Source organism: Chrysochloris asiatica, unplaced genomic scaffold (assembly GCF_000296735.1).
Source record: "Chrysochloris asiatica unplaced genomic scaffold, ChrAsi1.0 scaffold00346, whole genome shotgun sequence".
Lineage (NCBI taxonomy): Eukaryota > Metazoa > Chordata > Mammalia > Afrosoricida > Chrysochloridae > Chrysochloris > Chrysochloris asiatica.
This window is the reverse complement of record NW_006408864.1, coordinates 2159867-2304045: the sequence shown is the minus strand read 5'-3', so window position 1 is coordinate 2304045 and position 144179 is coordinate 2159867. Positions and strand designations below refer to the sequence as shown.

General features: G+C 46.7%; 2 protein-coding genes and 1 pseudogene across 2 annotated transcripts; all 3 read left to right on the top strand.

Annotated features, from left to right (window-relative positions):
- The first annotated feature begins 34437 nt into the window (after positions 1-34437).
- Positions 34438-34910, top strand: LOC102827380 (annotated as a pseudogene).
- Positions 34911-54037: 19127 nt separating this feature from the next.
- Positions 54038-64146, top strand: OPN4 (opsin 4). Its single transcript, XM_006875926.1, has 10 exons — positions 54038-54181; positions 55411-55556; positions 57033-57166; positions 57492-57695; positions 58287-58458; positions 58820-58984; positions 59941-60048; positions 60856-61036; positions 62163-62303; positions 64117-64146. Exons 1-10 carry the CDS (start codon positions 54038-54040, stop codon positions 64144-64146), a joined length of 1425 nt encoding a protein of 474 aa, XP_006875988.1.
- A 3336-nt stretch (positions 64147-67482) lies between these two features.
- LDB3 (LIM domain binding 3) lies at positions 67483-135339 on the top strand. Its single transcript, XM_006875918.1, has 13 exons — positions 67483-67575; positions 77431-77582; positions 78063-78138; positions 79206-79552; positions 84144-84347; positions 89498-89667; positions 90133-90169; positions 108511-108656; positions 117080-117476; positions 119294-119474; positions 120162-120282; positions 124921-125036; positions 135250-135339. The coding sequence occupies exons 1-13, from the start codon at positions 67483-67485 to the stop codon at positions 135337-135339; spliced, it is 2130 nt and encodes a 709-aa protein (XP_006875980.1).
- Positions 135340-144179: the final 8840 nt, after the last annotated feature.

The following is a 144179-nucleotide window of genomic DNA, read 5'->3' as shown; positions in this document are numbered from 1 at the left end:
AATGGATTCCACTGAGCTCACGTGGGAAGGAGGACAGTATTGCTGCTGATGGACAGCAGCAACTCTTGCATAAATGGAAAGTAATCTGGAGGGAGAAACACGAAGAATTCCTAGGACCTTTGACAGTTAAAATATTTTGTCTTCTTTAAAAATGATGATCATAATAATAAGTAAAAGGAGAAATATTTTCCTACGTGAGTACTGCATTTCAGGAATTGGGCTAGTACTACTAACCCATGTTTCCTGCCAAGTAAGATAATGACAGCTAGCCTGCCAACTGTGTTACAGGGAGAGAGTCTTTGCTCAGCTGACATATTTCTGTTTTCCAAAAGTGATGCTTAATTGTAGATGTTTATGCTCATTTGTGATACGGAACTAACTCCTACATCAATGCTTGGTGGGGGTTGGGAGCGGGGTGTACAAATCAGAACAAGTTGTGTAAAAATACAATCTGGCTTTTAGAATGTGATAAATCACCTGCTTCACCACACAACATAGAGACTTCCCAAGGCTTTGATCAGAATTAAAACCACACACCCATCCTCTGTTAACCGAGCAGGGAAGGTCTTTTATTCCTTTGCTGAACAAGAAGGAAGCAACTGTGATGAAAAGAAATTGTCTAGCCTTACTAACAAGGAGCGCCCTAGTAGATTCCCTAGTACCATCATGTAAGGAAAATGAAGCCAGGCTGCATCCAGACGTTCCCATTTGCAGAAACCTCACAGGACAGATATCTTGCATCGTTATGTTTGTTACGGCAGCAAACCCTTCTTGCCTCTAAGGGCTATGGTGGTGGTGTGGTCCTTGGCTAACCTGCTTTCCGAATCAAATTTGCTATACAGCAGAGCTTTAATGCAGGCATTTAAAATATTGAATAACCATGTGGAATAATTTGGGTTTAAAAGTAGAACATAAATTACAGAGTGTAAGGTAAAAGAACAAAAAAGCCTTTCATCTTTCATTTACTGCAGAATTATATAAAGGTTTTCTTTGAACAGTTTTGCCCTGATTACTGCAGTGGCAAATAAAGCCAGAGTGAATATTTTGTTTTGAAAAGGTGCTTCAGATCTGACATTTTTCATTTTCATAGTTGTGAAGTATTTATCATTTGCATGGACTAATGTCACAGGAAATACCTGTTCATAAGTTTTACAAATAAGTCTGGAAGGGTTCCTAATAACTTGAGAGTTAAAAATGCTTTGTGAGCTAGACCTCAGAGGAGACGTTTGGCCTTCAGAACTGCCTTGTCACCAAGCCTGCACTCTCCATCCCGCCCCACATCTCACTGGTCTCCTGGGCACGTAGCCTTGGGTCTTCTGTGTGTGACTGAGGGATGAATGTCTGTCTGCGCGAGCACATGTGTCTGTCGTTCCTAAGAATTGGACACAAGTCAGAGATCATGGCTTCTACTGCAAGTCTGTCTTGTAGAATACAGTGCATCAAAACCATTTCTTTTTAATTACTTAAATGGCTTTATACATTATTGCCATCACTTGTAGCTGCCAAAGTGGTTAGTAGCTGGCATCAAACTTCAGAGGATAGAAAAATGTTTCGTAGCTCACACTTTGCAAATGATGTGAAAACAGAAGAAGATAGATAATTGGGTGAAAACCAGGTTGTAATTGTCAAAACTCATTGAATTGTGATTATTCATGTTCTTCAATATCACTTTTATAATTTTCTGTTAGGACCGAAGCACCTCGTGTATAGATCAAAATTGTCTAGCCAATTTCATTGAAACAAATTTCACTTTGTAAAAGTTGGTCTGACTCAAACAGAGAAATCAAAGATTTAAGAAGTATTATTTACCTATTGAAAAAGGAATAATGTTAGTGATTTGATTGCATTTCGAAACCTCTCATTTCTGTAATGGATTCCATTTGTTTTAGAATTCCATACAAAATAAAAATTGATGACAGCTAAGGTTGCATGGTAGACTCATCTTTAAAGAGTCTACAGTTTTCCATTGTGGGTTACCGTGTTGTTTGGCGCCCTCAAGAACACAACACCGCCCCATCGTGCACCATCCCTGTAGCTGTGGTTAAGCCCATTGTTCCAGCCCCTATGTCAGTCCATCTTGCTGAGAATCTTCTTTCTCGCTGACCCTATGCTTTACCAAGCATGTCCTCCTGCAGGGACTGGCCCTTCCTGACGGAGTGTCCAAAGTACGTGAGAACAAAGTCCAGATGTTCTAATCCTTGCTTCCAAGGAGTATTCTGGCTATATTCTTCCAAGATAGATTGCTTTGTTCCTTTTCTGGCAGTCCATGGTATAGTTGATAATCTTCACCAACACCGTGATTCAAAGGCATCAACTCTTCCGTCTTCCTTATCCAGTACCCAGCTTTCACATGCACATGAGACCATTGAAAAGACCATGACTGGTGCACCTTAGTCTTCAAAATGACGTCTTTGCTTTTGAATACTTCAAAGACGTTTTTTGCAGCAAGTTTGCACAATGCAATACGTTGCTTGATATCTTGACTGTTGTTTTCATGGGCTTTGATTGTGGACCCAAGTAAAATGAAATATTTGACAATTTCCATCTTTTCTCCATTTATCATGATAATTGCTTATTGGGTTGCTTATATAAGATGTTCATCTTCAACAATAGGCAAGTCTGGTAAAATGTAAGGTAGATCATCTAAAGTTTAGTTTTAGTTCTTAATGTTTATATAAGAACGGTGGTGGTGGTGGTGGTGGTGGTGGTGGTGGTGGTGGTGGTGTGCCATGGAGTCACAATGACCCTGTATAGATAGGGTTTCCAGGGGTGTACATCTTTACACCCTTGTAAAGGAGCAAAACGCCTCATCTTTCTCCCACAGAGTCACTGGTAGTTTCAAACTGCTGACCTTGCGGTTAGCCTCTTAGCTCGTTCTCCACTACAGTACCAGAGGGGAGTCCCTAGAGGACAGTAAGGGGGACTTTTCCTGCCGAAATGTTACTAAGAAGTGATGCGGCGCCCTGGTCAGTGTTTCTGCACAGCCCTGCATATTTAGTGACTGAGCATCACAAAGCATTCAGAAAGTGTAGGTCCTCTTGTGCTTTATAACGCAGCTTGAATGAATGAGATGTGCTGATTGAGAGTTAACAAAACTTTCAAGGAGATGACATTTGTTGGCACACGAAGTGATAGTGGCTACGGAGGAAGAATACTGACCTCTGGTCACTATTTTAAGCCCTGATCAGACTAGCAGCTATATACGTGAACGTTTTCTAACATGCCTTAAAACTATGGTTTAATCCAAAGACCCACTTTTTCTTTAGCTGTTGTGACAAGGTTGTGTTTTCATTTGACTTTTATATAAAGGCAGCATTTTTATTCTTTAAAGTTTTCTCCTTTGAATGTGGCAGCTTTTGGGTTCTTTTATGTTGTGATAGTGATGGTAGCTGATACCTCTCCATGTGTTCCACTTAATGTAAAGCAAGTCGGCATCTGCCGATCAAAAGTATCCCGAACAATCCTTCTCAAACTCTTGAAAGGTGCTTTGATGACTCTCTCCTCTCGTATGTAGAATTAGAAATGAACTTTTGACTCCTACTGCTATGGTTACCATCACTTTTCTGTGGTGAAACTACTGATGTTTGCTTTTCTGTGTAAAGAAATGTTGCCTAAGGACGTTGGTTTGCTTTCCAGGGTTCTCTAGTGTGAATGTTGTTTGTGTAAATGTGCAAGTGTTTTGTTTGGTTGTCTGTTGACTTTTCGAGTTCTTTTGCGTTTTCTGTTATCCTGTGTTGGTCCTGTGTTAGCAGTGGATAAGCTTTAATTGTCTCCTTAGCCCATCAAATGTTAAAAGACTATGGGGAGCGGGGGTTGAGTTTTCAATTTTAAGTGTCATTTGTGCATCTGTTAAATCTTGATCAGGGTTTAAAGGATGACCGCAGTGGGTTTTGGAAACAAACTTATCATTATTGATTTGGGGTTTCCCAGAAATCAACCTAATTCACAGCTAATTGTTCAACTCTAATACAACTGACCATTTAAAGTTAAACAACAACTTATTGTTTGGTAACGATGTCTTTGACATTTCAGTTAAAACATGGATCTTACTTACAACTCGATGCAAATTCAGCAGTTGTATTTGGAATTAAATTATTTTAACAAATAAATTTATTTAATGAAAAAAAAAGAGGTAGCATATGATCCAGAGCCAATGATACTGTAGGAGGAAGGTCCAGTTGCATTGAAGGAATTGGCAAAGAACAGGCATCAGGAATTGATGGAATGAAAAATGAAATCTTTCAAGAAAGTGAGGTGGCACAGGAGCACTCACTCATCTCTGTCAAGAAATTTGGAAGACAACTATCTGGCCAACTGATTGGAAGAGATCCATATTTTTGCCCATTTCAAAGAGAGGTGACCCAATGGAATGCGGAAATAATCAGATAATCATTTTGATATCCCATGCGAATAAAGTTTTACTAAAGGTAATACAGAAATGGCAGCAAGCATGCATTGACAGAGAACGTCCAGAGGTTCAAATCAGATTCAGAAAAGGCAGTGGAATGAGGTATATCATTGCTGATATCTGATGGATCTTGGCTGAAAGCAGAGAATATCAGAAAGATGTTTACCTGTGCTTTATTGAATACACAAAGGCTTTCGATTCTGTTGATCATGACAAGCTATGGACAAAATTGCGAAGTATGAGTATTCCAGAACACTTAATTGTGCTCATGAGGAATCTGTACCTGGACCAAGAGGCAGTTGTTCAAACAGAACATGGGAACACTAAATGTTTTAAAATTAAGAAAGGTATGCGACAAGGTTGTATTCTTTCACCATACTTATTCAACCTGTATGCACTTTGCAATAGCTGAGACCAAAATCCTAAGGGAATATGTCCACCCTATTGCTCTTACCACAAGCCCCATCCATGTCTTTCCAGATAACTGACAATGTCCAGTTCATACTCTTGCCCTACTGCTAAATTCCCAAAGGCATGTACTTGCTTCATGGTATCTACAAATGCTAATAAAGTCTGTTTGTTCTTAGAAGACCAAATGAATCATTAGCTCTACATGGGGCTTCTGGTCCCCCAATAGTCTCCTTATTTGAGGCAAGGGACCACACTCCTAATCCAGGGGTGTCTGGCATTTCCCATGCCAGGGGCTGCACTAGGGACAGCAGGTTCTTGAGAGTCCTTCCCTTTGGTGAATTGCTATTCAGGATGAAGTTTCCATCACAACTTCTCTAAGACTGCATTGGCCTGTTAAGTCAATTTTGTTTCCAGGGATGCCAACAAGTCAATTCACAATTGCTTCCTGTTGACACTGACTAGACCTTTTTCGTTTTCTGTCTTACTTGCTTGCTCCCATCCCCCTTACACCTCTGCAGCTTGGACATTCCATCTCCCCAGGTCTGCTACCACCTGAGCAGCCTGGGACACCAGTTGTACCACCATGGGGCTTAATATAGACACCAGCACTCCATACCACTGGTTAGGAGCTAATTATAAAATAGCATCTTTCATGCTGGCTATGAGCAGTTTATTATCGGTTCTTCAATAATGTTCTGCATACAAAGCATGCTTCATACCCAATTCTCTAATCACTTCCTGAAATTTCTCCATGGCTGCCCAGCATATGGGAGAGGCTGGAATGTCTCCCTCATTGGTCCAGGCAGATATAATTCAAACTAAAATAGATATTGCCTGAACCTCATTAACTGCAGCATAAAGGTAGGAGTGCTGGATGGGTACTGAAGAGTCCATTTTGGACAGTTCAAGCCCCATGGTCACTATGCCATCCACCCCCATATCCCACAAGCAGAGGAGTCAAGGTAAAACAGACCCTACCCTTTTGCCAATATCAGGCTAACTCCAACTCACAGAATTGTAGCCCCACATGGTAATGTACTGCCGCTGCGCAGGGGTTCGCAAATTGGCGGCATCTACACCATCTGGGTGGTCTGTTTTAATCTTGACTACTGGGACCAGCCATGGTTCTAGGTGGGGAACCTCTGTTTCGTCCTCCAAATCTTCCAACTCAGTTGAGGACTCCAGGGGAGCCCATTGCTTGGAGTCTCAGTCAGCGTTCATTATTAGGGTGCATACATGGTCAGGTAACAGGCTAGAGTTTCTACTGTGGACTCTGATGTTTGGAGGCAGGTGGCCAGGGCCTCAGCGGTGCTTTCTCTGCCACTCGTGCCTCTCTATCCAAATGCCACTCATCTTTCCAAATGCCTTCCAACTTCTAACATGCAGCCGTTTCCACTTCAATAGTGGCTCACACAGCACACTGGAGGGACCAGACAACCAGCACCCTAGTATCCTTCTTAGCTTTATAGACCCCAACTCCCTGCAGTAGTTTCAACAGTGCTTGCAGCCTTTGGGGAGCAGCTTCATACTCACGCTCTGGTCCCATACTTCTAATAGCGGTGCCATGGGACTGCATTGGGAGGCCAGTGGCCATCCCAGGATCACCCCCATGATACCCCATCCCATTCCCCATGCACATCTTGTCCCCGAAGCTCAGGGATTTGTCAGGCTCCTGATTGGCTTACCAATTGTTTAGGTTCGAACCCAGAGAGGGGACAATCCTTTTATGTGGGTATTCACCAAGAGACCAAAAAACTGCCCAGGAGACAATCCACCAGACATTGGTTTATTCTAACAAGGAAACTTTCTGACCAGGGACCACAGCACTGCATCCAATGAAGGCTGGACTGCAAAGATTCAGCACCAAGGGGGCAAACTGTGACTCTTTTATACTAAAGAGTTAACAAGTTTTGTGTATCCAGCCGTGCATGGGTGGTGCACAGCTCAGGAGGAAAAGGGAGTTGTGAGGTACTGGGATGTTTATCCAGTCACAGAGGGTGAGATCATGAGAACAGGGTATTCTGATGAACATAGCAACAGATGTGGGGTGGTAGACAATGGGGGAAAAGGCAACGTGGCAACACACACACAAGTGGCCATTTTGGGTGCATTCAGCTTTTGCCCCTACAATATATATTGATATATAGAGAGATATACAAACATACAATTCTCTGCCCTTTTCAATACAAAAACACCAATGGGTGTACTTACATACAACGAGACTCTCTCTACTCATTAGGCAAAGAATAGTATGTCTCCATCCTGATCCATACACAGAAGAAAAGCCAACCTTCTATGACCAGTGCAGTCATGTTAAAATGCCCACATGGCATGTGCAAGTTCATGCACTCAGAAGGCCAGTGAGACTCATACTCCAGAACTAATCAATGAAAGAGCAGGCTCATGTGTCTCCCAAGTGTTTTCATGTTGCCGCATCTTGGCCTCTTTGGCAACAAAGCATGTGCTCATCACATACTCCCTGTTACTTCTTTTTTTTGTAGAAAGCAGTGAATCTGCATAACGAAGCAACAAAGCCTGTGGAAGGGAAAGGGTTGGATCATGGAGGATGGGGCATGGGTGAGACTTTTGCAGTTCATGTGGAGCTCTCCGCAAGACAGATTTCCCTATGGTAAAACATTTTCTAAAAAGAAAAATCACCGGGATGTCAGAAGCAAGGACACTGGTCATGTGTTTGCATGTTGAAGCAAATGTGTCTCTTTCCAAAGGTATGTGCTACAGAAAATAGCATGGGTTTGTCTGCACAGTAGACACTTTTAGACTACAGATGGCTTATTTGCATACTCTACATCTCTTTTAAGAATCATTTGTCCCTTATCACGCTGATCTCATGCTGATCAAAGAACTTCTTAAAATAACAAATACCTTCAGTTTCAGGCTGTTTTGAGCTAAAAGGCCCTGATTCTACCTCTCCTAGTGTCTGTTAAAACAAGTAAAAAGATACATAGGGTGCAGAAGAAACTTACTGTTTGTTTATTGATTACTTACACCTAAAGCAGGATGTAATTCATTTACCATAAGGAGAAAGGAATTTGATCTCACAAGCACCACAAAAAAGCACACACAGAGTTGACAAACCATAAAGCCACAATTTACTGCTGAGATAGAATGGGTTTATCAACTTGACAAGAGGGCATGTTCTTCACCCCACCCTAAGACATACTCTACCCTGAGGAACATGAGACATGATTATACCTAAAAAGGGCACCTCAGCCCTCTATGTTCTGAGGCAAAGTGACCTCCCTCACCTCCACCCCACCCTCTCTCATTACCTTCTTCACAGACCTTCCCAAAACTAGCTGTATAAGATTAGAGTACTCTTTATCCTGAGAGATGACACCTCTATAGAAAAAGAACTATGGGAAAGGAAACAAATCAAAGTAGCAAACTCAGGTTTCCTGTACCCCTGGCAGCTACCCCAGCACGTCAGATGTCTTTGAACCTGCAGCAAACCAGGAGTCCTTCCAGCATCCCATAGTGAATGTCTGGAATGATCAGACCAGACCCTAAAGTATGAGTTTACAGGGCAGGGACCTCATGTATATCTTGCAAATGTTACAGAACTCAGCAGAGAGCATCACCAGCAAAGCTCTTCAGAGAAGCAGGGCATTGAAAATGGTCACCATGAAAACCATGTTTGAGATCACAAAACACAGTGTCCTCAGAAAATGGAAACTAAAGTCCAGAAGTGGAAAACAGGCCTAGAAGAGAAGGCCAAGGCTACGGGGAGTTGTGGGAGACGTTAAGGATTGTACCATATGGCTTATAAGGCAGCAAAATGAAAATCTTGGCAGACACAGCAGGAGCAAATTGATGCTGCAGAGACGTGTCTCCCTTTATGGAGGACAAACTTGAAGAGCTGAAAGTTGTGTCCCGGAAACATCTGGAAAGAACACTGGAGTTTGATGCTCACTCACCACATATGCTCTGTATACAAATATGATATGGTTAGAACAATAATGTCTACAAAGCATTTAAAAAATTAAAATAAAATCCTAGCTCGGTGGTTATAAAACAAATTAGTTTGAATAGTGAACTAGAAACATGGCCAGACGAAATTGCTTAAATCGGCACTCTAAGTACTGAGAGACGAAGAAATACAAAATGTGAAAGAAGGTGATTGGGAATAGTGGTTTCCTCTACGATGCATCAAACAAAGTTCTGGCTCAGAAATGAATAAGAGACAGCACTACAAAAAAGACAATATTTAAAATCATGTCTCCTAACAATTTCTCAGCATAACTGGAAGGCATGTGAACCCAGGAAGAGAAAATAAAATTCTAGTGACATTATAATTAAGCTGCTTGGCACATGAGACCTTTTAAAAAAAAAAAAAATTCCAGGGATAACTGACAGACTTCCTTCCAGATAATAATGACTTCGCTAACTTCAGACTAGCCAGAATGGAGTGGAATCATATCTTATTTCATTATACTGGGGGGAGAGGAAATATGGAGTTCTGTAGCTAGCCAATGTATCCTTTAAAAATGAGGAGGAGAATGCAATGGGCATTTTTACATATGAGTAAGAAATGTTAGGAAATGAAAAATATGTTCACACCAGGAGGTGTGAGCAAGAGTATCTATCATGACTTTATGCAGACAGATCCCAAACTGGGAACAAGGAAAATGCCCATCCCAGGATACTGGATAAGCCAACTGTGATGCGTTCGTATAAAGAATATATTGTATGTGGCATGAGGGAGCTAAAGTTCAGCACATTTATCATCACTTGGAGCAAAAGAAGCATGTCATACAAAAACACATACTCTGACATGGTCTGTATAAATATCATGGGACCAGCCAAATAAATGAATGTTAAGTCACGGTTTGTGACTCCCACCACCATAGGTCTGGTTGAAGGGAAACTCTCAAATGGCAATGAAGGAAAATGGATGTGACCTTGGGTGGTGGTTAGAAAAAGAGGATGTGACCACACAGGTGGGGATAGAGAGAAGAAATGCGACCTCCTGGTGAGGGTGGTTGGGAGAGCAGCCTGTCAAATGGGCCCATGTGGAGGAAGGAAGGTCATGTTCAGGCAGGGGATTATTTGATAAGACCCAGCTGAGAGTGGGCTCTAACCTGGGAGCTCTTCTAGGACACCAAACAATACCTGTCCATGTGCAATGAATGAAGAGAACCATCTTCATTCATTACTGATTAACTGACACCAACAGTAATACAGCAGTCTTCATCATACATCAGGTGGACTCCATACCCATAGACTGAGGCCTGCGGTGGTCTCTTAGGATGGGGTCCAACTTCTGTGGTCTTTCCTGCAGCCAGACACAGTGATGCTTCCTTTGCCCCTCAGTAGTGAGGTCGTCTATGTTGTCCCGGTCCTTTAACTTAATGCCTTCTCCTCCATCATGACCCTCTTAGAAATTTGGTCTACAAGTATCCGGAGAAAGTCCTCGGAGGATCTCCAGAGTCTCCTCCAGAGGAGCCAGTGCCCCCACAGCTCCATGCTCCATCACCATTAGTGTCAGGAATCAGCTAGAGTAGGTCATCCATGAGTTAGACTTCCCTCCCACAAGACCAGCTACCAGGAAGCACCAAGGAGGAAACACTATCCTTCTCAATGACCACATGCCCTCATTGAGCTCAGGAGCTGATAAGCATTGACCTCTGCCCTTTCCTTGGTCCAGAGTCCAGCTGTGGCTCAGGAGAGACACTGGAGCCAGGGACAAAAATGATGCTGTGGTTCCAGATAGTCCCAATGGATGATGCTTCTAAACTTTCAGAAGAGGAGGATCTGCCAACCGCATTAAGGTAGAAGCATCTACAAAGAGTTCTCTGTTGTTTTGGCCAACTGAGCCTTTCATCCCTAAAAAATATTCACGGTGGTAGGAAGAGGGTGGTAGTCTCACCGAGACCATGTTGGGAAATTTGCAGCCGGGCTCCAGCTTTCCTGTTTATAAAAGAAGAATTGAGATAGAAAAGAAGAAGCAATGATTTCTCTTTTCAGCTATAAGCTCGTAGTGAAATCATGATGTGTCCCCACAGCTGAGAGTGATGCCTCAATCCTCATCCCACACAGCACAGTGCTTTCCTCTCCTGCAACAGTCCACACATTGCTGCTCTATTGCTTGTTGTTGGGGAGGGCCTTTAGTTCAAAATCAACTCTGTCATCTTGACCACTGTCTCTTCCCCCTAACGTGACCCCAGAGTTCCTCTGTAGCATGCAAACTCTCAAGAGCTGATAGTTCCCAGGGGTCTGCAGGTAGAAGGGAAACTGTAAGAGTGAGGCTGTTCTATTACCAGTTCTCCTTCATTTAACGGTCCTTCTTTGCTGACGGATGTGCTTTTCCTTACTTCTGCCCCATCCAGCAGGATGAAACCCAAGTCACCTCTGCCATCTCTCAGTGGCCCCAATATGTGCTCCAGATATATCATCTACTGAGAGGACTTATCAACACCAAAGATAAACCTGAGCTGCCAGGCCATGCACATGAACACGAGGTGAGCACCAGATGGAGGACCCAAGGCTCCTGACAAACTGGAGGTAGGACACGTTCTGAATTGCTTGTCTGGAGGCATTTATAGAGTCTTTCAGGGTGTCACTCAGGCTGGGACAGGCATGTGTGGGGGTAGAGAAAAAGGAACGTGAGGTACAGAAACTGTTCTTCACTGTGGTGCACTTAAGGGTGAAAGATGAGCAGATGGATGCAAAATGGGTGTTCAAACTTACCCTAACTAATATACAGGAGTGCTTGGGTCACCTGCAGCTGGCTTTGACACAGGACAATATCAAGTCCTTCTGCCAGTGATGTGACAATGGCTACAGGGGGACATGTTCGCAATTCTAGGAACTGGAACTGAGTGGAAGGTGTGGGAGGGCTTTCTGTACAATCCTTTCAACATCTCTTCCTTTTTGACAGTTTTAATTTTGTAAATGTTAGGGTAGTGGCTATGTGTGTGTAAGAAACAGATGAGAATGTTTGTGTTTTTTGTAAGTGTGCATGTTGGGGTGTGTGAATTGTATGTCTGTAAGTGTGTATATATGTTTTTTGTGAATTTTGTGTGTTTGTGTGAGTGTATGTGAGTGCGAGTGTGTGTGCGAGTGTGTGTGTGTGTGAGAGAGAGAGAGAGAGAGAGAGAGAGAGAGAGAGAGAGAGAGAGAGAGAGAGAGACTGGTCACAGAATCCAGTATCAAGGGCAGTCATCTTAAACCATGACGATTCTAAATGCAGTGGCCCCAAGACAATCACAGCTGACACTTAGGGGATACTTGCCTGATGCTGACACTGTGTCCACAGTTTGTAGAGACTGTCATATTTAAACTCTTAAAGAGTGGCTATCACCATTGTCCCCATTTTACAGATGAAGAAGCTGAGGCTCAGATAGATTAAGGGCTGGTTGGCGAAGGCCACACATTTTTTTCATGAGTTCAGAAGAGGTTTTGCTCTGGAATGAGGAGCAGTGGCTCTCAGACAATGTCTTCCGATCTCCGTGTGCCCTTGTGCAGAACAAGTTCCTCCCTCCAGTGCAGATCCAAAGAGGAGGGATCACACTGTTTTCCCTGCATTTCCAGAATGATCCTCTGCCCCCACAGAAAGAAGGTAAAGGGTATCATCAGTCTTTGGCCTGACCAGATCTGGGGTTTCCCGATGCCATGGGAGTCTCTGGAGGGGGTTTCCAGATGCCATGGGAGTCTCTCTGGAAGGGAACAAACCCAGGATCACAACAGAGCTGATTGGGGATTCCAAGAGTCCATGGAGAAATAAGGTAGGTCTGAGTCCAACCTCCAGACCCTGGAACCATATAGCAGCTTCAATGCCACTGGCCTCTCCGACATGTACCTGCATGCTGCTTTGAGCCCTCAATTCCAAGACTGGATGCATTGAGGCTTGTGGGGGACATGGGGTGGCCCCCTGCCCATTTTAAGCTAAACCCCCAAAGGTATTGGCTACCCAGAGCTGAAGCTGAATCTTCTCCAAGATCTTCACTTCTGTCTATCCTGGGCCTGGTCCAGGAGAACTCAGAACTGGCTGTGTCCCAGCTGAGAGTTGAGTAGGAAGAAGACTGGGAGTGAGTCATCTCTGCACACAACACCTCCTGGTGGGACTCCAGCATGACCCCATCTGGCTCTCACCTCCAGAATGACAGGTGACTCCTCTTGAATCCTATCTTCCAAGAATGCAAGACCCAAACACTGTAGAGACGGCAACAAATGTACTGCAGTTTGCAACCTTCACTGAAAAAGCCTTAGAAAGTTTGTGAACAGCAGAAATTATTGGTTAGCCCAGCTGAGAGTCACTAGGCGGGTACTCACGGGCCTGTCCCACAACATGCTGGCAGGAGCTCAGCACACACATGAAACTGTCCTAGGCAGAGTTATCTTTGGACCTGCTCAGTTAGCTCCTTACTGCCAGCAGTCTTTGTGTTCTCACCATAAGGACACAGGAAATTCCTCCTAGGGCTCTTTTCTGTGGAGCACAATGACAAGGCTTGAGTTGAAGGACTGCTGAGCCCTTTGTCATACTGTGTCTGTGTCTGCCCACTGAAGCTGTGTGCTCCTAGAGCAGCAGTTAAAACAGTTTAACAGTTAACCAGCTAAGAAAAGCAGTTCTAGAACACAGGCCAGGAGAGAAAGTGGTTGGCTATGGAGCAGAGGGACCTGGGCAAGCAACAGCTGTTGTCCCAGGCTTTGTTGGGATGAGAAATTCAGCACATGACTGGGAGACCATTCCTCTCAGAGGAGGGGGAATATCTGTGGGTCTAAGGGACCCCGGCACTCTGGGCTCAAATTGTGAGTCTCATCTGGACATTAAGATTATACAGAATCTTGACAATGTCAGTCTTGTCTTCTCTGCTCACCTGGCACCTACCCACTGAGATAGGTCCATAGCTGGGAGTCAGTCTTACCCTTCCAGTGTGCTGTGAGAGTGAATGTGTCCTTCTGAGGACCATGGACACATTTTTTAGAGACTTGATTTCATTCGATCCCCTGTCATTCTGCAATAGCCAGGACTCAGACAGGACACTCGGGTCACATGAAAACACAGATCCCTGCTTCCAGTGACAAGGTGTGTACCCTTTGAGTAGTAGTGAAGCTAAGGACCTAACTATTGAACCAGCACCATCAGAACTGTGTGGGGATGAAATGTTGCAATATTCCATGGGGTGGTGGGCAGCTCTCCACATTGGTATTCTGGCCTCTCCTGCATGTACCTGAGAGTGATAGTGCCAGGAGTCAGCTCCCGTCCCTAAATGTGACCTTGTTCTGCAGAGTCCCTGGGGGCCTGCTCAAGCTGTCCTTGCCTCATAAGGAAGTGCAGGTGAGCCAATGAGATCACACAGGAGCCCCAAGAGCAACGTTCAACTTGTAGGGACCCATTCAGCAAATTCCCTGAATGGGTTGTTTGATTGTCAACTTGCACATACAGACAATGGGGCCTTTCTCTGATACAGACAATGAGGCCTCATTCCTTAGGATTCAAGAATGGTCCTCTCAGGTGTCATAGGGCAGGACCTAGAGACTCAACATGAGATGTCTACAGACAGGCATCATTGTTAACGTCCCCCTAGAAACACTGACTTAATGTGCTGTTGTTGGGGCTACAGGATGCAGACTTGCTCCTGCCTACACCCATAAGCTGCCCTCCCTACACCCAGAGTCCCTCCAGGACCGCTTGCCACTGAAACTGACTGCTGGGTCAGGTAACATGACTGGGCTGCATCACTGTTCTTCTCATGCCAAGGGGCACTTGCCATTCCCAACTCTGCATGGCTCCATTGTTGTCATTTGCCATCAAGTCTGTTCTGAGGAGCAGCTGGTAGGTTTGAACCACCAACCTTACAGTTAGTTATTCATTGCTTGCCGTATAATGCTACACCAGATGTGAAATAAGCAGTGCAGTTCTCTGCTCGCTGATCATGTAGCTCAGTTGAGGGCAGGTTTGGTTGCTGTTGGTCACAGTACATCATTGATTGGGAGGGGCCAGAGTAGGTAGTGGACTTCACCCAGTGGGAGGGGCTGAGCTGCATGGGCATGGATGCTGTCTCATGTCAAATGAGAGAAACAAAAAATGTTTAAAACAAAGAAAAAAAAAACAGATACCAGATAAAGAAGAAACTATTAAAAACTGCTGGGAAGGTGTGGGATTCCCAGTCCTAGAAAGAGTTCCTGTATATATCGTCTAGGCACCTGGGAGCTCAGGACCACGGTCTTGGGGTACACCAGGGTCAATAGCCATAACATAGACTACAAAGACAATGTCCTGCTTCTTATGTTAATGGGTAGCAACTAGGGTCATAAAGGCTCGTTAGTAGTCATGTATCTATCGTACAGCTATTGGTCTTTCCCTGTTTGGAGAAAACCAAGATTGAAGACCCACAGAAACCGTTAGTCCAGTGGACTCCACACCGCATAAGCATCAATCTTCAGGACTCTGTAGCCAGAAAAACAAGATGGTGCCCAGCGATGGTTACCAACTGCTCTGAAAAGGAATCATGCTAAAGGATCTTGGATATTTTGAGGCGGGGGTGGATGTGGAAGAAAACTAAACAAAATAAAAAAGACCAGGCTTACTGGTCAGGTGGAAACAGATGGAACATCAAGACTATGGCCTTGAGTCACCCTTCAGGTCTGGAAATGAACTCAAAAGATGTCCAGGTAGAGATTAATGAGTCCCCAAACACATCACAGTTTCTGTCATGGGTGAGGAACTGAGATGGGACAGTCACATGACACACAAGTCCCACTTGGATTCTGGAAATTGTCCCGGTGGCTATAGAGAACTCTTCCACGCATGTGGGGACCTGGAATTGCTGGTGAGGGACATGACTGGAGCCTACCTTTTCCCAGTCCTCCACCCCAGGCAAAGCAGCTTCCATTAGATGAGCTAAAAGCTGTGGCTTCAAGTGTTGCCCATTAGCACCATAGCTAACAAGGAAACTAGGGCCTTCTCCCACTTGGCTTTATACCACAAAGCCCACATGACTCAGTGTGTCTTTTTAACCCTGCTAAGTACTGGAGTCCTAGTGTGGCCCTGTGGGCTAATGCGTCAGACTGCAAAGTCGTTTGAACTGCAAGGTCGGTGGTTCAAGCTCACCAGCTGCTCCATGGAAAACCTATGCATGGTCTCTATGGGTCGGAATCAACTCGAAGGCACTTAACAACAACAAGTAACATCAGGCCTCAGTTGAAGTGATGGTTTGTTTAGAGGCCTAAAGATGTTAGCCGTGAAAACCATGACCTTCAGGTTTATCTATCCAAAAGACTTTCTTGTCAAATGATACAGTGCACAATTCTTGAAGACATCACAAAGCCAACTCACAGCCACCTTGTAACAGCCTAAACAAAGTCTTCCCCTGCACCTGCAACCTAACAGCCCTTCTGCTAGCCACTTGTCATTCATTAATCATCACATCTATCTCACTCAGGGTACACCAGCTGAGGACACCCATTCCCATTTGGGAGGCACAGTGAGGTCATGAGGCCACATTCACCTCCTTTGAGACCCTAAAGATCTACTCTCTCCTCACCCCATGCTCTTCTGCATTCAAGAACATAAAATATCAAATAGACATGACTGTATAATGTAAAATGGCAATATCAGGACATTCGTCCTCTAATATTTCTGTATTTAATTCTAACTCTTCCAAGACTGAACTATGCTTTCTCACTTAAGAAAAACCTTCCCAGTTAATTGATTTAAGGAATTCCAGAGATTCAGACTTTGATAAACAGAGTTAGGCAGACCTTTCCTACCATGTCATCTGTATTCCTGCCACAAAAACTTCTATCCCCACCAGTCCCCACCAATTCACTTTCACCTATTTGCCCACTTCAGCACGTATCCCTCCCTGATGGTGGTCTCCACATTCACTCCATCTCCATCAATACTCTCTTCTAAGCTCGTTCTTCTGTATTTGACTCCCATTTCCTTTCTTCTTCAAGGAGTCCTTGTGGTTTCCAGTCCAAGTAGGGTTTCTCTTCTTGTTTTCTTATGAGCTGATATCATTGTATCATATACCCTGTTATCTCTTTTTCTGTAGAAGATATTGTATCAACATGAAGAAACAACAGAGCCTGTAGAAGGATAAAGGGGAGCAAGGAGGCTTAACCTGAGGTGAGAGACTTTGCAATTCAGGTGGAGATCTATCAAGACAGATTCCCCAATAGGAATAGTATCAAAATAATAATAATAATAATAATAATAATTAATAATAACAAAACCACCAACAGGGAACTGCAGGTGAGGACACAGGTCATGTCCTTGTCTCTTAATGCCAGTGGTCACCCTGAAATGTCACTGGTTCTGTGCCCATTTCTATAAGGGTGCAGAAGTTGAATACCTATCCTGATAGACCACCACAGCCCTCAGCCAGGAGCAATGCCCACTTGGTGTGTTGTGAAGGTCAGCATGTGGTTCTCAGTGCACTTTTGATCAATGTGGATGGTAGGACAGTTCACCTCATTGTGCTTGAACGGTTGGGGGCTAATGTCTTGGAAAAACCTCTTAGTGTAAAGCCAAACCCTCATTATCAGCTTGGACTCAGAAAGTCATCTTCCACCTGAGCAAAACCCTCTCTATATACATGGGCCCTTTTTGCACAGGCTGCCCTCTCAGCCACCCCCACCTGGGGGTCATATCCCTTCTTTCCACCCCTACTCATGTGTGGACACCAACTACTCTTACTCCTCACCCAAAGGTCACATCTTCCCTCTTCCACCCAGCCCAGGGGTTCATATCCCTTCCTCCCATCCAGATGTTACACATGGAGTCAAAGTAAGCATGTTCTTGTGTGGTTTGCTTTTCATTCCATGTCATGTTCCGTTAGTGAGCCTTTTCCATATTGAGATGCTGAGCTTTCCCTTCCTTGTGTCAACTATGGGGTCATCTTTCATTCTATGAATATGTAACCATTTGCTCATCCAGTGTCCTGTGATGGAAATTTGCAGATCATTATCATGGTATGGGCATATTTTTCATTTTCTATCATTTATTACTGAGAAGTAAGAATGTTCATTTGTCCTCATTCTTAAAAGCTACATTGGCCAGGTATCGAATTCTAGATTGATGTTACACCCAACGTATTTTCTGGTGTCCTTTAGTATGAAGCTAGTGAATCCACTATTCCTTAGAAGGAGCTCTGTCTATTAAAAGAATTTTTTTCCCTCAGGTATTTAGCAGTTTAGTTACAATGTGTCTAGAATTTTATATACTTTTCTTGGGTTAACTGGAATTCTGAATTTGTGACTAGGGTCTTTTAGTTATGCTGGGAAATTCTCAACCAACATGGCTTCAAATGATGCCTTTTGCCAGTTCTGTCTCTTCTTTCTTTCTGTGACCTGATCAGATTGATCGTACACTTAAAACTCTATTCCCAATCCCTTTTTTTTCCACATTTTCTTTGTCTCTGTCTGTAACTGTTTAAATAATTTCTTCTGTTCTAGTTTCCTGTATAATCTGTTGTTAAATTCATCAAGCTAGTTTCATTTTTCTCTTTGTTTGTTGTGGTTTTAATTTCTTTGTAGACATGAATGCTCTTACCATCTATATTTGCCCACAGAGATTGTAGGGAATGAACACAAGACTCCAGTTTGTCCTCAGACTTTCCTGGGTCTTGAGCTGCAGTCCCTTGAGTTTGTCCTCCACAAACTGAGGGGGAAGTGTGGGTTACCACCTTCCTGGTAACTTCTCCACAAAATTCTTAGCTGCTGTTGTTGTGTTCTGGTTACAAGTAGACCCCAAGTCTTTTTACACCCACCTGTGACATACAAGGTGGTCTTTTTCCCTGTCCTGATGTCCTGGTGCCTACAGCTGAGACTGTATTGCCTGATGAATGCCAGCTAGCAAGAGGAAGACTAACCACACGTTCTGCCTAGACATACTTAAGGGTCAGGGATGTTTTCATTTTAACTTGGGGTGCTGAGTTTGGTAGGACTAGAGAATAGAACTTGCAAAAAATGTCCAAGTAAGTTTTGAAAGGCCTACAAGTCAAAGAGCTTTTTAGAAATTTCTAAACCAAAATAGCTGGTCTCTCGCATGATGTAGTCTCCCTTCCCTGACCTAATACTAAAACAATTATAGTCAAGATATAAAAATGTATACATGAGAAATGATGTAACCTTCCTAGTAATACAAAAACAAGAATCCATAAGTACTGCTTGAATGAGAGAAAGTAAATGAGAGCAGATTGAAGAAGGACTTGTTCAGAAGACGGTATCAGGAGACCTGAGTAACCTCTGGAATCATCATGAGAGAGGAAGTGGTGCTAGGGTGGTGGCAGGATGCTTGTAGGAAGTTGGGTGAATTCCAGCCTAAAGGAGGCAATGAATAGCTGCTACATGACTCCCTGAATACAGAGGCAAGCCATAGGATGTCGACCTCCAGATGAAAGTGGTGGGAGTAGGAATCTTTATGTGATAGTTAATATTTTGTGTCAACTTGGCTGAACCAGGATTTTCAGTGGTTTAGCAGTTAAGATATATTTACCACCTCCTTGATGAGATCTAATATGATGTAATCACCCCATGATGTGATCTGGCGTGATCACCCTGATCTGATGTAATTTACCTGTGTGTTGTAAATTCCCACTTCTATGATGTTAATGAGGTCAGATGCAATCTACATGATTAGGTTGCATAAAGTCAACCTCTTCTGAGATATTAAAGGAGAGAGAAGTGAGCAAGAGATAGAGAAGCCTACCATCACCAATGGAGTCCTGGTGTGGCACTGTGGGTTAATGTGCTGGACTGCAAAGTCAATTTGAACCACAAGGTTGGTGGTTTAAGGTCACCAGCCGCTCTTTGGAAACCCTACACAGGCTCACTATGGGTCGGAACTGACTCGATGGCACTTAACAACAACAAACAACAACAACTACCACCAAGACAAAAGAGTAGGGAGTGGAGTGTGTCCTTTATGCCTGGGATCCTTGCGCTGTGAAGCTCCCACATCCAGGAAATGATTGATGCCAAGACACATAGAGATCTCTAAGGAATGCTGGGTCTAAGATGCTGAAAAAAGACAAGGGCATTTCTCCAGAGCCAGTACTCTGAATTCGGACTTCTAGCCTCTGGTGGCATAGTGGGTTACTTGTTGGGCTGCTAACCACAAGGTCACCAGTTCAAATTCTGCTTCCATAAAGATTTACAGACTTGAAAACACTGTACAAGGTCTCTGTGAGGCAGAACCGACTCAATAACATATAGCAGCAGCAACAGCCTGCTAAACTGTAAGAGAAAAAAAATCTGTGTTTGTTAAAGCCATCTACTTGTGGTATTTCTGTTATAACAGCACTAGAGAACTAAGCCACTTGGGAAAGGCAGGACAATGCTGGAGAAAATGAAAACGAAAGTGTGATGGTAGCCAAGAAACAAAGGGGAGCCAAAGTATTAAGGAATTCATCCACAAACAGCCTGAAACCAGAGGGCCTAAATGGCTCTCAGCTAACTACTCTGAATGGGATCATATTAGAAGTTTCTGGGTAGAATTGAGGGTGGAGGTGGGGTAGGATGTAGAACAAAACTCAAAAACATGAAACACACACACACACACAAAAAAAAAAAAAAACAAAAAACCCTCAAGCTTATTGGGAAAATGCAGACTGCTGGAACCCCTGAGACCATAGCTCTTATTTGCTCTATAGGTCTGAAAATAAACTCACATTCATGGCTCAATTTCCCACCAAACAATAGACAAGTTTATAAGGGGAGCAACCATACTGATGAGGTACACACACCTCAACTATTGAGAGCCAAAAGGCAATGTTTACCCAAGGACAACGTTCAGAAAGGCTAGGAAAGGAGGATCAAAAATAGGAAAAACAGGGAGAAAGTGGGATAAGTGATGTTTATTGTGGGAATTGCAATCAAGGAGATGAAGTAAAATGTGTATGGATTATTGAACACAGAATTCATCTGCTCTGTAAACCTTAACCCGATTCACAATGAAAAGTTTTTTTAAAAGATAAAGAACTATTTCACGAGCAATCATGTCCCTTTGGGACAAAGTCCCCTCCCAGACTGAAACTCAAAGGAAATGTATGAGCAGTCATGAAAGCTTGCTGGCGACCATGTTGGTCTCCTGATGAGTGGAAGTGGGGGTTCGACCACATTCCATAGACTCCCATCGACCTGGAGATGAAAGAGAGAAAAAGAAGGGCTGGTTGGTCCAAAGTATGGTGAGACTTGGAGACTCCTGAGCCCATGGACAAGGACACAGCCATGGAGGACTAGAGCTGAGAGCAAAGTGTTCACCTGATATGAAGAGAAAGAAGACACACAAGAATGCCCAAACTGCAGATAGTACCCGTTTGACCTGACCTTGATAGCTTGATAATCAGAACTTGACTAGAGGAAGATAAAAAATAGTAATACTTTTTTTTTTTAATGAAACAAGTGTAAATTGTTACAATTTGATGAACTTGACCTATACTTATGGATGTAGTAGCTCAAAATATCAACTGAGAGCAAAGGATCAGTCCTATCCCCTCTGTATAGAGGGTTGATAGGGACAGGCAATTTAGACATTGACTCCCTAAAATGGGAGGGGCTATAAAGGCATGAAGTGACTGGCTTACAAGCTTTCAAAAGGGAGTTGATTCCAAGCATCTTCAATTAGCTGCACCTTAGATGACTGTTCATGAGTTTTAAAGATCCCAGTTGCTACTCAGCAAAGTAAGATGTAGACTTTGTTATGTGGATTATGTCACACCAATTGACCATTATGGTACCCCAAGACTATGGCTCTGAGACCCCAGACTCAGAAACTCATGGAATCATATATTTAATATGCTGAGGGTGAAGTCAGTCTAGAATTCTATATCAAGTTAATGGAGCTTTTAATAATGAGGATAAAATGAGCATTCTTACTTATCAGTATTAAATGTTAGAAAAGAAATATTGTGTCAAACCTTTATATATTTGTTTGTGTATTCCAACTCCTCCTCCTACACTACATATGTTCAGCCTATGTGTCTATCCAGGTATGTACCTATTGGAAATAGAAATACCATATGATCTAGCAACTCCTCTACTTGATATACATACTGAAGCAATAATAACCATAATACAAATAAGTATATGCACACTCATGTTCATTGCAGAACTATTTACAGTAGCAAAAAGATGGAGACAACCTAACTGCTAATAAATGGAGTAAATAGATCAGCAAACTTTGATATATACACACAATGGCATGCTATGTAATACTGAAGAACAATGATGAATCTGTGAAACACCTCAACACATGGGTTAACCTGGAAGACACTGTTGTTGTTAAGTGCCATTGAGTCAATTCTGACCCATAGTGACCTGTAGAGGGCTTCCAAGGAACAGCTGGTGAGCTTGAGCCACCAATCTTGCAGTTCCAACAACTTTGCAGCCTGATGCATTAGCCCACAGTGCCACGCCAGGACCCCTGGAGGACCTTACGGTGAGTGAAATTAGTCAATCACAAAAGAAAAAACATTGACTGAGACTGCAGGAACCAGCCCTGCACAAACGGGACTCAGGGGTAGACAGATAATTCAAAGTGGCAGGGGACTCAAGATGGTCAGTCAAGAGTGACTTTATTATTCTACAGTACAGCTTTAAATACAATCTTAGGCATAAGAAACATATCCGGACAGCTCATCAATCTAAGGTTTATGATTACCAAAGTAACCTTTAAGTGCAAAGCTAGGAGTGAACAATAACTAGATAAAGAGCAAGTACATAGTAACTATTTTCCCTAATTACAGACCCTACCTGAAGCTGTTAGGTCAGTGTGTTCCAAGCCCAGCACAGAGGGCAAGCAAGGTTTTCCTTGTAGTTCTTATCAAGGTGTTCCTTGGTTAGAGAACTACTGCCGGGTGGGCTTCACACTCATCACTCCACTCCTACATCTCCTCCTTTTTGTTTTTGTAAAGTCAGTAACAGAAATGCTCCTTGTGATTTTTCCATATTGATTAATCTTTGCTGCATGCATTTCCAGATTTGAGACAGTAAGAAAAGACCAAAGGTTATTATAATTATGCCAATAATAATAGAAATTTCCAAATTATGAAACCACTTCTTAGGATTAAACTTCTGCAATGATTCATTTGTATTTCTAATTTAGTAATATCTATAGACATATTTCCTTTAAACTCATATAAATGATTTTTTATTTTCTGCCATTCTATTTTACTACAATTATATTCCGCTGGAGTTACACAGAAATCATTATATTGTCAATCACATTCCATCAAATTCTTATATTTTAAAGCTATAATTTGTTCTCCTAGCCACTCTACATATTGTTGCAATTCATATACTTGAGAAATAATTTCTTTATCTAGTTTATCTTGTTGACTCCATATTTGATGTGTATTTTGCTGCCAATCTTGTACAAATTCAGCATTTTGGATACTTTGACTGAACGCCACCCCTACTACCATAGCAACTGTGACAGTAGCTATAAGTCCAATAAGAACAGCCATAAGGGTTCCAATAAACCTTTTTGTTCTATTTAGCACTTAACTCAATATTTTCATTAATACCTGTATTTCTACACTCCCAATCGAACCTTTAGTAAGATAATAGACATATTTTTGTTATACATCTTATGATTCAAACAAGTATACAATTTACAAGAATGACATATTAACATTAACTTCTGTGGTACCTATACCAATGACATGGCAATCAAACACAGGCTTGCAAGAATTTGGTTTCATTTACTCTGAATTCATACATGGCCTCACTGCAACTCGTTCCAGAAAAATTTCCAATGAATATTTTGTAAGGTTGTAAAGCAAAAAGTAATTTCCACAAGTCCCATAGTTCAGGTCCTAAGACCAGATGAATCGTCTGTGGCGGAGGTGGTGCTAGGCCTCCTTTGTGCCAAGCCATTCATTGTGACACCTGAGTCCAAATCACATCATCTGAAACATTCCGATGAGGATCAGTGACTAAGTCACAAGTAATATTAGGCTTCTCTTCCAATGAACAATCTGTCAAAATTTTTTCATGAGGTCCCCAATTAATAATGGTGGCTGTATCATTTTTTAATTTTTCTGCTCTTTCATGCTCATGGCTGCCAGTTTTGGAACTAGCACCTCGGGAGACGGCAGCAGGTTCATCATGAAACCTGACGCCTTCTCCTCCTCCAGGCTGGCCATATGGGGTCGTATTTTTCTCACAGGAGTCCAAATTGGTGGTTTTCCATCTCCTGGGGAAACACAACAAAAACTTCTCCCCATGATTATTAATTTTCCTTGTTTCCATACACCATTATCATCTTTCCACCAAATGTAGTTGTAACGTAAAGGTTTATTCTCTGCATTATGTTTACAATGCTTTTCTCCAGTTGTAGAGCCCTCTGGTGACATAAAACGGAAAAAATTAAAATTTGGTAATGCCAGGTGTAACTGCTCTGGGGTGTGGGGAGTCTACTCCCCTTTTTGTTTTTGTAATTGGAGTTTTAATGTATGATTGGCACGTTTAACAATTGCTTGTCCCTGAGAATTGTAAGGTAAACCTGTAGGGTGTTGAATGTTCCATTTTTTTAAAACTAGAGCAAGTTATCTAGAAGTGTAAGTGGGCCCATTATCTGTTTAATACAGGTGATGAGGATGGATTTAAAGAAGAAGTAGCTATGTGTGAGATTAATTGAACTACATAGGCTGAGTTAGCCACAATATTTAGTGGTATGAAAATATCCTGTAATAAAGTTATTAAGGTAAAAAGTTCTGCCTGTTGGGCAGAAGTGAAAGCATTGGTAATTACCCTTTCTGTGGGACCCCAATAAGCTGCTTTTCCTTTTTCTGAGTCAGCCACAAAATAGGTATCTGCTCCTGTAACAGGAGTACTTGAAACAGCATTAGAAATTATATATGGTGTTTGTTTTTAAAAATCCCGAAGTTTAGATTGAGGGTTTGTTGTTGTTGTTAAGTGCCGTCGAGTCGGTTCCGACCCATAGCGACCCTGTACAGGGTTTCCGAGGGTGTAAATCTTTACGGGAGTAGAAAGCCTCATCTTTCTCCCGCGGAGCGGCTGGTAGTTTCGAACCGCTGACCTTAAGGTTCGCAGCCCGATTCGTAACCACTACGCTACCAGAGCTCCATATTAGATTGAGGGTAATGAATTGAAATAAATCCTTGAAACTCAGCAACTGCAATTGAAACTGGTCCCTTGATTTTTGGACACTTTTAAATTTGCTATTGCTTGTGCAAGTAAACTTGCTCTGTGGGCCTGTGTTCCAATTCCTCTACACAATTTCATATAATCAAAAAGGTTACCAGTTTCCCTATAAGGTCTAATTGCTAACTGATCATCTCGATTGGTATTATCATAAACTAATATCCTAAGAAGAGTTTCAGCTGCCACAGTATCACTGATAGATCTAGAGACAGCCTCTTGAAGGCGAGCTATAAAATCAGGATAAGGCTCTCATACACCTTGGCGAATGTTGTTGAAGGGGGGGGGGGGTCTTTATGCCCAGTGGGAACCACCTTTTTCCCATGCCTGTTTACAAATTAAAGCTATTTGGGCTGTTTTATCATCCTCATATCGTGCTTGTGCCTCTGTGTTAGCCTAATTCCCAGATCCAGTTAAGTGGGCAGAAGTTATATTTAAAAGTGGATTTGGAGCTGCATTTTTTCTAGCCTGCAACTCTGCTACCTCAGATCACCAAGATCTGAATTACAAATAATCTCCTGGATTTAGAACAGTTTTAGCCAAAAGTTGCCAATCAACAGGAATTAACCTGTATATTTCAGTAATCATTTGCAATAATCTGATGGTGAAAGAAGCTTGCATTCCATAATTTGATACTGCTGTTTTTAATTCCTTTAATAATTTACTATGCAGGGAATGACAATTTGAAAAGGAATGGTGTTGCATTCATCATCAAAAAGAACATATCCAGATCAGTCATGAGGTACCACGCTGTAAGTGATAGGATAATATCCATGCGCCTACAAGGAAGCCCAGTTGATACCACTATTATTCAAATTTATGCACCAACCACTAAAGCCAGTGAAGACGAAATAGAAAAATTCTACCTATATCTTCAATCTGAAATCGATCAAACATGCAGTCAAGATGTATTGCTCATTACTGGTGACTGGAATGCAAAAGTAGGGAGCAAAAAGGAAGGACCAGAATCTTTCCAAGAATAGGAGATACTAAGTTCTTCCATTGCCTCTTATACTACAAAATGCTCTCGGAGTAACCTTCATTTCAACAACTCTTTGCAAACATATCATTTTGTTTTGTTTTCATTTTATTTTTATGGAAGATTTCATGCTTTTCAGAGAGATAAGCAGTCCCCAAAGGAGCTCTGGTAGCGTAGTGGTTACGAATCGGACTGCTAACCTCAAGGTCAGCAGTTCGAAACTATCAGCTGTTCCGTGGGAGAAAGATGAGGCTTTCTGCTCCCATAAAGATTTACAGCCTCGGAAACCCTATACAGGGTCACTATGAGTCGGAACCGACTCCACGGTACTTAACAACAACAACAACATCCCATAAACATACACACTTCCTCCCTGTCTTCTCCTCAACTCTTTCCACTGGATTATTCTTAGTAAGTTCTAGATACTATGAATCTGTAAGAGAAAAAAATAACACTCTTTTAAGGTAATCACAACATTATTGTCTCATTTCAAAAAAATAAACAATTCCTTAAAAACTTCTAATAACCAAGAGTTCAAATTTTCCTGATTGTTTTAGAGTTGGTTTGCATTCCATCATGATGATTTTTTTAGCTCCTTTCCCTCTGTTGAGCATTTTTTTCTCTCTTTTTTTTTTTTTTTAAATCAACCTTTTAGACTCTCTATAACCTCATCTGCTAAGGCCATGTCATGGGGCCCAGAGTCATTTGCTTTTCCCACTCCTCCGTCCATAGTGCTTTGTGAATCCCCTCTATACGACACCAACCTCACACCTCTACAGAGTGGTCAAACTGTCCCCCATTTTCACCCATGATAAGTGCACTATCTGAAAACTGATTTCCCTGAGACATTTTTGGTGGTAAAGAAGGAATGTGAATTCTCAAGGCTTTTTATTTTTGTTATTCTCAAGAAACCTGTTGGATGACTCAGTGGAAGGTTCAGTGGGTGACAGACATGAGGACCCATGATCCAAGTAGAGGTTTGAGAGATAAAATTTGTTTTGAAAAATATAGAACGAGAAAAAGAAACATTTGTAAACTGGAAATCACTTTATATAGGATGTTTTGTAAATATGGATGTTAATAAATTAGACATAATGATTTCATCTACATCTCAAAAGTTTTATACATTCACAATGTGCAAAAGTTGGAAATTTTGAGACATTTAAATAAAGAGTGGTCTAAAGAGTGATTTTTGCACTGGGTTATGTCAGGTACTTTTGTGTTTTTTTTAACTTTTTATTTTGCACTGAGTGAAGGTTTACAGAGCAGAACGTCAGTTTTGTATTCAACATTCAACGTTTGATCTGAATAATTACAATCCCATTTCCTCCCTGTGGTTCTGATTTCCATTTTACCTTCCTCCCCATCCCTTCTGAACTTGGTCCTTATGTAAATGTTGCCTTTTTGATGTTGAATAGGTGACCATTCCACAGTAAGTATGCCTTAGTACTGTTGTTGTGTGTTCCTTCCCCTCCCCCCCCCCCATACCTATCTACCACTCGGCTGAAAACTGAACCACAAGGGTGAGTTCAGTTCCAGATCTGAAGGGTGGCCAAGGTTCATAGTCTTGAGTTCCTCTAGTCTCTTTCTGGTCAGTAAGCCTGGTCTTATTTATAATTTTGAGTTTTGTCCCACATTTTTTCCCACTCTATTTAGGACCTTCTAATGTGATCCCTTTCAGAGGTCTTCCGGTCTCAGGGTCATGAAGACTGATGTTCATGTGTTCTGTTAGTCCACTGGATTAATTGTTTCCAAGTGTCTTCAACTTTCATCACTCTTCTTTCCTCCACATATGGAGAGGCCAATAGTAGCCCCTTAGATGGCTTCTCAAGAGCCAATCCTACTAATCAAAGTAGGAATGTAGAACATTGTCCATGGGGACTATGTTAGCCAATTGACCATGATGTCCCCTGAGACTGTGGTCCTAAGGCCCCAGGCTCAGCAACTCATTGAATCACAAAGTTCGGTAATGTCTAAGAAGTTTTCATAAATTTGCCCCCGTGTGGCACTGTGGGTTAATGTACTGGACTGTAAAGTCAGTTTGAACCGCAAGGCCGGCAGTTCAAGCTCACCAGCTGCTCCTTGGAAACCCTGTACAGCGTCACTATGGGTCAGAAGCGACTCAACAGCACTTAACAGCAACAGCATATACTCCACCACAAGGAGCTACGGTAGTGTGGTAAGGCCAGCAGTTCAAATCTACCAGCCGCTACATGGGAGAAAGATAAGGATTTCTGCTCCTGTAATTACACCCTCAGAAGCCCTCCACAGGGTCACTATGAGTCAGAATCAACTCCATGGCACACAGCCTCCAGCCACCAAAGCTTTATTGTTGTTGAGTGCCATAGAGTCGGTTCTGACTCATAGCAACCCTGTATAGGGTTTCCAAGGAGTAGCTGGTGAGTTTGAACTGCTGACTGGGGAGGTTCAAACCAACGATGCTTTATCCTACAGTGCCACACCAGGACTCATCAAACACCTTATACAAGATTGTTATGAATCAGAATCGACTTGGTGGCACACCACCACCAAATTCCACCACATTCCTAGATGTTTTTGCAGCAAAAGGTAAATTGTTGTTGTTGTTGTTGTTAGGTGCCATGGAGTCGGTACCAACTCATAGCAACCTTATGCACAGCAGAACGAAACAGTGACTGATCCTGGGCCAACACTTGAGTCCATTGATGCTGCCACTTGGTCAATCCATCTCACTGGGGGTCTTCCTTAAATACCCACATAGAAATATTCTCGGTCATACCTTTATGTATTTGTGGGTATGTTTCCTTTCTCCCTCCCATGCCCATTCAGCCTGTTTATCTGCCCACGTGTCTGTGCTCAGGACACTGTTATTGCAGGGTTGTGTATGTGACACTATTTGCCTCTATCCCCTTTAGACCTTGCATTCCTTCCTGCGTCTTCATCATTCTTCAGCCAACCTCCTTCTTGTTGTATTTTCCTTCTCCGTCACTCAATTCAACATGTGTCTGTTCCACTCACCTCTCCCTCTCGCCCCTGATAACCATCAAAAAATGTTTCTTTTAGCATGTCTGCACCATTTTACAGTCCCACCAGCAATTTAGGAGGGTCTTAGTTTCCCCACACCCTTGCCAGCATTTTTTGTTTTCTGGTGTTTGTTTGTTTGTTTAACACTGCTCCTAATGCTGGGGTGAGATGATATCTCATTGTTGTTTTGATTTACACCTCTGGTATGACACTGTAGGATAAACACTGAACTACTAGCCACAAAGTCAGCAGTTCAATCCATCAGCCCCTCCTTGGAAACCCTATACAGGGTCACTATAAGTCAGAGCCAACTTGATAACACACACACCAACAATGGCTAATGAACACAAATATCTCTTCATAAGTTTATTGGTCACCTGAATATCTTCTTTGATGAAGTTCATGTCCTCTGCCCATTTTTTAATTAGATTATTTTTTTTTTAGAGGTGTTGAAGTTTCCTAAAAATTTTAGTGATTAATCCCTTATCTGATACGTCATTGCAAAAAAAAAAATCCCACTTTATGAGTTCTTTTTCGGTGAAATCTTTTGATGCACTTAAGTGTCGAATAGAGGTCTCAGTCATCTATATTGTCTTAGGCCATTTGTGTGTGTCAGTTATGTTTAGTAGTGTATTTTGTCATGTGTAAGATACTTTTCAGTCACAGAAGAACAGACGCCATCTCCTGAGGTCACCTGCTGCATTTTGTCTTTGACTCTGCAATGTCACTCTTCTACCCATTGCCTCTTTATCTCCTGTACCCCACCCTCAGAGGACTGCCTCAAGGTGCTCTGGCTTTGGTCTCTATTAATTGGTCATCCGGAGACCACCAACTCTGCCTAAGTTGCCCTAGTTCCTGCTGGCACTCACTGACTCCCTTTCCCTGGCTGCACACCTCATTCATGCACCATGGGAGCAATTGCTCAAATTAAAACTTAATTGGAAGAGACTCAGCCAACCCAACTGTATTAATCCCAAAACTGAGGAGACGAAGAATTCATTTACATTGTGTTTCCTTCCTTAGCCAGGAAGGGTGCTCAGTGGCTTCTGCTTGGCTTTTCCCAAATTATATTTACTCTGTGAGATCTACTGAGTCAGAGGCTAAGGGAGCGGATTAATGGAAGCAAGACCGTTTCCACACTCATACATTCAGAAACTGGGGAACGAATCCTAGAAGATCACTGCCCCAGGGGTCAGAGCTTTAGTTACCACCTAGTGCTCTTAAGCCTCTGGTTGGTGGACGAACTTGGTGGTCTGGGTATCAAGGAAATGGTTTTACCTCAAAACCAGGCTCAATTGTAACTGAAATTTGGGGGAAGTCAGTAGCCTATAAAGAAAGCTGTATAACATGTACTTGTGCAATTAAAGCTGGTCAGGGGACTCCTAAGTCTGGGAAACAGCATGAGGCTGTAACTCTAGTGAAACTAGGTCTCTATTCATCAACCCCGTTGTTGTTGTTGTTGTTGTTAAGTGCTGTTGAGATAGGGTTTCCAAGGGGCAGCTGGTGAGCTTGAAGCACCAACCTTGCAGTCCAGCACATTATTCCACAGCACCAAACCACCACTCCAGTCATTAACTTTGTTGTTGTTATTAAGTGCCATCGAGTCCGTTACGACCCATAGCGACCCTGTACAGAGTTTCCGAGGGTGTAAATCCTTACAGGAGTAGAAAGCCTCATCTTTCTCCCATGGAGCGGCTGGTAGTTTCAAACCGCTGACCTTAAGGTTCGCAGCCCGATTCGTAACCACTACGCTACCAGAGCTCTTTATTCATTAACCTTAGAGCATACAGCTCATAAGCAAGTGACTAGTTGTTCACCAAGTATTTCCTGCTCTCAACCCTCAAGGCACATGACAGTTCTTATCCTTCCTGGGCTGAGCAGAACCATGTGACTAATTCTGGACAATTAGTTGTAAGATGAACGGTACAACTTCAGGCCCAGTGCATTTCACAGCCAATATGTGGTGTGGTGCTATAGAAGAAGCACTCAACCGTAAGGTCAGCAGTTCTAATCAACCAGCCGCTCCTCGGAAACCTACACAAGGTTGTTATGAGCCAGAACTAACTCAACAGCAATAAAGCACCAACAAAATACGATCCTCTAGAACTCTCTTTCCCTCTGCTTTTGATTCCAACCTAAGTCCCAAAGTGAGAAAACGTGATGGGAAGGTTCCAGCAACCTGAAATATGCACACCCAACTCACTGGCCTCGAGTTCGTTCTGGCTATTCTGTGTTACAGAGCAGAAATTCTCCACTGGGACTTCTTACCTGTAACATTTACAGAAGCAAATCACCAGGGTTTCCTTCCACGTCGCTGCTGGGTGTATTCAAACTGCCAACTTTTTGTAGTCAAGTACAAACCATTTCAACCACCAAAAAGCATACAGCATGAGCAATACCTGAACCTTTGTTATTATACATTTGATATAACCTAGTCTATGTAGATTGATATAGAAACTGAATCCTGGTGTGGTGGTGTGGGCTGATGCACTGGACCACAAGGCCGGCAGTTCAAATTCACCAGCCGCTCCTCAGAAACCCTATACAGGGGCGCTAGGAATCAGAACTGACTCGACGACACTTAACAACATAAAGTCTATGTTGATTGAAATAGAAACTGATGTCCAGAGAAGGGATATGCCCCAAACTTCACTTTTGTGGCATTGCACAGGCTTATGGGTCAATTGATAAGAGACAAGTCAGCTGCTTTTGAAAGTTGGGAGGTTGTCAATCCATGCTATGCCCCGGACCATTTAACAAATGATCGTCTGCATTAACTCTTTTTTTACATGCCGCCAAGTTGATTCCAGATCATTGCCATCCTGTAGAGGGTTTCTGAGAAGTGGCTGACGGGTCTGAACCACCAACCTTGTAGTTAGCAATTCAGTGCTTATCTTACAGTTCCACACCAGGACTCCTGCAATGCCTTGTTGTTGTTGTTACGAGCTGTCTAATCAGTTCCAACTCATAGCAACCTTGTATAGGGCTTCCAAGGAGCAGTTGGTGGGTTTGAACCGCTGACTTTGTGGTTCAAACCAACCTTATGGTCCAGTGCTTATCCTATAGTGCCACACCAGAACTTCTACAATACCTTAGAAGGTAGATAATAAACCTCAGAAGCTTGTATCTCTAGGAGAAGACACTGGAAGTAAAAATGTGAATAGCATGTGTTGATTATATTTGGTTGCATTTGACAAGATAATTCAAGGAAATGAAGTACGCAGAAAATCGTTCATCAGTTTGTAAGGCAAGAATAGAGAAAGCATAAAGATTCAGGAACTTTTCAGGGTTTGGGGAAGCAAAATTTTTAATAGCCAGTTATTGTTGTTGTTGTTGTTAGGTGCCCATAGCTACCCTATATACAACAGAATGAAACACCGCCTGGCCCTGTGCCACCCCCACAATTGCTGCTACACTTGAACTCATGATAGCTGCCTCTGTGCCAATCCATCTCTTTGGGAAGTCTCCCTCTTCTTCACTGTCCTTTCACTTCAGCAAGCATGATATCCATCTCCAGGAACTGGTTCCTCCTTATCATAATGTCAGAAGTATGAGAGACAAAGTCTGACCATCCAACTGAGAAGCTATAATATGTAATACTTGTTGTTGTTGTTGTTGTTAAGTGTTGTCAAGTTGGTTCCAACTCATAACAATTCTTTATAGGGGTTCCAAGGCTTTTTAACTCTTTGCAGGAGCAGAAAGCCTTATCCTTCTCCCACAGAATAGCTAGTGGCCAATGAAATAAAATACATAAGAAGCCAGTTGTGTTTTTGAGACAATTGCACTGCCAATGAAATCAAGACTTAAAATGCCCCTTCAGACCTCCAGTCTTGTATGACAGGAACCAAACTCATTATTCAACATCCGAAGAGTGAATATTCTCCAATGCCCACTTCAGATATCATCAAGGAGTATAATGGAAAGGAAAACACATTCCCCCAGAAGGTTGATTCAAGGGATATAGAGAACAATTCATCAGGGAACCCATTCTAGAAGGCAGAATCAGAATCTTCCCACCCCCAGGGTGGCAGGACCTGACAATACCTTGATATGGACCAGTGCCAATTTGGAATCTCCATTTATCTCCTTTTTGAGTGGAATGGCTTTGTTCTCTGTTCCATCATTGTATATTGGATGTGTATGGGGCGGATCATTTGTCTTTTAGTTCATATATCTCCAAATAGAGGACTCTCTATACAAGCCTTATTCTGCAAATAGTCTGGCATTCTCTCCTTTTAGGAATGAGAAAGGGTCATGTTCTTCAGCGTGGCAAGAGTTCAACACCAAGGATCAAATCAAGGGCATCGTTGTCACATCCATCCTTTATCTCGGAATGAATTTCAGTGTCATCCAGTAAATTCTGTCAGCTGGATGAAATGGCTCAGAAAAAAATAAATAAATAAAGATGTTACCCTCCCATCCAGTCACAGGAAGATAGAATCATCTCTTGAAAAAATCTGGTCTCACTTTATCCTTCCACATTTTGTCTGATTCTGTGGGATCATGGATGTGTAGCAAGAGTGAAAAACAAACCTCTATTGTCTTAGCCTCTAAGATTTGTGACAATGAGCTAACCTGTCCGCAATATAGCTCACTCATCTCTGCTAGCTGTTCAAGACGCTATAATCAATTATCCACAACCAAAATACTCTGACGGTCAGAAATTTCTAGTTACCCCACTGACACTGCTACCTTTTATATTTTGTCTCTGGTGGCCAAGTCTCTACTACCTGGCCTCTGCCATGTATGGACCAGAGACACATTTCCATTCAGCACCTTCTACTGACATCCACTGCAGAGACAAGATAGACAGTAAAGCACTGTTAAAGTTCCAAAGACTCACTTCACCAACGAATGCCTCATGTCACTGATGGAAGGACAAGCTATCTGGGCCTTCTCAGGACTTCCAGGGACATTGGAAGACTGTGATAGATCAATTCTGGTACTCTTGAGTCCTGGAGGACTTGGATTTCTTCTTCTACATTATGTCAGCTTCATTTGTTTCTATCAGTTTGTTATATTGTGGTGACTTGTGTGTTGTTATAATGCTGAAAGATATGCCATAGGTGGTTTAATTACTAGCAAGGTTACCCATGGTGGGCAGGTTTCAGCAGAGCTTCCAGACTAAGAATAGGAAGGCGAGGCAGATTATTGCTGAATGTTTAGCCACTGAAAACCACATGAATAGCAGTGGAACACTGTCAGATACAGTGCTGGGAAATGAGTCCCTCAGGTCGGAAGGCACATAAAATACAAATAGGGAAGAGCTGCCTTCTCAAAGTTAGAGTTGATCATAATGATGTTAATGGAGTAAAACTTTTAGGACCATCATTTGCTGATGGAGCACAACTCAAAATGAGGACAAACATCCATTAATCATTAAAACATGGGATACGTGAAGTAATGAATCTAGGAAAATTGAAAGTTGTCAAAAAGGAAATGGGTCTTCCCATGATCCTCTCTTTCTCTTTGCCATCTTCCCTGTTTCTCTACAGCTGCAGCCATGAAGGTTGAACTGTGCAGTTTCAGTGGATACAAAATATGCCCTAGACACAGGAGATGCTACGTCAGGACAGATGGGAAGGTTTTCCAGTTTCTTAATGCAAAATGCGAGTCTGCATTCCTTTCCAAGAGGAATCTTCAGCAGATAAACTGGACTGTTCTCTACAGAAGAAAGCACAAAAAGGGGCAATCGGAAGAAATTCAAAAGAAAAGAACCCACAATGCAGTCAAATTCCAGAGGGCCATCACTGGTGCATCTCTTGCTGATATAATGGCCAAGAGAAATCAGAAGCCTGAAGTTAGAAAGGCTCAATGAGAACAGACCATCAGGGCTGCCAAGGAAGCAACAAAGGCTAAGTAAGCATCTCAAAGACAGCAATGGCTGCAGCTAAGGCTCCCACCAAGGCAGCACCTCATCACAAGAGGGTGAAGCCTGTGAAAGTTTCTGCTCTCCAAGTTGGTAGAAAGCGCTAAGTTGGCAGACTCTATTCAACTGAAAAAGAAAAAAAGAAATGGGATGCATAAAATAGATATCTTAGAAATTAGTGAGCTGAAATGGACAGATATTGACTATTTTGAATCATATGATTTACTATGCCAGGAATGATAAATTGAAGAGGAATGATATCACATTTATCATCGAAAAGAACATTTCAAGATCTATCTTGAAGTACAATGCTGCCTGTGATAGGATAATATCCATACACCTACAAGGAGAACCAGTTAACACCACCATTATTCAAATTTATCCACCAATCACTGATGAAATTGAAGAATTCTACCAACTTTTTCACTTTGAAATTCATCAATCATGCCATCAAGATACATTGACAATTACTGGTGATTGGAATACAAAGGTTGGGTACAAACAGGAAGGATCAGTAGTTGGAAAATAAGGCCTTACTGACAGAAATGATGCTGGAGATCACATGATAGAATTGCACAAGACCAATGACTTATTCATTGCAAATACCTTTTTTAAACAGCATAAAAGACAACTCTACACATGGACCACACAGGATAGAGTACACAGGAATCAAACTGACTCTAACAGAATGGTGCAGGATGGAGCAGTGTTTCGTTCTGTTGTGCATAGGGTTGCTATGAGTCAGAACTGACTCAGTGGCACCTAACAACAACAACGTTGGATCTAGGTGTGTGGTAAACAACTAAAGAAATCGTTAAAAGCACAGATAGCAGCATGCACTAGCTCATAGAATGCAAACTCTCTGGACAATACATCAATAAAACAAACTCATCCAATGTAGATTAAGTTCCACCCTCAGTGATAATTGTTGTTAAGTTCCATCAAGTTGGTTCCAACTTTGCAGATGAAACTGACTTTGCAATCCAGTGCATTAACCCACAGCCACACCAGAAATCCATCAGGACCCTCAGTGACATGTGAACTAAAAACCTATTCCCAGTTGTAGCTCTCATTTTGGAGAAAGTTTTGGGGAAACTTCCTGCAATTCTCATTTTGGGGAAAGTTCCTGCAATTCTTTGGTATGTAAGACTTCTCTCTAGTTTCTCCAATAGAACACTATTGAAATTTTGGTCCAGATAATTCTTCATTGTGGGGAAGGGTCTATCTTGTACATTATTGTTTATTTCACAGCATCCTTGGCTTCTACCCACCTGTTTCCAGAAGCAGTAGTACTTCCCCAGGAGTGACAATCAAAAAATTTCTCTTCTAGACATTGCCAATGTCTCCTGTGGGACAAAATTTTCCCCAAATGAAAACCATTGTCCCAGATTAACTTTGCGTTTGATCCCCCGACGTGCTGAAATCTAACTGTGGTTTTAAGCTTGAGAAAATGACAAGGACAAGAAGAAAGTTATTCTTGGTTTAATGCTAAAAATAAGCTCTCCCAAGCAAAAGAGCAGAGAAGGAAAGGAAGACACAATGTTTAGGGAACACTGAATATCTTTTTTGGGCTATGGATAAATTCAAGAAATGGCTGGTGGTGATGACTGAACATTATGAACGTACTTAACGTCATTACATTGTGCATATGAAGATTGCTAAAATTGCAAATATTTGTGGCCTCCACATTTATCACAACAAAAAGAAAAGAAAAGGAGCACATCAAACAAGGGACAAAGAACTCTGTCAGGGAAATAGGAGAGTAATTCTTCTGCAAGAAAGACTGAGTGTGTTATTTCTTAGCGCTATAGCACAGAAACTCCTTGGAAACCCTATACAAAGTCGTTATGGGTCAGAATCCACAGCACTTTAACAACCAGAACATAAAAACTAGTTCCTGGTGCCCTGCAAGGGCCTGTGGAGAGGAGCCATTGCGCCACCTGCCGGCCCGACTTCCCTGCTGCTCTTCTTGCTAAGCTCCTCCTCGAAGGTTTGTAGCAACCACAGTAAGCTTCCAGGATCAGCAGCGAGGTGGAGTGTGAGCCAAGAAACCGTGGCCTGTAGCTAGAGTTGGTTTTGACTCATAGCGACCCTGTATAGGGTTTCTGAGGGAATGGCTGTTGGGTTTGAACCTCCGACTTTGCTGTTAGCAGTCCAGTGCTTATCCTACAGCGTCACACCAGGATAGGAATGTAAAAATAACGGGTGAGTAAGGGCCCCAAAATAAACCTGATTTTCAAGTAAAAGGACAATCTGAGTAACAAAGGCTTAATTCAGAGGAACAGTAAAAAGGTTAAATGTCAAAATCTTTTTCAAAACTAAAAAGACCTGGTATGGGGAGAGTGGTGTCGCCATAAGATAAGCATGGGATTGTGAACCACAATGTTCTTGGTTTGAGCTGGTCAACTGATTCTCGAGAGAAAGATGAGGCTTTCTGCCCATCCAATGATTTAAAAAGCCTCAGAAACCCTATACAGAAATCCTATGAGTAGGAACCGACTCAAAGGCACTTCACAACAATGTATATGTGTATACGTTGCAGTTGTTAAGTGACGTCAAATCGGTTCCGACCCATATCGACCCTGTATAGGATTTCCGAGGAGCCGCTGGTGAGCTTGAAACGCCGACTTTGAAGTTCAAACGGCTTTGCAGTCTGGCGCATTAACCCGCAGCACCACACCAGGATTCCTTATATATATATGTATATTTATACAATTAGATTTTTTAATTTAAAAACCCCCAAGGAGGAGGGGAAAAAAACAGTAAACAGTTGCTGCCGAGTTGATTCCCACTCTGGGAGACAGCACGTGTGTCAGAGAAGAACTGTGCTCCACAAGGTTTTAATGGCTGATTTTTAGGAAGTACATTGCCAGGCCTTTCTTCCAATGAACATCTGGGTGGATTCAAACCTCCAATCTCTCAGTTAGCAGTGGAGGGCATTAACCATCTGCACCACCAAGGACTGTAATGGTGACATAAAGTCACTGGCTACCTGAACTTTCCATTTCTAGATTGTAGTGATGACGTGCTATGATTCAAAGAAGGAAGACATAGTTGATTCGTTGGAAAACAGACACTTTTCTACATCAGACTACATTGATAAGTGTCTTTGTCTGGAAGCTCAACTGAAACCTGTCCACCATTGGTGACCTTGCTGATATTTAAAATACCCATGGCATAGTTTCCAGAATTGCAGCAACATGCAAGTCACCACAGTACGACAATGTGACAGACAAGCGGTGGTCCTAGTGCCTAGACCACACCAAACCAAAACAACCAAGCCTACTGCAGTTGAATTAATCTTCACTCAGTGTGACTCTACAGGACAGAAGAGAACTGTCCCATATGGTTTCCAAGACTGTAATCTACACAGAAGCAGACTGTCACATCCTTCTCCCATGGAGGAGCTGGTGGGTTCAAACCAACGACCTTTTGGTTATCATCTAAGTCCTTTAATCACTGCACCACCTGACTTCTTAGGATACACCACAAATCCATTAAAGCAGTGCGTGGGGATAGACTCCAACTATCGTAATTATTCAAAACTTCCAGGTAAATATGATGTGTAATGTCCCTGGGGCTCAATATGAAGAGTGGGACACGGTGATGGGCAGGAAGAGAAAAGAGAGAGGCCTCAGAGACTTCACAGAGGTACATTAGTGTGCTGACCAGGGACTCAATTCAGCCCTGAGTAGGGAAGATCCAAGTGGGAGGAACCAGGAACCCTGGAGCTTCCTTGATGAGTTTTCAAATAAGAACCCTAACTCAAAGAGTATCAGCCAACAGCAACCCCAACTTTGACGGAAGCTACTAGCAATTCCAAGAGAATAGAAGGAGTACTGCTGTGGATTGAAATCCAAGCTCATGTACCTGTAAATGGAATCTCTTGGTGGTGTAAATAGTTCATATACTCAGTTGCTAACTGAAAGACTTGGAGGTTCAAGTCTATACAGAGGCCGTAGATCAGCCTGGTGATCTACTTGCAGAAGAAACCTTATGGAGCACACTTCGACTCTGATACACGTGGACTCACCATGAGTCAGAATTCACTCAACAGCAACTGCGTTCACTCCCTGTAAAAAGGATTCTGTTCAGAAAGAGGGCTTTTCTTTTGTTATGGTAATGCTGCCATACCAGAGGAGGGTGAATCCTAACCCTAATCACTTCTGGGTTATAAAAAGAGCAGGACTGACACAGAGACACACACAGAGTTAAGACAGATGCCTAGACATGTCAAGGACCCAATGGGGCTATCTACAAGGAAGGACCTCCTCCTAGAGTCACACCCTGAATTCGGACTTCTAACCTCTGGAACTGTGAGAAAATAAATTTCCATTCTTTGGAAAAACACACTTGTAGTAACTAAGTTCAGCACCACACCTTCTCTACCAACCCACCACCTGGAAATAACCAATCCCGTCTCCCCTGAAGGCAGGACGCCAAGGCCTCCGGAAACTGAGCTGGCTGTGCTGGCCTAAAAGTGTATGGTGCACACCTCTGCAAACTGGAACTGAGAATTGCTTTTTACTCTTGCTTCCCCTATCAAATCTTCCTCAGGATTAAGTTTTTCCATATACCCACCAACTCGGGGGCTAGGAACACCCCTCTATTTGCCCCACACCAAACAGTACATTTGGGCTACCTCCTGCCACGGGCAACATATTCTCAAGCAGACAGAGCCCCATGCCTTTGGCACCTGTGAAATTGACATGTGGCCCTCTCAGCGTACTAACTCTCCCACTTGCTGCTCTGGGAGAAGCTCACTCACGTGCAGACCAGAGACTGGCTTCAGGAAGGCACTTCCTGAAGTAAGGGAGAGTGTTGTATCGCCACCTGTCGGCGGTATTTTTCTGCTTTGGGTTGTGTTTATTTTTGGTCTTGCTTTTTTTTTTTTTCCTTTTCTTTATTCCATGTCTTCTTCCCACTTTCCTCGTCCTCTTCTTCCTTTATTTTACTCATTTTTTTCTCACCCCTGTTATTTCTTTTGTTTTTTTCTTTCTTGTCTTTTCTTATTTTTTTATTCTGCCCGAACTAGTCAGCCATACAGATCACACCTACCCCACAGATGGTGGACTGCACCTGCTCACCCTGCCTTCACATACTCTTCATGACAAGCAAGCAGAGATCTCTGTCCACACTTCCACCAGTTATTCTATCCACCTCGAGACAGAATAGCTAGACGGCTGGTTATCGCTAAAATGTGTACCCTGATAGGATGGGAGAAAAGTATGGAACAGAACTCATATCCTTTTTCTTTTTCTTTTTCTTTTTTTCAACTTTATATTGTGAATTGAATGAACGTTTACAGAGCAGACGCTCGGTTTTACATTCAACACATGGTACACTTCGATTCATGACTTGAATGCAATCCCCTCCATGCACCAACAGTTAACAGTATTTACCTCCACTTACTTTAAGTAGCTCTGGTAGTGTAGTGGTTATGAATCAGGCTGTGAAACCACAAGGTTAGCAGTTTGAAACCATGAGCTGCTCTGCAGGAGAAAGATGAGGCTTTCTGCTTTTGTAAAGATTTACAGCCTCAGAAACCATGTACAAGGCACATAACAACAACCTGCATTCACTTTAACTATTGCATCCCTCCCTGTGTCTCCCTCTACCTTTATCTTCCCTCTGCTAACTTCCCTCAAGAGTCTCCATGAACTCATTCTTGATTGGCTGCCCTGAGTATAGATAACACCAAGGCCACTAGGAACTCCATGTAGGACCCTCTTGCATATTGCCTGCCCTGTCACCCATATTAATATGTGTCTACCCTCTAGCCTATGAATAATTTTCCCTACCCCACCCTCCAGCCATCATAGATTGTTTCTTTTCTCAAGAAAACCTTTTCTAACTTTTTATAACATTGATACATACAGGATTTGTCCTTTTGTGACTGACTAATTTCACTCAGCATAATGTCCTTGGGGTTTAATCATGTTGCGAGGTGTTTCACAGATAAATCATCATTCATCAACAGTGTGCAGTATTCTATTGTATGTGTGTACAAAAATTTGTTTAACCATTCTTCTGCTGATGGGCACTTAGGCTGTCTCCATCTTTTTGATATGTCTCTTGTAGATAGCATAATTGAAGGATCCTGTTTTCTTATCCATTCCACTTTCTATGTCTTTTGACTGGTACATTTAATCCACTTACATTCTGTATAATTATCAGGTATTAATAGATTGCTGTCATTTTTCTGTGTGGTTTGTGTGTGTGTGTCTGTGTGTCTGTGTGTGTGCGTGTGGTGTTGCTGGATTCTTTGTTCCACATAATTTTCTTTGCTGAGTTCATTTTGTTTGTTGGTTTTCTTTTCATTTCCTTTCTGTTGTGTTAATGTTTACTAAATCTTTCTGATTTTCTTCTTTTTTTTATTTCAATGTGCAGGTGTATTTTTCTTCTAGGTTACCCTGTAATTTATTAATTTTTTTCCCTGCTCAATGCAATCTGTTTTAACTTAAAATATACTTGACTTTCTTGCCATTTGGAAGTCCTATATAGACACTATTCCTTCTTTTTTGCTTTTTTATTATGTAGGTTTGTTTTACTTTGAAAACTTCTGGGTGGTGTTGAATTCTGGGAGATGTTGTCATGTACAGTAATCTCAGGTTGTTGTCTGCTGTTGCTGGTTCTCAGTCTAAAGAATACCCTTCGACTTTTTTTGTAAAGTTGATCTGGTTACCACAAATTCCTTCTATTTCTGTTTATCAGGAAATGTCTGAATTTCACCATCAAATTTGAGAACAGCTTTGCAGGGTATATAATTCTTGGTTGGCAATTTTTTTTCCTTTAAGTTGTGTATATGTCCTCCCATTGCCTTCTTGCTTGCATAGTTTCTGCTGAGAAATGAGCTTAGTTTTATTGGTTCTCCTTTGGAGGTAACTTTTTGTTTTTCCAGAGCTGTTCTCAGGATTCTTTCCATGTCTTTGGTTTTGGTTTTGGAATATTTGATTATGAAAATCTTGGTGATTTTCTTTTGGGATGTATCCTGTTTGGGGTTTGTTCTGCTTCTTGTATGCTTATCTTTTCATTGTTCATGTTGTTGTTAAGTGTCATTCAGTCGGTTCCGACCAATAGCGACCTTATATAGGGTTTCCAAGGAGCAGCTGGTGAGCTTGAGCCATCAACCTTGCAGTTCAAATGACTTTGCAGTCTGACGCATTAGCCCACAGTGCCACACCAGGACTCCTTTTTCAGGGAAGTTTTATTCCAACAACTCTTCAACAATTTTCTCTGTGCTTTTCTTTTTTATTGCCTCTTCCTGTTCTGGAATTTCAATCACCCATAAATTGTTCCTCTTCATGATGTCTCACATGACTCTTAGGCTTTCTTCAGATTTTTCATTCTTTTTTTCTGATTATTCTTCTAGCACACTAATATTTATCTTCCAATTCACTTATTAAGGCTTCCATTGCTTTAAATCTTCCCCTTTTCCATTTCTGAGATCTTAGTGTTAATCTTCTGGATTTCTAATTGCAGGTTTTGTATTATTCAAAATTTTGCATTTATTTTGCCTGTTTGCTTTTATAGCATTTTCCTGAATCATTCTAAAGTTTTCTCTGTGTTATCTTTGCTTTCTTCAATCTTTCTGTTATTCTGTTGAAGATACTCAAATGTAATTTTTTTTTTTTTTTAATTCTTTTTCAGTTAGTGCCATTACCTTTTTTCCTCAGAAATGTTTTCTGTTTCTGCTTCTTGGTCATTTGTTTGTGCCATTCTCTGTTGTTTCTTCATGTGAGCTAAAATTGTCTGTTGTCTCCAGGGCATTGTGGGGTTGTCGTATTTGTAGAAACAAACAGTGCAGTTGTTGGACCCAGAAAGGAGAAATTTCTGGTGGACTACAATTCTAGGAGCTCACAAGGTGGTTAAGTAAGGGATGGGACAGCAGAGTTCCTGGCCCTAGAAGAAATTCCAATTGGTCTCAGTGTTTTCTATGTTCAGGGCAGTCAATCAAGAATTAGTTCATGGGCTGTGGATGCAGTAGCTCAAAAGAGGGAATAAATCTTTATAGCAAGGATCATTCCCACTCTCTCCATACACAGAGTAGACAGGGATGGGCAACTTGAACACTGGCTACCCAAAATGGGGGGGGGGGCTACAAAGCCAAGAGGTGACTGGCTTACAAGCTTTCAAGAGGGACCCTAGATCCAGAGGGCATGGAGGAAGGTAGAATCTCCACTGAATAGTATCCAATCTGTCTAGATGGGGCTGATGAAAGGAAATGCAGATAGGTCTCTTATGATACAATAGTAAATCACTGTTATCAGGACTGATTGTGAGTGTTGGAAATGTAAAGGTAGACGTTTTGTAGCAAGGAGGGGAGTGATTAACTTTGCAGTCTAGGAGCAGAGGCCCCAGGGACCATCAAGAGAGGAGCAGAGAGCTGGACTCTACCCAGAGACACAGTGATGCCAGAGATGGAGGCAGAGACGATGACGTGGAGAGATGGAGCAGCTGGGGACTCTAGACCCAGAGAGGGAGAGGACTATATGCTGATGACCCTTTGGTTGGTTGATGATGCATGGAGGGGATTGTAACCATGGCAATGATAGGATGAATGTAAAGCTAATGTTCTCCCCCTGTAAACTGTCACATAATTCATAATAAAACATTAAAAAAAAAAAAGAATTAGTTCATGAGGGCGTTTGATGGAACTGATTTCAGTGTCTGTTAGGACCACAGGGCAGCTGGAAGCAGGGTGACTTGTTAGATGCTGGTCTGGTGGCTCTGTGGGTTTTATAGGCCTAGAGCTGAGTCCACCTGAATCCAGGCACCAAAGCAGCGCATTCAGCCCCCAGCTCACATTAGTGTGTCTCCCAACTATGTGGTTCCGAACTCCCAGAAAGCAAGGCACGGTGGTAGATGAGGTTGGAAGCTGGTCACATCTCTGGTCCCCAGGAGTGTGTGGGGAAAAAAGAAGAACTCACACCTTTCCTGTTGCCCACATGAATCTGCTCTTCCAGGCCTCCCTCGGCTGCCAAAACTGCTCACAAGACAAGATGGCCAAGGCACATCTGGCCAGCCATTCACCAGTCAGTCTCCCTCTCTCGCTGTCCCCGCTAGACCTCTCCACCCTGCAAACACTCCATTCACCTCTCTAACCTTTATTCTGAAGCTCAGGGTGCCAGAATTTTCATCTATGTCTGTTTTATTTGGTCTCTCCTAGCTTTGTCGTGGAGTCCTGGTGTGGTGCTGCAGGATAATATGCTGGACCGCAAGGTTGGTGGTTCAAACTCACCAAACACTCCTAGGAAACCCTACACAGTGTCGCTGTGAGTCAGAACCAACTCAACGGCACTACACAACAAGAAAATCTTTATTGTGGACTTCTGGTGTGACACTAGGATAAGCACTGAATCACAAACCACAAGGTTGATGGTTCAAACCCACCAACTGCTTTTAGGAAACCCTATAGAGGGTCACTATGAGTCAGAATAGACATGATAGCACTAAACAACAACACATTTTTGTTGTAGAGCAAGGCTGGGGAACTGTTTTTCTGTCAAAATTTATAATAGCATTCGAGCACCATACAAAATTCTCAACTGAAAAGTTTGCCTGCTATATTTGGTCAAACATTTAATGAACTCACCCCTAATGTGATGGCTGGAACTGCAGTTACCTTGGCAGAGCCCACACCTGTTGGAGAGAATCTGTGTAGTGCATTTGCCTAGTCCACTGTCTTGCCAGAAGTCTCAGAACTCAAATTCTTTTAAAAAAAAAAATCCAGACCTTCTGGGCCAGTTGAGACTAGAAGACTCCCTGAAACTATTCTCTGACATACTGCATAAACTATGAAAGTACCCCGTCAAGTCATCTTTTAGCTAAATAATAGAATGGTCCATAGAGTAAAGAATACTAGCGGTGAGCATTGCACATCTGTATAAGACTAAATGTTCAACAATTATTCTAAAGCAAAGATGAAAGGGTAAGGGCCCAGAGAATCCAGATTACTGGAAAGAAAGCATCCAGAAGGGAATGAATGGGAATACTGACACATCGTGAAAAATATAACCAATGTCACTGAACAATTTGTGCAGTAATTGTTAAATGGGAACTTAATTTGTTGAGTAAACTTTCACCAAGTACAATAAAGTATATATTTTTTAATCAACTAAATCATTTTATAGAAGAAAATTGCTTTGTAAACTGACCCAGCAAGCTATCAGAAGTCTATTATACTTTTGTCTGGCAGCAGCCATCAGGGTAAGTCAAAATGGGAGCTTACAAGTGCATCCAGGAACTACGGAGGAAGAAACAGTCCGATGTGGTGCACTTTCTCCTCAGGGTTTTCAGTTGGCAGTACCACCAGCTCTCTGCACTGTACACGGCTCCCGGTCCCACCCAGATAAGGTGCATTTCCTGGGATACAAGGCCAAGCAAGGTTATGTCATCTACTGGATTCTCACACACAGAGGTGGTCCAAAACATCCAGTGCCTAAGGGTGCATCCTATAGCAAGCCTGTGCATCATGGTGTTAACAAGCTAAAGTTTGCTTGAAGCCTTCTGTCTGTCGCTGAGGAGCAAATTGGACGTCACTGTGGGGCCTTGAGAGTCCCGAATTCTTATTGGATTGGTGAAAATTCCACATGTAAATTTTGTGAAGTTACCCTCACTGACTAAGGTGTGCCTGATCCAAGCCATGGTATTTTCAATAACTTCATATACATGTGAAAGTTGGACAGTGAATAAGGAAGACTATAGAAGAATTGATGCTTTTGAGTTATGGTGTTGGAGGAGAATATTGAAAATGCCATGGGCTGCCAAAAGAACCAACAGATTTGTGTTGGAAGAAATATAGCCAGAGTGCTCCTTGGAGGCCAGGATGGCCAAACTTCATCTCTCATGCTTCAAACATATTATCAGGAGGGACCAGTCACTGGAGAAGGAGATCATGTTTGGTAAGGTGAAGGGTCAGAGAAAAAGAGGAAGACCCCCAGCAAGATGGATTGGCAACGTGGCAGCATCAATGGGCTCAAGAGTGGCAATAATTGTGAGGTTAGCTGAAGACAGGGCAGTGTTTTGTTCTGTTGCGCATAGGGTTGCTATGAGTTGGCACCTAACAACAACAACAATCCTCATTGATCCATTCCATAAAGCTATCAGAAGAAATCCTGATACCTAAAGGATTACCAAGCCAGTCCATAAGCACAGGGAGATGCATAGTCTGATATCTGCGGGCCTCAAGAGCCGTGGCCTGGAGAAGGGACACAACTTCTATCACATTGTTGGTGGTTCTCGCCAGGTCCCTTGGAGAAGATGTAACATTCTCCAGCTCCACTGTTACTGCTAATATAAACAATGTTGGTAAAATCCATGCCTAATAAACAGTTTAGGACAGTCACATCTACCTAAAAAAAATAGTCTATTATCCTTGGGGTAGATGAAACCTCTCAGAGCACCCCAATTAGAGCACTCATGTGCAAACTATGAAAAGCAAGAGGCTCAGAGAAATGCATTCTATTTTTTAAATGTACAGCAGGTCCTTGCATTGGGTTCTGGCATGCCACGGGTATGTGGAAGTCAGGAGCCTTCGCTCTGGTTTCTCTTTGTTGTAGTTTCTCCTTTTACACCCCTATGCCTCTCCAGGATGTATGTCTATTTTCATGTTACAAGTTGGTTATTTTGGCCTTAACTATGTTTTCCCTTGACTTTCTGTTTCCTAATTCTTCTTTTCCACCTTTTCACTAGCCCTGAGACCCTAGGCAGAAACCTTAAGCTAAAGGGAGCGAAATGCCACTCTCTGGTATGTGACTGTGTTGTTCTGTACCCTAAGAAATAAGGAACTCACCCGGGGCTCACTCTCCTCTCACCTCTGGCCCCGCGGGTCAGTCCAGGACTGCCACTCTGCTTCAGAAGTTTAATCTATGCATGGAATTTGGAGGGATGTGAAGTTGAAGGCCCTTGAAAAAACTTTCTGGGCAGGACTGGCCTAAAGGATGCCCTAAGTGCCTGGGTCAGGGGCCCAGACCAGACATGGGGGTAACAACTTAAGAGTCTCAAAGGTGTCCAGCCTAGGGACTATCACAGATGAACCCTATGGGGATAGGAAATGGTCCTATAGTGCCAACTCTTATCCCCTCCTCGGAGCTGTGGCCCTTCTATTCTTGTCCCCATCTAGCTAAACATGAGGGAATGTGGTGGGAACAAAGGGACAGGGTGGGTGGTGGGGCTAGGGGATGGGATGGACCACAGGAATGACAAGGACACTTGAGCCCTTTTGGGGGCATTGGCAAGGTCACTGAATCACTTGGCTGGCTTCCAATGGTCAGGCCTGCAATTGGAGGTGGGAATGGGGCCTTAGGCCCAGAAGCAGTTAAAAGGACAGAGCTAACAGATAACTTCTGAGAAATAAAACAGCAGGAAAGTAAGAAGTTTCTGCATTTCTGCATTTCTAGCCCTCCCTAGGAGTCCTGGTGTGGTGCTGTGGGTTAATGTGCTGGACTGCAAAGTTGGTTTGGACCACAAGGTCAGTGGTTCAAACTCACCAGTCACTACTTGGAAACCCTGTACGGGGTCGCTATGGGTCGGAACCAATTTGAGGCCCTTAACAACAACAGCAACAGTCTCCCCTAAGTCCACAGGGAGGAAGGCCACATCCTGCAGGGTTTGCCAGGTTTCAGGTGAGGGAGGCCCAAGGTGAGCTGCCTGCCAGGTGCCTGCAGGAACATGCTCGTTAAGACACTTAATAGTCCCCTGGCAGCCACTCCTGGGAATTTCTCAGGAGTCTCTTGGTAACCAGATAGACCTTGCCAGCCCCCAAGATGAGGAAACGTTCCCCTCCTCTGTTGGTGTAGATGGGCCCTATAGTCCCACACCAGCCACCTTGTATATGGAGCATCAGCAATATGGATTGCAGACCCCAGGCCTCCTGCCCTTGGGGCTGTCCCAGAAACTGTCCTTGCAAAGACTTTTAGGACTTTCAGTGAAGGAAGGAAGTCAGGGGTGAGGAAGGTCCGTAAGTAAAGTCAGCATTAGGGCCCATGGTCTCTGCCCATGAACAGCTGGTTGATTTCATCCACCAATTAAGGTGATGTGTCCCCTGGAAGCCCACTGGCTGATGTGGATTTAACTCCTGTCTGATCTAATATAAAAGAACAGGCCCACGCACACCCCGCCTGCCCAGTCCCCAACACCAGGGCAGCTCTCAGGTCCCGGCATCCAGCTCCACATATTCCCCCAGGAGTCAGGAGCCTAGAAAGCTTTTCCCACCTCCAGTCATGCTGGTGAGGTGTGAAGAGCAGGCCAGTGCAGCTTAAGAGTGAGGAGGAGTGTGAACGGAATGGTGGCCAGGCACTCTCCAGGGACTAGAGTCACAAAGGTGAATACAACATATATCCTGCTTGTTTTCTGTCCTTGAACACCACAGGGGCAAGTCAGGCATGAATGCCACACAGGGTTCAAGCCATCTCTTCAGGGCCAACCTGTGGAAGTGAGGGTACAAAGGAGCAAGAACACTAGCAGGTGAACTGAGAGGACTGGCCACTGGCTGGGAGGGCCCTACCATCTGATGGCTTTAATGGCAGGTTGGTGGATGGAGGAAATGGCACAAGTGGATGATGGGGAATTACTCATCATCCTTACCTGCTCTACTCTCCATCTCAGGAGACTACACATCTTCCAGTGGAGTTTGGCCTCTCCTACTGGGCATCTCCACCAGCTGCTGTCTCCTTCCCAAGCTCTGGCTTTCTCTCATGAGCCCCCTCTCTTCACAGCAGCCTACTCGCTGGGGAAGCCTGAACCTCTGGAGTCCCAGTGACCTCACACCTTCCTCAGTCCTTGGCTTTGGGTGTGGCAGTGGCATCCTCCTGTTGACAGTTTCTAGAACAAAGTTCCTCTGAAAGACACAGACCAGTGCCTCTCATATGTTTTCATGGGGCTGAATCACCAGATTCAGGTGAACGCACCACGATGGGGACACATTTCTAACAAGCTCCAGGTGACATCAATGGCTGATCCTTGGACCAGAGTGAGTTTTCTTTCCTTGGTACAATGTGTCAAGCACTCTCCAGGGACTAGAGTCACAAAGGTGAACACAACAGATATCCTGCTTGTTTTCTGTGCATGTTTGTGGCCCTAAGGACAGATAGACATAATTGGATGATAATTATGCGATTATAAATGACATAGAGTCCCTCAGTGACAAAAATTTAACATGCTTGGCTGCTAGCCCACAAGTTGGAAGTTCAAGTCCACCCAGAGGTGTCTCAGGAGAAAAGCTTGGTGATCTACTTCTGAAAACTCAGTCATTAAAACCATATCTTAGGTGGAATCCTGAGCCCATCCAGAACCTTCTGAGATGGGACATTCCCACTTGAAAGGACAAGCAGACTGCCTGGAATAGCTAGAGGAACAGAAGACATTTCTTGAAAGAAAGACCAGCAGGAAAAATCCAAAACAAAAATGACAGTCTGATTGGCTACTACAAGAACAAGCATGTTGTTCACTGGGGAGCCATCAAGGTAAGTAATCAAGTCCCTTCAGGACAAACCCCCGCCTCTAAGACTGAAACTCAAAGGGAACACATGAGCAGGCATGTAAGCTTGCTGGTGAGCATGATGGTATCCTAGTAAGAGGAAGAGGGGGATAGGCAGCAATGAAGAAATAGGCTGAATTCAACCACGTTCCATAGACTTCCGTTGACCTGGAGATGAGAGAGAGAAGAGGAGGGGGTTGGTTGTTCTGAAGTGTCGACTCCTGAACCCTTGAACAAGGACATAGCCAAAGAGGACTAGAGCTGAGAGTGAAGCTCCCAGTTGATGTAAAAAGTAAGGGGAGATAATGCCCAAAAAAGGAAACAAGTATAAATTGCTATAACTTGATGAACTTGATCTTTACTTATGGATGTAGTAGCTCAAAATACCAACTGAGAGGGAAGGAGTCCTCACATCCAAAATCAATCCTATCCTCTCTGTATACAGAGTTGATAGAGACAGGCAACATAGGCATTGGCTACCTAAAATGGGAGGGGCCATAAAGGCACGAAGTGACTGGCTTACAAATTTTCAAGAGGGAGTTTAGTTTCAGACTGTGTAGGGGAAGATAGAATCCCACTGAAGAGTTGTCATCTTGTCTGGACGGGTCTGGTGAAAGGATATAGGGATATGATTCTTATGATTCAATTGCTGTTGTTGTTAAGTGCCATCGAGTCGGTTCCAACCCATAGTGACCCTGTACAGGGTTTCCGAGGGTGTAAATCTTTACGGGAGTAGAAAGCCTCATCTTTCTCCCGAGTAATTATTATCATGACTAATTGTGACTGTCACAATTGTAAAGGTAGAAATTTTGTAACAAAAAGAGGGGAGTAGTTAATCTTACAGTCCAGGAACGGAGAACCCTAGGACCATCAAGGGAGAAGAGCATGAGCAGAATGTGGGACTCTATCCAGAGAAGCAGCAACACCAGAGATGGAGGCAGAGATGAGGATATGGAGAGAGGGAGCAGCTGAGGACTCTAGACTCATGGAAAGAGAAAGCTGTGTGCTGGCAGTAAGGTGCTGGCAGCCAGGAGGCAGGCTTGCAGAATGTATCCTTTGGTTGTTTAAATGATTATATATTCCTGAGTGTTTTTGTGTACATCCCCTCCCCACCCAAAAAAAAATAAAACCAGAATAGAAGCAAATACTGTTGAATGATGATACACAGAGGAGATTGTAATCATTGCAATGAAATGATGAGTGTAAAACTGATGTTACCCCATGTAAACTTCACTCAATTCACAATAAAAACTTTGAAAAAAAAACATATCTACTCTGACACACATAGGGTGGTCATAAGCCAGCATCAACTCAACGGCAATTAGTGGTGTAAATTATACTTTGAGGAGCATGCCAAAGAGTGGACAGGAGGACTGACCAGTACAGTTAGTCAGGGAGGGCTTCCTGGCTAAGGTGGTAGGTACTAGAGCAGAGAATAAGGGAGTCAGGAGTGTGTGGAGCAGGGAGAGACAGGCTCAGGAGCAGTGTTTGAGCAATGGAAGGGTCACTAGGTGTGGTCCAAGAGAAGCCAGCCTGGCTGGAGCTGTGAGGGAAACCTGGGGAATCTGGGGAATAAGCCCTGACCCACTCAGGGTCATGCTTAGAGATTCCTCCTTCCCCATCAAGGAGGCTGCACCTGAATTCAACTTCCTTCGGCTCTCCACCTGCCCATTCTGCAGGCCAGAATCCAACTTCCTGCAAATGCCGGCAGCTGGTATCCTCAGACACCTCCCTGCTCAGCTGGCAATGGCTTGCCAGAGTTTGGCTGCTGGTTCCCAGTAAACAAGGCCATACAGTACACATTTTAAAAGGCCAGGAGCAGAAGCAGATCCCTCCTGGGGCACCCAGTGTGTTCAGTAACCTGGTCCATGCACACAGCACTTGGTGCTTACGTTTCCCAACAAACCCTATTTCTTTTCCCATACCAGATGACACTGCAGTATTTTTCTTCACCCTTCTATCCTCCACATTGTTGTTGTTAAGTGCCAGCGAGTCAATTCTGACCCAGAGCGACCCTGTGCAGGGTTTCCAAGGAGCGGATCTTGTAGAGCAAGCTGACTTTGCAGTCCAGTGCATTAAACCACAGTACCACGGCAAGACTTCCCCACATTAGGCTTTTGTCTATGTCTTAAGTACGATAGAAAGTCAATAGATGATTAAGCATAGGGGTCTTGTGACGGGTTTTGTATTTCCAAACTCCTTTCTGGCTGCAGCATGAAGAATGGGTTGAAAGTAGAGGGACAGGAGAAAAATGAGGTGGCCACAGGGGTATGACAGAGTCCTGGTGTGGCACTGTGGGTCAATGTGCTAGACTGCAAACTTGGTTTGAACCACAAGGTCAGCGGTTCAAACTCACCGACAGCTCCTTGGAAACCCTATACAGGGTTGCTATGGGTTGGAACGGACTCCCGGGCACTTAACAGCAACAGTCCCATTTTCTATTCCTTAGCCCAGAGGCCAGCCTGACAAAGCAGGTACTAGCCAGGTGGGAACTTATAGGAATTTGAGGAGCCTCTCTCATTTGTCTCTGTGTTGAGATTCTTGGGTGCCACTTCCTTCTCTAGGAAAGGAGGAGCACCCTGAGCAAAGATTGGGAGGGTGACTGGGGAAGAGGACAGGGAAGGGGCTGGCATATCACTCCCCTCCAATCTGGTCTCAGGGTAAAACTCCCAGGAAAATGTCCCTAGAAGGCAAGCAGACCCCTCCCCAACAGCCTCCTGGAGCCCAGGAAACAACTGTGCACACCTTCCACCCTCTTCAGCTTTGGTGTTCGTCACTTCAGGAGAGAGGCAAGGGGGGCCCTGGGGTCTCTGCCACCACATATGTCTGCCGTCTGGGGCCAGGCCTGCATGTCAGAAAGTTCTCAGCTCTACGCCAGCTTTTGCATTTATTTTTCATCTTTATCCCATTGCAGTTGAAACCTCCCAGCTGCTCCTGGGAAACCCTATACAGAGTCGCTATAAGTCAAAACCCATTTGGTGGCACTTAACAGCAGCAACATCCCACTGCCATCAGCTCCTAGTGACCCCGTATAGGGTTTCCAAGGAGCAGCTGGTGGATTTGAACCACCAAACTTGCAGTTAACAGTCCAGTGCTTATCCTACAGCGCCACACCAGGACCCTCGATGACCCCGTTGTTGTTGTTATGTGCCGTGGAGTCGGTTCCGACTTATAGCAACTTTGCACAGGGTTTCTGAGGTTGTAAATCTTTAAGGAGCAGGAAGCCTCATCTGTCTCCCGCAGAACTGCAGGTATTATCAAACTGCTGACCTTGAGGTTCACAGCCCAACTGGTAAACATATGTCATTGTTGTTGTTGTTAGGTGCCATCGAGTCAGTACCGACCCATAGCGACCTTATGCACAGCGGAAGAAAATATTGCCCGATCCTAGGCCAACCTCACAGGACAGTGTAAAACTGCCCTGTAGGGTTTTCAAGACTGTAAATCTTTACAAGAGCAGACATCTTTCTCTGGAAGAGTCAAATCCTATCTTTTGGTGAGAAGCCAAGCGCTAACCACGGCATGACCAAAACACAAATCAAACACTCCACGATCTGCTCTCACTCTGACTACTATGTCCCTCTCAGTTTCTTCATCTGTGAAATGAGGTGAACAGCTTTGGTTCTGTGGAGGTTGTCTGTACAGATATGTGGGGGCTCACAGGCCAGGCACAAGAGGCAGGAAATGCCAAGAAAAGGGAGGCGCTGGGTTCAGACAGCACTGGGTGTTTGGGGCAGAAGCAGAAGTCGTTCATGAAGAGGTCAGGGAGGAAGAAGCGCCTGACAAGAAGGGAGGACCAAGTTTCTGCTCACTGTCGAGGGGCCTGAGCCAGCAGTCTCCCTTGAAACAACAAACTCACAAGCATACTCTTATGCTTACATGCATTCACTCACACACACACACACACACACACACACACACACGTTCCAGGAGCTCTGATAGCATAGTGCTTATGAGTAGAGCTGCCAACCTCAAAGTCAGCAGTTCAAAACTACCAGCAGTTCCATGGGAGAAAGATGTGGCATTCTGCTCTGGTAAAGATTTATAGCCTTGGAAACCCTGTGCAGGGAGTTGGAACCAACTCCATGGTACTTAACAACAACAACAGGGGCACACAAGGAGCTCTGGAAGCGTGGTGGTTACGAATCAGGCTGCTAACCTCAAGGTTGTTGTTGTTGTTGTTATGTGCCATCGAGTCGGTTCCGACCCATAGCGACCCTGTATAGGGTTTCCGAGGGTGTAAATCTTTACAGGAGTAGAAAGCCTCATCTTTCTCCCGCGGAGCACCTGGTAGTTTCGAACCGCTGACCTTAAGGTTCGCAGCCCGATTCGTATAGGCAGTTCAAAACTACCAGCTGTTTCACAGGATGAGGCTTTCTGCTCCCATAAAGATTGACAGCCTCGGAAACCCTGTACAGGGTCACTATGAGTCAGAACCAACTCTACAGTACTTAACAACAACAACAACATGTGCACACAACCAGGGACTGGCATCTGGGAATGTTGTAGCCACCAAGCAACTGGGCATGCGCAGCCCCCAGCTGTGCTATTTAAAGGTGAGGAGCACCCCTGTGGCTACAACTCTCCAGCTGTGACATTCACTGGTTTGCACTTCACTGGGTAGTAAGTGCAGCCATCAGTTCCAAGAGCTGCTCCAGGCAGGAGCGCTGAGAATGGGGACAACAGGAAGGCAGGACACAGCTAAAGTCCTTTGACTTCTCTGAGTGCTCCGAGAAAGGACCATCCCATGACAGGATGGACCTGCCTTGGGGGTTAAGAATTCCATCAGGCCCTGCTCAGGAGCCAAGCTGTGTGACCACCCCAGCCTCAGTCAGCAGCTGGACCAGCTCCCAGGCCAGCGTCTCCAGTCTGGATAAACTTCCTCCCAGCAGCCCCAAGGTAAGTCTGGGGTGAGTGTACACTCCCCACTTTACCCGGCTCACTCCTGGGGCAAACAGAGGCTTTGACTGGGAGGGAAAGAGTCTGCGCTCTTCTGTAGGCCCTAGGACACATTCCTGAACATCTCTGAGCCATGCTACATGAAGGGGATGGTAGAGGAGGGTGCAGGCCACCTCCTCCCCATGGAGAGTATTGAAAGGCCAGCCCTGAAGGACAAGAGCCTGGAATTGCCCAGACCTGCCCCCTTGGCTGTACCGAATCCTTGGGATGCCCCACCACATGGAGCCTTCTGGAAATGAAACAGGAGAGAAGTGTCCTTCGTGACATATGAAAAGGCTTCACAAAGTTTGTGGGGAAATGTAACTGAAGGATAATGGGATTTTTCTATCAACTTTTTGAAGCTCCCTTGTATATCATGAGCTGGACGTGTCCATCCTAGAGTGGGGTCTCTAGTGCCCTCTGCTCCATTATCCTAGCCAAGGTCCCATAACCCCTACCCCACCACGCACACTATGACTGGTGAGGACGGAGCGGAGCCAACACTCTTCCTGGGAGCTACCCTAGGGCCTGGACAGGATGGGAAGACTTGAGTAGCTATAGGGTGATACAGAGACCAGACATCTCATTCCCTTACAAGTAGATCATTTCATCCCTCTGTTGTAGCCTCATAGAGTCATAACTTGCTGTTTACAGTAACGACGTGGGAGGCATACACTTTCTTTATAAAAGGGGGTTCATTGAGAATTATTCCCTATTTCTATGCCAAATATCTGCAATGCAACTTCGCCTTTGAGGCTTAAGAGGGAGATGAGATTCCTGAGTAGAGGGGCCTACCCCGCTCTGTCCCTCCACTCCAGCTTCCCAAGAGACCTTGAAGATCATTGCTGCTGTCTAGGGCAGTTGGGATGGGACTCATACCTTGGGGAGGGACCAGCCTGAAAATTGGCTCTGTCTGCCCCAGGGAAAGATAGGGCTACCACAGCCATGGTCCTACATGCCAGGCACACATTTGTCTGTCCTTCTGACCTCCAGCCAGTGGACTGAACCACTCCTGGAAGCTGTCTCCGTCCGTGCCACTGGATGACAGCCTAGACTTGACTTCTGCTTTTCCATTCTGGCATGACCACTATGTGGGCAAGCAGCTTTACCACTCTGAGAACCCTGACTTTCTCAAATAGCTTGAAGATGACAGGGGATAAGGTGATGCCCTTGTTTCTGTCTCTTCACAGGCAGCCAGGACTCAGACTGCTGCCTGGGTCCCCTTCCCCACCGTCGATGTTCCGGACCACGTCCACTACACCCTGGGCACGGTGATCCTATTAGTGGGGCTCACTGGGATGCTGGGCAATCTGATCGTCATCTACACCTTCTGCAGGTGCCTGGTTCATAGGCTGGGGCCCGGGCTCAGAGCAAGGCAGAGCACAGAGCAGGAACCTGACGGCCAGGTCTAATGGGAAAGCCAGGCCAAGCCTTGACCCACAAACCCAGGGAAGGCAAGCTTGAATGGTACATACCATTAAGCCACAGACCCAAGACACCCAGCTCTCAGACCCAGACCATCCTCTCTCTACCTTGAAGAGCAGCCCCAGGCACTAGAACCCTGAGTACTCATGCCCCTTGGCAATCAACCATTTGTTATTGTTGTTGTTGTTAAGTGCCATCGAGTCAGTTCCAACCCATAGTGACCCTGTATAGGGTTTCCGAGGAGCAGCTGGTGAGCTTGAACCGCCAACCTTGCAGTTCAAATGGATTTGCAGTCTGGCGCATTAACCCATAGCCCCACACCCAGACTCCCATTAGGTCCCCCTTTTGTCTTGGCTCCCACAGCAGCCTGAATGGCTGAGACAGGCAAGTGGAGAAGGGAGCCTAAACCCCACCACCTACCAGTGCAATGGTTTGGGGTAGTCTTTTGTCCTCTTTGAGCTCACTTTTCTTGTTGGCAACACAGAGTTGCATATGATGTTCATGGTTAGTTCACATACGTGGATGGAGTTCATGCAACGATCAGGTAAGTTCATATACATGGAGTTGCATTTATGGTCAGGCAAGTTCAAGTACATGCAATGCCCTGCAAGTGAGTCTGAATCCTAGCCAGAACATTTAGTGAGTTTCATGATCTGGAGCAAGTTGTTTCACAAGGGGAGACTCGGAGTTCTTATCTGGAAAATGGGAACAACAGAATCTCCTTCTGGGGAAGATGTGACGATGGGTGATGAGAGGTAAGGTTTGTGAAAGGCTGGGCAGTGTGCAGGGCCCATTCTCTCCCTTCCACCTCCCTGAGGGTGCAGATTACAGAAACAGTTACACTGGGCCAGGTCAGGACCTTTGAGGAAGCGGGCTGAGGGTGGTGCCCAAGCAGGAGCGATACACGAGAAACACAAGGGAAGCAGAGTCTGGGTGCAATTCAGAGGAACCTAATGGAGAAGCCCCTGAGGAGACATTTGTCCAGACAATGTCCCAGGAAAGCAAGGGCTTTGTGCAAGGAGTGAGCATGCATCATGCCGAAGAAACCAAGAATGGACTCAGCCCAAGAAGCTGCGTCTGCGGGGCCTCACAGCAACTCCAGAGGGCACTGTGCTCTCATTTAATGCAGAGAGAGCTGCCCCTAGAAGACAAGGGGGGGGGGGGTGCTGTGGGGTGTCTCGCTCCCAGTACAGCTGGGCCCAAAGGCTGCTCAGATGGTACTTACTGACCAGAGAGATAGGTCCGTAACCCAATAGCTTATGCCTGCATACGTATCAATGCGCGTATGTGGGAATGTATACGTGTGTGTGCATGTGTGTGATTAGGGGGTTAGGGGAGCCCCCCCCCAGCAGAATTACACTTCCTAACAGTCTCTGGCCCTTTCCAGGAGCAGAGGCCTCCGGACACCTGCCAACATGTTCATTATCAACCTTGCTGTCAGTGACTTCCTCATGTCCTTCACCCAGGCCCCCGTCTTCTTCACCAGCAGCCTCTATAAGCGGTGGCTCTTTGGGGAGGCAGGTAGACACTCGGGACTCCCTCCTGCCAGAGGGAGGAGGAGGGTTGTGACCAGGGGATGCCCACAGTGGAGGAGGCCCAGATGAGGAGGTGATGTGCTCTTCCTGGACAGGGAGTGGATAGCTGCTCTCAATCACACAGTCAGAGAGCACTGGAAGGAAGACTCAGGTTCAAGTCCTGAAGCTTCTGCCAGCCCTGCCAGAGATGGAGAAAAGCCCAGGTCTGCTTTCTGAGGGGAAGACAGAAGCCTAACATGCTCTATCCCCATAGCCTTCCTCCCCTAAGTACTGGTGGGCACCCTCCTGAGGTCAGGGTGTTGTGTCCACAGGCTGCGAGTTCTATGCCTTCTGCGGGGCTCTCTTTGGCATCACCTCCATGATTACCCTTACTGTCATTGCCCTGGACCGCTACCTGGTGATCACACGCCCACTGGCCACCGTCGGTGTGGTATCCAAGAGGCGGGCGGTACTTGTCCTGCTGGGCGTCTGGCTCTATGCCCTGGGCTGGAGTCTGCCACCCTTCTTTGGCTGGAGTAAGTGGGCTTGTGGAAATGAGGGAGGGGTAGATAGGCTGGGACCGGCAAGTTCCAGAGGGATGTAAGTGGATTTGGGTCTCCCAGCTGGCAGGAGAGGGTAAGGGACGACTTGAACCTCGTAGACAATGAGGAACATAACTCCCAGCAAGAGTCAGCACTTCCAGGGACCAGAAGAGAAGGCCACATGCTGGGTTTGCCTTAAGTCAGACCAGGCAAAGCAATGGGGGTGAGGCCTCAGCAAACAGGAAGCTTGGTAACAGCAAAGAAGCAGCCCTCCTGGGCAGGAATTGGAAGCTGGTGGGAGCTCTGGGAAGTCAGATCTTGAGGCTGGGGTGAGGTCTCTGCTACGAACTATCAAGCAGTGGCGGCTGTGGGCTTTAGCCAGCTGTCTCTCAATCAGCAGCTGATGCCGCTGCCAGAGTGACTTAGGAAGCTCCCCTACCCATACCCCACCTGCCCTGAGCATCCTGACTGCACTGAACAGGGTGGGGCTGGGGCCACACACACAAAGCTCCTGGAACATGACAGACTGGAACCAGCGCTGAAGACCCAAGGGCCAACCCATTGAGCACCTGCTCTGCCTCCCAGGTGCCTATGTTCCCGACGGGCTACTGACATCCTGCTCCTGGGACTACATGAGCTTCACGCCCTCGGTCCGCGCCTATACCATGCTTCTCTTCTGCTCTGTGTTCTTCCTCCCCCTGCTTGTCATCATCTACTGCTACATCTTCATCTTTAGAGCCATCCGGGAGACAGGCCGGTAAGAACCAGGCTAAGAAGAGAGTTCGATGGGCAGATGAGAGCTGTACCCTTTCTGCCAAGGCTGCTATTGGGCACTCCCAGGAAGGCAAAGGCAAACTGATGTTCTTCTGAAGTGAGGTGAGGCCTAAAAGCCAGCACAAGGAACCTGAGTGCATCAAGAAGTCTGAGGGGAGGAACCTTAGGTTTAGGGACCACAGCTGAACCACAGGGAGCGATTCGGCTCCATATAATAGAGAACTTTCTCGGAGTCAGCAATGTCTGCACTGTAAAGGATGACTCCTTGTCCAGGGAGGCACCCCAACAGCAGTGACACACGTTGCTATGCAAGTGCAGTCAGACTCCGACTCTGCCCACCCTAGGTCTCTCCAGACCTTCGAAGCCTATGAGGGTTCAAGCGAATCCTCAAGACAGAGGCAGCAGCTGCAGAGTGAGTGGAAGATGGCCAAGATTGCATTGCTGATCATCTCGCTCTATGTGCTCTCCTGGGCCCCCTACTCCACTGTGGTCCTGGTGGCCTTTGCAGGGTGAGCAGTGGGTACGAAGCTAAGGCTGGGGCTGAAGGGAGGTTAAGGCAAGCTGGGCTCTTCCTTCCCAGGGCTAATTGTCCTCAACCTCAGTCTTGCCTCAGTCTTATTCTCTCCCTGGCATGTACTTCCCTACCCCAGGCAGGTCTGCTCAGTTCTTGGGTGCATCAGGACATATGTTTGGGGAGCTGATATGCAGACCATGGCCTATGAAGGTTGTCAGGCTCTGCGAAACCCCTTGGGGACACGCAGATCTCCCTGAGATTCCAGTTCTCTCTCTGCCTGAGTTGTGGGCGCAGAGCCAGGAGGGTTGAGTCTGGGGACTTAGAATTCTGCAGAAGAATGGGCCTCAGCTAGACTTCAGAAGAACTTTTGTGCAGGAATGGCCCTTCTGCTCTCTGGCCTTCCTATGAGAGAGCCAGGGGAGCAGGTGGGTGGGAGGGCTGAGGGGAACTGGGCAGAGGGCCTGAGATCCAGGGTTATACAAGTGATTGGGGGAAGATCATGCTGAGCCCTCACCTGGGTTGTTGCCAGCAGCACAAACTCCAAGAGACAATTGTTGTTGTTGTTAAGTACTGTGGAGTCGGTTCCGACTCACAATGACCCTGTGCAGGGTATCTGAGGCTGCAAATCTTTACGGAACTTGTCAAACCATGCCCCAAGTCTGATACTTCTTCCTCCCAAGGCCCCTTCCCAGGTTCCTAGTCACCTTTGTCTTTGTTTAACCTCAGGTCAGAATTCTTCCTGGCATAGCCAGTCTCCTCCATCTATGGAGCAAATGTAGACTAGGCTGAGCTGGGCTGAGCTGGGCTGGGCGGGGCTGCACTGGGCAGTTCCCCTGGTGGGACCTGACCCAGAGAACAAAATGTTCCTTGTGGGGATGGGGGCTGTGGAGGGGGTTGTGAGCCTCTGGGGTCAGCCACCCAGCAAAGGGGCTCATACCTTCTCTGTCCCAGGTACGCACATGTCCTGACACCCTACATGAATTCCGTGCCAGCTGTCATTGCCAAGGCCTCTGCCATCCACAATCCCATCATTTACGCCATCACCCATCCCAAGTACAGGTGCGGTCCTCCTCCTTCCAGAACCCCCAGCCCATTTCCCCCAGGCCCAACCTGATGATCCCGCAGGCGTGAGATCTGCAAATGGAGAGCTGAGACCAGCTATCTTTTCTCTTTCTTGAATGTGCGTTGTCTGGAGTATGGAGCTGGAATGACCCTGCCCTTGCCCCAACTTCCCTGGGCTCAGCTTGAAGGGATGCCAGGGTTCCCTGGGCAGTATACCATCCTAACTGTGCAAACTTAGGAGCTGGCACTGGCAGATCAGTAGCGCTGCCACCTGGAAGCAACCCAGCAGTGTGTCCTGGAGAGAACACAACAGGGGAAGCACTCAATCTGCATAAAGAACCCTGGTGGAGGACTGGGGAGGTGACTTCAGTGCTTCCCTTGGCCTGGAGGTGTCAGTCGTTCGCTGCCCAGCCTGAGCCAGCCCAGCGAGAGGCTGCTCAGATGTGTCCCTGGCCCCAGTTCACAGGGATGAGGCTTGACCCAGCCACATGAGAGACTGCTGATTTCTGCCCAGCTGACCACTACCTTAAAGCTCTCCCTCTATCCCCACCACAGTCTGTGAGTCTGTCAGGCTCCTTCATTCCAGCATCTGTCTCTCCTCCATCATCACCACCAATGACTCAAAGTGTCTGTCTGTCCATCCTCATCATCCCCACATCTGTCTGTTCTCAGAACCCCAATGTCTGAGCCTTCCCATTTCCTCAGTAACTCTCTGTCCACCCCCATTAGCCTGGTTTCAGTATGTCCATCCCTTACCATCACCCTCTGTGTCTGTTTGTCCACCTCCTCCTCTGCCCTAACCAGAATGGCCATCGCCCAACACCTACCCTGCCTGGGGACGCTGCTGGGTGTGTCAGGCCAGCACGCCCACCCTTACACCAGCTGCCGCTCCACTCGCCATTCCACCCTGAGCAGCCAGGCCTCTTACCTCAGCTGGATCTCCCGACACAGACGCCAGGCATCCTTGAGTTCTGAGAGTGACAGGGTAAGGCTCTTGGGGCTTCTGCTGGCTGGCAGCTGGTCATCCTTCCCTCTGTTAGATCAGCCTCAGTGCTGGGATGCCTCTGAAATTCAGCGTTGGGATACTCAGGACCCTAGACTGTGGCAGTAAGAGCTGCCCACAACTCCCTACCCATAGCTTTCTCATGTATCCTCCTCACCTATAGGCAGGACTCTGGAGCCCTAAAGGGCAATGGGATCACCTGAGGTCCCCACCATCAGGCTAGGGTTGAATATAGGTATCCCAATGCCAGACCATATCCTTTCCAAAGCAAACACTGCACCAATGGCTTAGTGCCATAGACAGGCCTGTCCCCTCAGCACTGAACCTCTCTCTTTCTGGGAGCCTCCAGAGGTTCACAGAAGACAGCAGAAGGGGCAGTGACCTGGGAGTCAGAGACCTGGGTTCCTGCTCTCACTTAGTATGTGAGCTTGGATTCATCCTCTGAGCCTCTGAGTCCACCTCTGAAAACGAAAAACAGTCATGTCTCCATGTAAGACTGGGTAGGAGAGAGTGAGTGTGCCCAGGCTTGGGAGCTAACCCCCCTGGATTTCTGTCATCCCTGAAAGCCTCCTTAGTCCTGGGGCCTGCGGAAGGCTCCCTTCACCTCAGGCTCCTACCCCAGCCTCACTCAGGAACCTCTGTTCTGCCTACAGGGACCTGGCTGATCCCCACCCTGAGGGTCCCAGCTGAGGGAGGCGCAATCAGGGATTCACTTCTTTAAACCACAGTAGTACACTTTATGGAGTGAATCTTACCTGTTAGCCAGTGCTTAGATCCTCATGAAGAAGAATGCAAGATATCAGAATACCCACATTTACGAAGACATACAGCATACTTTCTCTCACACGTACACACTGTCTCTCTCACACACGCTTCCAATCTCGCACAGGTACCTTCTGTAACACACACATTTTCTCGCTCTCTCTCTCTCTCACACACACATATCCACACAATTGGCAGGGATTTGGTAGCTATCAGCCCTGTACACTGTGTCATGGCCTCACCATTAGCCATAAGGAGCATGGAAAAGATTTTGGGGAGGGGGACAAGGACAAAAGCAACACTATGGCATACCCTTCCCCTCACAGTGACTCTCTGACCTACCCAGGGCTGGACAGACACAGAGGCAGCAGCTGCAGGTGGAAGTGTCCAGCAAGTGAGCAGGTTCCCCTGCCATCAGGAGCTAGAGAACATGGAAGACAACACCCCTCCCAGGCCCCAAAGATGGGAAACAGAGACTCCCAGGAAGGTGATTATGCTTGACCTGCCAATGGGTAAAGGGGTGGGAAGAATGGGCAATTGGCCCAGAGAACTGCCAGGAAATGGGCAGCTTATTTTCAAAGGCAGGCCCAGTGTCCGCTGAAAATTACCCCCTCCTTAGACCTCTCAGCTTTCCCTTGACTGGTTGGGGTCTCGTGGGGCTTGTGCAGAGCCTGTGTGTATCTGTGTGTGGTTATGTGGTGTGACTGCATGTGTGTAGCAGGTGTCGTTGCTGACCTCACTGTACTTATGACAAACGTATGGCATGGACATAAGTATACCTCCGTGTGACTCTGAGTTAACGTGACACCTCAGGACATGTGGCTAAGCGTGCCACCATTGGTCTGCTCGGAACTGGGTGTGTTACAAAGGTCTCTGTGTAGACATACCTGGTAGGGTGTCCCAGTGGTGAGGAGAGGAGATATGTATGCTGTATATGAACTCAATATAAATGCCCCAAGATCGTGATGTCAGCCAGAATGCTTGTGGCTATTAAAAGAAGGCCAGCTGTTGGACCAAGTGCCTATGGAACGGAATGTCGATGGCAATTAGAGTAGGCGAGATTCTGGAAATACTGTGTGCATAGGCCCTCAGGCCTGACCTCCCCCCTCAGCTGACAACTCCAGCCCTGCCCGTCCACTCACACCCACGAAACACTCTGTGTCCTCGGGCCCATCTAACCCAGCTCCTAGACTCTCTAGAATTCCCCAGCAAGCCAGGAATACAGACACGTTTCTACCCTCATTCTCCTAAAGCCACTACCAGTAGAGCAGGCACCACCCCTCAATGCGGAACCTCTGCCTCCCCCCACCCACCCACTCCCGTGCATTTCCATCCTGGGGAGTCCCAGAGGGGATTCATTCCTCATCCCTGAGCCCTGAGCCCTGATGACAGCCTGGCAGCCACACGCAGGCTCGCCAGGGCTGCAAGGAAAGTCACCGTGCCTGTCCCAGAGGAAGTCCTGGGCTGGGGAGGGGCTTAGTGTGGTGACAGAACATCAACTGTCACCCACTGTGTGTGATACGCACTGCCATGGAGGTCTAGGCACACATGATGCTAGACACAGGGTTAAGTCCCCAGGGAAGACCTCACAGGGACAGTGAAGGTGAGATAGATTGCCAGTGTGGGTGGAACAGAAGGAGATGAATGTTCCGAGCCGAAGACACAGCCTGTGCAAACTCAGGAAGGCATAAAGGAGCTCAATGTCCTGGGACATGATGTGATTTTGTGACCCTGAGAACAGCAATGGGAACACAGAGGGCAGGGAGGAGAAACAGGAGTTGGTGGTACTGTGGGGAGCCTGGTGTCCCAGGATTTCAGATGTTGGTTTCAGAGGTCTCCAGGGCCCCTGAGGTGGTTTAAGTGGGGCACAGCATGACCAGCCTTCGCTTTACAGGGCTGGGTTGAATGGAATGAGCCTGCTGGGAGAAGACTGGAAGAAACTGGTGCTGTCAGGCAGCAGGACAGAGGAGGGGTGGAGAGGGAGTGAGGAATGTGGGAGGTAAGGACAAGGAAGGAGTGTGGGAGGCCCGGCGGGCACTGAGGTGGAGACTCTGGGGAAGAGTAGCAGGGGAGCCTTAGACATTCCTGACTAGAGCTCAGAAGAGAGGCCCCAGCTGTGGGATCCATCATCAGATGGCCTGCAATCTCAGGGGAAATCCACCCCAACCCAGGACACCATCTGGCCCTTGTGTGCCAACCTCCCCTCACCACTTGATGACCTCAAACATAGAAGTTCCTTGGGACACTGCTCTTACTGGGATAGTCCCCAAGCTAAATTAATGTGTCCTGTTGATTTTCAGACCAAGGAGCTGCCACCCAGCCTGGACTAGTGACTCTCCTTTTCTTCTGGGACACATTCAGCTCCTCACATCGCTCTCCCCCACACAGACCCGGATAGCCCTGACAGCCTGCAGCCATGTCACCCAAGGTGCCCTGCACTCATGGTTGCAGTCACACCCTCTCCCTACAGCACCAAATAAATGCCTGCTCCTGTGAAGTCAGTCCGTCTCGACGTCTATTCCTCATGTCAACTGCCAACATTGTCAGTTCAGCCAGAAGAGCGAGCCCTCACCTCCACACTCACCTTGAGCATCTGCACTTCCTCAAGTACTGTGTGCTGCAATTGTTCATGCAATGACAATGGTGATGGCTGCAGGGGACACCAGCTGTTTATGAGCCAGGCCCTGCACCCAGACTGGGTGCTCTGCTGGCACGGGAAGGCTAGTTGCCTCTTTCTGCCTGCATTCAAAGTTGAGCAGAGATAGCGTTCTGTGTACTGGAGACTGTGGATCACCCCTGACCTCTTCTTAAAGCACTGTCCAGGGTGCACTCTTCTCTGCACCCACACTTATGCACACAAACACTCCCCTATGCACACACACCTGCATGTACACTGAGCATGTGGGCACACACAGCCTCTAGCCTGTTTTCAAGTGGTGGTCCAAGTTTATCTCAGGGTTGCAAGACTCTGACAGGGGTAGGAAAATAAAATAAGCAAAGGTCTTGAACAAATGTGGTCTCTACCTATTGGTGCTGTGATGGGAGAGTGAGTCTGGGGCAGCCTTGGATGCTGCCAGCTATTTCTCTGCCTCCTCCCCTGTTCTCCCAACCTGACCTGTTCTCACTCCTGAAGTCCCATCTCCAAGAGCATGGGGGAGAGCAGAGAAGGGGTAGAAATCCCTCCCCAGCAAGCTGCTGCATTCAAGAAGCAGGTACCCAGCCTGTGGGTACCAGCTGATCTCACTGCCTTTGGGTCTCCCAAGGGAGACAGATGTGAGGAGGCTGGCTTTTCCCTTTCAGAGAACCCTCCCCAAGATTCTTCCCTTTCTTTCCCCTGAGGTCAGCATCCTGCAGTGCTTAAGTCTAAAGAAAGAGCCTGCAACATCAGGTACTACAGCTGAGCCCATTGCTACCCCTCCCTGTGCATAATCTGTGCCTTCCAGTCCTCACATTGCTCAGGGCCCTGCTGCTGGGTCCTCTAGGAAAGGGGATAAGGCTGATATTAAGGATGGGATGGGATGAGATGTGGGACACGGAATGGTATGGAAAAGGAATGGGGTCTTGGCCAGGAGCTGCTGACCTCCCAGGACAGATCAAGGCTGGCAGCTGGGTGGGAAGTAGGTAAGTGGGGAGGAGGGTTATAGACTGGGAAAAGAGGCGGGAGGTGGTGGAATGAATAAACACTGGTCCCTGCCTGGCTTCTTCCACTGGATATTCTTGTAAATGTGGGCAAGTTATAGAGAGTCCTGGGTGGCAAATGGTTAAATGCTGGGCTACTAACCAAAAAGTTGATGGTTCAAACCCATCCTAAGGCATCTACTTCCAAACATTTACAACCAAGAAAACCCTATGGAGGGCAGTTCTACTCTGACACATGGAGTTGCCATGATTTAGAACGGATTCAACTGCAACTGATTAACGGCAGCACGTGACCAAACTGCCCTGGAATATGCGGACCTAGACTGCTAACTACAAGGTCAGCAGTCTAAACCCAGCAGCTGCTCCAGGGAGAAGGATGAGGTTTTCTGCTCCCATAAAGGTTTACAGCCTCAGAAACCCTCTACAGGGTGGCTATGAGTTGGAATTGACTTGACGGCACCAAGTTGAGTTTTTTGAGGGGACTGCCAGTGAGTGGTGTCTATTTGCCATCAAACTTTCCATCGCCAGCTAAGAGAGAGAATTCAGCAAGTTACAACTAACTGCCATAGATGCTGTTTTCCATAGATACTCCTCTGGTGTCAGATGCAGGATGTGTAGCTGGAGATGCTGGCAGCTGGGAAACTACTCACACCCAAGCCTCCTCTGAGTCCTCAGCACCCAGCCCTGGTCAGGGCCAGAAAGCAACCTCACCCAGTAGCCCTCCCTCAGCCTCAGTTTCCCAAGCCAGACACCACATGGAGCCTGGCATCCATCCTGGGGAAACCTTGGCCCACAATGGCAGGAAGTGATCATGAGTCCTAAGGGGACTGGACTCCCACCCAGAACACACGTTTTCTCTGGGGTCAGGGCTGAACACACCACACATGGCTCCCGGTCCCTTCCCTTTCTGGCTCCAGATCCCAGTAGCTGAGTAAATGGCATTTCCTCCCTCCCCGTTGCCCCTGCCATTCTACCACAAAGGGCACGGGCCTGGCAGTGACAGATGCAGCTGGAGCTTTGCTTGCTACTGTCAAGTTTTCCAGAGCACAAGTGAGTTAGGAGAGCCAGGAATAACTGCTAGGCCCCCAGAGGACGTTGGGAGCATGGGCTTGGCCCAGAACTTGCCTTCAGGCCCATACCAAGGGGTACGGGCACGGGTCCAGTCCCATAAGCCAAGGCTTCAGGAGGCACCTGTGGCCCCATGCAATTCCCCCACCCTCCAGGAGCCATTATCTGGAGTGTCTTAGAATGAGCCCAGACTACAGAGTACCCTAAGTCTCCCCACTATGGAATCTTGGAAAAGTCATGTCTTCAGGCTTTCTGAGCCAAGGGTCCTATTGGCAAGGTGGGAGCCTTTCCAGACCCAAGGGGACAAGGGCATGGAGGGGCCAATGTTGAGCAACCCAGGCCAGTTCACCAGTCTCCTTTGCTGAAATGCTGTCCCAACCAGCTGGGGACTCAGCCCAGTCCTCACATCACAGGATCCCTACCTGAGTCCTCACCAGGGGCACAGGGCAGCCAAGACCCCAGCCAAGAGACCCAAGGGAAGGACACTCACCCTGTCTTTCTGAGCCCCCAGTGTTGTGTGAGGGGGATGCTGAAGCTCAGCAGAGTGAGGCTGGGCTCCCCAGAGGGACAAATGAAAGCAGAATGCCCAGAGCAAGAGGTGATGGCCTTATCACCAAGCTGACCAAAGCCCTCGTCCTGCCCTCCCCAGGGGCTATATTAGCTGTGTGAGTCACAGTGGACACGGATGGGAGGCCACAGGCGGGCGGGTGCAGTGTAGGGTTACAGCCCATTTATGGGCGCAGCCGAGGCCAGATATCAGTGTCCATGACATTTGCTCAGCTATTCTTAGGAGGCTCTCAGGAGCTCCACACAGCCCCGCCAGGCAGCAGGGACGAGCAGGCAAGGCTGGGTGGTGGGGCCCGGAGCAGAGGTGGGCTGCCGGTGGAGGGTGCATAAGGCTCTGTCTTACCTGTCTCTCTCTCTCTCTCTCAGCAGAGGCCGAAGCTGTCAACTCAAGCATGTCTTACAGTGTGACCCTGACTGGGCCCGGACCCTGGGGCTTCCGTCTGCAGGGGGGCAAGGACTTCAACATGCCGCTCACCATCTCCCGGGTGAGTGTGCACTGTCCACAACCTGGCCCCAGGAGGAGTGATTCAAGGAGGGGAAGTGTGTGTCCCTTCCATCTGTCCCTCTGAGGCTCCAGGAAAGCAGAACATGCCCTATCCTCAGTCTAGTGGCCGGGACTAAACTTGCTTGATACTGCCAGCCTCAGGTGACTTGTTTCAGCCACAGCTGTTAGGCCAGCCACTTAGGAGTAGGAAATGTCATGGGCAGATGGCGGGTATTTTGAGGAGAGAAGGAAATGCTGAGTTTGCAGAGAGTATGGTGTCTTCCTGAGCCCTTCTAAGTGGGGTGGTCTCTGAGTGTCCCCATGCCTGGAATATCTCCCTTGAAGTGGGCAGCTACTGTGGGGACAGAACATTGCTGCCTGGAGAGGTCACTAACTGTCAAGTGAGCGGATAGATGGACAGACGGACTTGCACTTGCTGCCTGTGCCACAGAGCAGAACCAGACTGATTCCAGGGCTCCAGCAGCTGCTCTGTCCCAGACCCAAGACCCCAGCTTCCTCCAGGGACCATGCACTGGTGGCCTAATGGGCTGGACCTCCTCACTGACCAGGCTCCTTCCCTGCCTGTGTTGTTGCCTGTCTCGCTTCATGCCCCCATGCTGCCCTGTCCCACCATGTCTGCAGTCAGGGAGCAGCAATGCCTGGAGGGAAATGTCATCCCACAGTAGGGTCCACCTAAGTGATTCCCATCACCCAGCAGAAGCCACTGGGGCCCAGAGAGCCATAAGCTCGAATGTGCTCAAGAGTAAGCTATCCTGAGTAGGGACTTATTTTCATCTTTGCTATGTCCCCAGCACCTAATAAGACGTCTAAAACATTGTTGTGTCGGTTCCAACTCATAGCGGCCCTGCCAGAGTTTACGAGGAGGGCCCAGTGAGTTTGAACCACTGAGTTTGCAGTTCAAACCGACCTTGCGGTCCAGTGCTTATCCTACTGCACCATACCAGGACTCCATAGTGGGTGATCGATAAATTCATGCTAAGTAAAGGGACTCCCAGCGAGTCCGTGGCAGAGCTAGGCTGAAGGCACCAAGGCTCAGGCTGGGTGGTAAAGTGTGCGAGAGGCTAGGACAACCCCTGCTTGGTTGGGCAAAATGGAAGCTAAGAAGAGGGGCAGGATGAGGCCCCACACTGTGACTGGAGGCTGGTGGTTGCCTACTCGGGGCATTGAGTGTCTTTGCCAAAGCAGCAGAGACTTGCTTTGGGCAGGGATGGGGGAAGCACTCGGGGCAGGTTGGAAAGGTGCTGGTGGAGATGCAAGGAGCCTGGGCGGGCTTGCAGAAAGTCTCCCCACTGGAAGAATAGTCTTAATTCTTGAAACCACATGGGCATTTGAGGGAACCTTATAAAGGAGGAGCCTCACTTAAGGTGCCATGGGAGACATGAAACAGCCATAGAGGCCACATTCTTCCAGGATGGAGCTGCTGACCTGACTGGTCTAGCGGGGAGGTCTTGCCCTTTATCCTTTGCTGGAGCTCCAGCTCATTCCATCTCAAAGTCCCCACCCTTCCAGCCTACTGCCCTGGAGACTGCAGACCTGCACTAAAGGAAATCCCAACACCTTGTATACCTCTTCTGGAGATATGTGGGCACTTGAGCCCCAGTAGAAACTGTCCACCCAGGCCTCTACATAGCTACCTCCCATGGCTGTAGGTCTTCACACTGACTCTCAGGTCGCAGGTCTCCCACACCTGGGATTGAAGCCAGGTTTCCTCCAACTACCCCATCCTCAAGGCCTCCTGTTGGTGCTCCCTGCTCTATCCCTGGGAACAGAAATTAGCTCTCTCAGTTGAGTGGCACCCAGGATAGCCAATGACTTCACCCAGGGTCTATGTGCCACCTGGCCTTAGCCAATCAAGGGCTTAAACTGCAACACAGAGGCCTTGGGCTAGGCAGCGGGAGGAATGTCCTCCCTTCAGGGATATACTGGAGCCAGGCCTTTTAAAAATAGAACCTGCTGTTCAGGCAGGGCATCAGGGGATGAACCTAATGGCTACTGGCTCCCTTCTGGACACAGCCGAAGTCACCAAAGCCATGAACCATGCTGGGATGAGTGCTGAGGCTCAGAGCTCTTGATAATGACTTGGAAAACGGTGTCCCAAACTCGGTGCCTTTTTTTCATAAGGGATGGTCACATTGCCCCTCCACCCACCTGGGTTGTGAGTTCTTGCTAGGGTTCTCAAGGCCCTTCTACAGCAAAATCACACCCCCCAAGTGGGTGCAGAGCCACTGGCTCCAGAGGACCCCCATTCCTACCCAGACTCACCCACTTCCCACCCTGTGCCAAGGGCAGGACACAACTGAGGCACCGTAACTGAGCCTTTGATACAAGCTCTGGTGGAAGCTGTTGCTGTCCCACATTAGCGAAGGGAAAACTTGGTTCTCAATGGGGCTGGCAGCCCCTTCACACATTCCAGGGGATGGCCATGCAGGCAGAACTGGGACAATCCGTACTTCAGAGCCAGGTAAACGGGGACCCACATTTGCTATGAGATGGAGACTGCATGAGGTGGAACGTCTGTGTCCTCAGGAAGCCCCTAGCTCACACTACACCTACCCTCATCGCCCTCTGATGTTGACCAATGGACTGGAGAAATGCTCCCCCACCTCTCTACCCCCAGTTAGCTGCAGGTTTTTCCTATAAGAAAGTCCACCCCTCTGCCTACCCAGAGCTAGACTGTACCTCCCTATCCCCGCCTTCCTTCCCATCCACTGGCCCCCACTTGGGCAGAAACAGCCCCTCAGGTCCTCCCAGAAAGACCTGTCCTTGAGTGATTCACAGCCTGAAGGCTCACTGAAAGAGGGTTCAGATGGAAACTAGAGGGTGGAGAGAAAATGCCTTTCATTATCCCAGACAGGTGCACTGAGGCTTGTAACAGGAGCTGCCCTCTCACCCCACCCACCCAGCCCGGCTCCAGGAAATGGGGAGAGAGCCGTTCAAAGGCTCACCCCCACCCCTAGCCTAGCAGCTTGGCCAGAACTAGGTCTCTTTCCTGCTCTATTTGGTTCCCTTTTGTCCAGGGCTCCCATCATTGCAAGGTCCCCCATCCTGGACCCTCCCCTTCACAAACATAGCTTCTCTGCCCCTCCAGAGCTAACCTGGCCCCCACTTCTCATGGGACCCATTCTAGGAGGTATTGAGTGTGATGTGCCCAGGAGAGAGGTCTAGGGCATGGTCATCTAGAGAAGTGGGCACAGGGCTTCAAAGCAGTTCATTCAGGTCCAACCCCCGGGTGCGAAATTTCATTTCTGCCACAGATAGACGGAATGTATCAAGATCCCCCTAAGGGTGGATTCTAATTCCATCTATTATCTAGAATGGAAATACAAATTCTCCAGGAAAGACCAGGGCCTGGGTCTCGCCCCACTGTATCTTGTTATTGACCAGACTTTACAGGGCTTTTATAGGGCTCTGCCACTCGCAACTGTGCACCTTTAGGAAAATCAGCTAGCCTCTCTGCGTCTGTTTTCACACCTGTAAAATGGCATAATGGCTTCATCAAAGCATGGCATGTGTGTGGAAGTGCTTCCCAACAGGTTCTTGTGAAAGTACAATCCACCTGTTCTCCAGTAAGGGATGGTTAGGAGGCTGGGGAATTGTGGTACAACTCTGAGCCCAGGAAGGGCCTACTTCTCTGTTTGATGGGCCCCATCCCTTAGGACTTCCCCTCCACCAGCCTCAGAGGCCTGCCTGAGGTACCAGCCTAGAGACCTCTGCCCTTCAGTGGTTGGCTATTTATCAGATTTTCCCAGCCACAGTGGAGATGTTGAGGACAAAGGGTCCCCAAGGAGGGATGGGGGACAGATTGAGACTATTCTGGGGCCACTGTGCCAGCAATTCCTGGAATTTCGAGGCCACTAGAGCATAACGTGCTGTTTTGTGGGCAGCACATAGCAGTGCTGACAGACTGTGCTGTTTATAGCTGCGTTGAAGGTCAGGCGAGCTTCCGAGGGCTTCTGTAGACTGGGTCATCCCTGACTGAGGTTTCTCAGACCAGGCCCTCTCCTCCCACTTTTCCTTTCCTGGAACTCAGAGCTGATGCTGACCCTGGGGAGAGTTCTGACTGGGTCCTGGGAATGAGCTGAGAATAGTTCTTCAATGTGGGAGGGTCGCCCTCAACTCCCTGGGTCTTCTTCCCTCTCTTTGGTTCCCTTTCATTTGGTACGCCCATGAATGCAAAGGCCCTCCAACCTGGACCCTTCCTTTCACAAACACAGCTTCTCTGCCCCTCCAAAGCCAGACTGGCCCCCGCCTCTCTTGGGACCCTTTCTAGGAAGTATGAGTTGTGCCCATGGTCTCTGATGCCATTAAGTGTGATGGTCCCACCAGACTGGTGTCCAGGACAAAGATGGAGCTATGGGTAGAAGAAGAGGGAGAGAGACTGGGATAGCGAAAACTTGGGGAAAGAGAAAGCTTCCAGAATGGCATGGTCATCTAGAAGAGTGGGTAGTGACCCTCAGCTATAGGCATAGGGAAGCAGAGCTTCAAACCAGTTCATTCAGGTTCAACCCTCTGGTGCAAATTTTCATTCCTACAACTCCAAATAGAATGAATCAGAATCTATCCTTTAACAAGATCCCCAGGTGATTGTTAGGGTGATCTTGTTAAAATGTAGATTCTGATTCAGTCTATCTGAAATGGAAATACAAATTCCCAGCAGTGAGGAAAACTGGAATGAATAAATTCAAAGTCCTACAGCAAAGCCATTAGCATGAAGAGGCCTTGGGCTGCTAACCTCAATTTCAGCAGTTCAAAACTACCAGTGGTTCTGCCAGAGAATGATGTGGCTTTCTGCTCCCGTAAAGATTTATAGCTTTAGAAGCCCTATACAGGATCATTACGGGTTGGAACCAACTCCACAGCACACGACCACCACCAGCAAGTCAGACAGTTGGAGTCCTGGTTTGGCGCTGTGGATTAATGAGCTGGACTGCAAGGTCTGTTTGAACCTCAAGGTCGGCGGTTCAAGCTCACCAGTCACTCCTCTGAAACCCTATACAGGGTTGCTGTGAGTCAGAATCAACTTAACAGCACTTAACAAGCCTGACAGTTGAGGGAGGACCAGCTGGTGACTTCTTGGAGACGTCAGGGAATGGAGAAAGGGAGAGAAACACGGCTGAAGCAGCAAAGATAGGACAGGCTTTTGATATAGAAGAAAACGTGACTTGTTTATCTGATTTGATGGGGATAGAGAGTGAGACAATAAGACGACAGAAGGCTGAGTTAGAGGGTGAGCGATGGAGCAAGGTCCCAGGGGAGGCCAGATGGGAAGGCAGCAAGCACAGTGGTGTGTGGTAATTTAATCACTCAATAAAATACATTTCTACCTCCAGCTCCCGGGGGGGTGGGGGGGTGGGTTGGTGGGAATACCTGGAAGCCACACTCTTCGTAAGCATTCACTACGGTTCTCCCCATCCTCCTACTCTGGTCTCTCGAGGGGAAGGAATATCTTTCTGGCCTGGATTATTGGCCCCAAGACCCCAAAGGGGGATTCACAGAGCCCCACTCCCTTCCTGCTACCAAAGGAATGAGGAAATACAAGAGAACTTCTAAACGTTTGTGGGAAATTGTCATTATCTTTTCATTCCGTTTTTCCATGAACCTTTTTCAATTCCCTTCATAGAAGCCGATGACACGGTGTACCTGGAGCAGGTATCTAATTTCCCTCCACCATGATGCCCAGGCCCTTTGGGGAACCCCAGCCTCTGTCAACACCAGAGGACATGGCCTGCCAGCTTCATTCAGTCCCTGTGGCACTCACTGGGAAGGCGCCAGGATTAGCATCTACATTAAGGGCCTCTTTGGTTTAGAACTTTCCTGAAATTTTCTCAGCTCTGCCCCCTTCCTTACATAATCTGTATTTAATAACATAATCCCCACAGTCATCCAAGAGAAAGGTATTGTCTCTCTATTTTATACTCAAGGATATGGAAGCTGAAACCAGAACCCACATGTGGCTCACACCAAAATTCATAATCTTGCTATTTGCTACCTGCCTCCCAACACCCTCAGGTGTCTTTGGCTTCTGCTGCTCCCTGGCACCCAGACATTCCTGTGCTCCCCCTGCAGGATGTCCTGAGACCACAGCTCAGCAAGGTGGAGGGTCTTCTTCAGGCCAGGAGGCTGAGTCTGTCCTGGGAAGATGGGACATCAGGGGTCCCTGGGCTGTGCCAGAGTGGACTCTTCCCCAGTGATGACTGAAGAAGACTTAAAAGTAAAATGGGAAGAAAACTTCACAAAAATAATAGTTTCTAAATGCTCAGGAGGAGATAGAATTTAAAAAATAAAAATAAAAAAGAGAGGGATCAGATGAGATAGAATTAAAAAAATAAAAATAAAAAAGAGAGGGATCAGATGTAACCACTTGTGTCCTTTCTGGAAGGACCCCTGGTGATGCTGCAGGATAAGTACTGGACTACTACGACCCACAAGGCCAGAAGTTCAAACCCACCAGACATTCCATGGGAGAAAGATGAGACTTTCTGCTCCCATAAGGATTTACAGACTCAGAAACTCTATACAGGGTTGCTATGAGTAGGAACCGACTCTATGGTAGTGAGTTTAGTTTGAGTTTTGGTCCTTGGTAAGGTAAGGAGAAAGAGGGTCAGATGAGACACTTGGGTACATCATCACTGTACTGATCCTCTCAAGGGGCTTGGACTCTGGACACACTGGTCCTGCTCTGGGAGACGGGATCTGAAGGTTCTTGGCCCGAACTATTGAGCAGCCTCATTGGGGCCCCTGCCTCCTGCTATAAGGAGATCTGAACAGAATTAGAAGAGTCCATCCCTGAAAGAGGATACCAGCATCCCTGCCTCCACATCAGGGATCTTGGGTCCTGCCCAGGACAGTCAATGACCTGAGCCAGCTGAGCGCTGATGAACAGAGACAGGTGCAGGGAGTGCCTACCAGGGCTGGTGTGGAGGCTCCCCATTGGGGTATTTGGGTGCTGACCAGGCCCATGGGAAGCTGAATTCTTCCCCCAAATGCAGAATCACCACAGCTAAGAGCTGAGAATAAGGGGGTGCAAGGCAGGAGCAGCAGGGGAAAGAGCCAGAGGTTTAGCAGGAAGCACTGGCGTTAAGCTGCACACCTACAGGAGAGAGATCCCCAGCGAAGACATTTCAGGTGTCCTCCTGCACTTGCTCTAGCAGATCTGGCCCAAGTCTCCCTTGGATGTCATTCTAGTGTCCTTGCTCACGGCATCATCCACGATCTTCTGGGTACAACCTCTGTCCTGCCTGGAGGACAGCACCCCTGTAGGCCACAAGCCCCACCAAGACCTTCTGTCTTAGGTCTGCAGCTGCCCTCCCCACACCCAGAAGTTCCCTGCTTCAGGGTGATTGATGTTCCCTGCTCTACAAATAGAAGCATCTTGGGGGATCCCTGCTCAGGGGGAGCGCTGCAGACAGTCCAGCAGGACAATAGAGACATTACAAAATTTTCCTTGGATGAAAGCCTATTGGTATCTGCAAGGTTCTTTAAAATGCTTCAAAAATAAAATGGATGAATGGATGAAAAGATGTGGGGATAGATGTGTGAGAAAGCAAATACAGCAAAGTATTATAGTTGAATCATGGTGGTAGGAATTTGGGTGTCTGTTGTAAAATTCTTTCAGCTTTTTTTTTTTTAGCTTGAAAATGTCTATAATGAAATGTTGGAAATAACATAGCCTTGAATATAAAGCCAGAAGGTAAAAGGAAAGCTAATTTTCTGCTGGGTAGGCTAGTTGGGCATCTCAAATTGCCTTCAAGAAAAGTGTCTTGTTTTGTTCTTAACACTTTGTTTAATGCCTACACTGAGATGAACTAATACACTTCTGTCATTAGTAAAGGCTCTCTGTGGCAATGAATCATGGGTATGAGCTATGTGTATTTTGACAAGTTCCAAGTAGTTCTAAGGTAACCTTCTATAAGCCTGGGGAACATACTGGACTCTTCAAACCAAATGATGTGGCTTCCTGGAAACCTTTGTTTCTCTGTTGACCTTGCCCTCTCTCAGCAGATTCAGGGTTGAGGGGTTCTTAGAATATGTGACCAGTGTTTAAGAAAATACTATAGTCCATAGGGCTGAAATGGCTGGTCAGTGGTAACTGTCAAGGGCTCTACTGGTCTTGTTCTCATCACTAATAGAGTAAGGGACTAATAGAGTGTTTCTGTGATCTGTAGTGCAGTTAAGTATTCTATTCCTTGGTCATGCTTGGAGTAGATCTGAGATGGACTGGGAACCGGCGACTGCAGGATACCCTGGTTTGGCCTGGACCCAGCGTCACCAAGGATGGGAGTTCTCGTGAGGGGGCCTGGCGAGAGGTTTCCAACCATGTGTCTACAAGGGCAGAGCCTGGCCAGAAACCAACCCAGGCTTGGCATCTGGGGCATGGGAAGATCCTCAGGTCCTCTCTGGACTCTTTCTAGGACGGTCCCAGACCTTAGGCAGAATATGGCTTCTGCCCAAGCTAGGGGTCAGCCTTGTCTCTGGGAAATAGCCAGGAAGATAAATGATGTGTTTTCCAGAGAAGTCAGGAGAACTGGAGGTGGGCATGCTGGGGAGGGAGAGTGAGAGTCATCTGGGGGCACCTAGAGGCTCTTCTTTCCTGGGATGTCATTGGGGAGAGGACCTCTAAGACATTCTGCACGATGTCATGGGAGACCTCCATGTAATGTCACAGGGTCAGATCATAAAGTCATTCTATGTCAGCAAGGGCACACCTCCATGGCATTCCACAGGGTACCACAGGGGAATGAAGTGGAGTCACGGGTCCCCACGGCATTCCATGAGCTCTCTTTAAAGGTGGGCTTCATCACACTACCTGTAATAACATTAGAATGCATCAGCAAGTCATTTTAGGTGGTGTCATTAGGCCTACCAGAATTTTGCATCTTCTGTGATACCACTGTGGGCTAGGTCACCATGGCATTCAGCATGATATTACTGGGGGCTGGTCCAGCGGAATTTGGCACCGTGTGTGACGTCACTGGGACTGAAGTCTGAGTTGCCATGACATCTTAAGTAACATGCCTGGGGGCAAGGCTTTTGTGACATTCTGCAAAGCCTCCATGAGGACACAGTGGGCTAAATCTCCAGCCCCTAACTTTCTGTGAGGTCACTGGGGTTCAGGATTTGAGGACTGGCTCCCACCCCTGTACCCCATCTGGAAGTATGAAGCAACCAAGTGCCACCCTACTTCCCAGCCAATCTTGCCCTTGTCTGTGGATCCTCCTACTCCCTCTCCAGGCAAGGCTAAGGGCTCTGTGCCCACATTCAGCGGGATCACTCAGCACTTGCACTCTGATGTAGTAAACACGTAGGTGCATTTCTCCTGCTCGCTGTCCCAGAAGTGTCCCTGAGATGGTGTTAAGCCTTACCTCCCACATCTTCCCTCCCTCCTAGCTCTTAGAATGTGCTCTACAAGTGTGCTGGCTGAAGGTGTTAGAGTAGGCTTGCTGACTTAACAAACAGCCCCTAAGTCTCAATGGCTTAGCACAAGGAAAGTCTTCTCACACTTGCGCAAGGTACAGTCTTCTCCAAGCAGTGATTTCCAAGATCTGTTTGGTGGTTCCACAGTCCTCCTCTGGGTCCTCTGCATCCAGTCAGTTGACAAGCAGAGAGCACCAAGGATCAAGGACTAGTACTAGGGACATACCCAGAAGTGGCATGTACCAGATTGCACTGGTCAGAGTCATTAGGTACAAGTGCTGAGAAATGTGAGGTGCCAGAAAGAAGCATGGGGCTGGAAACACCCACTACTGGTCACAGGGATTGAAAAACACAGAACAAACCTCTCTCTCCCCTGAGGACCTTCTTCTATCAGCTCACATCCCTTCTCCCATCTTCTCAGATCACGCCGGGCAGCAAGGCAGCCCAGTCTCAGCTCAGCCAAGGCGACCTCGTGGTGGCTATTGATGGTGTCAACACAGACACCATGACCCACCTGGAAGCCCAGAACAAGATCAAGTCCGCCAGCTACAACCTGAGCCTCACGCTGCAGAAGTAAGTGGTAGCTCTCTGGGAGGGCTTTAAGGGCCTCTGGGGGCCAAGGGAGAGACTGTCCAGCAACAATCACGTGAGCCAGCCCTAGGCTAAAGGAAGGTAAGAAGCAAGCCCAAGACTTTGTCATTACTGCCTCACTTTACCAATGAGACTCAGACAGGATGAGCAAGGGGCTGTGAGGGGCTAAGTTTTCAGACTCCAAAGACCATATTCTGCCTTGCACTATAACCCCAAGCAACCTACCAAGAAGGTAGCAAAGGCCCATGGGTGCAGATCAAAGGACTCCAGGGCACTGCGTTCTCCATCATGGCTGGGCTCAGTACCTTCCAGGGAGGACCCTGGCTGTGGACAGTGAGCCCTAGGCCCTCTGATCTTATTGCCCGGGTCTCACTTGTGTCCCTCACCAGCCCTGCCCAGATAGGGGACATCCTGGCCCCAGGACCCACTGTCCTCACTTGGTCATCTTTCTGGCTTCTCCAGGTCAAAGCGTCCCATTCCCGTCTCCACGACAGCACCCCCGATCCAGTCTTCTCTGCCAGTGATTCCCCACCAGAAGGTAGGTGCTGACAGCTGGGTCACTCTTAGCTGTGTTCTTAGTCCAGCCCCTTGGTCAGTCCATCCGGGGTGAGGATCTGGCAACTGCCCTACCTGTTTCCTGCCCCTGCCATAGCTGATCCTGGGAGGTGGGGAGGACCTTAGAGAGAAGGTGTTTGAGACAAAAAAAAAAAAAATACACACGCACACACACAAACCACTGACTATGAGGAGCGCTTGTCTGGTTTGAGGAGAAACCAGCTTGGGCACCAATGTTCACAGGAGAGCATCATCCTTGCAGCTAGGAAGGACAAGCATCCAGAAAGCTCTGCCCCTCATCTGCCTGAGGGGGCAAGGCAGGGCAGGATGGACATGGAAAGTTAGAGGCTCCAGATTGAACTAGCCAACCCAGGGGGGGTCCCCGGTGTGAGGGAACCTGCTAACCCAGAGTTTCTCCTCCACCACGGCGTTTCTCACCTGCTCCTTCATGTCCCTTGCCCTGGCCCCAGCAAGGCCACATCCAGTGCTCATCCTCCTGGCCCCCATCAGCAGTGCTGATGAAGCCACAGAAGCAGCCACAGGGGAGGAGACAGAGTCCCGGCCCCCAGGCCTCACCACCACATCCAAGCTCATCCCTGCTCTGGCCAAGCATCCCAAGCCTGCAGGCCCAAAGGACCTAACCCATGCATGGTGTGTCCCCCGACAGCCCCTGCCTATGTGACCTCAGTTGGACTTTAGCTTTCAGTGGGGTAGGATTGGGCTGTGAGTAAATGGAGAGATGAATCGCACCACCCCATGACCCTCACTCCCACATTTCTCTGACCCCATAGGTAGGCTTAGCTTGGCTTTCTCTGCAGGGCTTTGCTTTTTGCCCAGGTGGATACCAGCCTATACGCCCAGAAGCTGCCCTCACTCTTCTCTACAAAGCCCTCCTCTTCCAGGTGCCCGTGTAGCCCTGTCAGCTCTGTGCAGGGGCTCCAGACTGCAGGGCGGGTGGCTGCTGGGCGTTCACACTAACACCTCTGTTTCAGGTATCCATATCTGTAACACTGTCTTCTCTCTCCCCTGCATGGTGCTGCCCTGTGCCAGGACCCTGCTCTGGATATGAACGGCAGCCTGGTGGTGCCCAGCCCCAGCCCTGAGGCACAAGCCAGCCCAGTCATCCCTGGTACAACGGAGCTCAGGCAGAACTTGAGTTCCTCCTTCTCCCAGACCTCCGTCTTCTCCCACTCAGAGACCTCTGACCCCTCCCCTCCACGGGGCAGCCTGGGAGCCAAGACCAGCCCAGAGGGTACAAAAGTCCCAGTGGGCTCGAGACAGCCCAGGCAGTATAACAACCCCATTGGCCTGTACTCGGCAGAGACCCTGAAAGAGATGGCTCAGATGTATCAGCTGAGCCTCCGAGGGAAGGCCTTGGGTGCTGGACTCCCAGGAGGGTAGGTAACGGGCATGCAACTCTACTCGTGGCAACCTGAGTCCTCGGTGCTCAGCAGAGGCCTGGTCTGAGGGTCAGGGCCAGTATCTGGCCTGATCCAGTCACCCCCAAGCCCATGAGAGCAATGAAAGCCCAGGTCCCTTCTTGGCATTGGCTGTGTGGGGACCCATCTTTGCCTTGCGCAGCTACCCTTGGGGTAACATGTCAGATTTTTCAGATGAGAAAACTGAGGCTCAGGGAAGATAAAGTTATGGCCCAGCTGTCCAGCTATTAATGGCCAAACCAGAATTTGAATGCAGGAGACTTTGACACGAAACTGACAGACTGTCCCCAAAAGCTATGGGGAAGGGAACATGCTGGTCCTTGCCCTCCTGGAACCCTAAGGAGAGAGCAGGATGGTACTAGAGTGCTAGTGGGGTGGATAATCCACAGCTGAGAGTGGTCTGAGGAGGCTACCTGCAAGAGGAGCACCTAAGCTGACCACATAGCACCAGGAGAGGATAACAGTTGGCAGAGCTGACCCCGGCCAGGGTGGGGCAGCAGAGAAGTAGATCCCAAGAAGAACGAGGTGGTGGAGGGAAAGACACACCCTGCCATCCACTAGCTTAGGGAGTCTGTAAGCACAGACTCCGGGAGTCATGCAGGGGCTTCGGGAAAACGAGGCATGCCCCACCATAGAGTTTCATCCTGCTGTGCATAAGGTCGCTATGGGTTGGTTCCGACTTGGTGGCACCTAACAACAACAACAAATACTCTGGGCAGAGTCCTGGTGTGGCACTGTGGGATAATGCGTTGGACCACAAGGTCAGTGTGAGTGGTTCGAACCCACCAGCCGCTCCTTGGAAACCCTATACAGGGTCATTATGAGTTGGATCTGACTGGATGGCTTTAACAACAATAGCCTGGGCAATTGTATGATGATCTCTGGTTTTGAGAGGGAGAACACTGGAGCATGGTGGTTAGGGGTTCCGGTTCCTGGGTCCACGAGTCGATAAGGCAGCATGGGTAAAGCTCTGTTTCTGGCACTTGTCCGGCATCACCACTGCCAAAATTAGAACCTGGCTATGTGGCTCAAGCCCATACCCTTCCCCTCTGCCATGGCTCCAGAAGGCCACCAGGTCCCAGGTCCCCAGTTCTCCCAGCTCTTCATGTCATTCTGAGTGAAGCTGGTCACTGGCATGCCATTGCCTAAGCATCTGGGCTCCTGACTTCCTGGACTCAGGTGGCAGAGCCATGGTGTCCCCTTGGCTTCTCCAGGGTCAGAAGTCTTCTTCAGTCTTCTCCAGGCCACTAAGTTTCCAGTAAACTTGGGAGCTGGCAGAACAAAAATGGTCCCCTAAAATGAGCTGGAAGCTTGTGCTGGCCTACTCTAAGAATGGCCTTGGGAAAGGAGATCTTCCTGGGAGGATATGAGACTCACCTGCAGTGATGGTAATGTCTCCTCTTACTGAAGCCTCCTTTTGGACTGAGGGCCAGCTAAGTAGTTCAAAGTATTAGCTAACACAACTCTCAGTATCTTCAGAGCTAGGTATTAGTGCCCCCATTTTACAGCTGGGAAAGAAAAACTCAGCTTGTATAATCTGTCCAAGATCACACAGCTAGCACCTGAGTCTGCCTGACTCCACCCTGTACTGAGATAAGACCTACCATCCTGCTTGGGGAAGTCCCATGGCTCTGATGGACCCTCCTGTTGGTATGAGGGTTTCTAAAACTTGACAAGTATGTGAATTATTGCTTAACACTCAGAACAACACTTCCTTCCAAGGGAAGATGAGCGGAGGTAAGACCACAGTGGTTCTCCACCCCAAATGAAAGCTGGTTGCCACTGTCCAGGCAATATCAGCAGGTAGAGCCAACCCAGCCCAGCTCCTGGACACCTCCTTAGCTAGTTGGTACTGATCATCAGCATTGCAAGCGGCAGGGTCAACAAATTCCTATGCCCTTTCACTGTACACTTGCCCCATGCCAAGGACTTTACATTCATTTCCATTTGGCCTGCTCTGTTAGACTGGGCACTGTCGTTTTAATTTTATGAATGAGAAAACTGTGGCCGAGACAGGGGTGGGCAGGAGGACTTGCCTAGGCAGTGTCAGGATTTGAACTCTCTTCTGTCTGTCTCCAAAGGGAAGCACTTGCCCCTACATTTTCCTCTGGACAGCTTGCAATATGATTCTATTCATGACTTGTACCTTCATGGGAGGAGCTGAGAAGAACAGAGAGGGTGGAAGGGGAGCCAGGCCTGAGCCTCACTGCTCACGCCTTCTCCTCCATCCTCTGGGGGGCTGGCACTGAAGGACAGCATCCCACAGGCATTTGATGCCAGGGGCGGGTCTTGCATCTTTGACTCATCTTCCCTGAGACCTGAGTGCTGGCTCCTCTTTGATCTGCGGCTGCCACAAGCATCCTAGATGCTAAGTCCTAAGTAGAGGCTGAGCAGGAGACAGGAATCAACGCCAACCTGGCTGCTGGTTAAAAAGAACCGACTGTCCAGGGAAGAACAGAAACCGCCCCTGAGACCAACATTGCCCTCTATAGGGGCACTGGGCTGGTCAGTGCAAGAGCTGACCCTGCAGCTGTCAGCACTGGCCAAAAATGGAGACGGAATGGAAGCTTCATGCCTGCCTGGCCCTTTCCTAATATAGCTCACAGCTATTTTGAGCCTGGGAGGATGGGGGAGAATTTTATCAGCTCTGAAACAGTGGTGGGTCCAGGGCTCAACATCAGGGTCACTCACTGCAAGGCTGGCTGGGGTTGATGACTATCCTGGATCCCCAAGGTCCTGGCTGAGAAATGGCAGAGCCAGGCCAGCTGGGACTCAGGATCCCCTAGCTGAAGCCTGCAGTGAATGGGCAGATCTGGGGACAGTTTGGGGCAGAGCTGCCACCTTCCACACTCCCTATCCCTCCAGGTTCTGCCAGGGCCTCAGACATTGCCAGAATCCACTGTTGCTTGGAATTTATGTTGAAAGAAGCATGATGTAGGCAATGCTTCCCCCTAAAGGATGCTTTCTCTTAAGATTAGAGTGTGGACCTGGATCCTTGCTGTCACGTTAAACTGGGCTGCCTCTGTGTGGGCCTCTCCCCTGGCCTCTGCCACTCCTACAGTCCTGCCTCACTGTCTGCCCAGAGAGAGCGCAGCCCATACACACAACTCCTGTCCCCATTAAACAAAGAGTCAATCCAGAGTTCTGGATGCTGTCTGGCACCTGGGGCTTTGAGCCTTTCCTTAGCAGCTATAGCTAGTCCTGTGTGCATCCCAGCTTCCTCTCTGGGGTCTGCAGTCAGGTTGAGGGTGGTACATGAGTATCCATAAAGATGGACCAGAAAACCATCTCAAAAAGGGCAACACACTGCTGTGGTTGATATCTCTGACTTAAACTGAGCGTCCAGTGGCCAGGAAGACATCTGGCTCCAAGCGCTGCCCCCTCCCTCACTTCCGGTCCTCACCTAGAGCCAGTTCCAGCTGGTTCTGCCTCTACCATGGCTGTCTGAGGACGTCCCAGCGTTTTCACGGCTGGCAGGGTCTCGCTTTGATTACTCCATCTTCTTTGCTCTTTCTCTTCCCCCCAGGTGGTAGCCAACTCTCCAGCCAAGTTAGTATCCAGAAAGCATGGGTGTGCGCCCACCGGCATATCCAAGCATGTGCCCGTGTGTGCCTGATGTGGATAGTGTGAGCCCGTGTTCGCATGTGTCCATGTGTGTGTACATGTGATTGGTGTGCAGATGTGTCCCTGATGCGCCTGCATGCGGGGGAAAGCTGCCATTCTGTTGAAGGCGTTTGTGGAGGGTGAGGTCTGATGGGCCAGCCATTTCCTTCCCAATGCCCTGCTGCATCTGCTTAAGACTGCAGGCTGGCTTTGATGGGGAGTGGGTGGAGCACCATGCTGAAACCATGTTCTGGGTGCGCCTGGAGAACATTTCTGCCTGGGCAGGACCCTCCGAAGAGACTGCCATGATCTTGAGAGCCTCTAGGCAGGCGGCCACGCCTCTCTGTGGACCACACAACCAGCTCAGATTGGAACCGGGGCCCTGCTCCGAAGAAAACAAGCGGTGCAGCAGCAGAGCCCATGAAGAAGTGTCCGCTTAGAATCCCTGTGGGGGTGCCCAGTGGGATTGCTTCTCGCCTTTGGGGCGCTCTGGACTCAGCTTGGGCTTCCAGCTGCCTCTCACGCGTGGCCCAGCTCCTGTCGCCTACCCCCGCGCCCTTTTCCCCCCCAGTCCTTTCTGCTTCCCAGCTGTGTGTGGGGAGAGATCGCCCGATGCCCGACGCCCCCTGCTGTCCCTGGGCGGTAGCTCAGGCAGAGCCTGGGACTGCAGGGCGCCTGCGAGAGATGACATGGGCAGGGAAAACCTTCAAAGGGCTTTGGGCCAAGGCCAAGGAATCTTCCTGGCCAGACCAGCCTGGCCTACGGTCGGAGGGACTTGGGGAGCCCACTTGGGAGTCAGGGCCTCGGCTTTGGGAGATCTCTTACACCTACGAACAGCAGTCCTTACTTACCCAGACTTTCCATGTAACCACCTCCTGTGGTCCTTTTCTCCTTCCTCCTCCTCCCCACCCCTCCCATCCTGCTCCTCACACATCCCTACCCCCAGCGCCGACTACCAGGAACGCTTCAACCCCGGTGCCCTGAAGGACTCTGCCCTGTCGACCCACAAGCCCATTGAGGTGAAGGGGCTGGGAGGCAAGGCCACCATCATCCACGCGCAGTACAACACGCCCATCAGCATGTACTCCCAGGATGCCATCATGGACGCCATCGCTGGGCAAGCCCAGGCCCAGGGAAGTGACTTCAGTGGGTAAGCGCCTCCCCTCCTGCACCCCAGGTCACTGCCTCCCGCTTCACACCTGCAGAGGCCACTGTGAGCTACGGATCTTTAGGCAGCAGACCAGCTTTCTCTTGCTTGCCAAGGGCTTTTTGGTGCTCAGGTCCATGAAGGGGCCGCAGACCAGCTTTCTCTTGCTTGCCAAGGGCTTTTTGGTGCTCAGGTCCATGAAGGGGCCCCAGTGTGGGCAGGACCTTCCAGAATAATGGTTGTTCTGTCTTCAAAATCTATTTATTGCAAGATCAACTTTAGGAGAAGGTTAGAGAAACCTTCATGGAGAAGGCTCCACGAGGGAATTGGTTTAGAAAGGCACTTCTGAAATCCAGTTAACATAGCAAGGGATGCTCACTCTGGGTATCCCTCTCAGCCTTCTCACAGCTAAGTCTTTCTTTGGGGGAAAACTGCTGTGTTCTTCCAGGGATGAGAGCTCATTCAGATACACAATTGGGTTTACCTTCTGGGAAAGTACCTCTAGACCACCCTTGAAGTTGTTCATGGTAGTCAATTTCATTGCAGAGCTTGGGTGCACCCAAGATTGAGCCCTTCTCTCTTCCTGTGCATCTTAGGCAGGAGGACTTAGGACATCTTCAGTTCCAGAGATGCGCCCATTGAGAGTTGAATAGGGAGAAAGTTGGCTGAAGATTGTGGTTGAAGCTGCTGATAATGCAAATCTTAGTAGGGACATGCATATATATATGTCTTTCTCTTATTCTGTCTTCTTCCTTTGTCTCTCTTGCACACATATGCAGAGTCTCTTTTTTCTAGTTGGAAATACCATTGGTGTTGACTTTCAGGAAAGGCAGATTATTACTTTGAGCAGCATTCTGATCCCTGACTATTCCAACAACTCAAGGCAAGAAGTTCTAAAATGATATTTGTGCTTTCTTTTTTTTCTTTAAGTTAGGAAAAACGAATGTTGTAAGAGGAATGCTGTTGTTGTTACTGGTTTTGTGGTTGTGATTAAGTGCCATCGATTCGGTTTCAACTCATAGGGACCCTGTGTAGGGTTTCCGAGGATCAGCTGGTGGGTTTGAACTGCCAACATTGCTGTTAGCAAGTCCAGTGCCACACCAGGAGAAACAGAAGGGTTCAAAAGTCTCAGAGAACTCCTATGGGTCTTGGCCTTTCCAGAACCCAGTCTTTGTGGTCATTATCTGCCACAAAGGCTTCATTCAGGCTTCAGTGAGCTCTAAGGATGGAGTTTTCCTGGTTCTAAAAAGCTGGAGCCAACTCTCAGGGTGCAGTACTGATTTGGGCCACCAGAGGGCAGAAGTAGCTTGGCTGGGAGCAGTGGGTCTCAAACCTGGCTTACAGCTGCCACCCTTTGTGGAACATCAGATGTTGATTTATTTAACTCCGCCATTCAAAGCAGAAAATATGATCGTGCAAGTATGGAGAAACAACCATTAGCTCATATGTACAAAAACAAAACAACAACAACAACAAAAAAAAAAAAACAGGCCGCCTGACTAAGCCCAATAGCTAGCAGGGTGATGGTGGTGGTGGTGGCGGCGGCGTGCAGTGAAGTCGGTTCCGGCTCAGCAATCCTGCATAGGGTTTCCGAGGCTGTAAATCTTTAGGGAGCAGAAAGCCTCATCTTTCTCCCGCGGAACCGCTGGTAGTTTCAAACTGCTGACCATGAGATTAGCTGCCCGACTCGTAACCACTACGCTACTAGAGCTAGCAGGATCTCCTGTTAACATATGTCTGTCACTTGTGCCGTTGGTGTGCTCGCTCAAAAGTGGCAAGAGTCACTTGGGCGAAGTTCAGTGGAAAGCAATGGAGGAAGTGTTATCGAACTTTTTACTTACTCTGCGCCTTGGGAAAAGACGGCTATCACTTGGTTTCACCACTAGGGGCACCACCGATTTTTGGAACACAAAGCACCAGTGTCAATCCAGGCTTCCAAGGAACCTTTCTCATCCCTCTCTTCTCCTCTCCCCTGCCCTCGCTTTCCCTTCCCTCTTGTGCGGGGAAAGTAATATCCTTTCCCATTCTTTGAAACTCAGCCACGGTGGGTAAGAAGAGCCGCTTCCGATTCTACTGCTGATGTCCTCAGTTCCGTCTTCACTGACCGGTTTCTTTTTGTCTCTCTCTTCCTCCTTTATCCACCCTCACTCCTATAACTTATTTCTGATACTCACCCTGCCCTCTTGTGTGCGTGCTGCCCCTCTGCCCTCTCATGATGGACACGCATCCATTGCTGGGTTTTCCTCTGATTGGCAGGGCATCGCCACTCTCGTAAGTAGACCGCATGATGTGTCCCGTGGTCTGGTTTGGGGATGGCGCGTGGGTTTGGTGGGATATGTATGTCAGTGGCTCTGTCCACATTCTTCCTCCCACAGACACCACAACCAAATGACCTCCCCTGCAGTCTAGACAGGCAAGCCCTTGTCTTTTGAGGTTGACCCCACATACTGTTTGTACATTGACAGCATCATACAGTGATGACACTAAAGGTGTATCATGCGCTCTCTTTGGAGAGGCTCCCCAACCTTTCCTGTCTCAGTGAGGAAGCACAGAAGTCAGAATCCATACTTGGCTCTTCTTGGGTGGCAGAGGCTACTCACCAAAATCCTCATAGGAGATGAATCTATAGGAGCCAGGACCGCCCACGGGAGGTCAAAGATGAGTCTGATTTGGGGGCAGTGTACAGAGGGGACCTTGGTGGTGTGGAGATTGTGAAGTATTTCCTGTGGTGTGGAGAGCAGACTGGCAATGGCTCTAGATGGAGACCACTAACCCAGGATCACAGGCTGCAGGACACACTGCATCCTCTCTCTGTAGACAGTCTTTCTGAGAACAGCAGTCCCTTTCTCTGACTGCAGACTCTGCCCAGTGTGGTAGGAAGTAAAACCAGCCCTGTGAAGTCTCTGGGGACTCCCTTCTGCCATTGGCACTCAGGAAGGAGCCAGGGGTGTTCAAACGGGCAAATTCTAGGGAAATCGCAGCAAACATAGTCCATCTACTCTGTGGGCCTCGAAGCTCCGTGTAGTCAGGCCTGAACTAGACCCACACCTGCCGTCTCCCATGGAACAATCCATACTTCCTCTTTCAACTTCTAATGAGCCAGGAGTCGGGACCCGACGTCCTGGGGTGGCTTCTTAGCGCCCTTGTTACCCAAAGACCTCAGCAGGCCCAGCCTCTGCTTTGGAAACTATTGGGACTTTTTCGTATACCAGAAATGACCTCCACCAGAGAAATGCCATGTTCCCTGTTGTTCCCTGGGCGGCCTCCTTGACTGGACCCCAGAAGGTCTGCTGCTCTTATCTGTTTACTCCCAGACCCACCTACAGCTCTCTAGAGGGTCAGGGCAGAGCCCTCTAGGCAGTAAGGAAGTAGGGGCAAGGAAGCAGCAGCAACTTAGCCCAACTCTGTTCTTTCTTTTCCTGTGCTCCCATGGCCTACCCTAAGCCTGGCCCTGGGGAACCAATCCTGAGAACCTAGTCCATAAGAGACTAGGTCATTTCTATCCAACTCCTTGGAGAAAGGGTGAAGGACGTGGGCACTGGGGAGATACCTCTCCCAGTCAACCAGCCCTTAGGGGCACGAAGATGCAGGCATTTAGGCAAGCAGGGGTGCTGGGCAGGGTGAACATCTGGGCTGGGCCGTGTCTCCAGGCCTATTTAAGGCCCTATTGTTGTTAAGTACCATCGAATTGGTTCTGACTCATAGTGACCCTGTATAGAGTTTCTGAGGAGCAGCTGGTAGGTTTAAACAGCTGACCTTGTGATTCACAGTCCAGTGCTAATCCTACAGCACCACACCAGGAGTCCACTTAAGGTCCTGGTAGGCAGGAATGACCTTCCTGAGCCCTCTTGACTGAGGAGGACCTGAGGAAAGAACACTGGGCTGGGGGGTGCCAAGAAGCCTGGGTTCTAGCATAGCAGGGGCCTTCCAGCTGTAACTAGAGCTAGTAGCTGGCCTCTCTGGACCTCAGGCTCAGCATCTGTAGGACCACTGAGGAAGCAGTTGTTGCTGCTGTAGGCTTCGCCTCAGCCATGCTCTGAACGCTGAGAGGGGGTGGGGGACTGGCAGACTGGCTCTCTGGCACTCCCTAGCCAGTTGAATGTTGTTGTTCATTGCTGTGGAGTCCATTCCGACTCATAACAACCCTGTACAGGGTTTCCTAGGAGCAGCTGGTGGGTTTGAACCACCAACCTTGTAGGTCACAGTCCAGTGCTGATCCTACAGTGCCACACCAGGAACCCAGCCAGTTGAATGGACACAGGCAAATCTGGATCATCTACTGTCCTGAAGTTCAGACTGGGCTCAAGGGGTGTTCTAGAGTCCCTTCCAGCTCTGATCCGGTATTTGTTCATTCAGCTATGTACCAGACCCCGGGAATTTGAAGGGAAGGTCACTAGGTCTCCCTCAAAAAGCTATGTTGCTATGTAACTAAGTTATTCCCTCAAAAGGCAAAGGACAAGTAACCATCACAGTCCCCCCAAGTCAGAAACCCCCCCATGACTATCCCAGGGCTGGAATGGGCCTTATTGTTGTTGTTAAGTGCGGTCGAGTCGGTTCCAACCCATAGCGACCCAGTATAGGATTTCCAAGGAGTGACTGGTGAACTTGAACCACCGACTGTGAGGTTCAAACAACCTTGCAGTCCAGTGCTTATCCCACAGTGTCACACCAGGACTCCGGAATGGGCCTTACTGCCTTGCTTCTCACACCCCATTCCCACCAAGCCTGCCTGTTCTCACCTGAACTACAGCTGCAGGTGGAGTCACACCATTGGTACTTCCTGTTTCACTCCAACCGTGTAAGGAAGGCCAGAGTCCCCACCCAGCCTCTGCCTGCTCAGGAAGGTTGAAATCACTTCTGGAGCACCATGTCTACATCCTTCTTCAGAAAAGCTCCAGCACCACTACTGCCCTCTAGGGCCAGTGCCTAGAGTTAGCATGGGGGGTGAGAGGGCAGAAAAGATCTCAGCCTCCTGACCTTCATGAGTGTGACCGCCTAGAGCACTGAGGACCCAGGCGAGCCTCGCAGGTTCTCAGAAAGTAGCAGGGAAAGGGCATGGTGGGAGGAGAACACAGGGGCTGGGGCATTAGGGTGGTGGGCTAGGGACCCCGTTCTAGCCAAGCCCCTTCTGATGGCCTCTTTCTGCACTGCAGGAACCTTTCTGTTAAAGATCTGGCTGTGGACAGTGCCTCTCCTGTGTACCAGGCTGTGATTAAGAACCAGAACAAGCCGGAAGAGGAGGCTGATGAGTGGGCCCGCCGCTCCTCCAACCTGCAGTCTCGCTCCTTCCGCATCCTGGCCCAGATGACAGGGACAGAATTTAGTAAGTGAGAGAACCATGGGGTAAAGACAGAGCAGGAGGGGCTCTGAGGGCTCCTGGACCCTACACAATGGTCTACGGAAGCCAGAAGCCAGGCCTCCAGCCCCTAAAGATAACTACAGAGTTCCTCTAGGCCCACTTGGCGCACCCCAGGGGGAGCTGTCCAATAGCATCACCATCTGGTCTCCCCTTGGCTTCCATCATAGGCAAGCCAGCTTCCCATGCTGCTTCCAAATGCAGAGAACGCTCTGGGCTGGGATGAGAGAGCTTCCCAAGCCACATGTTGGGCTACTAGCCACTGCAGTGATTCCTCTAATGTTTCTCTGAGCCCTCCACCCAGCACTTGGGGCCCTTCTCCTCCACAGTTTATAGGGAGCGGGGGTGCTAACAGTGACCACAGAACTCCAGAGACTTTTCTTTCTTACATCCCCTATGATTCCCCCTGACTGAGCTCCTTTCTATCTGCAGTGCAAGACCCGGATGAAGAAGCTTTGCGAAGGTCAAGGTAGGTGCCTGGACTCAGGCTGAGTTCTTACCCCTCTAACACCCCCTTCATCCCCAGGCAGCCTCCCTGGTCACATGACCCATGGAAGGAGCCTCTCAAATGCATACATTTGGAAACCCCTGACTCTCAAAGGCCTCCAGCAGATACTGGCTTGGGGCGGCCATTCTGTGTCATTGAGGTGGGGACCTGCAGCTGAGTCTCTACTCCCCAGGCCCTATGTAGACCACAGGAGTGAGCACCCTGGGCTCCCCTGGTGCCGTCCTTAGCTCCGTCTGCAGGTAGGGGACAGGGCTGCTTTGGCCTCCGCTGGGCTGTCGAGAATGGGGGTACCTGTCCCTGTGAGGGCACCAGGCACATGGGGACTGCGTATGGCATGAGTGCCTGGCTTCTGGGCTCACATGACCAGCTCCACGCACTGCTTACAGCAGAGCAGCTGTTGCAAGAAAGGACAAGCCCTGAACACAAGCAGGGGCTTGCACAGGGCTAGGTGTCTCAGGAGCATGGGCTTGTGGCAGTAGCAGGTCTGAGTTACATCCAGTTCCTCACCACCTGCAGCATATAAGATACTCATGACCCCAGGTAGGAAGCAGGCACACTACCCTGGAACCCACTGGAACCAGCTAGGACCTTCCATGGCAAGAAGTGGGGTTCGGTGTGATTGTGTTGACATTTCTGGTGGCAAACATGTCTTCTGCGTGCTCTTGCAGGGAGAGTTTGCCTTGGGCCAGTGCATCCTGGGACAGCCCTTGTGTGAGGGGCTGGGCCTCAGAGGCTCTTACCCACCTTGGCCACTTGTTACCCACAGTGCAGTGGTCACTGGACCGCATGAAGAGTAGGTCTCTGGGGTCAAGTTCAAGTTGACTGATGGTTCTGATCCTTGAATCTATCTTTTTGCTGCTTGAAGTTCTGCCCGCTTCTAGACTGAGGTGCCCAAACTTCAAGTGTGGTCCTCCCAGGCCTGCTAGTGATAGAGTGTTGTCAGTAACGGTCCTCAACCCTGCAGTGCCTGCAATGTGTCTATGTAGACTCTGAAAGGAAATGGTGTTTCATTTAGCTCAGAAGTTATTCCCTGGTTATGTTTAGTGTGCCCGAGAAGGCCACACCATCCGCTCCCCCTGTGCCCAATGCCCTTCAACTGTGTCTGTGTGTGTCCCAACCTCTGACTTGAAGTGCTCCACACAGACATTGCATGAACAATGAAGATCTGGGAGAGAGCGGACGTTCCATCACACACCCACAGTAAACACCAAAATCCTCTCAGGCCCCTTCTTGTCAGGAAACCAGCCGGCTGCAGAAGCCTGCCTTTCTGGCCCACCTCGGCCTTCTGGAGTGCCTGCAGTTCTCTGTGAGGTTCCACTATCCTCCTAGGGGCATGGCCTGATTAGTTAGACACTCTGATCAGTGGGGAGGGGTGCTGGTGAAGGTAGGGTACCTTCAAAAAGTTCCTGGGGAAATTCTCTTATCTTTTCATTCCATTTTCCTGTGAACTTTGTGATGCCCACTCGTATATGTAACACAACACTTGCCCATTGATCATTTGTCCCATGTACAATTTTAGTGATATTAATTATATTAATCATGTTGTGTAACCCTCACCCTTACATAATCTTTGCCAAATTTTCCAGCACCCTAAACAGAAATTCATTGCTCCTAAAACAATGATTCCCCATTTTCCCTTCCATCATGCTCCTGGTGTGGCACTGTAGAATCAGCACTGGACTGCAAACCACAAGGTTGGCAATTCAAACCCATCAGCTGCTCCTTGGAAACCCTATACAGAGTTATTATGAGTCGGAACCATCTTGGTGGCATACATCTACCACCACCACCATAGGAAATATCTAGACTAGGCAAGGGTTGTTGTTGTTAAGTGCTGTCGAGTTGGTTCTGACTCATAGTGACCCTGTCTGGGGTTTCTGAGGCAGAAAACCTCATCTTTCTTCCACGGAGCCACTGGTAGATTCAAACTACTGACCTTGTGGTTAGCAGCCCAGCTCGTGATCCACTACACTGGTTAGATATTTCACACATGTGGAAACATGTAAAATCTGTTCTTTTGTAGGTGACTGATTTCACTCAGCAGGTTTTGAGGGCTCATCCAGGTTGTAGCATGTATTAGGAATTCATTTCTCTTTATGGCTAAGTGCATGGCTATCCCACGTTTTGTTTATCCACTGATGTATTGGTAGATGTTTATGTTGTTTCTAGCATTTGATTGTTGTTGGACAGTGACGAAATGAAAGATGGTGTACATTTGTCTACTTGTGGCACTATTATCGAATGGAATTGCTGGGTCTTATGGTAGTTCTGTTGCTTAACTTTTTGAGGACTCTCCAAATGATTTTCCATATCAATGAAACCATTTTGCATTCCTACCAGCAAGGGATAAAGGTTCCAGTTTTTCCACATCTTTGGCAATATTTGTTGTTTTCTGTCTTTTTTTGTTTTGTATTTAATCTTAGCCATCCTAATAAGAATTGGGAGTCCTGGTATAGCACTGTAGGATAAGCACTGGATTGCTAACCAAAAGGGCAACAGTTCAAACCTACCAGTTGCTCCTTGGAAACCCTATATGGGTTCACTATGAGTCAGATCCAACTCAATGGTACTTAACAACAGTAGGAGTTAGCTACAGTGAGCATTTGTCTTTATATTTCCCCTGGAATATTTGCTCTCTCCCCAAGGCATGAGTAAGAACACAAAGAACAGGTCTAAAGATGATCCCCTACTTTATCCGTGGCCTCTGTTGTCAATTATTTCAGAAGTCTCTACCCAGCTCTGGGAGTCTGTCCCCACACCAGCTTGAGAAATCCACTGCAGTTCTTGGTGTCTCTACCCTAGCTACCTTAGGGTTTAAGTTTGGGAAAATCCAGAAAGAGGTTTCAACCTGCTTCTTCCCTGAGAAAGTGGCTTCTCTCAGCTGGCACTGCATCCCATCAGCTCCACCCTCTGCGTCTCTGCCCTGAAGTACCAGCCCTGGGGTTCTCAGAAAGCCTCCACCCAGGCCTGGAGGAGCTGGCTCCCTCCTCCTCTCCCCTTTCCTGATTTTTCTTTCTAGAGAGTTGTTCGTTTCTTACGGCCATTGGTGTTTGTTACTGCTGTTGTTAAGTGCCATTGAGTCGTTTCTGACTCACAGGGACCCTGGAAAGGGTTTCCAAGGCTGTAAATCTATGTGAGAGCTGAAAGCCTCATCTTTCTCCTGGTGCGCTCAAACCACAGACCTTGTGGTTCGTTCATCCTACAGAGCCACAGTACTCTCCTTATGCCCACAGCCTCCAAAACTTGCCCACCCTCCCCATGGCCTCAGGCCCTAGATCTGAGGGGGTGGGGTTTCTCCTGCTGATGTAATGTGAGAAGTGTTTACAGACAGGTACTTTGTACCTGTAACAGGGTCGCTATGGGTCGGAATCGACTCCTAGACGGCACTTAACAACAACAACAGTAACTTTGTACCTGAGGGATACTTGCAACCTGAAGGACAGGTGTAAGTTCACAAGTTAGAAGGGTCACATGGTATAGAGAAGCTAGACTAGTTATTCTTTTCTGTGGTATTAACCTCTTCAGAACCATTGGCATAAGATCAGACAGGGCTCTGTGTGATACATTTCCCTGGGTTTTCATGGCCACTGAAGTACCACACTTTGTATGTTTGGGTACCTAATAAAGGGTAAATTAGAAAACCTTAAAAAAAAGTTAGAGGGACTCTGCAGATGTTCCCCTCACCTTCTTCCCAGCTCTGCCTCCAAGACCCACCCATGACTCAGAGTTCCAGAGCAGCCCACAGCCCTCAACCTCCTCCCCTCTCAGCCCTGGCTCCGGAAACACTGACAATGCCTAGGTGTCTGGTAGCAAGGAGCTTCCTTAGGAGGCTCCAGGCCCACCTGCCTCCAACCCAAGGCAGAGTCCAGTCTCCAGAGAGCCTGTCTTTGCAGTAGAGGCTGGGCAGAGCCTCTGAATAGCCCAGGCAACATTCATGGACTTGGTTCCCTCAGAGAAGACCCCAAGACCTTAGGACACTATCTGTCCAGCTGTCGTAAACACTAGCCTCTTGTCTGGTTTCTAGAGCCCTGGTTGCCCAGTGGTCAAAATTTTGGTCAATGGTTCAAATCTACCAGCCGCTGTGTGGGAAAATGATGTTCCCTTCCATAAAGATCTACAGTCTTGGAAACCCTATTAGGACAGTTCTCCCCTATTCTGTAGGATCACTGTGAGTCAGAGTCAACTTGATGGCAGTGGGTTTCGTGTTTGAGTTTGTCTGCTTCCACATCAGGGGCTTCCTGGGACCCGCTCTAGCGCATGCAGGTGACGCCGCTTCCATCCAAAGTGGTTGACTGGCTGGCTGGCTGTGTGCCGTTTAGTCAACTGACTCATAGCAAGCCTGGATAGGGTTTCCAAGGCTGTTCATCTTTACAGGAACAGAAAGTTTCATCTTTCTCCCACCAAGCACCTGGTGGATTCAAACTGCTGACCTTGCAGCTGGTATCCCAATGTGTAACCCACTACACTAAACCAGCATCTCAAATTTAAACCCTGCCCCAGAGCCAGGCCTGCTCACCATTGTAGACTGGCCCTCCAAGTCATAAAGTCCTGGCTTCCTGACGTCAGAGGCTGTGGTGCCACTTCTCTGGGGTTCTGCGTCCAGCAGAGGCATGTGGGCCTCACCATTTGGGCAGAACCATGCTGGAGGGCCCTAGTTTGTCACCTAGATACCATCTAGCCCCCTATCTGGTGGCTTGACTTTCTACAAGTGTAGTTCTGTGTTTACTGCGGCCCACCTGTCTACAGAACTTTGCATTTCTCCTATTCATAAGCACTAAAGGCCAGTGTTGGTTTTCTGGAAATGCCATAGAACAGTTGAAGGTGAGAATTGCATTGCACACGACACAGTAAAAACCATCCTTCTCTGTGCACAGAAACTCAACTCTATCCCAGCTCCAAATCCACATGGCCAACCCTCATATACTGCCAAAGCACAGGTCCCTCCCTTCAGCAGGACCCTCATGGTAATACAGTGGGCAGTAATCAGTGATAAAAGCTGCTTCCATTTGGTGGATTTTACTCCCTGGTGCTCCGTCAACGTTTCTAGCTGTTAGCTGCTGTCACGTGAGCATGGGTTCAGTGGCACCCCGTGTAAACAGAAGGAAATGCTACCCACTCCATCTCTGTCTTCGCAGTCATAGGTCTGCTCAAGACCATTGTTGGAACCACATTGTTGAGTGCCTTCCAACCTAAGGACCTCATCTTCCAAGCACTATGTCAGACACTCTTCTGTTGTAATCCATAGGATTTTCATTGGCTGTATTTTGAAAGTAGATCCCAACCCTTACTTGTCTGTCTGTCTGTCTTAGCCTTAATGACCTGCTGAAATCTAGCCACCATGGGTGACCCTGCTGGTATTTGAAAGGCTGGTGGCATAGCTTCCAACCTCTTAGCAACACACACTCCATCACACTGCAACAAACTGACTGATGGGGTGGGGGTGTTCTGCCACCCTAGCAAATTGAAAACCCAACTAGAACAATTGGGATGACCCCATCCCCCACCCAGGGTGTCTCATTGTCTGAGCAGCCCTCGTGAACAACCCATTGTCTATCCTCCCTTCTCTCTTGCCCTCTCTGCTCTTTACTCTCTCCATACACACACACACACACACACACACACACACTCACCACCATCACTTTCTTTCTGTTCATTCTCTCCCTGTTCATTTCTTGGGCTGTGGATTTCTAAACAGTTCCATGGAGCGAACATTCCCTGGACTCAATGATCACCGGACTCTGTTCATTAACATTGACGATAGACTCTGTTGCTCCATTGCATGCTTGGAGAAAGCAGTGATTGACAGGCAAACTGATGGAGATTGATTTCTACCCTGTATGTCCCCAGTGGTCTTTGTAGAGTGGTCACAGTCGTTTCTGCTGGTGATGCTGTGAGAGGAGCTGCCCAATTCCCTGCCGTGGAGCCCCTCTTTGTGCCATTCCCGCCCCCACACTCACCCCTACCCCAATGCTTTTGAAATGTGTTAGCAACGGGCCCTTTTCCTTAAGCAGAATCTTGACTGGGGACACAATATGCAAAGGTATACAGAGGAGTCTAGAGGGCATCACAGAAGTGGGAGGGAACACACGGAGCCAGGCAGCACATCTCACTCCTCATGACTGACCATGCGGAAATGTGTGAGCAGCTCTGCCAGATAGTCTGATTTATTAAGACTTAAAGCTAATCTAAGAAAGCCCTGGTGCTTCAGGGGCTGAATGTTCAGCTACTAACTGGAAAATCAGTGGTTTGAACCCACCAGACACTCCACAGGAGAAAGATGTGGCAGCCTTGAAAACCCTATGGGACGGTTCTACTCTGTCATACAGGGTTGGTATGAGTCAGAATTGTCTTCTTGGCAGTGGTGATCTTCCCAGCTTTTTATAGTCTGGCAATTCATCTTTTTAGCTAAAATTTTATTTTGAGATAATTGCATATTTAAATACAATTCTAAGAAATAATACAGAGACATCTCCAATACCTTTTGCCCAATTAATTCCAATGATAATATCTTGCAAAACAATAGCTCATTATCACAGGATATTGACACTGATACAGTCAAGATAACAGAACATTCCATCCCCACAAGGACCCCTCAAACCCACATTCACCTCCCTCCCTGCTCCACCCCCTGAGAACCACTCATCTGTTCTCCGTCACTATCATTTTGTCATTGTGAAAATGTTATATAAATGGAATCATACAGTAAGTAACCTGGCATGGTTGGCTTTTTTAAGTCAGGAGAAATTCCTGGCGATTCATCCAGATTGTCGAGTAAATCAATAGTCCATCCATCCTATAGTAGCATCCTTTATAGCATGGATAGAGCACTTTGCTTTTTAACAGTGTCTTACACTCTACAGACTAAACAAAATATGCACATGGTTAGATGGGACCCACAAGCCACCACTTTGCACCCTCCAGTCTAGAGGCTGTCAGAGTCCCTCCCCTGAAGCCTGAAGGTCTCAGATGCTGAAATCCATGCACTGGCCTTCCCTGGGCCACTCTCTCTTCTTGTCTGTATTTCTGGCTGCTCCTTTTCTGCTTTTCCTGTGCCCTTGGTCTGAGCTGGTTAAGGGTTGAGCCCTAGAGGCCCTGCTGGCTGGAAGGATGGCTGTCCTGACCCTCTGTGTCTGGGGCTGGGGCCTTGCAAGGATGTGTGTGCATGCGTGTGCTGGCCAGTGCTCAAGATGGGCAGTTTAGGGCAATCAGTGTTTCTGGGATAGCGAAAGCTCAACAAAGGCTGGGGAAACCCAAGAGGCAGCAGGTCTGTTTACCAGATCTCATCATAGGGACTAGTGTTTGACCTTCTCAGTGCCCAGCTAGAGGACACTAGGCCCACCTGTATTAGATGCAGTCCTCAAAGCCCACGGCCAAAGCAGCCCTGCTCGGTCCTAAATACACAGGCCAGGGAGAACCCAGAGCCCTGCCTTTACCCAGGCGCCCCATTCACTCAAAGTCCGAGGCTTCAGTCCTTAGATCCTGGTCCTTATGACTCTGGGTCTGCCCCAACTCAGGCCTGACCTTCTAGAAATTTCCCCATGGATGGCAAGCCAACTTCCATACCTCTGCCCAGCTGTCAGCAGGATGGTGGCAGACACCTCCCCTAATCCCTTTCTTTCTTTCTCTCTGTCTGTCTCTCTCTGTCTCTGTCTCTCTCTGTCTCTCTCTCTCTCTCTCTGTGCCACAGGGAAAGGTTTGAAACGGAACGTAACAGCCCACGTTTTGCCAAATTGCGCAACTGGCACCACGGCCTCTCAGCCCAAATCCTTAATGTTAACAGCTAAAAGGCCAACCAGGATCCCCCCAACCCTTCAGGCGGGTTCCCCTCCTTCCAGCCCCAGCACAGGCCTGGCATGTGAACCCCATGGTGATGCTTGAGAATGTATATCTGTGTTGGGGGGTCCCTGTTGATAGTCACTGACCGTAGCAGTTCTGCGTTCCACCCGCCCAAGCAGATGGCCCAGCCTCCACGGCTCCACATCCCTTCTCTGCCCACACATCCTAACATCACCACTCCCACAGAGCCTGAGCCAATAGATCAGAGAGGACTTGCCGGGGTCTGCTGACAACACCCCTGAGCCAAGGGAAATGAATATGTCACTGCTCCATTTCCTGTCTACCTCGGCTCTGAGAGATGCAAACTGGTCTATTGCCACCCTTATCCATAGATAAGGGCCCTGGAGAGAGGCCTTCACACCCATCCCTCTAGGGCTTGGGGCAGCCGGAAAAGGCTTTTTGCAGAGAAAGTAGTAGAAGACTCTGGTTAGATGGGGAAGAGCCTGCCACGAGCTGTCCTGAGATTGGCGTGAGCATTTTCCTCTCTGTAATACGTGTGCTTGGCTCCATGACTTTCACTCCTGTACATATCAGCGTGCTTGTTCTGAAATAAAAGGATCTGACATGAACCAAACCATGCCCGGCCATGCTGTGCTTGTGTGTGTCCCATCCAGGAGGAAGTGTGGGGGCAACACATGAGACAGTCTGGGGACCCAGCACAGCTTTACCTGTGCCTCCCTCCTACCCTGTTGAGCCCATGTCCGAGCTGTTGAGTCAGGAAGAGAGGATGTTGCTGTTGTTGTTATGTGCCGTGGAGTCGATTCCGACTCATATTGACCCTATACAGGGTTTCCGAGGCTGTAAATCTTTACGGGAGCAGAACGCATCATCTTTCTCCCGCGAACAGCTGGTAGTTTCGAACTGTTGACCCTGAGGTTGGCAGCCCGATTCGTAACCACTACGCTACCAGAGGATGGAAGGGTTGAAATCTGTGTTGGGCAGTCTTGTTGTTAAGTGCCATTGAGTCAGTTCCAACTCATGTAGGGTTTCCGAGGAGCAGCTGATGAGCTTGAACCGCCGACCTTGCAGTTCAAATGGACCTTGAGGTCAAATGCTTATCCTACAGAATAAAAAACAGTAACCGGTAGGTTGAGCCAGTTTCCTCCTTCACCAACCCCTTGTCTGGAAAGGCTATGCTCACAGTCAGCCCTGGGGCCAGGTGCCGGGGGATGAGACGCAGACTTTTGAGCTGTTTGCAGCAGCATTTCTGGAGGGCCTTGATGGGCTTAGGGCCCAACTCTGGGTAAAGGAGATGGAGACAGGCCTGTTGGTGGGGTCTTGTTCAGATGGTAGGTGGGGCTGGGGGAAGTAGCCTCCAGCTGGGGTCTTGCTCTCAATTCCACGCACCATAACTTTGTCCTTGTCTTAGGACTAACATTTAAGAAAGACTAGTCAGAGCAGAATTTTGCATTTGAGTTATGGTGTTGGAAGATGAAATTACAAGTACCATGGACTTAAAAAAAAAAAAGTCCCATGGACTGCCAAAAGAACAAACCAATCTGTGTTGGAAGAAGTACGGCCCAAATGCTCCTTGGAAGCCAGGATGGCCAGACTTTGGCTCTCATACTTTGGACATATTATCATATTATCAGGAGGCACCAATCTCTGGAGAAGGATATCATACTTGGTAAAGTGGAGGATCGGAGAAAAAGAGGAAGATCCCCCCCAACAAGATGGATTGGCACGATGGCAAAGATTGTGAGGTTGGCACAGAAACCGGCAGTGCTTCATTCTGTTGTACATAGGGTCACGATGAGTTGGTACCACCCCGATGGCACCTAAGAACTACAGTCAGAGCAGTGAAGTCCTGATATGGCACTTTAGGATAAGTACTAGACTGCTAACCACAAGGTCAGTGGTTCAAACCTACCAGCCGCTCCTCGGAAAATCTATACAGGGTTGTTGTAATTCAGTGGCACTTAACAACAACAATCAGAGCAGCGGCCACTGCTGTATCAGTCCATCTTAAAAAGAGTCTTCCTCCTTTATACTGACCCTCTACCAAGAATGATGTCCTTCCCCAGCAATGGGCTCAAATATGTTGTTGTTTTTGTTAAGTGCCATCGAGTCAGTTCCGACCCATAGCGACCCTGTACAGGGTTTCTGAGGCTGTAAATCTTCACCAGAGCAGAAAGCCTCATCTTTCTCCCGCAGAACAGCTGGTAGTTTCGAACCACTGACCTTGCGGTTCGCAGCCCGATTGGCAACCACTACGCTACCAGAGCTCCTTAATGGGGTCAAACATAGCAATGATTATTAGGATTTCACAGGACTGGGCAAGGCTTTCTTCTATTATATACAAAGCCGATACGAGTGGGATCTGACTCAACATCAGGGACATTGGGGGTTCACCAGTTTGCTTGTTGCTATGATTTCTGGTGTGGTGCTGTGAGATAAACCAATGGACAGAAAGGTCGGTTTGAACCACAAGGTCGGTGGTTCAGACCCACCAGTCGCCCCTTGGAAACCCTATACAGAGGGTCGCTATGAGTCGGAACCGACTCGATGGCACTTAACAACATAACAACATGATTTCAGTAGAGCTTCCAGACTAAGATGAACTATGAAGAAAAGCCTGAAAATCAGTCAGTGAAAATCCATGGATCACAACCAACCAACCCACAACCAATCATGGAGATGGTACAGGACTGGCCAGCATTGTGTTTTGTTGTGCCCGGGGTCATCCTGAATCAAGGGCTAGCTGGATGCCCGCTAGCAACAAGAGTCAGGGCAACAGCGACTGAGAAATTTTTCACCTGCTAGCCAGGTGGGGAGGGCTCACAGACCACAGAGCTAGGTGTCTCTAACTCACATCCCACCCACCTGTCTATCACTGGCCTTTTACTAGATTGTGTGAGATCGCAGGCTGAGAACATCAGGCCAAATGGTAACAGGTAAAGGCTGCCCTAAGGCCCACCTTTCATTGATTCCCTTCCCATTCCCAGTGGCTAGACTGAGCTAGAGTCTGGCTTCCTGCTCCTACTGCTTGGGAACAGGCTTTCTGCTACCTCTGAGAACCTAAGTCATTGGTCCAGATTGACAGACTAGAGAGGCTGTTTTATCCTGTCCCCCTACCTGAGATGCCCAGAACCTTCACTGTCACATCCCACTATGCCCCCCCTCCACCTCCCAGGGCCAGGCAAGTCCATGGAGACCTATCACACTGGTGAGGGGGCCCATGAAGAACAGAACAGAGTCTTCCTCCCTTCATTTCTGTATCCTAGAGCACACCCAGATTTACTGACCTTTTACTGAGGACTTCCAGACAGGGACAGAGAAGTCCCAGCAGGCAGGTATCCTGAAACCAGGGAAGGACCTGAGCCAATCACTCAGAACTAATTGGGATATGGCCCACTGTCCCCAGCCCCATGCCTGTCAGATCCCTCTCAGAAGCACCTGGTTGAAGCCCAGAAAGACTCCTTTGCAGCCTCCCTATGTGCCAGACCCCTGCATGCTGCAGCTTAGAGACCCCAAATCCATAGTCTGTGTAAAACTCTTTGGTCTAAGCAGAGCAGTGTCCTCACTCAGTGTTCGGTGTCTGTGGGCGTTTGTCAAGGTGCTGTGCATGAATGTAACTGGTAGTGATGCAGGGCTGAAGGGGGACCCCTTAACAGGGCATGGGCTCTGGAGACAGTATCTCTAGCTGGATGGTCAGAGAATTCCTGGAAGAAGAAGTTTGTGTGTTTGATCTTCAGGAGTATTAGGTTTCAGGCACATGCAGGAAGGAAAGTTTGGGTATATACAGAGGAAGCAGAGATGCTGGTGAAAACATGGGCTAGTCCAGAAGCCCAAGTTAACCATTTTGGCGGGACCAGAAGAAATGCAGAAGATGTCAGGGTTAGAGTGGTCCAGGTTGGAAAGGCTAGGCGCTGGAATTGGGAATTTATTCTGTAGGCAGTGTGAAACTAGCAAAGGTTGCTGAGCAAGCCACCATCCCCATTACAGCCTTTAGGAATAGCTAGCTGTGCAGTGCACAGCCCTGGAGGACATCACTCGTACGGACAACCACGTAGAGGGGCCCCTAGAGTTGTACAGTGTACAGCCCTACTGCAAAGTGGCATGGTTAGGGCTGCCCTTAAACCCTTGAGTCATCAAGCAGCAAAATTTCCAGAATGCAGCCTGTGGGGGTAGTTGGGAGGGAGACAGTATAAACAGCAGTTGTTAAGACTAACGGCCTGTCTGATTTGTCATCACCTATCAGCAGAGATTTTCATATCCCATTACCTTAACTAACACAACTGCAGCCACAACATCACCACCATCATACTAAAGACAGAAGCATCATTACCCCATCGTGGCAACCACTCCCAACACCATCAGTACCAATCCTACCACGGCCACCATCAGCCTGAGCCCAATGACCACAAACTCCAAGACCCAGCCCACCACCAATACCACCCCCATACTTTCTGTACATAATATCACTGCCATCACCATTCTTACCACAAAGGCACCCACAACAAAGTGGGGGGCCTCAGTTGGCACCCTCTACCTTGATGCCCACTGTTTTGAGAGAAGAGGTGAACTATAAAGAGATGTTTCTTCTGGCTACACCCTCTCCGTACAGCCAGGGATCATTTGAGTGGTTTGGTTTGGATTTCACTAAGGTATCTGTTCAAAGTGGGTAACGACCAGCTCGGGAGGCAACTATAGAATTCAGGGCCAGGCTGGGGGTGACTCATGGACTCTTTCAAGGACTGAATCCAGGGCCAAGTAAGTGCCCTGCAGTCTTGCCTCTGGACCTTTTCGGGGTACCTGGGAGCTCGTGGAACAGGTTGTAACTGACCTAGACAAGAACTCAAGATTCTTCAGGATGTCTTTCATTGTTAGCCCTACCTCTAGCTCCTCAGTATCTGCAGACAGTGGTTCTAGAAAGGAGGAAGCTGAGCAAATGTCCAAGCAGCAGAGTAGGCGCGTGTGCATGTCTGAATGGACCTGCCAATGACCCTTCTCGAGGGACCACGTCCAACTCCAACTCCATCCCTGGGAATCCAGTGTTCATTTGGAGTTAGGGCTGAGAGAGCTGCAGGTAAACGGGTATGACAGTGAGAAAAAGGGGACAGGTAGAGTCAACTTCTCATTTGTTCTAGAGAATTCTCTCCTCAGTCTGGACAGTGTCATCACTCCAGTGTTTTTCAGCTCCGGTGAGTCACCAGGAGCATTCAATGGGGTCAGGGAAAGCAGATAAAGGAGATCATGTCTTGAGCCAGCTTGGACCAGGACTTGGGGAGTTATCTGAGCAGCTAGCTCTGCCGTATGGCTTTGGATATGCAGTGTGTCCTTTAGGCAGCTACAATCCAGGTCTAGCTTCCGGAGTGCAATTCCTTCATGGAGTGTGGGAGTGGCCAGGAACCAGCATGGCTTCAAGTCTGCGAGTTAGGCTGCCTGAGCCTCCTCTCTGAACCCATAAGCCAGTGAAGAACTGGGTAGGACATGACCACTGTCCACTTGCCCATCACAATATTGCTAGAATGGCTCTCCCTCCCAGGGAGCTAGCAACTTCTCCAATTCTCCTCTTCCCAATCATCAGACACCATTTCATGCCTTTCTCTACCAAACACCTTGCTGACAGATGCTAAGCAATTCTGCCCTGCTTTGGTCAACTGCTCATGGCTCATTCGCATGCCGATTTAAGACAGACCTCCATAGCACCTTGCCACTCACAATGTGGTCCACTGGGCGCTTGTAAGAGATACCGATTGCCAGACCTAAGGGAGTCTGCATTGTAACAAGATTCCCCAGGTGCCTCTCGGCTTTGCATGTTCAAGTCTGAGCAGCAGTACTGGTATGGCGCTGTGGGTTAAGCCCTGGACTACAAGGTCAGTTTGAACCACAAGGTCAGCACTTCAAATTTACCAGTCACTCCTCCTCAAAAAACCTCTACAGGGTCGCTTTGAGTTGGCACAGACTGGAGGGCACTTAACAAAAACTGCTACATAAGGATTAGGGCACTTTGCAGGTATGTGATGTTTGATCAGAGACTCAAATCTCTCAGAACCTAGATTCCCCTGCTGTAAAGTGAAGACAGCAATTGAATCAGGTTGGAAGGATTCAGTGCATGTTTCAGCTGAGCACAAGGCCTGGCCTGTGGTGAGCACTCAGTTGGTGGGACTCCTCTCTTACCTGCAATAGGAAATTTGCAGGAGGCCAAGGCATTCAGGGTGAGAGAGTGAGGACCCCCGTCCTCGGTCATGGTTTACCTGTGCTGGTGTCTGCTGGTCACACTGGTCCACACTGACAGAGAGAGCAGTTACTGCTCCTGTTCCCAATTACAGGCCTTTCAGATCTGTAGGACTCAGGGTCATACTCAGGAAATGCTCTGCAGTCCCTCGGGCCATGTGGCATGGGACTACTCAGCTCTGCCTGACCTGTGGATATGAGGAAGCTTCAGGTCTGGATGTTTCCCCAGGGATTACACAGAAGAGAAGCACAGATGTCTTTATTTTTCAAATGCCCCAGCCATCATTGTACCTTTTTGGTCCAGATAACCTTGATCTGTCTGGTAGCGGGGTAGCATCATCCAGCCTCCAGCTGTGTTGTCAGTGCCCTGCATCTTAAACCTACCAGGTTCTAAACCCTCAACACTCAATTATCTGACTTCTGCCCTCTCAAAGAGAAAACTTGGAGGGAAGGAATCCCTCCAAGATTATGAATGTTTCTGTACATGTGATACCTCTCAAGAGCTCAGTTCTTTATTTTGGTCTCTGGCCAGCCCTCCCATGTCCTGGCGGTGCTCCTTCCCTGAGCCCATCAGAGCCCAGCTCCCCTGGAAGGGTCCTTCTGCCGGGAAGAACATAGCCTCTCAAAGTTCCTGTTCTGTTTGCAGTACCCATGGTCCTTCCATCCAACCTGCCTCTGCCGCAGGATGCTAGTGCGCCTCTGACCTATTCTCTTTTTGGTCCGCCTCGTCAGCACCCCTATTGAGCATGCTCCAGTGTGCACCAGCAATGCCACCACCCTGCTCCTGCCTGCTTCTGCCCAGCCGCCTGCTGTTGCCTCTCCCAGCGCAGCCTTACCTGCCTTGGTTGCAGCCACTGCCAATGCTGCCAATTCTGCCACAGCCTCCGCCTCTGCCTCCAGCCCTGCGGACAGTCCAAGGTAACTGGCCCACAGTAGCCAGCCCGGATCATGGGGAAGGGAAGCAAGAAAGGCCGACCCTGAGTCCACCTCTCCAGCAGTGGTGCTCAGTGGTTCAGGCTCTGGGGCCACATGGAGGCCAAACCTAGCACTACAAGGTGCTGAGTGTGAGGGGGCGCTAGAGCGTGTTTCAGGGGAGCCTACCAACTGCGGCTGAAGACAAAAGCAGAGATGGGTGTCTGCCTGCCCTCAAGAGAGAAGACTCACACATAGACACGTTCAGTGCTTTATGTAGAAAGTCACTGTTCCTGGAACTCAAATTTGGGAAAATGAAAATCATCCCTGTCAACTGGAAGTCAAGGAAGGCTGCATGGAGGAGGGGGCATTGGAAAGCAGGTTACATTTGATCAGATAATGTTTAGTCATTAATTTGCCCTCCACCACTACTTCTCTTCTCCATCAAGCCTCTGTTGACTCAGAGGCCTTGGTGTGGAATTTAAATCTCTGCTCTATACCACTTACTAGGTGTAAAGTTTCTGAGCCTCAGTTTCCTCATCTATTAAAATCTTTAACATAGCACTAATCTTGCAGGGATGTGACAGAAGCAAATTGTTGTCCCTCAGTATCTGCGGGGGATTGATTCCAGGACCTCACAGATACCCAATTTCCAAGGATGCTTAAGTCCCTTATGTAAAATGTGTCCTATCTACATTTAACCTGCTGACATGCTCCTGATTACTTTAAATCATCTCTTGATTACTTATAATATCTCACTAAGCACTTATGCCTTCGAGTCAGTTCTGACTCATAACGACCCTGTATTGGATTTCCAAGGAGCGCGGCTGGTGAATTTGAACTGCCATTTTTGTGGTTCAAATAGACCTTGTGGTCTAGTGTTAATCCTACATTAAATTATAATGTAAATAGCACTTTACTTTCCCTCTTAGTCTTTGAGGGATTGCTTTGACTACTCACTTGCTTCTCAGGAGCCTTCCCTCCACCCCTTCCCCCAAATACTTTCATTTCACAACTGGTTGAATCCATAGCTGTAGAACCCTTTGTGTCAAGAGTATTTGAAACACTCAGTACATACACATGCCCCTTGTTAAACACTCACCAGTATAAGGGGTCTTCAAAACATTTGTGGAAACATCCCATTATCTTTGAATTCCACTTCTCCCAAACTTTTTGAAGCCCCCTCATATTCCCAGCCAGGCAGAGACCCAAAGAGGAGAGGAAAAAGGCAGGAGGAAGGGAGGTATGGGAAGTGAGAGAGGCTGACTGACTGGTCATTCCAGAGCCTCCTGGACTCTGTGGAGTTGTCCTATGACTGTCTGGGGTTGGATCCCAGCTTCCTCTGGGATTCTGCTGAGGAAGATACCAGTCTGTGTCAGGGTAGGCAGCACTGAGGGTGGGCACACTGGCCAGCTGGCCTGGCTGCTGCCGCTCACCTCTGGATTTACAATGGCCCATTTGATGCCCAGCATTTTCCTACCTCCCCTCCAGACTCAGGGGTGAGTCTGGCCCTGAGCCTGTGGGATGGTTTAGTCCAGCTTCCTGGGGACATGTAGCCAACGGTTTTCCCTCTCCACACCAGAAGTTCTTCAATAAGGGTCTTCTACCTGCACAAAGACGAAACTCTGAGGTGGGTAAGAAATGGCTGGACAGATTATCTGAGTCCCTGGCCCTGGAGTAGTCGAGTAGGGAGGAGGCGGTCTCCCCAGTTTGAATGGGGGAGCTCTAGATGCTGGAGACTTGGGACCTATTACAGAACTCCAAGAGCCCTCGGGACTCTCTTTGCCTTGACAAGAGAGCTGGCCTGGGAGAAACTTAGAGCCTGGAGAGCTACCCAATGGGGCAATGGGCTAGCGTAAAGGGATCAAGAGGTCACATTCTGGGTCCAGCTACCTCCCCTCCTTGTGCATGGACTAAGGCTGATCTAGATGGGCTTGCCAATTGAGACCCAGCCTTTCTTTGAAGCATGACCTCAGAATTCTCACTGGATATATATCTTCAGTTTTCCATTCCAACTTCAACACCAGTCCCCAGCACTGGGCCATTGGGATGCTGGGATACTGCACAGCATGCTGCATGGGGGAGGACCTAGATGAGACCCAATGACTCTCTGACCAGTGGAAGCTAGAGACCCCAGGTGCCCTTGGGCATGGTCTCTTCCTATTTCATGGAGGCCTTAGGTTAGGGGTTCTCCCCAAGTAGGGAGGGTGCCATGGAGAGGAAACAATGAGAAAGCAGGTCTGCAAATCACTGAGGTCTGCAATGCTAGTCTGGGGCAGCCAGTACACAAGCACCTCGAGAGCTTCTCAAAAACTTGGTGATGGGTTCTTAGCCCAGGGTCACGATCCTGACAGAGTCTCCAGCAGATGGAACTCCTTTATGATACACCTTTGCCCAGCAGGGCTTGAGATGAGCAGGCGCTGGATCCATGCAGGAAGGCAAGTAGGCAGCCATGGGTCATGTGGGTGTATTTCCAGGAGCTCACTTTGCCATCATTCCTTGAAATGGTTTGTTGGCCCTGGGCATGGTCTTGTGGTCCCCATTAGAATCTGAAAGATACAGGTGGATGCAGGAACTAGGGCTTTCTCCTGTAAAGTGGCCATCAGTTTTTTAAATGAAGAGAAGGGCTTTATGGGGAAATCAAATTGGGAAACACTGGATCAGACAAGGTTAAACTGCTAAACCCCAGGACTTCCTACGACTTCCCAAGAGAAGAGGCCAAAAACAGTGTTTCCTGAGGCCAATGAGCTGGAGATACCTTTTTTCCATCTCTTTGGTCCTGTGCTTCATACTTGGGGAAAGACTGCTTTAGTCTTTTTTGCAGCTAGTCTAATAGGAAGAGGACAACAGAGATTCTATATGGAAGAGAAGGGAGTGGGGGATGGGACCTGGGGGCTGGTGAGGAGCCTGGCTTCCCATGAGCCCTCCCGCCCAGAAACTGAGACTTTGCTTCCCTCTTCAGCAAAAATAGAAGTGGGTGGGGACCAGGGAAGCCCAGGCTGTGAGGTGAGGAGGTAGTCAGGGTGGCGCTGACCACCCTCCTGCCACTGGACTGCCCACTCCAGCCTGTACCACCTTTCCCAGGGTGTGGTGGGTAAGTGTTGTCTTCATGCTCCTCTGTCTGGCCAAAGTTTCTCCCCTCTGTCTCCTAAGGTTGTGGCACTGGTAACAGGCTGAATTTCTGGAAGGGTCTTTGCTGCTCTAAGGAGTACCATCGTGCCTCCTAAGGTCTCTAAGACCTTTCGTCCTCAATCTCCAGCAGCTTTCATAGAGGTCCCTAAAGATGAGGGAGACAGCTAGCCTGCCATGGCTGCTGGCCCAAGGCCAGGGTAGGACTGTCCTTCTGGCTTCTAACTCTTGCTCCTTGGTTCCAGGCCCCAGGCGTCTGCCTACAACCCTACAACAGCCAGCTCTCTGACACCTGCTGCCAACACCAGCTATGGTGAGGCCCCAGCTGCCCCTGCACCCAAGCCCCGGGTTGTGACCACAGCCAGCATCCGGCCTTCCGTCTACCAGCCAGGTGAGAGGCCAGAGAGTGAATGGGGGTGGTCTAGGCTGGGTAGGCACTTCAGAAGTTGGAAGAGTAAGGTGGCGGCCCTGAGGCCACATCACCAGAAGGATGATGGTCAGTGGTCAGCAAGGTCCTGCTAATGAGGTTCAACCATTCTGCCCTAAATTGTGAGCAGCATCCTGTGGAGCCCACACCTGGCCTTGGGGAGGCAGGTGGGAGAGCCGAGATGGAGCCTCCTAGCTCTAAGGTAGAGGGTATTCCTAGCTTGGGCTTTCCCGGCTCAGGGTAAGGAAGAAGTGGGTCTAGAGGGAAAAGTTGGTTTTTCCATGTGGGGGGGTCTAGGTTCTGGTTCAATACAGGTATGTGTGCTTACCATCTATTCAGGCAACATCTGACTCATATCCCTTCCACCCAGTTCTAATAGAGCTCAGAAATCCTGATCGGAGAATGGGCTATAGGGAATGTATGAAGGGATGTCTAAAAGTTTGTGAACAGAGTTCATCGATAATGGGTTTTTCCAAGAATACTTTTGAAGCCCCCTCCTACTTTGCTAAGTACTGAGATTTGGATCTGTCTCTCATTAGCTCACCTGGTCTCACAACTGCCCAACCCAACTCTACCACACTGGGCTCCGGCAGCGCCAACACTCAGCCCGGTTGCCCCAGGAGCATTCAAACACACTAGGCAGAGGAGAAGGGGTCAGGCATGCCTCCTGGGGACAGGGCAGTGGCCACACAGGACCTGCAGTGAAAGAGCTCTTAACACAGCATAGGTTCCAGGTCCAGGTGTCCTGCAAGCCTCTCTCCTATGTAGTGTTGATCCAATGACCAAATCAACTAAAATTTTATTTCATATAAGAATCATGGACACTAAGCAGTACATACCTGTTATGAAAGCCCCATGAATTCTGGACAGATCTGCAGCATCACAGTGTGATCCTGGATAGGTTGCTTTTTGGTTTCCTTAGCTGAAACAGGATACCAGGAGGCATGAAGACAGACACATGGTGTCCTGGGGTCATCAGGCAAGCTCACCAGTTATTCCATCCATCACTGACACAGCTACCTGCCAAGGATGAGGGCTCAGCTCCACATCCCCCCCTATCCTAGGCAAAAATTAGACCTGCTCCCCAAAGCTGGAGGGCAGTTCTCAGCCTGGCCAGCACTTCACCGGCCCCTGAATATCACAGTTCAAGGAAGGGCTGTTTCACGGGTATTTTTCCAGGGACCTAGGGTCAGCACTGAACTGCAAACCACAAGGTTGGCATTTCAAACCCACCAGCTGCTCCTTGGAAACCCTATACAGGGTCGCTGTGGATCAAAACTGACTCAGCGGCACTTAATAACAACAAGGGTTAAGTCAAAACTGGGGAAACATCATGTGTGCCTTAGTCTTTAGCACATGCCCATAGGAGGGTTCCTGGCATCCAGGGCCTGATGCTGAAACCAGCATCCTTCCTTCCTACTCAATTTGACCCTAAACTAGGTGCATTTGTCTGTTATACCCAAGCACCCGCCTCAGGTCTGGCACAGAGGAGGTATTCAGCAAAAGCATGGGGAATGAAAGAACCAATGGATAAATGGGCGCTGGTGAGCGGCAGAGGCTGAACACTGGGACCAGAGTGGATCACCGGAATTCCCAGAGTAGTGCCCTGGTGTCCTTCCCACGAGTGGGTGATACAGGACTTCTGATGGGGGCACACTTTTCATTTGAAACATTATATTTTCAACATTTATATTTTTACAGCCATCTTAATTTATGGAAAACAATCATTTATAGTAGTAATGTATATAGACAATAGCACACACACACACACACACAAAGTATTTTACAGGAGCCCTGGCGTGGCACTGTAGGATAGGTACTGGACTGCTAACCACAAAGTCAGCTGTTCAAACCCACCAGCTGCTCCTTGGAAAACCCTATACAGGGTGACTATGAGTCACAACTGATTCCACTACACTTAAGAATATATACACACCATTTGGGGGTGCACTGTGGCTCTGTAGGATAAGCACTGAACTGCTAACCACAAGATCGGTGGGTTCAAGCCCACTAGCCACTCCGCACTGAACTGAAGGACAGTTAACATTTTTACATATGGCAAAACTGAGGGAGCTGATGATTTGTTTGGGAAAGAATGAAGGAGCTAATTCTGCGGGAACAGGGAGTAGAAGGCTTCACCCCGCCCTCATGTAAGAGAGTAGAAGCTTACCAAAGGGGGTGGGGTGGGTAGTAGCAGTCTATACAGTCTACACTGGGGTACAGGTCCTGTGACTATGAGAGACACTGGCAACAAGACAGGGACTGGGTCAGGAAGCGTTTGGGGATGCCCCATTAGCCTTGTGCTTCCAAAGCCCATTCTGATGGCAATGCTGAGTGATCGCTAGACGCAACGTTAGCCTCAGACTACCATACCATCTAAGGCAAAGTGCTTCATCTCTCTGGGCCTCTCTCATTTGAAAACTGTGGGTGACACTATGTACACCTTGTATTCCCAGGATTAAATGAAGCACTTAGTACAGTGCTGAGTACACAAGAGAGATCCTTCTTTGTTCCCCCAAAGGCAAGGAGGTATTAGAAATTTCTGAGCTTAAAAATTTAAGAGGATTGGGTAGCATTTTGAAAGGGGCAGCAACGGCGAAAAATCTCAGATGGCGCTCTGGTTTTCAGTTTGCAAAGCCTCCCCGCTGAACTGGGGAACACATGAGGAAGGGTGGAGAAGAGTTTGGATGGGAAGTGGCAGCTAGGTGCAAGGAAGGCGTTCCCTTCCGGGCGCTGTCTGGGCTCCCCTTCCCGGCAGGCCTTGCTCCGCAATTTCCGGGGCGGTCCTGAAGCTGTAGGTGTCCCCGCCTGGCTGCTGGCCCTACCCGGCAGGTCCACCAGGGGGCGGTAACGCTCCGGGACTCACGCAGTCTAGCGCGGCCTGCGCACCTTTGCTGAACAGTCCAGTAACTCCTTCTCCCCGCTGCTTGGATACTAGCGGTGAGACTGGAGAGGAGGGGAGACCAGGGGGCTGCAGCCTCCGCTGGGTTCCCAGGCAGCTAGACGTTAACTCATTACTGCCTAGAGGGAAGGAGTTGAGCAAGCGCGCGCTAAAGACGGGCTTGCCTCCACCTCTTCCCTAGGTGGGGTCCTAGGGCGCTGGCCACCAGCCCAGGGAGAATTGGGGAATGTCGACCTGAGCTTCCCTTCAGTTCCCTGGGGTCTCCAAGGCCGGAGCCCAGAGGGCCCGCAGCCCAGGAGCCGCCCAGCCTACCCCCCACCCCCGCCCGGCCTCCTCGGATTGCAGCCAGGATCTTATCGCTGGCGCCGGGGTTGGGCCGGCACTCCCCAGAAACACCTGGGGCCCTGTAGGATGCATGCGGGTGGCGGCAAGGAGTCCGGGAACGGGACTCGCCGTGGGCGGAAAGCGCTCTGCACACCAGGCGGTCACGTTGGCCTCCAGGCCAGGTGGGGGCCTCGGCGCGCAAGCAGAACCGGGCCTGACCAGGAATGAGTCAGGAGCCACCTTGTTTAATTACACATTCCCGAGACTGCCGTGTGCGATAGGGGCTTTTTGAACATGCCTATTAGAGATAAAATATCACCTTCTAATTTGAATGGTCTCAGCCTACCATTTTAGCCAAGAAACAAACTCTGGTGAACTGTTTAGAAAGTACCACCAATGCTATGGCATTTTCAGTCCCTACATATGCATGGGAAAGAAGGACAATGAATAGGGAAAACTGAAGATTATGTCATTCATTTGAATTATGGTATTGGTGAAGAACATTCAATATACTGTGAATGAACAAATCAATCTTGGAAGAAGTACAAACGGAATGCTCCTTGAAATCTAAAATTGTGAATGGCAAGACTTCGTCTCATATATATTGACCTGCTATCAAGGGAGACCAGCTCCTGGAAAATGACTTATTTTTCATTCTTTAAGTCGAGGGTCAACCTAAGAAAGGAAAAACCCTCAGGAAAGGAATTGGCACTGTGGTTATAGCAATGGGTTCAAACATGGCAACTATTGTGAGGGGCGGGGCGGGACAGTACTTCTTTCTGTTGTGCAAAGGGTAGCTGTGAGTCGGAATTGACTCAACAACAACAAAAAATTTGAACTGGTTGAATTCTGCCAAGCCCCAGGCTCCAAGATGGAATATCACCTCTCTCCTGATAGGTTGAGGATGGTTCAGCAAACTGGGCCGAAGGGCGAAGAGGGGAGGGGACCATGAAACTGCTGCTCTCTGCCCACCACCTGCCAGGGAGCAGTGGATCAAGTGGGGGAGGGAAGGCCTCTAGCTCTGAGTGGGTGTAGCCACCAGAAAAGAAACAGCCACCAAGGTCCAGATTCCCACCAGCTTTTGACTTGCTGTTCAACCTTGGCATGGTGGGGCCTTAGAGAAAAGAGAGAAGTTGGATCAGGAAGCCAGGAAGGCCTTGTTGTTGTTGTTAAGTGCCATTGAGTCGGGTCCGACCCATAGCGGCCCTGTACAGGGTTTCCGAGGCCTTACCAAAACCCAAACTCACAGCCATGGAGTGAATTCCAACTCCTGTTAAGTGCCGTTGAATTAGAGCAACCCTGTTAAGGTTTCCAAGGCTGTAAATCTTTACAGGAGCAAATCTTTCCAACTGCTGACCTTGTGGTTAGCAGTGTAATGCTTATCCTACAGGGCCATCAAAGCTCCTTCTGGAAGGCCTTGTTATTGTTAAGTGTTGTCATCAGTTCCAACTCATAGCACTCTGTATAGGGTTTCCAGGAACTGCCTGGTGGGTTTGAATTGCCAGTCTTGGCAGTTAGTAGTCCAGTGGTTATCCTACAGCACCACACCAGGACTCTTCTGGAAGGCTTTATTGGGGAGGAAAAAGAATGACAACCAGGCAAGGGAACAGGGGTAAAGCAGGCAGCAGGAGAAGCAGGCACAACCCCAATTTGGAAGGGGTGTGCTAAATTTGCCTGTTTAGCCGCCTAGGGAGTGGTTAACCTGGGCATCATTTTCATTTTCAGCTAGGCAGTTCTTGAGCAAGGTGTTTTTGAGGGAGGCCTCAATTCTTCATCTGTAAAATGGACATGAAAATATTGCCTGCTTTATTGGGTTGCATTGTGTATCATTGAATTGAGTATTCGGTTGGATTGAGTATCGGAGGCCTGGTGTGGCGCTGTGGGTTAATGCGCCATACTGCAAAGCCGTTTGAACTGCAAGGTCGGTGGTTCAAGTTCACCAGCTGCTCCTCGGAAACCCTATACAGGGTCGCTATGGGTCGGAATCAACTCGATGGCACTTGACAACAACATTGAGTATCATATGAAAATATACACATAAAGTCCTTGGCTTGCCGCCAGGACGCTATATATGTGGTATGGCCATTGTCTGGTGGTGGTGGTTGGTAAGTGCCATCACTTTGGTTCCAACTCATAGCAACCCTGTATAGAGTTTCCCAGGAGCAGATGGTTGGTTTGGGCTGCTGACTTTGTGATTAGCTGTCAAGTGCTTATCTGACAACACCACACCAGGACTCATTAAACCCACTGTGGTTGAGTGATTCCAATTCCTAGTGACCCTGCAGGTAGAACCACCCCAGAGCGTTTCCCAGGCTATAAATCTTTAGGGAGCAGACCACTACATCTTTTTCCCTTAGAGTGGCCAGTGGGCTCCAGCTTTAACCACTGTGCCACCAAGGCTCTTCTGGTTAGGGCAGCAGTATCGCCCAACTGAAATAAAGTTTAAAAAAGTTACACAGTGCAGGTGAAACTCATTTTAATAACATTTTACTTAACCCAGTTAATCGCCAATGAAATGGTAGCCAGAATATCATTTCAATATATAATCGGGCACGATAATTGAGATGTTGTACATTGTTGTACTAAGTTTTTGAAATCCAGTATGCATTGTACACTTGTCCTGGTGTGGCACTGTAGGATGAACACTGGACTGAGAACACAAGGTCAGCGGTTCAAACCCACCAGCTGCTCCTCGGAAACCCTATACAGAGTTGTTACGAGTTGGAAGCGACTCGACAACACTTAACAACATTGTACACTCATACAAAAAAGCCCACTGCCATTGAGTTGATACCAACCCACTGTGACATTATATAGGATGTCTGAGACTCTACATCTTTATAGAATCAGCTAAGACTAAATCTTTACAGTTGCAGACAGTCTTATCTTTCTCCCAACAGTAGCTGATGGGTTTGAACCACCAGCCTCATGGTTAATAGCCTAACCCACAGCACCACAGAGCACTTCTCAGTTCAAGCTAGCTATATGTCAAGTGTCCAACAGCCACAGAGAGCTACTGTATTGGACAACACAGGATTGGAGCTTCTGTTCTGGATCCCTGTTGTCAGAGAAACCCATTTTACAAAAGGAAAGAAAATCTTGCACAGAATCCCAATGTATATATAGAGAGAGATCGAGGGATGAAGTGGCTCTGAAATTCTGCTAAATCACCTCTCCCCCCACCCCTTGTCTCAGCATTTTGAGACCTTCTGTAGGTATTTGGGAGCTATGCAGGGTTGTTGGGGAGGGGGAATGGCACCTTGAATTTGGACTTGATAGATTTGCAAATGCTGCGCTGTGATCCTTCATTCAGTCCCAGATGATCAGATTTCAAGATGCCTCATCTCCCATACGCAGTCCCCACATATTATAATCTACCTGAACTGGGCTTCCCCAGGTGACCACTGGGCCATAAGATGAGCTGACACTTCACTGTGATCCTGAGACCCAGGTGCATCGACTCTCACCATCTAGCATGTAGTGGTGGGAACCAGGTTAAACACTTAATATTGCCACATCCCTCAATCCTCCTCCTAACCCTGTGAGGGATGAAGAATTATTATCACCTTTAGATGAGACAACAGAGAATCGGAAGGCCCGATCATATAGCAGGATATAGAGCTGAACCCTGAACTCAGAGCTCTTGATGGCTGCTCTGTGGCAGTGTGGCACTGTGTTCCTGAACTCCTTAGCTGATCTGTTGTTGTTATGTGCCCTCAAGTTGATTCTGACTTATAGCAAGCCTGTATAATGGTTCCAATAAGTGGTTGGTAGTGGGTTCGAACTGCTGACCTTGTAGTTAGCAGTCCAGTACTTATCCTATAGTGCCACACGAGGACTAATCTGTCTAATGTTACTTATGGAGAGGGCTCTTACCTTTGTATGCCATTTCCAGGATGGCTCCAAATCAAGGCTGTGAAGGGTTTTACCTCCTTCACCCTTGAATAACACAGGCCTGGTACCTCCATGCCCAGAGGTTTTTCCTTATTACCCAGCTCTGAAGGGCCAGTCATTCTGGGCACAGTTGGCCATGAGCCACTCAGGGTGACCCAGGGGAACCAGGTGGGAAAGAAACCAGAGGCTGGGGCTGGGCCCTCAAGCCCTGAGGAAGGCCATCCTGTCCAAGTTGGTGCCCACTATGTGCCTGTCTCAGCACACTTCAGAGGATCCATTCCGCCCAATCTAGGCTCAGGAATGAGGAGGGCTGATGCCCCAACATGTTTTCTGGGATGCAGGGAATAAAACCTCTCTCCAAAGGAGCAGACTGTGAGCTGAGATGAGGCTTCTGGAAGCTGCCGCTTTGGAAGAGGAGGCCAACTGGACTGTGTGTAGAGAGCACAGTTGGGTCGACCCCAGCAGGCACCACAGTGAGAGGCAGCAAGGGCATTTAGAAATGAGGGGCTTTGAGGGCCCAGGCCTCTGAGGGTTTGGGTGAACAGCTGTGTTGGTCCTGATGTTTCCACTCTCAGTGAGCTGGAGGAGGAGGTTTCAGAAGCTGGGCGGTTGCATTCTCTTACTTCCTCTGAAATGGGATGTACTTTCCAAAGTGATACAAGGGGCATGGGTACCCCCACATCTCTAAATGACTCCTTCAGAACCCCCACCCAACTCAAACCAAGATAGAATTTCTCCCCAGTACAAATCAAGACAAGCGGTTTGTCTGAAAAGATGATAGCTAAACCCAAACCGGAAGCCCAGCTGCCGGTCATCTGCCTTTTCCAGAGACTACTAAGTCCGAGTTCTGCAAGGGACTGCTGAGTGAGGTATGTATGTCTGATGTCAAATCACTAGTCAGGGTGCAGCTGAAGGCATCCTTCAGTCTAGGCCATGGGAATCCCGTCCCACCCTCTTCCCAGCCCAGGGACCCAGCTGTGAGCCATGCCCAGCACCCCAAAGGCGTGGCACAGTTGCAGAATTTATGGCTACAGCCCTGTCCCAACTCCAGAGGGTTCTGTTCATATTTCTCTTTATCTCCCTTGGTTCCCTGCGGTGGATTAAAATCTGGGACATCAAGAAGTCCAGGAATGTGTCTCCTACAAAAAGTGGAACTTTGCTGCTCTAATGTTAAATTTGCCTTTTGCAGTTCTCAGGCTGGGGACAGAGGACATTGAGAGGGGATGAATTTCTGACACATTTTTCATTGGATATTTTTGGCTTGCAGTACCTGTGTCTACCTACAGCCCATCCCCAGGGAAAAGTTACAGTCCAGCTCCCTACACCCCCTCGCCTGCTCCTGCCTACACCCCATCACCGGCACCAGCCTATACCCCCTCACCTGCCCCAAGCTATAACCCTGCACCCTCAGTCACCTACAGTGGGGGCCCTGCAGAAGCTACCAGCCGCCCACCCTGGGTGACAGATGACAGCTTCTCCCAGAAGTTTGCCCCTGGGATGAGTACCACATCACTCAGCAAGCAGGCTCTGTCACGGGGGAGCCCAGCCTACCCTGGGACAGGTCCCCAGATGCCTCCCCTTGCCAGGGGCACCTTCCAGAGGGCCGAGCGCTTCCCAGCCAGCAGCCGGACTCCACTCTGCGGCCACTGCAACAACGTCATCCGGTATGGTCCAGCCTTGCCCTGTGCTGGGCCACTGGAAAGATGGGGTGGTGCTGGGCGGGCAGGTGTAGGGAGAAAGCCCCATACAGCCTCAGGGTCTTTGGCTCACCATCTGGTCTGACCCTGTCTGAGCTTTAGTTTCCACACCTGTGTGACATCCCCCTCCCCAGGGAGTTGGTAGGGTTCCATGAGAGAAGTGGGTAAAGCTCCCACAACAGTGCGCGAGGCCAGGAGTTCTCCCTTGGTATAAGGCCAGGTTCTGGGACTCACCAGACCTGTCAGGTTTATTAGGTTGCAAGCTGGCTGACAGTGCTAGTTTGCTCCAGCTTTCCTTTAGGGTTACATCTGGGTCTCCCTACAGATAGGCCAGTCCTGCTCAAGGCTTTGGTGGGCATCTGCCACAGTAAGATGAAAACAAGTCCTTTTATATTTAGAAGCCAGGCACTGTGGGTTAGTGCGCTGGACTGCAAGGTCAGTTTGAACCACGAGGTTGGCAGCTCAAGCTAACCAGCTGCTCCTCGGAAACCCTATACAGGGTCACTATGGGTTGGAACCCACTGGACAGCACTTAACAGCATTGTTTGAATTCAGGATTTTTATGTGTGTTGTCAAGGAGCCGTGGTAGTGTAGTGGATTAAGAGCTGGGCTGCTAACCTCAAAGTCAGCAGTTCAGATCTACCAGCTGCTCCACAGGACAAAGATGAGGCTTGCTGCTCGTGTAAAGATTTACAACCTCAGAAACCCTGGACAAGGTCACTATGAGTTGGAACCAACTCGACGGCACTTAACAACATGTGTGTTGTACTTGACATATGAAAAATATGTTGTACTTTAATATATGACAAATACTTGCATTTTAAAATAAAGTAAAATATATGCATTATAGAAAATAAAAACACAGAAATATAAAAAGTGGAGTATAAAAAGCTTCCTGTCGTCCCACTGCTCTGACTACTACTAGTCTGGAACTAGATGACCCAGGTTTGTATCCTTCCACTCACTAGCCCTGTGGACTTGAACAAGTTACTTGACCTCTCTGTGACTCAGTTTCCTTATCTGAAAATGGATATAATAATTGTTGTTAAACACCATAGAGTCAATTCCAACTCATAGCAACCCTATATAGGGTTTCCAAGGAGCGGCTGGTGAGTTTGAACCACCGACCTTGCGTTCAAACCTACCTTGTGGACCATTGCATTATCCTGCAGTGCCACACCAGGGCTCCGTGATACAGTCATGGTAGTGGTTGTGTGCCTGCCATGAAGTTGGTTCTAACTCATAGTGACCTTGTATGGGGTTTCAGAGGCTGGAAATCTGTCCAGGAGCAGAAAGTCTCATCTTTCTCCCACAGAACCACTGGTAGTTTTGAACTGCTGACCTTGAGATTGGCAGCCTCACTTGTAAGCACTATGCTACCAAAGCTCCTTTCATATGTTAATAGTACCTATTTTACAGGTTTGTCATGAGAATTAAACAAATTAACAAATGCCAAGTTCTGTGAATAAACCTGGCACTTTAGCTTCCAGCAGCGGCTTCCTTCTATTCTTAGTGTAATTAGTGGCATTAACTGAATGGATATCCCATCACACACTTGACCAGACCTCCTACTAGTGTATGTTTGAGTGGGTTCTTGTCTCTTTATTGTAAATGGTCAGTGAGTATCTTTCTACAAGGAGCTGTATCTGAATTTTACATTATTGCATAAGAATAGTCACGAAGTTAGAATTACTGGGTCAAAGTGGGAACTTTGTCAAAGTTCTTGAGACATCTGATTCCAGGCTTTTGGGGATGCCCTAGTAGATTGTTCTCTGCTTCCCTAGGGGTCCCTTCCTGGTAGCCATGGGCCGCTCCTGGCACCCAGAAGAGTTCAACTGTGCCTACTGCAAGAACTCCCTGGCAGACGTGTGCTTTGTGGAGGAGCAAAACAACGTGTACTGTGAACGGTGTTACGAGCAGTTCTTTGCCCCGCTGTGTGCCAAGTGCAACACCAAAATCATGGGGGTAAGTGGGCAACATCCCACTCCTTAGACCCTTTTCCCCAGTCCTCACCACCTCCCACAACACACAAGATTATGAGGCTTAATTAGGAAACCAAAAAAGTTACTAATGAAGAGAAAGCAATTCCATTTCTATCCCAGAAACTGAGTTGGTTTGCCACCAGTGAGCCAGAGAGCAAGTGAACTTGAAGTGAGAGGTGATTAAGTATATGGTGCTTTGGGATAAAGCACTGGACCTCAAGGTCAGTCTGAACCACAAGGCCGGCGGTTCAAACTCACCAGTCGCTCTTGGGAAACCCTGTACAGGGTTGCTGTGAGTCAGAACTGACTAGATAGCACACAACAACAACACCCAGCTTCAAGCGGTGATGGAGCCTCTGCAAAACAAGTGGTCGCTTCAGAGCTGACCTCACCGCTCACCTGCCGGTGGGTGGTCTTGATGCTGTTGGTAAAATGGCAGTAGTAATCTGTATTTCTCTTCCAGGTCTGAGTAATGATTAAGCATCTATGGAAACATCTGGATAAGTGGGCAGCCCCTCATTACCTGCCCCAGACCTTTCCTTGTGTGTCCAATGCCCACTCCCTAGACTTCCCTGGCCTGTTTCCCCATGGGATGCTTTAGCGGTGGGCTTTCAGTTCCCTCGTTCTCAGCACCTTTCTGTGCTGAGCTGAGCTGAGACTCTAATTGCAGGAAGTGATGCATGCCTTGAGACAGACCTGGCACACCACCTGCTTCATCTGTGCGGCCTGCAAGAAGCCCTTTGGGAACAGCCTCTTCCACATGGAAGATGGGGAGCCCTACTGTGAAAAAGGTAGGGTCATTCAGTGGAAAAGCCAGCAGTCTGAGGGGCTAGGAAACAGGCTTGGAGACTTCTGCTTTGTCTCTTCACATTTGAGCACCAGGAGGCTCCATGTTTAAGGAGATAAGACTTTTGTTTCTTTTTTTGATATCAGAATCATGTCAGTATTACACAAAGCACATTAGTTTGACAACTCCCCCCTGCTTCAGCTTTCACATGGCAAGGTCTTTTTACACATTGTTTCTGCTCCCTTCTCTGCATCAGATAGGTGGATCAGAAAATGTCATCTTCTAGCCATTACAGAAGCCTTTCCGATGATTTTGATTTGGAGACCACTTTGCCCTGGGCTCTACTCCTGGCTCTACCCTGTGCTAGCTATTAACCCTGAGTCAGTTACCCCCTCACTTTCTCATCTGGAAAAAGGGAAAACGAATGCCTGCCTTAGAAAGCTGTGGTAAGGACTGGACCAGAGACGGTGTATAAAGCCACAGTGAATAAATGTATAGGGTTTTCAATGAGTGGCTCATGGGTTTGAACCGCTGACCTTGTGGTCACCAATCCAGTATTTATCCTACAACACCACAGAGTGGTCCCTAAAATGGCTCCAGGAAGCCCATAGGTCTTCGCGGAGCTCAGTTTAAAAGCTACTTCCTTAAACAATGAAAGTCATTGAAATGTTTTAAGCAAGAAAGCAACAAAATGTAATTTTTACTTTAGAAAGAAAACTGGGAATTTGACATATATGTTGAATATAGTAAAGAATGATCTTTTTACAAACTAGGTGAAAAAAGGAAGGCTGGGTGATCCAGTAATAAGTAAAGTCAAGCCTGGTGGGCTAGCATGCCCTCAAATTGATCAAATAGAATCGGCCTGGAGGGAGGTCCCCAGTATTGTACCATGGGACATCAGGCTTGACTTTGACCTTGTCACCATCTGGAAAGAAGACACAAAAGGGAGGCTTGTCAAAGGTGCAGATTGAGCCAGCACTGGAGGGAGGATTCAGACTCAAAAAAACTTCAGTGGGCTACAAGGATGAGCCGACACTTGAATGTAGGTGCTTCCAAGAAGGGAATGGAAGAGTCTGCCCCTCCCAGAAGCACCTGTACTTAAAGCCGTTCCCAAACTTGGCTTGGCATCACAGGCATTTTCCATAATCACTTGTTGTTGTGAAGTGCCTTCGAGTCGATTCCGATCCATAGCGACCCTCTATTGGGTTTCCAAGGAGCAGCTGGTGAGCTTGAACCACCAACCTTGCAGTTCACGTGACTTTGCAGTCTGATGCATTAGTCCACAGCGCCACACCAGGACTCCTAATAGTAATCACGTAGAGCCTCAAAAATGTATTTTTGTTGTTAAGTGCCATTGAGTTAGTGCCTCCTCATAGTGTCCCTGTATAGGATTTCCAGGGAGCTACTGGTGGGTTTGAACCACCAGCCTTGCAGTTAACAGTCTAGTGCTTATCCTACAGCATCACACATAGAGAAGGTAAATTCCCAGGCCCAACCCAGATATATTCAGAGGTCATTATGAGTCAGAACTGACTCGACGGCACTTAACAACCACCACCACCACCAAGACCTACAAAAACAGAACTGCTCACCCAGGTGATTCTGTTATTTCGTTAGGTTTGGGACTCAGCAATGTTTCTCAAAGGTGGGATGAGCAGCATCAGTACCACATGGGAACTTGTTAGAAATGCAAATTCTCAGGCCCCTAGTTCAGCTCTGCTGAATCAGATATACTAAAGATTGGGTCCAGCAATCTGTGTTTTAACAAGGCCTCCAGCTGACTGTAATGTTTAAGAATACTTGCTCCAGAAAAATTCTAAACCCTTTCTAACACACAGCATCTGTGGTGCGATGGATGAAAATTCTTTTACAATTGCAATAAAATCCACTGTATACAAGAGTGTTTCTTCAATGTGAGGGATGGGAGAGTTAGTTAAAGAAAATGGAGTCCTGGTGTGGCCCTGTGGGCTAATGCGTCAGACTGCAAAGTCATTTGAACTGCAAGGTCAGTGGTTCAAGGGCACCAGCTTCTCCTTGGAACCCCTATACAGGGTTGCTATGGGTCAGAATCGACTTGATGGCACTTAACAACAACAACAACAGTGGGAGAAATAATGAGGAGCTAGTTCATGTTACTGGCGTAAAAGGCCCATGCACAGACTTCGTTCAGCACCAATTACATTCTTCCTTTGTAGAATGAATGAAGAACACTACCAGCTGTTTTCTTTTAATAATGCACCAGGATCAGACCTGTGCTACCAAATTTTAAAACAAAGTGGCAATTCTCCAGATCCACACAGAATCAAGTTTAAAACAGAAAAAGCAATCAGTGTTCAAGACTAGCCTTGCTAAAAATAGATTCAAGCCACTGTAAGAGCTTATTCTGTGAAAAATAATAGGCCATACAACAGAAGAAGGAATCCCTGTTTAATAAGGTTATTTGAACAAGTCCTTTGTTGTCCATCTATCACTTACCCAGCAAATGTGTGTTGAGTCTATATTCTGTGCTCATCTCTGTGCAAGGTGCTGAGAATAAAGATGAGCATGACAAAAGCCTCCAAAACCTCAAGCGAATGTATCCTTGTGTGATATGCTGGCACACGAATGGACAGTCAGATATCTGAATGAATAGATGGATGAATGAGGAATGCTGGAAGTTCAGGCAAAGTCTTCAAGAAGGCCCATGATCTCATCTCACTTAGTGGGGCTGAGAGGTAGGCCTGATTCAACGGTTTACTAAGAGTCAAGGAGAGTAAGCAGGAAGGCCTTTACCAAGCCCAGGAGCTGGTCTATACAGAGGCACCGAGCTGTACAAGAGTGTCCAGGGCATCTGAGGAAGTGAGAGTGAGCATTGGGATGTGAGACTTGTCCTCATGTAGATAAGGGTTACCTGTAACTATGCTGCTCACCTCCACACTGGCAGGTTTCTACAGAGCAGAGTGAACCCTAAAACTGTCAGAACCTCCAAAAGGAAGCAGGACAGTGTTTTCTTAGCTCTGACTAGACAACGGATTTCTGCCTATTTGAAGCTATTCAGTATACTGTCAGAGATCACACTGATGGACTGGGTTATATGAGAGCATTTGCATGATAAAGTATGATGATATACAAAAGGAAACTGTATGTAGGCGACAGGTATAATTGATTAAAGTGCAACTGCGAATAAATAAGGAACTGGAGACATAAAGTCCTGGAAAGAGGATCAACTTTGGAGTTCATCTGGCCTGGTGGGACCATTTCCTCATTTTTTAAATGAGAAGACTGCCTATTCATGAAGTTGCATTGAAGGCTAAGATCATGCAGAAAAAGCACTAATATTGGTCTGGTTCATAGTAGGCACTCACATCATAGTCCTCTTCCCTCATTTCATGATGTATGATGACATTCAAAATAAGAACCAATGTTTTTGAGTACTTCACATACATGATCTTATTTAATCCTAACAACCCCATGAGTTAGGTACTGTAATTGTTCCCATTATATAGATGAGAAAAATTGAGTCACTGAAAAGTTAGGCAACTTGCCCAAGATTTCGACAATTCCTCAGTAGAACTGGAATTTTGAGCCTCATTCTTTTTTTTCTTCAGAGCCCAAATTTATAACCATCGTGGCAGGCACACTGCTTCTTAGCACATGGTCTGGACATTTAACAGTCATAGCAGCCATGAGGAGATCCGAACAGGAAATCACTATTTAAAAAGGCCAACTATGGCAGAGCTGTGGAGAGACATGTACCAGTTCAAGGGAACGAAGGCATTGTAAAGGGGACTGAGGTCTTGTAAAGCAATCTGCAAGAGTGCTTGAGGAAGTGTGGTAGAACTGCTGCTCTGTGACCTAGACAGGACAGATTTTGTGAGGAGCACAGAACCTGACCCCTAAGCCTCAGCCCTTCGACTCTTTTAGTCTCAATTTATCTGCAAAAAAAAATGATATTCGAATCTCGGAGAATTTTGTGCAGTTCACTCATTGATTTAGTGCTCAGCTGACTGATGCATTGACTTACTCACTCTTTGCTGACTGTCCTAAGCGCTGGGCTGGGAGTATTAAAAAAAACAAAGGCTTAGTCGCTGACATTGAGCTAGTTGTAAATAATGCCGTCTATGTGAAAATAGATGGTAAGCTGTAATATTTAGTAGTAGCACTTCCTGTTATCTCTTTGGTTGAGGTGGGGCATGTTCCAGTAAAGTAGTTTAGATGTTATTTATAGTAGTGAAAGTCTAGGATCAACACAAATATCCAATGACAGAAGAATGGCCAAGCAAAGAACATTCTATAACTCTGAAAAATGTTAAAGGGCCCTCATTCTTCCAAAAGAAGCATAGAAGGTTTGGAAATGTGTCTTTTTCTTTTTTGGTGGCAGAGGCAGCAGAGAAAAAAGAGAAAATCACTCTCCAGAAAGTTAATGTGAATTCCAGAGAGTTTTAAATCAGACCAGCACAAGGTGATGACTAAGCCTGAGTCTGCACAACATCAGTGCAAATTGTTGGAAAAAGAAAAATCCCATCTTTCAACCGAGTATTTTGGCTGCAAGATGACAAACTACCAAAGTGATTGGGGGGTTGTCCTGGCATTGAGTAGACGAGGCTGGGGTGCTTCACCCCGCCTGCTGGATGGATATGCCTCATGCTTCTTTTCCTTTCAGACTATGTCAATCTGTTCAGCACCAAATGTCATGGCTGCGACTTCCCCGTGGAGGCTGGTGACAAGTTTATCGAAGCTTTGGGACATACCTGGCATGACACCTGCTTCATTTGTGCAGTATGTATTTAAATCTGGGACTTTTCACATTCCTGAGAAGGGGGCAGCAGGGACAAATGACCAACCCTCCACATCCCTTTCAACTCTGGCATTGTGATACTCTGGTATCTTTTAAAAATGTTTTTAAATTTTATTTTTGTTGTGGAAAATATGTACAGCAAAAACCTATACTAATTCAGGTTTCTACATGTACAATTCAGTAACATTGATGACATTCTTGAGTTGTGCAATCGTCCCAGCCCTCCTTTTCTGAGGTGTTCCTCCCCCCCACCACTATCATAAGTCCCTGAAGGTTCCTATCTTATCTTTCAAGCTGCTGCTGTCAATTTGCTCCCATGTAGATAGATCTTAAAAGAGCATAATGCTTAAGGCAGACATTCTTTACTAGTTCATCTAAATTACTGTTTGGATTTAAGGGAATATTTTTCATTTCAGGTTGCTTAGGGCACTCATTTCAGGGTGTCATCCAGGCTCCATGGCTCCAGAAAGTCTAAATTCCATAAGAATTTGAAATGATGCATTTCTCCCCTTTTGAGTAAACTTCTATAGGCTCTTTGGTCAAAATGTTCACGTGATAGCTGGGCACCATCCAGTTCTTCTGGTCTTATGGTAAAGGAGACAATTAGCAAGATAGTACATTTCTTTCTCCTTTTCTTGACTCTCCTTGCTCTGTTATGCCAAGTGAATAGAGATCAATTGCTTTGCCTTGAATGGCCATTTTCAAGCTTTTAAGACCCCAGGCACTACACAATGAACTAGACCAGATGCAATAAACACATTATTAGGCCAATTCACTGGGATGTCCATGAAACTGTGACCCTAAACTTCCAAACCAAGGAACTGGATCCCGTGAGATGTTTGGCTGTGCATCAGAAGCCTCAGCTCTTTTATTTTGTTTCATATTCTGATGGCTTTTAAAGCTGACAGATACCACGAGGCCTTGTTTCTATCACAGTACGCCAAAATTTTATTTGTAAGGAGTGCTGGATAAGCCCATAGGATAAGCACTAAACTGCTAGCCACAAGGTCAGAGGTTCAAGCACACCAGCTGCTCTGTGGAAGAAAGATGAGGTTTTCTGCTCCTGAGAAGATTCACAGCCTTGGAAACCCTATACAGGGTCAATATGAGTCAAAACCAACAGAATGGCACGTAACAACTATTATTTGTAAACCAGTAATTGTTTACAATGAGGCTTTGTTACTTTAAGTTTCATGAGGGCAACAGAATGTTCAAGGATCTCACAAACCAGTAAGTTTTCTCACCAGCAAAGATCTCGATCCATCGGAATAGTGAAGGATAATTGAGTTTAAAAGAGAAGCAGTTGTCTTCCCAAAGTTATATGTCGGCTTCATATATGATTTGAGGGTTTTCCCTCAAATTTTCACCATGAAAATGAAATTGGAATCTACTGACTGATCCTATGAAAAGTGGAGGTAAGGTTTCTTGGTAGAAACCTTAGAAAGCAGGACTAGGTATCTTTTTATTTTTTGTCTGGAGATAAGCCTTAGATTAACAAATAACTTTGTACAATTTATTTCTGCTGAATAGCCAAGTCATTTTGATCTTAAGATTGGCATTTTCATTGTGGGGGCTTTGGGTTGGGAGGAGACATGATCCTGATCTTACCGACATTTAGATTCCACATCTAGGAATAGACCTGTAGGAATACATCCTCCCTGATCAAGCCCTATAATGTGAATCTGTAACTTTATTTGAAAATTTAATGTGCTACTAGTACTTCAGGTAGTACATCACGTAAGGGTAGGTTTATGGGGTGCTTCATATTCACTCACTAGTTGCCTTTAAGGATCCCCTTCCAAAAAGGGACAAATGTGTAAACACTCAATCTTGGGTTGCAGAGCCTTGACTAAGAGAGGCACAGCACAGGACCTGTGACCTGTCCATCAGGCTGTGGCCTGTGGAACCCTGAGGCACTGCAAATCTGGTTACCTGACTTCTAGAAGGACACACGAGAGGTGGAGATGGTGCAGAGAAGACAGTGATACAAAAGCTTGCTCTCTGAAGGCAGGCTGAGGAGAGGTGTGTCCCATGGGGAGGGTACCACAGCCAGGATGAGCATGGCTCTGCTCCTCCAGCCTGCTGCGTGTAGCTGAGAGTCACTATGAACTAATCCCAGAGAAAGACCAGAAGAAACAGTAAATGTTAAGATGGTTTCGACTGATATTACAAAGAAGTTTCAAAGGATGAAGTCCAGTCAGATGTGAAAGAGCAACCGAGCAGATGCTATCCTTTGGAGAACTGGAGAATCAACAAGCATTGGGTCTTTCCCTAAACTGCCCCATAAAAGTATAGGAAAATGTAATGTGTTTTTAATCTTTGGAAAGCAATCTTTTGTTTGAAAAACTTTCAAGGATTTTTTTTTACTTCTATCACTTTATATTATCAAATCACTCTTAATAAGAATATATGATTCAATAATAAAAATTTTAATAGAAAGGAAAATAGCACTAACTCTCAGTTGATGCAGTATTTACCCATCAGTTAGTTCTCTGGACAGCAGATACTTCTGACTAATTCAATTTACCAAATATTCTTTGCGTTTGGGGCATACACAAGTATCTCAGAACAAGTATTCACCTTCAAGGAATTTACAGGCTTAACAGGAAAACAAAGCTAACATATACAAGCAATTAAAGAACAGAACAAAACACTATCTTTAAAATCCAAAGCTTATAAAATGAAGACAGGGAGACTAAGAAGATTAGTGAGGTCACATTGGGGATCCAGCTCCTGACTGGCTTTGATAACTTGAGTTCCAACTAGAAGAATCTGGGTCCTTCCACAGTGGGGAAAGAAGTCTTCTGGGTCCCTCTTCTCCTCTAACTGGTTTCTAGTCCTTCCTCAGTGCTGTCTATCAGGAAGGGTGGGTGGTGATACACATTTTAGGCAGTCTTAAGGGCAGATTTTATTGCCTTTCACTCTGCTGGACTGTGGTCAGCACTATGGCCTCCACTCCTCCATAACTAGATCCTTTTGCCACCTGGCCACCTGGAGGTTGGGTCGCCCTGGTGTGCCTCTTGCTGAGTGAGCAGAGGCCTCCTCTACCATGAAGCCTCCTTACCTCTATCTGCAGTCTCCTGGTCCAAGAATACTGAGCAAGACCTGTCTATTCAGGGCCCTGCCTTCAACCCCATCTGCCAGTGAGGCTCTGTGTCTTCTTCACTCCTCAGTCTCAGTCCCCCAGAGCCCTCCTGAAGTTCTCCCAGGCAACTATCACTGGCCCAGACCAGGCAGGGTCTTCATGCCAGAGCCCCAGATGTGAACAAGCAGCTCCTTGTCAGCACATTCCTTTTTATTTCTCTCAAAGCCCATGGTCACTAGTTAGCTTTTGGGTGTGGCCATCTTGCATTTGTCTCTAGAATCTGATGCCAACATCAGCAGCTTGAGGTCACTTCCAAGTCCAGTTATGCTCAGCCGCCCGTTCTGTATTCCTGTGACCTCTCAGTGTCTTCTCTGAGGCTGGGGCCATCCCAACCACTATGAATTTCCAGCAGATTCTGACAGGTTAGCATAGTGTTAGGGCGCAGCCTGCATGTCATGGAGGACTAACCCTGTACACAGGGTTACAAATCCTAATGATTCAGTTCCCATAGAGTCCATTCCAAATCATGGAGACCCCACGGGTGTCAGAGCAGGGTTTCCAATGGCTGCTTTTTCAGAAGTAGATTGCCCAGCCAGCCTTTCTCCCCAGGCATCTTAGGGTACACTCAAACCTCCAACTTTTCAGTCAGCAAACTAGTATGTTAATTGTTAGCACCACACAAAACTCACTGGTATGCAGTTGATTCTGAAAAATGAAGAAAAGATGGAAGTTGTCAAAGACATCATTTTGCTTCTACCCACTATCAACACTTATGGAAGCAGCAGTCAAGAAATCAAATGACATATTGTATTAGGCTCATCTGCTGCACAAGATCTCTTTAAAGTGTTCAAGAACCAAGAAGTTTGAGGACTAAGGTGCGCATGACCCAAGCCAAGGTATTTTTAATAGTCTCATATGCATGTGAAAGTTGGACAATGAATAAGGAACACCGTAGAAGAACTGATGCATTTTAGTTACGGTGTTGGAGAAGAACATTAAAAGGACCATAGAATGCCAGAAGAACAAGTCTGTGTTGGAAAAAGTGCAGCCAAAATGCTCCTTAGAAGCCAGGATGGCCAGACTTCATCTCTCATACTTCAGACATATTATCAGGAGGGACAAGTCCCTGGAGGATGCTTAGTAAAGTAGAGGGTCAACGAAAATGAGGAAGCCCCCAGTGAGATAGATTGTGAGGCTGGCGCAGGACCAGACAGTGTTGCATTCTGTTACGTATAGGGTCACTATGAGTCGGAACCAACTCAATGGCACCTAACAATGACGATGGAGTTGTTGAACCCTGTAATACAGAGAACTGCCCCATTGGGGTTTCCGAGGCTGTAAATCTTTACAGAAGCAGACTGCCACATCTGGCTTCCATGGAGTGACTGGGGAGTTTGAACTATTGGCCTATCAGTTAACAGCAAAGCGCTTAACCAAGGCTCCTCCAGCATTACCCAAGGATACCACAAATTCCTAAGCCCATAATAATTAAGTCAAATGATTAAATGCCTATACTCCTGCTGTTATATGGTGGGAATTTAGCATGGATATAGACATATATTCCCATCAAGATGATTTACTTTGGGACTAAGCAAGACCTCAGTCTTTCACTTACAAAGTAGGGAAAAGTCATTATCTGTCCCATAAGATTTTTGTGAGAGTTACATGAGAGCATGTGTACACAATGTCCAATGCACTAACTGAGCCATGGCCCAAACCAAACCAAACCGTATGTAAGGTTTCTGAGGCTATAAATCTTTAAGCCTCCTCTTTCTCCTAAGAAGCGGCTGGTGAATTTGAACTGCTGACCTTGTGGTCAGCAGCTCAATGTGTTACCCACTATGCCACCAGGGCTTAGCAAATAGGAGGGCCAGTCAAAAAGTATTGTTACAAAACCATAGAAACCTTTATTAAACAAAAATATCAAACTGTGAAGCTATTGGTTCTCAACATATCCTCCATCTAGGTCTATATACTTCTGAAGATGATGTTTCCACTTCTCTAACTCTTCCTCAAAGAATTTTGTGTTCTTTGATTTATGCCACTTCAAAATGGCAATTTGGGCTTCCTTGACGGACTCAACTCATGTTGTTCCTTTTCATTGTTCTTTGAGTTATATAAGCAAAAAGAAGTCTGAGGGACAAGATCAGGGCTGTAAGATGAATAAGGTAAGGCTACCCATGAAATTCTCACAGAACAACAAAATACCCTCAAAGAATGGGTAGGTATATTGTCATGATGTCATTCCTTGGCACAACTTTCCTGCACTTTTTATCACCAAGGCAGTTTTCAATTTTCTTAAAACTTCTTCATAATTAGCCCCTGTAATCTTCCTGTGTCCTTGGAGGAAATCAAGGGTCTCAAGAGTACCCTTTAGGAACCCCCTCAAAAAAAGTTGCTAAAACCTTCTGAGCTGACCTCTCATCTCTGCCTTCAAAGTTACTGACTCAGCAAATAGATTCCCTCAAAAGGCCATTGTTTTGATTGGACCTTGTTTGTTTTTAAGGCACCCTAACAAGATGAAGACATGTGTATTACTGAGATCACTTGTCTGCAGCCACCCACTGATGGAGAAACACGTTTTGTTTGTAATAAACCCATGCATGTATAAACTGGAACCCTAGTAGCAATACTTTGGCCTTACTCTTGTATAAATCAGTTCCCTCCTTTGTGTGATCTCTCTCTATCCTCAAACAGACCTTGTATGTTGTCATCAGAGACAGTTGTTGTTTGGTGTTCTGACTCATAGGGGCCACAAGTGTAACAAAAGGCGACATTGACTGCCCATTCCGGCACCACCCTCACAATATGTGTGAGTCCATTGTTGCAACCACTGTGTGGATCCATGTCCTTGAGGAGCTTCCTGTTTCACCATCCCTCTGCTTCACCAAGCATGATATCTGTCTCCAGGGATGATCCCACCTGAGACCATGCTTCTAAGCAGCAGTCTGGCTGTACTTCTTCCAAAACAGATTTGTTCAGTTTTCTGGCAGTCCATTGTATATCCTCTGTTATTCTTCACCAAAACCGTAATTCAAATGTATCAGTTTTTCTTTGGTCTTCTTTTTTCATTGTTCAGATTTCACATGCTTATTAGGCAATTGAAAATTACCATAGCTTGGGTACACCTTAGTCATCAAGGTGGCATCTTTGCTCTTTAGGACTTTAAAGGCATTTTCTGCAGCAGATTTGCCTACTGTGATGCGTTGTTTGGTTTCGTGACTGCTACTTCCATGAGTCATGATTATTGATTTAATTAAGATGAAATCCTTGACAACTTTAATATTTTTTCTGTTTATCATGATGTTACATATTGGTCCAGTAATTTGGATTTTTGTTTTATAATGAGGTATAATCAATACCGAAGGCTGTAGATAGTTGGTATGTAACTTTTTCTCCCTTTTTCTTCATATATTTCACTGCATATACATTTTCTCTCTCATTGTTTTACTTTGATAAAATATAAATAACAGAACATTTACCATTGTAACCATTTTTAAGTGTATAACCTGTCCCCGTTTTTCCATATTTATCTTTTTTCATGGTGGCATTGTTTTCCATGGGAGCATGATGGCTCCATGCAATAAGCACTAAACTGATCCACAAGGTCGGCAGTTCAAGCCCTACACACACTTTGTGAGAGAAAGAGGAGGCTTACTTCTCCTATGAGGGTTTAAAGCATTGGAAACCCTATACAGGGTCTATGAGTCAGAATCAACTTGACAGCACTTAACATGGTTTTCCATTGGAAAAATACACCATAACAATTTACTTAATCATCTGTTAAGAAAAGATTCCATTGTTTTTTGTTTTTAATTATGCACACGGGGCTTTCTTCGTCTTGTAAGTTATTACTGTAGATAAAATTCTCCATAGTGTCATTGGTGGTTGGTGGTTATGTGCCATAAAGTCGGTTCCGAATCATAGTGAGCCTGTATAGGACTTCTGAGGCTATAAATCTTTATGGGAGCACAAAGCCTTATCTTTCACCCATGGAACTACTGGTAGATTCAGACTTCTGACCTTGCAGCTCGTAATCCACTACTCTACCAGTGTCGTTAGTGGGTTATAAATTAGGCATATCTTTCTGGCTAAGTGGTTGCCACATTCCCCTACAGAAGGCTGAACCTGTGGTCACTGTGTCCCTGTATGTACTAGTAAAGATTTTGCTAGATTAATAGGTGTCGAGTGGTCATTATGAGTCAGAACTGACTCAACGGCACTTAACAACAACAGTCCTGGTGTGGCACTGCAAAATAAGCACTGAACCTTATGCTTGGTTTGAACCACAAAGTTGGGCAGTTCAAACTCACCAGCCACTCCTCGGAAACCCTATACAGGGTTGCTATGAGTTGGAACTGACTCTACAGTAATTTACAACAACAACAGTTAAGAGTCTGAACTCCTAGTGTGGTAATAAGACTGGACTGTAAACCACAAGGTTGGCAGTTCAAACCCACCAACTGCTCCTCAGAAACCCTGTACAGGATTGCTATGAGTTGGAATCAACTCAACAGCACTGAACAACAAGAGTTAGGGTTTATTAGAGTTGTATCAGAAGCAAGGTGTGGGGTTCTCATTCTGAAAAATCAGTCTCTGAAAACGCTACGAAGCCTAATTTCACTCTGACATACATCGGGTCACCACGAGTTAGTATCAACTTGATAACAATTGAAAAAATATAATGGTATCTCAGAGGTTTCCATTGATTCTTCTTTTATTAGTAGTAAGGAAAATCTTTTCTAATGTGTTTGCTAGTCTACTAGTGGGATTTCTTTTTGACCACTATTAGATTAGCAGATCATCCGTTTTACATCCAACAATGCATCCATATCTTTTTCAATCTCATTGCCAGCAATCCCTTCATTGCAGCATCACTTAGCCCATCTGTCTAGCTATCTAGCTAGTGTTGCTATAACCGGAACACCACAAGTGGATGGATTTAACAAATAAATTGATCCTCTCACAAGTCTGAATCCAGAGCACCAGCTATGGAAAAGTCTCCTTTCAGCAGCTGTAGGCCTAACGTTCCTTGGAGCTCTCCATGTGTCTTGGATCAGTCTTTCCTTGGATCTAGGAGCTTCACAGTGCAGGGACCCCAGGCCGAAAAGGCTCGCTCCACATTTTCTTTCTTGGTGGTAGTCTTGTTGTTAAGTGCCGTTGAGTCAGTTCTGACTCACAGTACCCCTGTATAGGGTTTCCAAGGAGTGCCTGGTGGGTTTGAACCACCAACCTTGTGGTAACCTTGTGGTAAGCAATCCCGTAGTTATCCTACAGCACCACACCAAGACTACCCTCTTTTTCTGCTCACTTCTCTCTCCTTGTCTATCTCAAAAGAGACTGACTCAATAGACAACTTAATCCTGTAGATTGCATCTGCCTCATCAACATCATAGAAGTGAGGATCTAAGACACAGGACAATTATAGCAGATGAGGGCTCCTCACATCGCATCACATCATGGGAGGGGATTACATTATGTAAGATCTCTTCATGGGCACGGACTACCTCTTAACTGACAAATTACTCAGAATCCAGGCCCAGCCAAGTTGATACAAAACCTTAACTATTCCCGATCCTCCCTGTGATTCTTGTTTCCATTCCGCAGCTAATCTTTCTGAACTTAATCCTTGGATAAATGCTGCCCTTTTTAATCTCAATTGGTTGGTTATTCTAATATGTGCTTTATCTCCCTACTGTTTTTGGTCCCTCCATGGACCCACTGTCAGGCTCAAAATTGAACCATGAGGGAGAGTTCAGTTCCAGACCTGAAAGGTGACTAAGAGCCATAGCGATGGGGGTTCCACCAGTCTCTGTTCAACCAATAGACCTAGTCTCTTGTATGGTTTGAGTTTTGTTGTGTGTTTTCCTCCCACTCTATCCAGGAACTCCTAATGTGATCCCTGTAAGAGCAGTTGGCAGTGGTAGCATGGTACCATCTAGTTCTGGCATCAGAGTGGTGGAGACTGACATTCACGTGGTCCTTCAGTCCAGTGGATTGTTTTCATGTGATGGTTACTCATGAGATTTTACGACCCTAATCACTACTTGCCAGTGTAGAATATAGAACATTGTTTTTGTGGACTATGTTATGCCAATTGGTGTCCCCTGAGACCATGATCCTGAATCCCCAGGTCCCAAAACTCATTCTCTTAGGTGTTTGGTTATGTCTAAGAAGTTTTCATAACTTTGCCTCCTGTATGCTGTACCACATTCAAGGATATATTTGCAGTGAAGGTAAGTACACATGTAGAAATATCCTCTGTCAAACCCATATATATTTGTGGGTATACTTGCTGTTGTGAATTGCCGTGGAGTTGGTTCCAACCCATAGAGATCTTGCATAGGGTTTCCAAGGAACCACCACCAACCTTGTGGATCAAACCGACTTTGCAGTTGGCACATTAACCCACAATGCCTCACCAGGACTCCGTGGGTATACTTGTTGCTGTTGTCTTTGAGTCCATTCTGACCCATAGCAACCCTGGTGAACTTGAACCACCAACCTTGCAGTTCAAACCCACAGCGGCACACCAGGACTCCATTGATACACTAGTGGTATAAAGAAATACCACTAGTGGGTATACTAGTGGCATTTATTTAGGTTTAGGTGTTAAGCATCTCTGTGGATATTGACTTGTGAACTTGTATTGATTAAAAATTTCTAATAGAATCAATTGACCATCTTCACTGTGTATTTTCTGCATTCCTCTGAATTCCTTTTCATTTTAGTTTTAACCCATTGTCCTCTTCAGGAGGCTTTTTTTATGTATATTTCAAATCCCATGATCTTCCCCAGGCTCCCAGGTAGTGTAGTGGATTACAAGATGCACTGCTAACTCTAAGGTCAGCAGTTCAAATCTACCAGTCACCCCTTGGGAGAAAGATGAGGTTTTCTGTTCCCGTAAAGATTTACAACCTCGGGAACCCTATACAGGGTCACTATGAGTTGGACTGACTGATGGCACCATACCACCACTCTGCCCCAGTCATTAAGAACATGTAACAGGTAGAAGAAGCAAGTGGTGATTTCTTCACCCCATTTCCCAGTCTCTTCTGTACAGCCAGGGGCTGCATGGCTCTGTCTTACACCCTTCTGTTCTCACCCAGGTCTGCCATGTGAACTTGGAGGGGCAACCGTTCTACTCCAAGAAGGACAAGCCCCTGTGCAAAAAGCATGCGCACGCCGTCAACGTGTAGGCCTGGGGCATCTGGTGCCGACAAGGCCTGGGAGCTGCTCCTGCTACTGGCAACAAAGAATTCCTGGAGGATGATGTTTCTTTTGGGGGGAAAGGAGGAAGGCAGGAAGCAATTGAGCCCTTTTGAAGTATAATTTTAATCCTCTCTTCTGTACACAGATCGTGTATTTACATAGTTCACACTAGAAGCCAAATGAAGATTCTAAACTCAGCTAGTAATTAATCCAAGACTGGAATTGTACTTGAAATGCTTATGACAGAATTCTAAGAACTCAAAAGTGGAAAACAAAAAAACTAAACTTTCCCAAAGCAATACACTTCCCCAAGGTCCCCAGGGTAGCAACAGGGCTCAGAGCGTGGGCAAACCAAAGGTGCGGAGCATCTGAAGCTTCTGTGAGTCCTTTAGCGAATCACAGAAGTGCCAAACCGTACTTGATGCAGGATATTTTTAGAGCCAGAGCTGAGAGCATGTTAGCCAAGACTGATTGGGCTTTCCTCACCAAAAAAGGAAGTGTTATTCCACGACTAGCGTCATGGAGTTACCTCTGCACATTGGCCTTCAAGTGGAGCCTGGGCATCCAGAGAGAATTTAGGGCTCAGGATCGCAAACTGCTGTCTTCTGGCAGACACAGGGCGACTGAATGAGCCACAAAAGGGCTCTGGCTTACATTGCAGACAGCTATGAAAAGACCAGCTTTTCAGCTGTCCCCACACAGTTTGAAATATCCAATGTCCCCTCAAAATTTAGCTCCCCACCCCCCCCTTTTTTTTTTACATTGATTACATTCTTCAATGATAACATTCTTCAAGTTGTACAATCATTCTCACCCTCCTGAGTTGTTCCTCCCTCATTAACAAAACTTCACTGCCCCTAAAGTTTTATTTTCAATCTTCCAAATTGTTGTTGTCAATTTAATCCCATATGGATAGATCTTAAAAGAGCATAATGTTCAAGCCATGCATTTTTTACTAGTTAAGCTAACCTATTGTTTGGTTTTAAGAAGACTTCAAAGGATATTTTTAGTTTAAGGTTTAATGATTATTTTAAGGCAATAGTTTCCGGAGTTCATTCAGAAATTCTGGAGTCCATGAAAATTTGAAATTCAGTTCTGCATTTCCCCCCTTTTGATCAGGATTCTGCAATCAAATTTTTGATCAGAATGTTCAGTAGTGGTACACTTAGCTCTTTTTCAGATTGTAGTGGGAAAGTGGACTTAGGTTTTTCCTGTTTTGCTTGCAATGTGTAAGAGAAGGAGATTTTCAAAGACGCTGGGTTGTGCTCCACCTTTGTTTCTGCTTATAGGTTCGTTAGCCTGAGAGTCCAATTCTATGCATGGATTTCACCCCCACCCTGAGACTGCTCACTTAGGAAGTCTTCCTCAGCACCTCTTCCTCCTTCATGCTCCAACAGAATTGGTGGCTTATGGAAAAGGAGAGACCCTAGGTGAAACTGAAAGGCAGAGGGGGCTGAGAACAGGAAGAAGAGCCATACTACCTCCCAGCCTCAGTAAGGAAGGGTGGGCTGGCAGAAACCTCTCCCACCTCAGCTTTGCATCCTCCTCATGGGTTCCTCAAAATGCAGCACACCTGTTCTGTACAATTGTGTTGGCTGCCGGACGTAAGAGATGGACTGATATATACTCATTTGACATTTTGGGCAATATTCTGAAAATGGATGAGCTGAATTGATCTAGCAAGTGTTTATTGTTGAAGTAGACTTGGATCTTCAAACTTCTTTACAATATTAGTGATAGTTTCTGAGTTAGGTAAGCATTTTAAAGCTGTTTGGTGGTAAAGAGAGAAGCTTAATTTCTGAGATTGGAAATAGGATCATCCCTTTCCCTTCTAGGAGGCACTGTTATTAAGCTCATTGAAAGTGGCAGAGAAGCAGGCAGTCTGAGTGGATGTTTATCACTCAAGCGCAATACTTTGGCATTAGTCCAACTCACTGCTACTCTGGCCTCACCCGTTTTGGATTTTCTCTTTATGCATTTGAAATGCTGTCTGGGAACGCATTAGAACTCTTTTTCTTCTGAGGATTGAGGCTTCCAGGAGGCTGCTGAAGTCGACTTCATCTGCTTCTCTCTCAGCTAGCTGAGTTCCTAACAGAAGGCCCATGTTTGTTTCCAAGGGTGAAATCGTCATCCTCCTTCTGGGAGCATAGGGAGGGACCCCACAGGTTCCAGTCTTTGGGCCCTTCTCTCCCTTTGGCACAGTGAGAAAGTGAATACAAAGGACCAGGCAGAGAAACCTGCTGGGAGAGTCTGGAGACTTTTCAGGAATTTAAAACAAGTACCTTGGAGCATTCTGTTATTTTTGGAAAGTTCAAATATACAGGAACATGGAGATTGTTGACAGTACAGGAAGGATATAAACAGGTATTCTTTAAAAAAAAAAAAAAAGTTTAAAATATTAAATTATCAGGGACTGGACTCAAGGAAAGAAAAATATTCCTTAGAGTGAAGTTTCCAAAATCTCTTTTTAAAGGTTTACATACACACACACTCTCTCTCTCACACATATACACATGATCATAAAAGAAAAATGAAGTATCTTAAAGAACTCATGATAGTTATCAATTAAAATCAGTTTTTCTACATCTCAGAGATAGTGTAGATTCTGGGGGACACACTTTTATAACAAAAAACATTTTAAAGGTAGCAAGAAAAGGTGGTAGTTTGGAGCATGGTTCACTAGTTGTGAACCATACTAGTCTTGCCTAGTGTTGGGATAAAGGTTGTATCTATTTCAAGTTAACATCATTAATGTCCTACAATTCCGAACACCTTAACAGTCCATGGTGGAGAGTAGCTTTGGATCCACAATTCTTGTTTCCTCATTGTTGACATTTATTTAACATTTATAAACATTTACTTTTTGCAACTGACTGTGTCTGCAGTGTTTGTGTTAGGAATCTAGCTTTTATAATGTTAACTTTTCAAACCCAGGTATTCTTGCTTTGGGATTCTTTTTTTTTTTTTTAATTCAGAAAATGGAATGTAGTTTATTAGAGGTGTGTAGTTTGCATGTTTTTGGTTGTTTCTGGTTTTCATTGCCTGGGTGAACTGTGCTTTTTAGCAAAATAAAAACAAAATAAGAATATTCAAATACAGATTTTTTTCTGTGTAGTTATTTTTATATGACATGCCAAGTAGGTTACTTTTGTTGTTCGGTGCTGTTAAGATGATTCCAACTCCTAGCGACCCTATAGAGTGTTATCAAGGAGCAGCTGGTGGGTTTGAATCATTGATCTTGTAGTGAGTAGTACAGTGCTTACCCTACAGCACTACACCAGAACTCCAGGTTACTTTTGCTTGGCTATAAATAAAAGTTTGAGGCAAAACAAAATGTTCTCTCTAGAAGAAAAACAACTCACTTGCTCTCAAGGCTATAAACTCTACAGCAAATCAATTGCTTTGAAAAACAGATGAGGATAAAGTGAATAATCTCCATGTTGTGTATGCAAGGTAAATTAACAGGTAAGGATAAACTGAACAGAAGAAAGATGAAGCTTTCTGCTCCAGAAAAAGATTTAAAGCCTTGGAGACCTTGTTCAGAAACCCTATACAAGGGTCATTAAGAGTCAGAACCAACTCCATGGCACTTAACAAAAACAGTAACTGAAGACCAAATCTTGCCTTGTATTTTTGAAAAGATTTCTTTATTTAGATGCATGATTACCAAAGGGGCCCTGGTTAAATGATGAGATGTGAACCAAAAGATCAGTGGTTCAAACCATCAGCCCCTCCGCAGAAAAAGATGTGGGAGTCTGCTTCTGTAGAGATTACAGCCTTGGAAAACTCATGAAGCAGTTAGTTGTCCTTTGTCCTATAGGGTCTCTGTGAGTTGGAATTGACTTGATAGCAACAAATTTATGGTGATTAAATATTTCATATTTACTTATTTTCATTCTGCTCTAAAAGGCTTAATTTCTAGAAAAGTTGCCATATTTCCTCCTATATCTTTACCAAAATCAGATAGATCTGGGCTGAAAGCACAGAATACAAGATGTTTGCTGTGCTTTACAAGGCATTCAACTACGTGGATCATAACAAACCATGGATAACATTGGAAAGAATGGATATTCCATTCCAAGAGCACAAGTTGTGCTCTTGTGTAACTTGTAATATACACTAAGAGGCAGTCATTTAAACAGAAGGGGACACCGAATGATTTAAAATCAGGAACAGTGTGCATCAGTGTAGTATCCTTTCATCGTACTTATTCAGTCTGTATGCTAAGCAAAGAATCTGAGAAACTGACATATAAAAGAAGAACATGGTATCAGGATTGGAGGAAGGCTCATTAACAGTATGAGAAAAAAAAGATGACACAACCTCGTTTACTGGAAGAGAAGAGCACTTAAAGTACTGATGAAGATCAAAGAGCACAGCCTTCAGTATGGATTGCACCTCAATGTAAAGAAAATAAAAATCCTGACAACTAGACTAATAAATGAAGAAAAGAGTGAAATGGTCAAAGGCTTCATTATGCTTGGACCCACAATCAGCACTCATTGAAGCAGCACTCAAGAAATTAAATGACATATTGCATTAGGCAAATCGGCTTCACAAGACCTTTTTAAATAGTTCAGTAACAAGATGATACTTTGAGGACTAAGGTGTGCCTGAGCCAAGCCCTGTTGTTTTCAATGGCCTTGTATGCATGTGCAAGTTGGACAATGAATAAGGAAGACCACTGGAGAATCAATACATTTTAAGCATGGTGTTGGCAAAGAATGCTGAAAGCACCATTGAATGCTCCTGAGAAGTGAAGATGGTAAGACTTCCTCTCATACTTTGGACACTTAACAAAATATTACTTCTCCCTGTACCCCAGTTTTCAAATAGATTTTATTTTTAGAGTCATTTTTGGTTTCTGGAATAATTGTAGAAAGTGGAGATTTCCTATATGCTCTTCTCCCTGTACAACTATTTCCTTAATATTAGCGGAGAAAAGATTGAAGTTGCCGAAGACTTCATTTTGTTTGGATCCACTATCAACGCTCATGGAAGCCTTAGTCAAGCTGTATGGACCCTATACCAAAAGGATACAGATAACCAAATGATAATAATCCTGCAACTCTGAGCTTCAGATGAAGGGACAGAGAAGTTAAATGAATGCCTACTAGCAGAGAGAGCTGAGCAGACATGACAAAATACAGAGATTGGTGATATAAGCCAGCAACCAGATGGGCGCAGCCATCTTGAACTTTTGTGAGCAGCTTCAGAGATAAGAAAAGTTATAAGCATTGCAGAAACATAGCCATAGCTTGCAGAGACAAAGGTGCAATTTTTTTTTCTTGTTCCCCACACTCCTCTGGTGACCACAGTGCTAGGATGGTCCCCACCCATGTACGCGCCCAGGGAAGCTCTTGCTCTCCGGACAGTCAGAGCTACATGGAGGTAAGTGCTGCAGTTGTAGGAACCATTAAAGGAGAGGGAAGCTGTCAAATTTAACCCTGTTAGGTGGGACCTGCTTCAGATCTGCAGAGTTGGCCCTGGCCAGCCCTGGGCTAACTCTCACTAGTAGAAGTACTTGAACAGATGTATGGGGAGGAAAAACAAACAAACAGGATATATTCTTAGGTACTCAACAACTGGCACTCACAAACAGAAAAGAGACAGCTGATCTGTGTCGTAGCCAGGCTAGTCACGGGGTGGTCATCTTGAAATTTCATGGGTGACTTTGAAGGCAAGAGGACAGTAGGTGGCACAGAGGCATGCTGCTTATTAGTGGAAAGAAAGGGACAAAATTTTTTTTTTTCTTTTCTTTTCTTCTCAAACCCATTACCTGGTGACTAGAGGTGTGGCCAACCCCCATCCACATGTACTCCGAGGGAAGCTACTGCTCTCCAGACTATCACAGTTGCATCAAGGTGTGTGGGGAGCTAGCAGCACCAACCCAGGCACCTGGAATCAGGTGTGGCCTATTCCAGATCTACAGAGGTAGTTTTGGTCAGCCCCGGACTAAAGGGACCTTTTATCCTTGATTCCGTCTAGGAAGGAAATACCCTAATCCCCCAGCTGCTCTGGGTCTACATGAACAATACTTCCAGATTGGTCGCCCAGAGCAGATAACACCTAGTCTTACAGGAACTCAATCTAGGGGTGAGTGTCACCATCTCATGCCTTACCCATAATGTGACATCTGTGACTGGCAGGAGACCCCAGGATTCTCCCCTCTCTGGGTCTGGCACCAGCCCGGTTTTGTTTTTTCCTTTCATTGTTTTTGTCTCTTTATTCTTTCTTCCTTGTCTTCTCTACTTTCTATCTTTACTCTCATTTATTTTTTCTGCTTTTCTTTCCCAACTGCTGCTGTTGCTTTCTTTTTCTATTTTTTTAACCCTGTTTTACTTTGTTTGTTGCTGTGACAACTTTCTGTTCCTTTCCCTTTTACTCATTCCTTTCCCTAATTATGCTTATGGCTTTTTATTTACTTTCTTTTATTTTCCTCTTCCTCTTTTTTCTCTTTGGTTGTGTATTCTTTTGCTAGCTGTTGACTACTTTCTGTTTTTCTTTACTATTTTCTTTTTTCACTGTTGTTTGCTGGTCTGTGTTTGTTTTCCTTCTCTCTTGTGTATGTGTTTTCTCTTCTTGCCTCACCTGACAGGAGACAGCAACTGCAGCCATACAGCCATACCCCCTACGGCCCCATCCACTGATCAATACCAGCTGCTATACACTGAATCCACAATAATAATCATTAGCCAAATTCATCCTCAGCTGAACTGCACCAACAGCAAACAAAGAATGGGCAGAAGCTCACTCTTGATCCCATCCACCAGGAAGCTGTTGTTGAATACCTAAGAATACCTCAATATACAAGCATCAACTTAATGCAAATACAACCTCAAAAGAAAATCACTAAAACATATCATAAACTCTCCAAAATTAAAAACAAGGAAAGAACCCTAAAAGCAGCTCAGAAAAAAATGAAGTTACCTATAAATAAGACCAATAAGATTAAGCTCTGATTTCCCAGCAGAAACCACTGCAAGCAAGAAGGTAATGAGGAGACATATACAAAACTCTGAGTGAAAAAAATTGCCAACCAAGAATCATATACCCAGCAAAACTGTCCCTCAACTATGCTGGTGAAATTAGAACACTTCTAGATAAACAGAAATTAAGGGAATTTGTAAAAACAAAACCGACACTTTACAAAAAATACAAAAGGGAGTACTTTGGACAGAGAACCAACAACAGCAGATAATAACCAGAGATTGACACACACATAACACCATCCAGAATTCTATACAGATATTGTTGTTGTTGTTATGTGCCGTGGAGTCCGTTCCGACTCATAGAGACCCTGTACAAGGTTTCCAAGGCTGTAAATCTTTACAGGAGCAGAAAGCCTCATCTTTCTCCCGCAGAACAGCTGGTAGTTTCGAACTGTTGACCTTGCGGTTCGCAGCCTGATTTGTAACCACTACGCTACCATAGCTCCTTATATAGATATAGAAGTATCCAAAATAAAACAAAGTAACAGGATTAAAAATAGGGAATCAGAGATCTCAATTTACAACCAAGACAACTACAAAGCAAAAAGAGGGGAAAGTATAGTTACAGAATTCCAAATGGTGAGGAAATTAAGTAGATTTCAAGATAAAAACAGACTGTTTTAACCTGGGGAAGAAATTAATAAATTACAGGGTACTTTCAAAGAAAATTAATATACCTTCACATGAAATCAGGAAAAAGGAAAAGCACAAAGCATTTGTAAATATTAAAACAACAGCAGTGAAGAAATGGACAAGACAACACACAAACAAAATGAACTCAGCACAGCAAAATGTATAGGATAAAGAAAACAGCAGCATCACACAAAACCAAACACAAGCAATATGACTGGATTCAATTCACACCTATTGATAATTACACTGAATATTATGGATTAAATGCATCAGCCAAGAGACAGTAGCAGAATGGATAAGAAAACAGGATCCTTCAATATGCTGTATACAAGAGACATACCTTACAAACAAAGAGAAAATAGATTAAAAACCAAAGGATAGAAAAAAAGATATCAAGCTAACGGCAATCAAAATGAGCAGGAGTAGCAATATTAATTTATGATAAAATAAACTTTAAGGCAAAAACCAGCATGAGAGACAAAGGAGGACATTATCTCATGATCAAGGGATCAAATGAACAAGAGGACATAACCATAATAAATACCTATGCTCCCAATTAAACAGCCTCAAAGTACATAAATAAAACTCTAATAGACCTGAAGAAACAAATAAGACAACTCTATGATGCTGCAGGATAAGAAATTGACCACAAGGTTGGTTTGAACTGCAAGGTTGGTGATTCAAACTCACCAGCTGCTCCTTGGAAACCCTATACAGGGTAGCTATGGGTTGGAACTGACTTGACAGCACTTAACAACAACAATAATAGTGTTGTTGTTGTTGTTAGGTGCCATCGAGTCAGTACTGACTCATAGCGACCCTGTGCAAAACAGAACAAAACACTGCCCCGGTCCTGGGCCAACCTCACAATTGTTGCCATGCTTGAGCCCATTGATTCTGCCATTCTGCCAATCCATCTCACTGGGGGTCTTCCTCTTTTTCTCTGACTCTCCACCTTACCAAACATGATATCTTTCTCCAGTGACTGGTCTCTCCTGACAATATTCTGAAGTATGAGAGACGAAGTTTGGCCATCTTGGGCTCCAAGGAACACTCTGCACATAGCGGGCAAAATAATGAAAAATTCCCAATTATGAAACATCTGAAGCCATAAAACAAAAACATCTGTCCTCATGGAACTTACTTCTAGTGAGTTGGAATCAGCCAAAGAAAATAAATAACTAAATTATGTTAGATAGTGA

What these genes read in the sequence shown, in the direction of transcription:
- LDB3 (XM_006875918.1), top strand. Translation starts at nt 67,483, where the DNA reads ATGTCTTACAGTGTGACCCTGACTGGGCCCGGACCCTGGGGCTTCCGT. An exon ending in GCAACACCAAAATCATGGGG is followed by an intron (nt 119,475 to 120,161) that starts GTAAGTGGGCAA and finishes CTCTAATTGCAG; the next exon opens with GAAGTGATGCATGCCTTGAG. An exon ending in ACACCTGCTTCATTTGTGCA is followed by an intron (nt 125,037 to 135,249) that starts GTATGTATTTAA and finishes GTTCTCACCCAG; the next exon opens with GTCTGCCATGTGAACTTGGA.
- OPN4 (XM_006875926.1), top strand. Translation starts at nt 54,038, where the DNA reads ATGGACCTGCCTTGGGGGTTAAGAATTCCATCAGGCCCTGCTCAGGAG. An exon ending in GCCATCCGGGAGACAGGCCG is followed by an intron (nt 58,459 to 58,819) that starts GTAAGAACCAGG and finishes TGCCCACCCTAG; the next exon opens with GTCTCTCCAGACCTTCGAAG. An exon ending in AAACAGAGACTCCCAGGAAG is followed by an intron (nt 62,304 to 64,116) that starts GTGATTATGCTT and finishes GTTGATTTTCAG; the next exon opens with ACCAAGGAGCTGCCACCCAG.